The sequence below is a fragment of the Panthera leo genome, chromosome B3 (assembly GCF_018350215.1).
Source record: "Panthera leo isolate Ple1 chromosome B3, P.leo_Ple1_pat1.1, whole genome shotgun sequence".
NCBI lineage: Eukaryota > Metazoa > Chordata > Mammalia > Carnivora > Felidae > Panthera > Panthera leo.
Window position 1 is genome coordinate 140791405 of NC_056684.1, and position 143186 is coordinate 140934590.

At 51.7% G+C, this 143186-nt stretch overlaps 1 protein-coding gene and 1 long non-coding RNA gene across 5 annotated transcripts; both read right to left on the reverse strand.

The window, feature by feature from the left end:
* Positions 1-11010: 11010 nt before the first annotated feature.
* On the reverse strand, positions 11011-103669 carry BCL11B (BAF chromatin remodeling complex subunit BCL11B). Of its 4 annotated transcripts, none has more exons than XM_042944245.1 (4): positions 103547-103669; positions 89691-90056; positions 62868-63080; positions 11011-13194 (listed from the first exon to the last, which is right to left on the reverse strand). In XM_042944245.1, the coding sequence occupies exons 1-4, from the start codon at positions 103602-103604 to the stop codon at positions 11126-11128; spliced, it is 2706 nt and encodes a 901-aa protein (XP_042800179.1). In that variant the 5' UTR covers positions 103605-103669; the 3' UTR covers positions 11011-11125. The 4 variants fall into 4 exon arrangements, with proteins under 4 accessions (XP_042800179.1, XP_042800178.1, XP_042800181.1 ...); XM_042944244.1 differs by having other exon boundaries at positions 89691-90059; XM_042944247.1 differs by lacking the exon at positions 62868-63080.
* An 8694-nt stretch (positions 103670-112363) lies between these two features.
* On the reverse strand, positions 112364-118395 carry LOC122221440. The gene is made up of 3 exons (XR_006203224.1): positions 117758-118395; positions 113072-113380; positions 112364-112881 (listed from the first exon to the last, which is right to left on the reverse strand). It is a non-coding gene; the product is annotated as an uncharacterized LOC122221440 (long non-coding RNA).
* Positions 118396-143186: the final 24791 nt, after the last annotated feature.

Genomic DNA, 143186 nt, shown 5'->3' on the forward strand with positions numbered 1-143186 from the left:
TTCTTATAAGGGGCTCCGCCCTCATGACCTCACATAACCACCATTATCCCCCAAAATCCCCGCCTCCAAATACCGTCGCACTAGGGGGGTCAGGGTTTTAACATAGGAATTTGTGGGGGACACAAACACTCGGTCCGTAACAGGGCATCCCCATTTTACGGGCCAGGAACTGAGGCACGACCAGGTTATGTGATTGGGCCAAGATCTCCAGCTCATCGGTGTCGGAGCTAATCTGTGAACACGGGCAGTCTGTACCCCTAGTGTCTTCGGTCACTAACGGTGCCTTGCTGTTGCTCTGCAGATGTTTATTTCTGAATTCCCTTGATAACCTGGTGAGAGAGGCATCACCAGCAATCAACCAGCAGGCACCTCCAGCTTCCCAGGCCAGAGAGAACCCCGAGCCCCTTCCCACCTGCCCCATGATACCCCTCACCTCCAGCCTCCCCCTAGGTCCGTGAGTTGCCATGTACCTGCTGCTGGGCCAAGAACGCACCGTCATCCTTGATGGCCACCTCTCTTCCACACCCGCAACCAATCCCTCGGCACGTCTCTATTTCCTTCTCTCCATTTCCAGAAGGAGTCCTGAATCGGACCTCTGCTGGCCACCTCCGCCTCTTTTGATGTAAGTCCGAGCTAATCTCCTGTCTCCTTCCCCGACCCTTGCTTTACCTCCTGCCCATGACAGTCGGCCCACCACATGCAGCCAGAAGGGGCTCACTAAAATGTAACCCAGAATCATGGGGCGCCTGGGTGGCTCAGTCGGTCGAGCGTCCGACTTCGGCTCAGGTCATGATCTCACAGTCTGTGAGTTCGAGCCCCGCATCGGGCTCTGTGCTGACGGCTCAGAGCCTGGAGCCTGCTTCTGATTCTGCGTCTCCCTCTCTCTCTGCCCCTCCCCCGCTCCGTCTCCCCCTCTCTCTCTCTCTCAAAAATAAATAAACATTAAAAAATTGAAAAAAAAAAAACCCTTTTTGCTTATTTAATCAAAAAAGACACGTTTGCTTCTGTTGTGATCAGTGCTCGGTTATGGGATGTGCGGGCATTTCCATATTGTCCAGTGGTGACCGTGTGCCCCACTTGTGCACCTCCTGGGGAAAGATTAGCCAGAACAAATGGCTCCAAGAGACAGCAAATGCTGGGAAGGCGTTTGGGAGGGCCTAACTCCCAGTGTCCACTCGAATGTTTTCAGTTGCAAAAGCAATAGGGCAAAGCCCCCTGAAACGTCGGGGTAGGAGAAAATACCTCTGTTGAGGCTTTCCTTCCAGCATTCGCATCTGAGAGACATCGACACCGCGTCATGCGGCGATCGTGTGGAATCCTAGCACGCGCACGGTCTCCATTCTTTTGAAAGTGAACATTATCTCACGCACGGTTTTCCTAGTATTACATAAGTCTTCAACCCCTCATGTTAGGGGGATATAAGCATCCCATAATGGACCTTCTCATTCACCCACTCCTTTATTGTTGAACACAGAGCCTGCTTTGAAAATTTTGCTATTATGTGTCATTCGCTGGCATGTTTTCTCCTCTTGAATCATAAGCATTGTGTCTATGTTTCTTTTTTCCCTTTGCTCCCGAGAAGCTTAGGCTCCAATACATGATTTAAGTGTAGCAACATATAGTCTGTTTCTCTAGGCTATATTCTTACGCAGGTGTTTACATTTTACTCTGTCTTTTCATCTCTCTGCTCCTGATGTTTTACTGCTTTTTTATATTTTACTACGTTTCCTACTGGCCTGCTCACAGCCTTGTGGGGGGAGGAAGGATGGAAATTATTAATAAGGAATTGAATGAAATGTTGAGGCAACCTGTCTATAGGTCTCTCTCAAGAAATCGCTAACTAGTATACTTAGTATCATTTCTGAGGATTACATCACCAGATCAAAGAGTCAGGATATCATTAGGCTTTTGGTACGCACTAATCCAGGGCTTTTGAGAGAAAAATGGGAGAATGTGGTTGAAACATGATATAGGGAACAAACCTGAACTCGCACGGGTACCTCCAAACAAAGGTCGTGCTGAGCGCCGAAGGTGGTGGGAGACCAGCCTCCCCTTTGGAGCCTGCAGTGCATTTGGAGCCAAAAGAAGTTGCATGTGGCCTGTCTCACCAGCGACATGCCAGCACCATTATCATATCTGGGGACTGGGACAGGAAGAGTAACCACCACTTCCTCCAGACAGGAGCCTTGGGTTCCCATCCTGGGATGTGTCCTGAAGTGGACATTTCTTACCCTAAAAATGTTTAATTATAAGAGATGGCAGAAACACAAATATATGTTCATTACAGCCTGTGAGGAATAAGCCATAGTAAAGAAAGACAGTTTAGATGGTGGCAGTATGAAATGGGCCGAAGACTGGGTTTCCTCATCTGTAATGAAGAACACTAATGTCCCCTCCAGCTTCCTGCTGGAGCCCATGCTCCCATCCGAAAGAAAGAATGCTGATTGTTCACTTTCTGCCTCCCCAGCTAACTAGAGTCAGCCGGGGCATGACTGTATCCAAGGCCTATGAATGGGGGCACTCTGTAGGAACCCCAGGACAGTTAAGGGAACAAATAACTGATATAATGGTGGGTGTCTTATCCTGCCCGCTGAAAGGGAAACCTCTGGAAGGCAAGGGTGCACCTTATTGATTTGTAGCTCCCCAGAAGAGTCTGTGACACAGCATAGGTCCTTGATAAATGTTTATTAAATGAACTATTTGTGGGTGGACGGATGGGTGGATGGATGGATGGACAGATGGATGGATGGATGAGTGAATGGATGGATGGGTGAGTGGATGGGTGGATGGATGGATGGGGTGAGTGGGTGGGTGGATGGATGCGGTGAGTGGGTTGGTGGATGGATGGATGGATGGATGGACAGATGGGTGGGTGGATGGATGGGGTGAGTGGGTGGGTGGATGGATGGATGGATGGATGGATGAGTGAATGGATAGATGGGTGAGTGGATGGATGACTGGATGGATGGATGGGTGAGTAGATGGGTGGATGTATCGATGGATGGATGGGTGGATGGATGGGTGTGCTATACCTTAGGATTTGGGAGAGGATTCCCATGTTATATGGGATAATACAGGATGACCTTTAAGAGTCTCAGCCAGCTATAAAATTCTGTTTGTCCGTGGGCTTCACTGTGCTTTTCCAATATCCATGCATCTTCCCCTGTCATACCCACTGCAAGACGTGCCTTTTCTCCCTCACTGTCCTCATCATCGTGGTGAATCTTTACTCATCTTTTAAAGAGCTGCACAGTTTCCCTACTCCTCCCTCTCCCCAGCTGATCAGCTGTCCTCCCCCTGCGTCCTTCTCACTGCCCACACCACCCCGTCCTGCAGTCTGGTTTCATAGTGCATCTGTCTCATTGAACAAGGAGTTGCTTAAGAGGAAAGACCAGGCCCAAGACCTCCCTCCGTGCCCAGACTTGATATCTAGGTCAGGCCTTGCTTGGGGAGTGAAATAGACTCCTGATCTCAACCAGCTTCAACTTCTTTAGAGCATCCTAGATGGTCTGTAACCAGGATCCAGTAAAAATTGGCTTGAAGGCTATGCCATGCAGGCAGCTGGTAACCCAGACTTCATCTACACACGAGGTCAGAATCCTCGTCTCCCTGGCTCGGAGGTCACAGAAGTTTCGTCATATATTTTAACATGTTAACATTTTTTTTTTAATGTTAATTTATTTATTTTGAGAGAGAGCGAGGGAGAGAGAGAAACCCAAGCAGATTCCATGCTCAGCGTGGAGCCCGACACGGGGCTCAGTCCGTGAGATCATGACCCGAGCCGAAATCAAGAGTCGGACGCTTAACCGACTGAGCCACCCAGACGCCCCTCACATTTAACATTTTTTGAAGTTCTATCCACCTCGTTTTCTCTCCAAGGCAGAAGGCAATGTTTTCTAACTTTGAGGAGCTTACAGCTCTGGACTCAGGTGTTCAGCAGCCTGCTCTGATGCCCCAAGTATGAGGAGGAACTCCTTGGAAAACGTCCAGAATCTGTGACCTGCAGCGTGGCTGAGGACACCTCACTGCGACCAGCAAAAGCCCAGGAAACTCACTCTCGCCCTGATCTGTGTCATCAGAATGGGGAACATTTCTGACATACACATGCCCTCCGAATGTCGGTATTCTGGGCACACAGAGGTCATCGGGGTCCAACCATTCAAAGGCAAAAGGTGTCCTTCCAGATCGCCTTAAGTCTCCATTTTACGGGTGGAGAAACTGAGACCAGAAAAGGGAAAGGACTGACCTGGGGTGGCAGGGCTACTTATGGGACGACGGTGAGAATCAAGTAGAGCCTTTCCTTTGCCCCCACGGGCAACCCCCAAACGTGGCCTTCTTAGAAGGGCTGAGGGAGGGACCAGGTTACAAGACAGCAGGGGAGCCTTTCATGTCTGTCCCTTGCCCGGTTTTCTGGGTGGGAAAACACACAAAGTCTCGGACACCTGCATTTTAAAGCCAGCTGGGAAAAGACTCGGAGCCCAGGGCCCACGGGAAAGAAGAGAATTCGTCTCTGGGGATTCTTCTTCCTTGAGCCCCTAGAAAGCAGGGCAGGTCTTCTCCTGAATGGCTACCATTTTTGGTGCTGCGGTTCAAATCCCACGTCTTGTCCTCCAGTGCTTAGGCATGGCCTCGGGAGAACGGTGACCTCTTTGGGGTGAAAACGGGACACAGAGGAACGCGCGGCCGGGTCTCTCCTCCCATCTCTGCGGGCACAGCCCCCACAAAGCATGGCTTCATGGTGTGTGTTCATTTTTTTGCAGCGTCCTTGCCAAGATTCCCCGGGCTGCCTGGGTGGGGACCTGGCTCACGGTGGTGCCCAGTGAGGTTGCCGAAATGACTCGCGTGGAATGTTCTTTGTGTCTTTAAGAGCAGGAAACATAAGAAGAGCGGACAAGAACCCAGGGGACCTTTGATCCCTTTTCACCCAGAGCCGTGGGCTCAGATGCTCACTCCCGAGGAGGGGACGGAAGGGAACTGTGTGCCTAACTGGCTGAGACCCGGAAGAATGCCTTCTTCCTTCTCCACCTTGGCTGCTCCAGGCCGGGCACTAGGAAACATCAAGTTAAAAGCTCTTTCCTTCTGAAAGGTCTTGTTTCCTCTTCTGGCTCTGTGAGATTATCCCCAAAGAACATTTCCTCAAGTCCGTTAACATCTGCCACATGGGACGGGAAGGTAATTCTCTTAAGAGTCACAGGTGGTCAGAGATGCTCTCCAGTCCAACAACCTCGCCTCACTGATGGGGGACCCGGGGGACCTGCCCGAAGGCACAGAGCCATTTGAGAAGGGCTTCTGTCCCACTCTGACCTCTCAGTGCCACACTCAGTGGCTCTCACTGGGGAGTCGGAAAATGTTAGCTGAATTAAACGAGACCTTTTAGAGTGGGAGAGAGCCAAAGCATAAGAGACTCTCAAAAACTGAGGACAAACTGAGAGTTGATGGGGGTTGGGAGGGAGGGGAGGGTGGGTGATGGGTATTGAGGAGGGCACCTTTTGGGATGAGCACTGGGTGTTGTATGGAAACCAACGTGACAATACATTTCAAAAAAAAAAAAAATGAATTAAACTAGACCCAAGTCTTGCCATTCCCAGACAAGTACCTTTTCTTCTAAACCACTCGTTCTCAACTGTGGCCGGATAGGAAAATCACCCGGATCACTTTCAAAAACCGTGACGTCTGGATCCCACCTCCAGAGATCCTGACAGAAGCTGGTGTGGGTGGGGCCTGAGCACTGGGACTGTCAAACCCTCCCAGGTGCTTCCAATGTGCAGTGAGGACTGAGGACCCCTGATCTAAATCACGCGGCTCCGCAAGATAAACAAAGAGAACTGTTGGTGTCTCGGGCCATTATTTCCTGTCTTCCCAGATGTGGGCACAAGGGGTTGGGTCAAGAGGAAAATGGAGAAAGACCTTCAGTCCCCCCCTTGGAAATGAGCTGTCCACCCCCCACCCACCCCTAAAAGACACAGAAGAGGACCAGGCTAGGAGATCAAGTTAAATGTCCAATTTATTTTTATAACTTGGAACCAGAACAAACTTGGTTTTGAACAAGCGTACAAATGAAATGGCAGACACATGCTGAACTCAACATCGTGACATTAAGGGGAAAAAGAGGCCCAAAATCTTGTACAGAGAATTAAAGGAACAATAAATATTTTACTAAGCAATATTGAAATGACCTCCTGTCATCTCAACATTTTATCCATAATAAAAAAAAAAAAGTGCCCGTTTCTTAAACTGAGCACAAATACCAAGCAATAATAAATAGTTCCAAACTTGTAGTAAAAGACAGAACCTCCAAGTAAACAACAGAAGCTCATACAATAAGTAATAGAAAAGGTAATAAAAATATTTTGCCTTGCCAGTACAAATGCAAACAACTTAAATCAATGGAACTTTGCTTTGCAGGGTTTGAGATACAAAGAGCACCAAAATCACGGGTTTGCCTGTGTGCAACCGAACCTTCGCTACGTCGCTTCGGACCGGGATGAAAGGCTGGCTTCCTTACTTTCTGACATTTTGCTTTAGAGTAGTTCAGCCTCCCCCTCTCCCCGTAAAAGACCCTCTAATGGCAAGTGGCAGGTTCCAATTTGGGGCAACTTTGAACAAAGTTGTGGCAGTATGGAACCCGGCCTGAGGTCGGCTGGGTCACCCAGGCTCGGGGCCCCTCTCACTGCGTCATCTGCTCCAGTGTCAGCTTCTTAAACGTGAGAGAGAAGCATAATGCGCTTTTCTCTGCGGTCGACAGAGACACAATCTTTGTGCTTTAGGATGGCTTAGTCCTGGCATTCTGGTGACTTTGTGTAAGCTGGTGAGGGCTGGCTAGCTTTCGCAATGACAGGAGGACCACCTTGGAGGCTCTCAAGTACCTTAACAGGGCATCCGAAGGGAAGGGCAGCCCCTGGGTCTTCAGGTCGGGTCGGGCAGGTAGGAAACTGACATCTCAGCTTTCTCTCCCCTCCTCCCCATTTCTGTTCACTTTGCAAAGGTAGGTGGCAAGGAGGGAGGGGCGTACTGAACGGAAAAGCTCCCAGAAGAAAGATTTCTGCATTTGGTAAAGAAATTGCCCAAAAAGATGCTTGGTTATACTTTCACAACCTGAAATAATGGTTTTTACAGTTCCTGAAATAAAAAAATGGCTTCCTGATATAGGTATTTTTTTTTTAATGTATTATTCCCTCATCCAAAAAACCACCACTTTATTTCATCTTAAAGCTACTTGGCTTTACAAAAAAAAAAAAAGAAAGAAAGAAAGGGAGAGAAAGAAAGAGAGAGAGAAAGAAAGAAAGAGAAAAGGAAGGAAGAAGAAAAAACAAGAAGAGGACGAAGAAAAAGGGGGGTACAGGGAGGGAGAAAGAGAAGAAATTAAATAAAGACGAAGAAGACAAACAACGGGCTGATAGAGAGGGATGGAGAGGAAACGCAGAGGAAGGAGAGAGAGATATGGAAAGGCACCGAATTCATCCCAGGCCCTCGGCACTCGGAAACTGACGGAATGTAGGTTTCAGCGAGAAAAGCAGCAGAGCAGGTAAGAAAGACAACAGGCCAACACTCTCCGCGGCATGAAAGGCCCTGGCTGTGACGGGGACTCCTTCCTGAAATCCAGTGTGTGCTGCTCTCAACAGCAGCTCACGTCACCTGTGCCTAGCTGATTCACCAGCTCTTGTTACATCTTCCGTTTGTCTGGTTCAGGTTTTCCCAAGGACTAAAGAAAGCTCGGTTTGCATTTCTTTCTGCTCTTACGGGCGGGAGATGTGGTGGTGACCGCCACGATGGACGGTAGAGAAGGAAGATGCTCTCGCTCTCTCCTCGGACCCCTGACATCTTACAGATGGCCTCTCAGAGAACAAGAGGACCCTGCGAGATGTCACCAACATCTTTACGAAAACCGATTTTCCCACTCAACGCGAATAAAGGATTTCCCATCCGGTCTGCTGTGGCCACACCAGGGAGCCTTGATGCAAGGTTCGGGGCGTTCGGGGAGAAGCCCTGCTCGAACAGTCCTTTGTATAGGCCAATTTCGACAAAAATATATACAACTAAAAGGATCTGTGAACCAAAGCATTTGACGACTTCCTTTTGTTTCTTTTCCTCAAAGGTTGTCAAACAACCCTCTTTCTCCTGTACAATAGGACTTAACATACAAATTTTTTTTTGCAACATTTTATCCTGCCAAATTAAAAAAATATATTATGGCAGCCTGTTTGTTTTTGTTTTTTTTTTTCTTTTTATTTCCAAATTCACTAACAAAAAGGTACATTAAATCCCTTTAAAAGGACAAGCTTACAGTTAAAAAATTACAAGCTCCAGTAAAAATACAGCAAGTGCCTACATCATATGAACCAACCAATATATCCATTCCAGAGGGGGCGGGAAGAGAAAAATAAGGTCAAGGTCAGAAATGTGATTTTTTTTTTCTCTGCAAAGCAATAACAATATTAAGCACTTTTTTTCTACATACTTTTTCTACATGGTGTAGCAATCCCCTTTTAATCCCCAAATACAAGTTTCTATACATTTTTTTTTTTGAAATAAAAATTCAACACCCAAGGCAGAAAAGAATTTACTAAAACTCCGACTTTACAGTTACTGTGACAAGAACAAATTTATAGACCCACCATTTAAGTTTTACTGCAACATTTTCAAGGAAAAGAAAAGGGTTTTTTTTTTTTTTCTTGTTTTGTAAAATGCCCAGGCATTCTCAATTATTACAAATACTGGTCCACTTTTACAGTAATCAAGAAATTTTAATATATATAATATATACTAAAACCCCGTCACCAAAAGAAAACAATATACACGCAGCCACTGTGGCATTTTTTTTTATAACCTATTAAGCAAACTTTGAAAAAAAAAAAAAAAGATCGCTCCAACACACATACACACGATTTTTTTTTACCCTTGTATGTATCCAATACTGTAAACGTATTTTTAAGACAGAGTGCACTAAATTTAACTTTAGAAAAAAAATTAGCCATTGTTCCTGAATTGTTTTTGTTTGTTTTGTTTTTCATTCAACGATATCAGCGTGTAACTTCTGTCACTTGAGTTTTAATTCAGCAGTAAATCACCTCCACGCCAAATCTAAGCAGCGTTGTCCCAAAAAACAAAAGGGGTTGAGGATAATTCAGCTAAGGATGTCCACGGTTGTGCTGGGTTTATTTCTTCATTTGATTGGGTCCTTATGGCATTTTCACGTCCTCTATCTTCAGCCAGGATTTTTAAAATTTAATCTAATTAAAGGTAAAGGTGGCTTTGTTTGTATCTAAAGAATGTACTTTTCTTGTTTTACTCTTAAAAAGTCTTTTCGTTTCCAAAAACAAAAAAAAAAACAAAAAAAAAACAAGGTTTGCATTTGTCTCAAGAGACTCAAATAGGAAGATCAGTTTTCAAGGCACTCACGTCAAATTGAATGGCAGTAGAAAAACTGTCCAATAAATTATTTTATTTTGTTCTTTATAGTGCCAGTATTGTGAATGCCATGCTTAGCAACACTGACACTCGATCTCAGCCGTCCCTTACAGTTTAACCCACCTCTGGGCCAGAGAGAAGAATATGCTGCAATTTCTTGTTTAGAAGCCATTTAATTTAAATGCAAACAAAAGCTTTAAAGTGCGGGTCAACAGAATTCCAATGTCTAATCTTAACAGTCCAATGTTTAGAACCTTCCAACCTAATGGGATAGAAAAAAAAAAAAAAAATTGGAAAGTAGCGCTGGGCACCTTCGGATGGAACTCTTTCCCTGCTTTTCCAGTAAAAGGGAACAGAAATTTGCAAGATTTTCCCCCCTGTCCGTACAATGTCATCAGTGTGCATTAAATGAGAGAATACTAACTTCTCTCAATTCACCTCGTCCAGGGCACTTGTCTGCTTGAGACACGGTCATAAATTATCACTTGTAGCAACATAGGACTTGGGACTTTTTGTAGTGGGGGTGATAGAGACAGAGAGAGAGAGAGAGAGAGAGAGAGAGAGAGAAAAGCCATCAAGCCAGAAGAAGCCTGAAAGAATACGGTGGCTTTCTTCCTGTGTCACTGCAGATCACCGTCTACCCAAAAAAAGGTACCCTCCGCCCATTTTATGTAGCCTAATCTACAGCAAAGAGCCAAGGCGGCACCCCAGGGCACACCCACAGCCCAAGAAAAGGACAGTATCTGCTGATGCCACACCACTGGAGAATGCTCTCAGGCCATCCCCCCCGCCCCCTGCCCGCAGCTCTCAAAAACTGGCATTTCTCCGGCAGTGTGGAGTTTTCGGGGTGGGGGCCCCCACCACTCAAACGTTTCCTTGTATCATGTAAAGGTTGCAGAAAAGGCCTCTGTTACTCAGGACATCATCAGTGCTACATCTCCATTCCAACTCTGAAGCAAAGTGCTACGACCTTAAAGATTGTTATCCGCTGTACATCCACCCCCCCCCAAAAAAAAAACCCAAAAAACCAACAAAAACAAAAACAAAAAAACAAAACAAAACAAAAAAATGCATGCCACTTTTTATTTCAGGACCAAAGAAGGAATTAAAAAAAGTAAACTTTAAAAGTCATTTAAGTGTTGGCTTCTTCACAAGAAATTACACATGCTTAGCTTAAATTTCAAAAAAGCAGCGCCCTCCCCCCCAAATTATAATTTAAAAGATAAGCTTCCCTTCTACACTGCTCGGGAGTCATTGCTCAGGCTACTACTGGGTTTAAAAAAACAAACGAACAAACAAAAAAAAAAAAAAAAAAAAAAAAACAACGAAGGGATGGATACCCAACAAAATCTCTTAAAAGAATTTAAACACAAAGAATAATAATAAAAAGTACCTGCACATGCCAAAAAAATTACAAAACCCAATAAATACAGAAATTATTGCACAGTTAAAAGGCTCCACAATTTTTACTGCCTCCATCAACCCTCGGGTTTCCGTAGGACTTCGTAGACACAGGTTAGGTTGGAGCGCCGCCTCCCCCGGGGCCCCCCGGGGACGCGCGGGGGTGGGGGGTGGGGGCCCGGGGCGGGGGGGGGGGGGGGGGGGAGGAGGGGGGGTGCCGAAGTGGCGCAGACGCGGAGGCAAGTGTCAAGGTCAGCATTCTCGCGGTTGGCAACGGTTCCACTGTACAGGTGCGGGGCGCCGGGGCCCCGCGCGCTTAGCTCCTCTCGGCCTGCTCGATTTTGACGTCGTTAGTCAGCAAGTGCTCCCCGTGCCACTTTTTCATGTGTTTCTCCAGGGTGCTGTAGACGCTGAAGGGCATCTGGCAGATGTCGCAGCGGTACACCTCCTTGCCGATCTGCCCGTGCGTCTTCATGTGGCGCGTGAGCTTGCTGCTCTGCGCGCACGCGTAGTTGCACAGCTCGCACTTGTAAGGCCGCTCGCCGGTGTGGCTCCGCCGGTGCACCGTCAGGTTGCTGCAGTTCTTGAACACCTTGCCGCAGTACTCGCACGTGTCGCTGCGGCGGCCCTCCTTGGAGCTCGGCCGCCCGGGGCCCGGGCCGCCCAGGTGCGGCGTGCTGCCTCCGCTGGCCGTGCCGCTGCGGCCCGACAGCCCGCCGTCCAGCAGGTCCCCGGGCGGCGTGGAGAAGCGCAGGCTGCCGTTCTCGGACGAGTGCTCGGACGACGTGGCGAAGGGCGACTGGCGCGCGTCCGTGAAGCCCAGGAAGGGGTCCTTCATGAAGTGCCGCGACGCCGCGTAGCCCACGAGCCACTGCGAGTACACGTTCTCGGACGGGATGAGCGTGGCGGGCGGCAGCTCCAGGTCCTTCTCCACCTTGATGCGCTTGGCGGCGCTGTTGAGCCCGGGGCTGGGCAGCGGCGCCGGCTTGCGCGGGAACAGGCCCGGGAAGGGCTCGGCGCCCGGCGCGAAGCCGCCGCCGCGCCCGTTGACCGCGCCGCCCGGGCCCGCGTCGCCGCAGCCGCCCGCGTCGTCGTCGTCGTCGCCCGCGTCGCCGCCGCCGCCGCCGCCGCCGCCCGGCGCGCGCTTCAGGAAGGCGCCGCGCTTGGGCTTGTCGGCCAGCAGCTCGCCGTACTGCGGCAGCGCGCCCAGCCCCACGTTCTCCATGACCTTGCCCAGCACCAGCGCCTTCTCGTCGGCCAGCGCCTTGGCCGCGCCGCCCACGCCGCCCGCGCCCGCCACCCCGGCCACCCCGCCGCCGCCGTTCTCGCGGTTGCGGCTCAGCTCCGAGTCCATGCTGAAGCTCGACTCCGGCCGGCTCTCGTTCTCCAGCAGCAGCTCCTCCTCCTCCTCCTCCTCCTCCTCGTCCTCCTCCTCGGGCTCGTGGCCCAGCGACGGGTCGCTCTCGTGGTGGCGGAAGTCGCCGTCGGCCGCCTTGAGGCCCTCGCCGGCCAGCTCGCTGGTGCCGGGCTCCGGGGAGCTGGCGGCCGAGAGGCCGTCGTCGGAGCGGCCGGCCAGCGAGCCGGCCTTGTGCATGTGCGTCTTCATGTGGCGCTTGAGCTTGCTCGCCTGCGAGCACGCGTGGTCGCACAGCTGGCACTTGTAGGGCTTCTCGCCCGTGTGGCTGCGCCGGTGCACGATGAGATTGCTCTGGAACTTGAACGTCTTGCCGCAGAACTCGCACGACTTGCTCTTGGCCGGCGGCTGCGGCGGCGGCGTGCCCCCGGGCGGCATGGGCGGCAGCGGCGGCGTGCTCAGGAACGGGGACTTGGGGCTGGGCTGGAAGGGGTTCAGGAGCCGGTGCATAGGGTTGCCGCGGCCCGGCGACACGGGCGGCGGCGTGGAGCTGTTGCCCGCCAGCTCGCGGAGCCGCCGCGAGAAGTCCATGGCGGGCGAGTCGATGGCCATGGGGTTGAGGCGCATGACTCGGTCAAAGGCACTGGGGTGCTGGGCGACGAGCCCCATCTCCTCGGCACTGAGGCGGTGCGGGTCCAGGTGGTGGCGCGGCGGCGGGCTGAAGAGCGGCGGCGTGCCGGGCAGGCGGCCCTCGCCGAAGCCCGGGTGCTCCCGCAGGATGGGGCCCGTCATGCGCAGCAGGTTGAAGGGGTTGCTGTCGCCCAGGAAATTCATGAGCGGGGACTGGGCCACGGCCTCGGGCCCGAGCGGCGGCGGGATGGTGAGCCGCGGCGTGAGCGAGCTGCTGGCCGGCCCGGGCTCCAGGTAGATGCGGAAGCCGTGCGTGTTCTGCGCGTGCTGCAGCAGGAACCACGCGCTGTTGAAGGGCTGCTTGCATGTTGTGCAAATGTAGCTGGAAGGCTCATCTTTACCTGGGGAGACACACGGACAGAAAGGCAGAGAGAGCGTGAGAAGCGGACGGGGCGCGCGCACCGCGGGGCCACGGACCTGAAGGCGCGCGGTGGGGATGTAGGGGGGCGGTGGGGGGGGGGGGGAGGGGCGCGAAGCGAGTCCCGGATCCGCGGGGCTCTGGAGGGCGGCCTCGGGGCCCCTTCGGAGCAGGCCGAGGCCGGCGACGTGTTCGACGCTCCGGCCAAGACTCCACGGGGCTGGAAGGCTGAGGCAAGCTGGCTCTGTGGGCAGGTTGCCCCCGCGGAGCCCAGATCGGCCACACGACCTCAGCGAGCAGCCCCAAATTCCTAGGCTTCTGCTTGCTTCCCCTAAAGAAGAGGCGCTCTTATCCCCATTGCCTCAGAAGCCAAATGAGGCCGCGTTGGTGAGAATGACTGATGTCAACGATAAAACAGCAGGGACACCACAACCGTGAGGGACCAGGGTTTTATCCACCAAGGCCACTGGTGACATTTGGATCTCGATGACTGTGTTGGGGGGAGGGGGTCCTGTGCCTTGTAGAATGTTCAGCAGCATCCCTGGCCCCCACCCCCTACAAGCCAGTCACACTCCCTTCCCCGGTTATGAGGATCACAGAACTCTCTAGGCGTTACCAAGTGTCCCCTGGTGGGGGCCAAAACCGCAGCTCAATGCCCCCCCCCCCTTTAGAACCACTGGTTAGTCAACACTTGATCCAAGGAGGTTCTAAAACACGCAAGTCACTCAACTGCCTGGCAGACGTTGTTTTGAAGTGACATGGCTGATCCCTCTGCATCGTTTGGGATTTTTGCTATAGGACCTTCTAGGGTTTCACACACCACACTACATGCAGAAAGCACCGTCAAATTTAAACGTGGATACGAAGGAACAGAAGGAATTCAGCATAAGAAGATCGCTGCTGTGTGGCGGCTGCCCCCCCCCTTCCTCCTATGGCCTCACACACGGAGGCCCCCGCCCCATTCCTCCCATGGCCCTAACCACGGAAGCCGGCCTCCACCGGCCGCTGGGAGGGCGCTGGATAGGGGGCCACTGGCCTCCATGAAGTCCTTTGCCAGAATGCTAACCGCACGGGGGAATGTCAAATCTGACGGGGTGGTCAGGATGAATGGTGGCAAGTGTGGATTTGTTACATACTGGCTCCCGTGGCGTCGGAAGCAAATCGTAGCGGACACTTGTGGGCACTGAGCCAAAAACGTTACTGTCTTTGTCCATCATCGGGGCCGTCACAAAATGGAGGCTGAATGTTTCAGCCAGAACCTGTCTCGTGGCCGCCCTCCTCACCCTGCGGGTCAAACTCGCTGCCTTTTCCGTCTGAACCTCTGCTCGGGCTTCCCATAAAGGCGCAGGTGCGGGCGGGCCCTGCTTTCTACCCCGAGATTCGCTCGCTGGCCGGGAGGGAAAAGAGAACAAGACATCACAGCCGCGATCTTGAAAAACCCCTTTTAAGAGCTTTCCTGTAGCTGGAAGGTCTTAACGCTGAGAAGGCAAGGTAGCCGCAGACTCCCCGGAGAAGCCAAAGGTGCAGACGAATGTCCACGCCCCAAGTCAGGAAGGTGACGTGAGAACACAGCGCAGTGCAGAGTGGAGAAGACCCCTCCATCTCGACCTTTCCCCCAAAGACTTGAGGACTTCTGAAATCCCATGCAGAGATTTATTTTTTATTTTGACTCGTTCGAATTATGTTTCCGGAGGACTTCATGCTTAGCTGTAAAAACCAAGCGACTCGAAGACCCAACGGCCTGAGCCCTACGCAGGGTAGGCCGGACAGCTTCAGGGGGGCAGCGTGCGCACACCCCACGGCGCCAGGCGGAGATCCTCCCAGACCACACAACCAACTAGGCCAGAGCACCCCCCACCGGCAACCAAGACGTGCGTTTCAGGTTTGGTGTCCTCCAAGAATCATCAGTCCACTCTCGTCTCCTAGTCTGTACACACATGCGTGGCGGCAAGGACACCAGCGGGCAGGGGGAAGGACGGAGAAGAAAAAAAAGAATTCTGAGCTTCAACTTCACTTCGCTTTTAAAGCCAGCTCAAGTACATCTGCTGAGGCAATTCTCTCCCTCCGGTGTGCCCAGTACGTCTGGGTAATTCGGTTCCCCGTGTTGGGAGTCCCTGAGGAGATTTTGCCCACCTGGAAAATGGCAGGGGGCCTCCCAAGGCCCTGGGCCGCCATGTTTCTCCCAGGATGCCGTTCAGCAGGACCAGCCCTGGGCCTTCCCTTCTGGCACACGTCCCTCAGCTGGCAAAGAAGACGCCATCTCCCGTCCTAGCTTATTAGTTAATGTACTTGGGAGAACAGAACCCTTTGCCTCACACTGCCTCACAAGGGAGCTGGCCAGAAGCCATAATATTTAGAGTCCCGCTCAAATCCTTTTCTAGAGCAAGGCAGAATAAATACGTAATAAATAACAAGAAGATAAATAAAATGTCCCTTTCTGACACGGGAGCTAATAACGCAAATGAAGTGCCACATCCCACAAGGTCATAGATCTTCAAATTAAAGAGCGTTTCTGTACCCTTCACCTTGGCTTCGGAAACTCTAATTAATCGATTTATGGCACACAGCTGTTCTTCATGTTTTTAAGTGGGGCCACCTCCTTCCGCCTCCCCCCCCCCCCCATCTCTTTGTTCATCATCTTCGTTCCTTGGGCTTCAACTCCAGAGCACTTCCTGTTTCTTGTTCTGATGGCCACACGTTTTCTAAAAGTTCCACCGCCGGTGCGGGATGGGGATGTCAGAAGAAAACGCAGAACTCCCTGGCAGGCCAGGAATAAAGACTGCTCTTCAGCCGAAATGGCCGATGAAAACATTTTTGTAACTCAAAATGGCAGCTGCTGGGAAGCATGTAGCTACATGTTCTAAAGAGCTCAGATGTTTCCACTTCTGAAAAGGAAAGAAAAGGGAAAAAAAAAAAAAAAGATGCCCGCTAAAATTCTGGAGCGGCTGAAAGAGGGGGTCACCTGTCCGTAAACCACCGTCAGGTGGGGAAGAGCTAGGCGTCTGTCACATCGGATCTCAGGGCCACTCCTCACGCCGGAGGAAGCCCTTTCTTTTCCCGCACCCCTGAATGAACCGCTGTGGTTCGGTTCCCAGACTTTCCTTCTCGCGGAGGCAAGACTGCCAGGGACGGCCTTCCCGGGATCTGACAGCTTCTGACTTTTCTAAAAATCTCACAGCCCTCAGAGGCCCTCCCTAGACGAGTCCCTTTCCACTCTCCCCAACCTTTTTTTTCTTTTTTAATAAAACGTTCGTTTCCACATTACCAGTTCACGGTTCTCTCTTGCCTCGAAGTAGCCTTGAGCACTAGGGGCTGCTCGCTTTTCACAAGTGAACAGTGTCAGAAGTCTTTGAAGAGCCACTCGGAACATTTTTCTATTCGAAAACTCACTAAATATTTCACACTCGCGGCCTACCAGTCACGGACAGCTCATTTTTTAGACGCAAGGGAAGACCCTTGTCCAGAGGGCCGGCCCCCTCCCCTCCCCTCCCCTCCCCTCCCCGGGACCGGAGGTGATGATCCCCTCCCTCCTCAAGCTCAGGGCCACCTGCCCAGAGGTGAGCCGGAGGCTCCGTGAGGTGATGACTTTGCCAGCAGCCCAGACAGGACCCACTTCCCACCACGCTGCTGCTGGGGCTGCTGAGGTTCCGAGTGACAGGTGGATGCCTAGATTATTCTGAACTGACGTCAGACCCGGCCTAGAGACCTAGAAATGTCAGCTGTACTTGCATCACTAAATCAGGCTTGGCAACTCAGAAGCCAGGGCCCGTGTCTGTCCTTGCTTGCTTGCTTCCTTCCTCAGACATTTTTACTCCTCAGTTGGCAGAAACCCAGACTGGAGCTTCTTCGCTTTAACGGCTCTAAAGGCAGTCCTTATGTCTTTCTCAAGTTCGAGACCCTCCCTTCCCACGAGCCTGGACGGCGGCACGGGTTCACACCTCTGCCTTGACATTTCCAGCTCAGTGGAGTCGATCAAATCACAACCTCCTTGAGCCTCGGTTTCCTCATCAGTAGAGTGGGAATAATACGCCTGCCTCCAAAGAGGGCTGGAGGTATCCAATGGGACCCCGTATGTGGACACACACCGTAAATCGTGCACCACTGTGCAGGAGTTTGTAGGTTTTGGTGTTTAGGGTTCATCCTCATACCTGGCAGGTGCATCCACGTTTCAACGATGCCTTTCTGTGTAAGTCTGGCAGTAATGAAACCTGGGAGGAATTGTAACGCGGCCTGCCTAATGCATTAGAGGTTCCGGGGAAGTGAGAACTTGCAAACGTCGAGGAAACATCATTTTTCATTGTGCCTCTTGGGAACCGACAGGCAACTGGACTCTTGCAGATGAAATGAGAGTCTCCCTCTGCCAGGAGGGCTTTTGTTTTGTTTTGTTTTGTTTCGTTTTTAATGAGCATTTAAATAGTTGTTCCTCCTTGGTATGCCGGTTACTCTAATAACACCAATAAAGGTATCGGGGATGTTCAATAAAAAAAGCGCCGGGGTGGCTCAGTCGGTTGAGCGTCTGACTTCTGCTCAGGTCATGATCTCACAGCCTGTGGGTGTGAGCCCCAGGTCGGGCTCTGTGCTGACAGGTCGGAGCCTGGAGCCTGCTTCGGATTCTGCTGTCTCCCTCTCTCTCTGTCCCTCCCCCCACTCTCACTTTGTCTCACTCTGTCTCTCAAAAAAAAAAAACAAACATAAAAAAAATTTTTTTTTAAAAACCCACATCTTTAATTGATTATTCAACGAAAAGGCCATAACTGAGCGTGCTAGTTTAACAGGTCCCTCTAAAGGCCAGCTGATACCACCTGGAAGGGCACTCGGACCTGTGGAAGCCGCAGTGGGTCACTGCCGCTCAGAGGGCGACAGCAAGGGTACCTGAACTCCCAGCTCGAGCAGGGCCATGTTCTCCAAAGCCGGCAGCAAAATCAGAATCCGGGCACCCAGACCTGGGTCTTGGCTTCACACAGCCCTCCACAGTTTGCAAAGTGCCTTACAGCTGGTTTGGCATTTTTGCGTGCATTAGCGCATTTCATCGTTACTCACACGGCCTCCGAGGAAGGCCAGGCGAGGGCTGCATCCTGCCGGCACGTGAGGAAACGGAAGCTCCGAGAAAGAGGGAGAGTCCCACAGCCAGCAGGGAGAGGGCCGTGCCCGTCCTCAGGGTTTCAGACCCCAGGCTCGGTCCCGGCCGTCTCTCCAGCACGCGGTACCACCGAGGGATGGATGGTTCTTTGTACGCTTGTCAGGGCCTGTTTTACAATGAAAATGCCCAAAAAAGAGGTTCACCTGCCACGCTGCGTGTCCCTTCAGGGAAGGGTACCGATCATCTTATGGAACCCACTCGGGGCCACCGCAGGCCTTGCCCCTGGAGGGAGACGTTTCACAAAGCAAATAAGCCCATGGCGGGAGGCGGGGGTGGGGGGAAGGCAACAGGACCCAGGACCCAGATGCAGGGGCAGGATGCTGGATCTCAGGGTCTTCCTACAGCAGGCCCTTCCCGTCTCTGGACATCAGGGTGCACTTGGGTCACCAGCCAATCACCCAGTCCTCCTCCAGTGTCTGTGACTGCTAACAATACCGTCCCCACAGTTCCAAAATGATAATAATTATCATCACTATTTTCCCTCCAATGTGCAGACCCCTTCTTAGTTTAAATACGGTCGGTCTCCCCTTTCATGATCCCAGAGAGAAAATGTCAGCTGGCCACCCCAGCGGTTTTCGTGGGTTTTGCCGTCTGTATTATTATTTTTTTTTTTTAATTTTTTTTTTATTTTTGGGACAGAGAGAGACAGAGCATGAACGGGGGAGGGGCAGAGAGAGAGGGAGACACAGAATCGGAAACAGGCTCCAGGCTCCGAGCCATCAGCCCAGAGCCTGACGCGGGGCTCGAACTCACGGACCGCGAGATCGTGACCTGGCTGAAGTCGGACGCTTAACCGACTGCGCCACCCAGGCGCCCCCGGTCTGTATTATTTCTAAGCATGGCCATCTACAAAATCTACAACCACCCCTGCTCGTTCTGAACGTGCTCTGTCAAACCTCAGCCTCTTGGAGCAGGAAGGTACGGCTACGGGCATAATGGCAGCAGTAACTTAACCGCCATTAAATCCTTACACGAGCCTGCCACAGCTGACTAGAACGGGACCTCAGCCGAGGCTCCAAACAACCCCCAACTAAGGACATGGTGTCCCAGGCACCGTGTCACAGATGAGGACACGGAGGGCTGGAAGAAAGAAGGCGGTCAGCCCCACGGCGTGCTCTTGAGTTACGTGCTGACTGATAAAAGCCTGGTCAAGGGAGAGAATGTACAGACCCCGGCCCTGGCCCAGGCACTTGGACATGGTAATGGGGAGGCTATGCCTTGGTTACCTGACCTTTCATTCCAGCCCGTGTGCTAACTCAAAAGTGGAGATGTGCTGCTTTGGGCTGGCACCGCGGTAACTCTGTGAAGTCACGCTGATGGGGGAACAGATGCACTTTCTTGGTCCTGGTGGTGGTGATAAAAGCCATACACTATCCTGTACGATCTCCCGGGTGCTCAGCCAGCCTCGGCTGGCTCGGTTAGCGGAGCCCACGCCCTCCGCCAGTGCCCGTGGCAGACACGGCCGCTCCATCCCTGCGCTCTCCCTCCAGGCCTCGGAATCCTCTCGACCCTCATCACCACGTAAAGCGTGCCACTGTCTGGGATCTGTGGATCCCGGGCCACAGAAGCCCGGTAAGTGGGGAGCCCGGTGAGACGGGGCTGAATTCAGTAGGCAGCAGTGGGTGTCCTGCTGAGGGCAAAGGCCACACGGGCTCTTCATTCATTCACTGCACAGACAGGAGCCGGGCACCCTTTATCCACCAGGGACCCTCCCCAGGCGGCCAGAGCTCACGGAACACCTGATGCCCCCTCTCAGTCATTTGATGAAAAGTACGAGCACTGCTCCGTAGGCAGCCGTGGTGCCGGAAGAGGGGAGAATATTTGGGCTCGGCTGCATTTGGGTTCAGAGCCTGCACTGTGGGGCTCTCGTCTGCAAGGCCCCATTTAGTCCTCGTGTTTGCACGCCAGCTTGCACCCGCCCTTCCCTGTGCCCAGAATACTTGCTTTTGCTTCTCTACCTGCAAAACGTCTTGTGAGAGCCAGCACACCCCCACCCCACCCCCCCGCCGCCAGTATGTTCCCACAGCATCCAGGGAATACTACCTGATACTGATCACTCGTACTATCATAATCTGTCCTTGACCTTGGAGTGTTCAACTTGCCTGCGATCTGCACGTGCCAGTGTTGGACTTGTGCTCTTAGGCAGATGCTCACGGCAACTTTGGAAAGTGGGTTTTAATCCAGACTTCGTGTAAAAAAGAAACTAAGTCTCATCACAGGTAAGTTCACACGGCTTATGGTTCACAGACCCCAGATCCACACAGGGTCTGAGCCCAGGGCCTGTGCTGTGTTCAGACACACACCTGGCTGCCCCGTCCATGGAACCACAAAGGCCACTATCACCGGCCCCGGGGAGGGACCCGGAGCAGGCACGCAAACCACTCTACCTGCTGGTGAACACCAGCAAGCTGCGGGCTTCATGCAGAAGACAGCACGCGTACCCTGGCTGAGAACGGAGACCTTACACGGGTGGGAAAACTTCACGCAGCCTCGCAGTGTTGGGGGACAGTCCGCCGACCCTGCCGGCATCCTTGCGGCCCAGGTAAGCTGTGCGCTTCATATGCCTGGAGTTAACTCGGGGCTGGGTGACTGGGCCTCCAGCCTCCCCCACAGCCTCTATCGTTCCCCTAGACAGCTGGTCGTGCACAAAAACACTACTGAATCTTGCTTCCAGCAAAAGAGGCACACCTGGGAAGTTAGTGAACCCAAGGAAATCTAACTGTGCCCCAAATGCTCTAGAGACATGCCCTTCTTATTCATTCATTCATTCATTCTCCATTCGGCCATCATGCACCAGATGCCAACCTGGCAGGCACTATTCAGAGGGACCGGCTGTGACCCCTCCCTTCCAGGAAGCCACAGGTAGGGGGCTGGGGATGAAAGGAGGTCTTCAATATCATTTAGCCATATGCCCCTCCCCCCTCCTCCCTTTGCTCTACAAATGCAGGACCCATCTGCCACATGCCAGGCCCCGTGCTGAGTGAAGGGACACAGAAATGCACATCTGCCCGCATGGAGCCCACAGTTGAGTTCAAGAGCTAATAATTCCACACGTTTCTAGTAAGGCTTCGGGCCACGAGGTCTACGGTGTGACATGTGGCACGGGACCCAGAGGAGGGAGAGATTGGCAGTGTGGGGGGATCAGGAAGACCTCTCAGAGGGGGAGGTCCTAGAGCTGAATTCTGAAGGAAAAATGAGTCTATCTTGCAGAGAAAGGAGAGAAAGGGGGTGCCAGGCAGAGGAAACGGCATGCACAAAGGGTCGTGGGACCCCAGACTCACAGAGGCGAGGAAAAGGATACGGGACTGAAAATGTGGTTTTGGATCAATCTGAGGAGGCTCTGAAAACCCACAAAGAAACTGAGCTGGCTACAGCACAAATTCCATTGCTAGAAATTCCATCACGGCGAAAGCTTTGATATATATATTTTTTTAATATGAAGATTTCTAAACCCACACTCAAGGCCTACTCGAGTCAGAAACTGTTCCATACAGCAAAATGACAGTACAGCCAAAGGACACAGGAGAACCCCTTAGATGGCTCTTTCTGAGACCAGATCCCCCCTTCCCCGACTATGAAACCGTAAGATGTAAAGAAAGGAAGCCAGGGGGGCCTGGGAAATGCAAGGAGGAAGTTTAAAATCCAATCTGTGAGGACCGCTGGCCCGACAAGGTGGCTTCTAAATCACTCTCTCCAGCAGGAGTTCTATCATTCCGGCAAGACTCCCATCTGAACCCCCTGGACCCGTGAGCCAGCCTCAGGAACAGGGCGGGCCACGTTCTCAGCGGAACAAAGTATCAGAACTCAACTACAGCTGCTGACACCACGCACCCCAGATTCCACCCCCCCCCAGTCTCGATTTCAACTGCTCGATTCTGTGGTCAGACCAGGTGTGCACTTCAGGCTCAGGAAACAGCCACCCAAGCCCCGAGACAAAGCAATACTGCTGACCGCGGGGGCATCTCGGGGAAGGGTGAGAACAGCACTGTGTGCTAGTCAGATGGAAGAGCCAGAAGCAGGACACACAGAGTGATCTGAGACGTGGCAACTCACTTACAGCACCCTCAAAAAACTACGGCACATTCCTCAAGATCATCTTTATAGAACTCCCCCCCCCTTTGCATAAGGCGCTCAAATCAGCTGGAAATAGTATGTCTTCCCCAAAATAGACGAACGCGTCGTCAGATTCCCTTGAAATCTTTCTGCAGACTTCTCTGAAAAGGACCTACAACAGTGGGATGTGGTGGGCGGACAGATAAACGTATTTTGGTGGTCTGGCCCCCCCCTCCCAACCCCCCCTCCCCCAAATATGAGGTTTTCTGAAAGGATTCCAGCACTCTGGGGACAGGAACTTAGCAGAGGATGTGAAGAGGAAGAAGCATGGTGCAAATCCTCCTTATCATTTAATGGAAAAATAAAGAGTGAATTAAGAAACGAACAGGCTGGGGCGCCTGGGTGGCGCAGTCGGTTAAGCGTCCGACTTCAGCCAGGTCACGATCTCGCGGTCCGTGAGTTCGAGCCCCGCGTCAGGCTCTGGGCTGATGGCTCGGAGCCTGGAGCCTGTTTCCGATTCTGTGTCTCCCTCTCTCTCTGCCCCTCCCCCGTTCATGCTCTGTCTCTCTCTCTGTCCCAAAAATAAATAAAAAACGTTGAAAAAAATTTAAAAAAAAAAAAAAAAAAAAAAAAGAAACGAACAGGTAAGAAAAAAAAAAAAAATCAAGGCACGCGCCGCGGGTGTGTGTTGAGAGCCGTTGTGAGCAGACGTGGGCACACCTCGTGGTGCCTCACGCACGCGTTCTGGCTGACACAGGAAGTCTCTCTTCTCCATTATTCATGACTTCCTTCACCAGGCAGGAATAAGGCTTCCTTCCTTTCCTTAAATCCACAAAAATCTCCGCATTCCACCCCAAGAAGTATTGCAGGGGCAGTAAATCTCGTTTTAATGGAGTGTACGTTTAGCTCCGAGGAGATAATTGACGTTATGGAGAGCCTCGACGCCGAGTTATATAGGTTAGCGAATGCAGAGGGGACTCATTACCGACACACTACAAACAAGTAGTAATATATGTATATTGTTCAGAGTGGCGTTATAGCAAAAGTGTTCCGGTCCACGGGGATTGATAAAACACAAGAAAACAGCAGACATGCACTTGTAAATTTGTCTCATTTGTCTCTGAAGTTAAAGGTTATTCCCTTGTTCTGAATTTGTAATAAAAACACGCTAGCCCAAGGTTTGTGGAGAATGTTTGAATATTTAAATTGTGTATAATGATAGGCAATTATAGGATAAAAACTGGACCGCGCGAATGGGGGAGCGCTGTCTGGATCACCAAGTGTTTTCCCACCAACCAGTCATCTGTCTTTACTGTGCCGCCCTCCCTCCCCCCACCCCTTCCGAAGGGCTGCAGGGACGGTTACCCGGTCCCACTGCCACTAACCGGCAACCAGCCACGCTTGGGTTTGCCTGGGTGGGTGGGTTCCTCCCCTTCTCCTTCTCTTCTTTTAGTTTTGCTTTCTTCAATATGCACAGTACGCCTCTCCGACCACAGGCTGAGACGGAAGCCATGGCCCCTTGAGGACAACGGGCCACAACATCGTCCTTCCGCAGCCGGTCAGCGCTTCCCCCCGGGTGCAGGGGCAAGGCCAGGCACAGCGAGGGGCCCGCAGGCAGCGCGGGAACCTCCCCTGCCCCCCGAATGGGGCACCCATCTCCCAGGCACCCTCCCTGGAGAACAGCGCGGTGGGGCTGGCGGGGAGCCCCAGCTGTGGCGCGTCCCCTGGGGGGGGGGGGGGGGCACCGCCGCACCCTGGCTGGGGCCGAGGTGCCCGCCTGGCCCCGTCCAGGTTAACCAACTGCAGTGTTTGAGTTACTCCAGCCAGCTTGTCACCGAGCACAAAAGTCATCAGCGAGTGAATGTTCTTTTCTGCACCACAATTAAGACGAATCAATACGACGTGCCACAAATGGTATTTTACTCTCAATAAGAACTCGGGCTGAGTTTATTCAGAATATTTTAGCGCTTCCCCGGGGGATTTTGGGCCGACGCAGATGGCAAATAAAGTACTCAGCCTAAGGCTACAGCACATTATGGTAATTCTAATGTCAGATGTACTTTAATATACAGCTCTATTTAATCACCCCATTATTTCACATTTCCATATGAAAAACCCGCGGCACTTCTGCAGAGCTTCGCCTCCGCCACGGTGCCAGCTTCCTCCAGCCCCGCCGGCAGCCGGGGAGATGGTCATCCTCGCCAGGCGCCGCACCGCGTCCACAGTGCGGGGCGCTCCGCGCGCAGCCGAGCTGCCCGGTGCCGCCAGAAAATCAGAGGGTTCAGAGATGTAGCAAGTGCCTCGGAGGTTATGGAAAAGACAGACCGAACCCTTCCACCTCCCAGACACACGGGTTCTCACACACGCGCGCACGCACACCTGCGAAGGGGAGAGAATGACGGGCACGCTTACAACATGGCCCCTCTGGAAACACCGGCTGCCTCGGCGTGGTGGCTGGGCAGGCCCAATGGCCAGAGCCAACCACGGCTCGGGGGCTGGGCGAGATGGGGCTCCTGCCGGTGGCACACCCAGCAGGTGCCAGCTGGTTCTCGTAGCGCTGCCCCCCCCAAAAGGGCACATGAAAGCGGCAGCAATGCCAAGGGGCAGGGGGCCGTGCTAGTGACACAGGGGGTGGGCGGAGCAAGGGGGGCGCGCAGGGGACCAGCAGCCCAAACCGACTGTACAATCTGGGGCCAGGAGGCCCCCAGGGTGGTGCTGTCCGGTCTGCACTGGAGAACCCGAAGCCGAGAAGCCCAGGCCTCAGGGGAGGTGGAGTCCTGTGATTCCAAATGGCTCTCGCACCTCCAGGCTGGCTCTGGTGGCCAGCTGGCGGAGAGAAGCCGGCGGAAGCATGGGTTTTGGCTGAGCCCAGGAAATCGCTCTCTCGCGGTCACACGCATCCTTGGCCACGCACCGCCCCAAGGAAGGCCGGCACGAGACCCGCTGACCACCCACTTCCAGGTCCCTCGAAGATGAGTCTGCCGATGGGCGAAATGACCTGGCACCTGACCCCTCCTGGCTGCCCCAGTAATGAGTCAGCGTTCAAGGCCACAGAACGGGATTCCTGCAAACGGGGAACGGCCTGTGTCGTCAAAATGAGGTGCTTGCCAGTGAGCAGGCGACGTCTGATTCCTACCACGGGGGCAAAAATCTCTAAGGGAAGGGGGGGAAGTGAAGAGAGAGAGGGAGGAAAGGAGGCAGAGAAGGAAAGAAGGGAGGGAGGACAATTGTACAGAGCAAGTCCTGGCATATGATGCCAAAACCACTGGCAAGTTCCTCTCGATTGTCGCTTCACTAATACGGTGATCAGTTACCTAACACTAGCAAAGCTGTCTGATAAGCTCAGCACAGGAGACGTTTTAGAGGAAACAGCTTGATTACGTGAAGGCACAGACTCTGGTCATTCTAACCCCTGCAAACAAAGCTGTGAAGGGACAGCTAACCGCCCCTCATCGGCCACACCGGGGGCCATCCCTCAAACCGGGAGCATCCGGGGACTTCTTTTTTTAAAAACTCACTCTGGGGGGTGAAATTCAAGTGGGGACTCATTCTCCATTTCCAAGGCCTTTGCTCCCACCCTATTATTGCTTATTTGTAAACCTAAAAATAGGTCCTAATAATCCCCAGGCCTTTTTCTGCTTGAGAGTTTGGGACAAAAAACAAAACAAAAAACCCTCCAGTGAGGACTGGCGATGTCTTGAGACATTTCTGATTGCCACGACTGGGGGAGGTGAGGGTGTCACTGGCACTGGGTCAAGGCAGGGATGCTGTTCAACACCCAACGACAAGAAATCCTCCAGCCTTGTAGGCGCTGTGGGCTGAACTTGCAAAACAGACAGCCAGGGAGAAGTGGGGAGTCGGGGTAAAGGCAGAGAGAGAGGAGGGGTGGGGAGAGAGGGTGGAGAGAAAACAGAGAATCAGAGAGAAGGAGGAGGGGCCGACATCGTTTACTTTTTTGGCAGTCAAGGAGCTGGTGGCAACCCAGTCAGCTTCATTATTGCAGAAATCATCTGAATCCCACAGTCGCCGGGAACGGCGGGTCCGGGGCTCCCAGGGAGCTCTGTGCCTCGTGAAGGGGGACGCCAGGCTGAACGGGCAGCGGGAGCAGGGGCGTCAAAGGTCCCGGCACCCCCTCGCCCCAGTCCTCCTCGAGAAGCCCTTTCGCCTGGGGGACGCCTCCCTCCAGAACTGGGTTCGGCCACCAGAGCAGGGACGTGAGGGGCTGCCCTAGATTCGGCTGCTCAGATGTGAGCCCTGCGACAGCGGCTGCAGGAGATGAAAACCCAAATATACTTCCTGAAGTCAAAGAGATAAAAATACAATTTCTGCTGTGTATGGCACTCTTTCACGCTGCAGCAATACTTGGGGGGGGGGGGGGGGGGGGGGACATGAGCGGCTGGGTTGGGGGGGGCAGGAAGATGACCGCACGGGCTTAAGCAAATTCCTTTTTTTAAAAACCACGATCCAGAGAGATTACATAAAAAGTACAATTAAGGACCGCTCAGAATCCCGAGGCCTTCGAGAACGTGCTGCCTCCAGAATATTTTTAGAACAATCACTCGAGTGGTTCTTCTTAGTTGCAGAAACACTCCAAATCAGAAAGTCAATTTTTCCTCTGTTTGCAGAAGTGAGCTGGCTCCGCTGGACGGCATGCGTGTGTTTTGCTTGGCGGCTGTTCACAACACTGCCTTGGCCGCGTTTCCTTGGAGCGCGCACGGTGAACCTGGCGCTCGCTCACAGTAGCGCTTGCATTTCAAACGCCCCGGCCACGCTTCCCTAATAACAGCCTGGGAACTGCAAAACCCCTGTAAGCCCAGCCCTCCAAATGGGGAACAGAGCAGGGCTTTCGGGGCCCCTCCCGCCACAACAGGGGCTGGAAACGGGGGCTGGGGCTTTCAATAAAGATGTCAAAAGGTGGAAAACGAAACAATGCTGCCACATTCTGGGGACGGGTGCACGCTTCCTTTTCGTGCGCCCCCTGCTCCCCACCACACACACACACACACACACACACACACACACACGGGCAGAGGCCCAGCCCGGCCGGCTCCTCCTACCCATCTGCCCTCTAGACAGGTACCAGGTTGTCTCCGAGCCTGCTGAAGTTTGTGCAGGAAGGGGCACGAGGGCTTCAGAACCGCACTGGGGGATGTGGGTCCCTGGGCCTGACAGATCCGGTTCTCCGGCTTCTAGGCTCGGCTGAACGTGAATGAGTTACTCAAGTGTGAGCTAAGCTCCCCTCTCCCCAAGTGGCATGAACCCCTGTACGCGGGTCTACAGCGTGCGTGTAAAGAACCCTGCACCTGATCAGTGCTCAGCAGAGGAAGCTACTGCTAAGAATGTGAATGAGTGAATGAATGAATGAGCAAAGGAAATGAATGAGTAAGGGAATGAATGAATGGCAGCAGGACAGAGCTCGGAGGCAGGAAGAGCAGGACCCCTCAGGAAGCTACCCCTCCTCCCTTCACTGATCGGTAGCCATGATCCCGCACCCCTCCCCCAACCGGGGGGATGGGGCAGCGGGGGTCATCACTCAAAAAAGGGACATCCAGGTACAATTTCCACCCCTCCCCGGAATCAAGAAATGTAGTCATTCTGGCCTCTCAGCACTGCCTGTGCTTCACACGTTCCTTCTTTCTTTCTCTCTGTGTTGTTTACAAAGGTTTCATTATGTTTTCAACTAATCAGAAAGGCCCCGCTAATACACAATTAACATGTGATTATAAAAAAAAAAAATTAAAATAGCTTCCAGAAGAAGGAAATGTAATTAAGTAGAGAATGCTTTTCAATAAGTGCTTGCTTTAACCCATTGTCAGAACACAGTCTACGGTTCGTCCACAATGCCTAGAACAGATGCCAAGGGCAGAATGTTAAAAGCAAGTTGGAAAAGAAAAAAAAAAAAAGGACATTATTTTCTGGGGGAATAATAACCATCGGCTGGGCAGAACATGCTAGAGAACTCAGCTTCTGCCCGCAGAGGGGTGAACTCCCCCATCCACTTCACCACTCCCTTCTGCAAAAAAAAAAAAAAAAAAAAAGCTTCCCTTCTAAGAAATAAGTGTGTACACCCAAATCTAGGATAGGAAGCATAACTGAGTGAAGAAACAATGGTCAAACACACAACATTTACAAACTCCACTGTTAACAAGAGGCTTCAGTCCAGACCACAAAGACAGATTGATGGCACACTTTTTAATCAACCCTATGATCATTTTGTTTCAAATCATTTGGGCCAAATCTCAGAAGGGATCGGTCTTTAAAAACCCCAAGTCGAAAATGGGCTTTTTAACCTCCCGCTCAAGAAGCAAGCTGAAAAGCAAGGGATTTTATTTTCCCCCCTTTCCTACAGCCGCCTCAAACCAGGGCCTTACGGCCACGAGATCCAGCCATTTTCTCGGACCCCGCGCTTGTCAACATGAACGAGGGCACCGCGGGTTTTGATGGTTTCTGCCAATCAATACGGCCCCAGAGCAAATTGCAAATTCAACAGGTTCCCAAAGGAATGGGAACTCTGTGACAAACGTGTATGTCCCTGCACACGAAGCATCTGGTCTCCACCATAAATCTCCTAAACATGACAAGGAAAGAAGCAAAATCAGGAAACTGAGGGCTGGGGGTAGGGCTGCCACACGGGGTGCCTGTCCCCACTCCTCCCCCTCTGGAAGACAAACATTTCCAGTCCCAGAGTGTCCCCAGTGGCAGAGGAAGCTGTCAGTGCATGGCCTGCACCGGTTCAGAAAACACACCCAGGTCTGGTGGGCCAGGCCTGCCAAGGAGCTGGGACTTCTGGATCCCTGTTCTACAGTGGGGGGCAGAGCCAGGGGCCTGGGTGTAAGGCTGGTCCCCCAGGAGTGCTGCCCCATGTGTACTATGGGTTTCTGGTCCAGGCTCAGTAGTTACTAGCTGACGACCATGGATGAGGCACTCAACTTCTCTGTGCCTCTCATTCAGTCCTCATCGGTAAAATGGCCTCAACAGTAAGCTCATCTCTCTCTCGTTGGGGGAGAAAAATAAGACTCAACGGGTTTATTTACGAGGCCCGGGGTCCGAAGGGAACTGCAGGAGCCGAGACCCAGGCCTGGACGGTCTGGCACAAGAGCCCATCATCTCCGCCACAGAGCCGACTGCCCTTGATGACGGTGACCCTCAGAGAGCCGACAGACTTGCATCTCGGGCACCTGGTCAGCAGGGCCCCTCTCCACCCCCACGGCGGTCCCCGAAGTACGGATTTTCACTGAGGTTCAAAGACGAGGAAGCCGAGGCTGAGGATTGACTCACGCCTGCCTGAGGCCACCCAAATCGTGAAACTAAGGGTAGGTGACAAGCAAGGTCGCCCAGTCCCCAACCCCAACCAGTACCAGATGGGGAAACCAAGGCCGCCCGGTGTGGAGAAAGGACTTCCCAAGGTCACACACCAGCCAAGCCCTGGTTCCTGATTCAGGAACCTTCCCAAACCGCCTCAGGCACCAACATGGCGGACCCAGGGCTCCTTCTGGAAGGGAAGGAACAGAAGCTGCCAGTGGCGCCCCCGTCACACCCTGCAGGTCGTCTGCAGAGCTCCCCCAGAACCCGCTTCCCAGGTGGGACCAGTACAAAATGGCAGGTGATACATCATGTCCACATCCGCGGCCCAGCGTCCTGACCTCACCCTGCCCCACCACACTTCCCTGGGACACAGCACCCCCAAAACAATTGCCCGTCCCCTCAATCAGACGCTTCCCGAGTATCTCCGCGTTTTCAGTAACCTCTGCTAGGCTTGTCACCTCGGATCCCGGACAGAGAACCCAAGGCTCAGAGAGGTCTCTGCCTGAGGCCACACGTCCCGGGGCCTGTAACCCAGGTGGCACTCCAAACAAACTGTACCTCTCTGTGTGACAGCACCTGCCTCCCCCTCCTCCCCAGGGACAGCAGGCCTCTCTGTAACAGGAGCCTCGTCCGGTCCATCCGGGCCCCTTCATCACGCGGCGCCGGCTGACAACGCACAGTAGGAGCTTGCTTTCCCGACACCTGCTTGACTCCATTGAAATGCCTGCCCGCCGCCCAGAAGAGCCGTTAACATTCTGCAGTTGGCGCACGCCCCTCGCGTCTGCACAGCGCAGCAAGGACTGACAATTCTTGCTAGATAAATATCTGGAAAGAAGTCGGGAAACAATTAAAACTAGAAGCTAATAAATGATGAAGAAGCCCATGAGCCAAGTCCTGGCCCACTTCCCAGGCTTCATTCATGCATCAAAAAACCCCAGCGGTCCGAGGCTTCAAGAGGGCAGCTGGGCAGTGGGGCTGTCCGACGTAACATAAATGGGAATTAGATATGATCGAATGTACTCACTGCATTCCCAACAGCAGCCACTCTCCCCCGACTCCCCTGCCTGTGGCTCCCCAGCCAAGCCCCTTCTGGGGAACTCTGGGCAGATGATCTTGTAACCAGGCAACCACGAGGAAAGGTTCCAAAGTTCCTCCACAGGAACGAGGAGGCCGCGTTCTGCTATGGTGGCTACTGGGACACAGCGCCGTGACCCTCTCTTCTGAACCTTAAGAAAATGAGGAGGGGGTGCCCTAGCTATCCCCCCAACACGGAGGCTTAGATGCTCTGGCCTTCCCTCTTCCCCTACAAGGCAGGTGGGCCAGCCAGCTCTGCGAGGAGACAGCCCCGTGCCCCCTCCAACAACGACCATGGCCATCCATGCGTCCTCAGCCAAAGGTCCCAGGACGCACACAGCCTTTCCAGGCTCCTACTTCGCAGCGGCCCCTTCCCTCTGGCCACGAACCGTTTGCAGCTGTTCTGGCAAATGCTCCCGAGATTCCAGGAGACCCAAAGCTTCAGAGGTTCAGAGGGCTCGGCTGCACTTTGGGGAAATATGTGCCCATGGCCGAGAAGACATACCTTGTGTCCACAGGACAGGGAGAGATGGCAAGGGGATCTTGGGGCCCCTAACGACGACACAGAAGCCCTGTGTGCAGAGAGCGTGTGCACCCATCTACTCTGAAAAATGCAAATGCTTCTGAAGCCATATTAGATGCCTCAAAAGCCCAGCTAGCTCTTTCGATGGGCATCTGGCATAAGCCGGGTGTTTTCACATCCAAGGTGCCACTGGGTCCTCTGCAGTTAGGGAGGTGTTGTGATTATCACGCTGAGCATGGTAATAGCAAGCTCGGAGCTGGGGGGGGAACAAGGAACCTTCACCAGGAGCCTACTCTGTGCTAGAACTTGGCCTGAAGACATGGACATAATCTCGGGAACTTCCTTCTCACACCTGGGAGTACACCCAGACCCGAGATGCAGAGCCAGAAGCCAATGGCGGGCCTTCCAGCCTCCCTAGCCCGTGCTCTAAGAAGGTACCCGACACTGCCTTTGCCAATAGTCATCTCTTTGGCGCCTGTACAGGATTACAGATGGAGGTATCAGGTCAGACACAGTAGGCAGATGAGCAAGAAGGAGACCAGAGGCAGACAGGCACATGGGCAGAGGGCCCAGCACGTGCCAGGCACCGCCCTGGGGCCTGCAGGAACCCCCCTCACCCCTTCTTGCCAGTCGGCCGAGGTTGTTACACAAAGGGGGGTCCAGACACTCTGAATTCAGGGCTGACCTGTCATTGTGTTTCTTCCCCCAATAACCAATAGTGCACTTAAGAAACAAAATGAGTGGAGCTGGGAAATTAGAAATTGGAAAGAGAATTCCAACCCCCCTCCCCCAAGAAGCAAGCCTCCAGGGAGGACTTGAAGACCCTGTTGAGGCGGGGTGGGTATCACCCGTGTATCTAATGAGGTTCCTCTGACAACACCAAGATGCACATGCACACTTGCACACACGCACACACATACACACATGCACACACACACATGCACACACATACACACATGCACACATACACACATACACATACAGATGAATGCATGCACACACATACACATGCACACATACACATACACAGATGCACACATGCACACACATACACAGATGCACACATGCACACACACGCACACATACACAGATGCACACATACACACAGATGCATGCATGCACACACATGCACACGTGCACATACACACATGCACACACACGTACACATGCACATACACACGCACACATACACACACATACACACAGATGCATGCATGCACACAATGCACACGTTCACATACACACATGCACACACACATGCACACATACACACACGGAGATGCACACGTACACACAGATGCATGCATGCACACACATGCACACGTGCACATATGCACACATATACACACGCACACATGCACACACGTGCGCACATATACACATATGCACACACATACACACAGATGCATGCATACATACACACATGCACATACGCACACATGCACACGCATGCACACATACACACAGATGCATGCATGCACACACATGCACACGGGCACATACACACATGCACACACGCACATACACACGCACACATGCACACGTGCACATATGCACACACATACACACACGCACACACGCGCACACACATACACATGTGCACACACATACACACAGATGCATGCATACATACATGCACACACATGCACACAGGCACATACACACATGCACACACATGCACACGCGCACATATGCACACACGCACACACATACACACACGCACACGTGTGCGCACACATACACATGTGCACACACATACACACATGCATGCATACATGCACACACGCACACATGCGCACACACGTACACACTACACTTGCTCCTCTAGCTGCATTTAGAGAGTGCGAGTCTAACACGTCTATCTGAACGGAAAGGACCACAGCCAGAGATGTGGTGCGCAGCAGCAGAAGAGGAGATGCAGGGACCAGGGCCACCAACTCAACAGATGTCCCACTTCGGATGCATGCGCCCCAGCCCCAGAGGAGGAAGGCCTGGGCACCACGGAGGCCCTGACTTCCGATTTGGAGCCACAAGCAGAGAATGGAAATAATGTCAATGAAAGAAGGTGCCTCCCGAAGGCGCCTCCCAATGGCGCAAGGGTACTGAGCCCTTTTGGGAAGCTGTCCCCACGGATGGGCTGACACAGTCTGTCATGTAGCCCTGCCACATCGAAGGGCTGGATGGTTTTCTGGGAAGTGCCAGGAGGAGCTAATGAAATCACAGGTGCCCGGCTAGAAACTTCTCTTTCCAATCAGCAAAAGTCACCATAACTTTGGAAATCAACGTGACAGGGTCTTCTGAGTTTTAAAGAAATATCACGTACAGTTTTGCTGTGGGCTTTTCTCTCCTGGAGTTACACTGGGAGCATTTTCCCACATCGCTAGAGACACCGTGAAGTCATTATTTTTGGTTGCTCTGTGTGTCCCACCATACGACCGGGAGACTGCACCTTCTAGCTATCCTCCTCCCTCCTGGGATCTACTTGCTTCCAGAACTTTCCACCATTACAAGGAGCCTGCAGGTGCGTGTACACGTTCTCCCGCACATCCCTGGCGAACCTTCAGGATGGCGCCCCATATGCAGGTCCAGGGGTATGAAGCATCTCACTACGTGTTCCCAGCTATCCCCGGGGCCCCCGTAACCCTGCACCTCTAGACCATTCACCCTGACAGGGTGCAAGAACAGCTGGCTGACCCCACGCCTGGGTCAGCACACGTCAAGAAAACTTCCCATTTGATCACTAACTTTGGAAAAGCGCCCCCGGCCGGCCCGGCAGGCATGTGGTTCTCCTGGTCCCTGCCGGGTGGATGCCCACCGCCGCGTCTGGACAGCAGTCTCCCCGGCACAGCCCAGGAGCTTGCCCAGCGCGGACAACACACCCGTGCGCCTCTCTCCCGACTCCCAGGCTGCCAACTCCCTCCTCAGGATGACGCCGTGCACGGGGCCATTGTCCACAAACAATCATTTTTCAAAAAACAAACAGAAAAGGCGAGTTGCCGATACTTTTGCGCAGTGCTTCTCCGCTTCCTGAAAATGCGAGATAATGAATAAAAATGTTCATTACGGAATTATTCACTTTCCTCCCTGATTCACGTCCTGGTAATTACCGTGACCAGCCTAATAAAAACTGCTACAAACCGAAGGTCAACTGGCAGTTAGAAGTGTTCGTTTTCATTTCAATGTATTCATCTCTGGCTCCTAATGGCCTCATTTTCTCCCGTGCTCCTTAATAAATACCACTGAATTACAGGTTAAATAGCTAAATTAAATTATTGCAATTACAGCGTGCAGAGCCCTGAATCTGGGTTTACCTTTCCCAGTTCAATTAGAGGCGAGGTTTCAACAGCCACGGAATTCTGATCGCTGTCAATATTCTCAATTGCTGAGAATGTGCACGGACGCCCAGATATTTGGTGAGAGGGTTTATTCCCCGGCTTGTTTCTGAGGGGCTGATTGGAGCTCTCGACTGAAACAAAATCACACAATCAAAAGTGGTTTTTGGAAAGCGACCACAAGGCATAATTGATTCCTTTCGACTGAAAAGGGAAAAGACTTAGCAGGGTTCTGGCTAAACGCTGTGTGTGTGCATGCGTGCGTGTGCGTGTGCATGTACACAAAAGAACACACCCCCCGTCTTCTGAAGGGGTGAGTACATTTCAATAAATCTGGATCCCCGCTCCTTCATGCCACTGGCCCACAATTATTCTACAGGTCCACATTAAAGAGCTTCCTCATTATTTAAATATATTCTAACGTTTGTTGCTATTGCCTCGCCACAGGATTAATTATCCGGCATCCCTTATAAGACAGAGTGTCTTAATAATACGGAGTGCCTGGGAAGGAAGGAAGAAAAAAAAAAAAAAAGCCTCGCCTGTTCTGTTTCCCCAAATCCCAAGATGTGAGAGTCTATTTCTTGTGGAAGAGCTCCCCCTTACTTCTCTGTCCCTCTGCTTCTAAAGGCACCAAATCCCACCGCAGGCAGGGCTCTTGTCTTTTTTCTTTTCTTTTCTTTTTTTTTAAACCATCTTATTAACACAGCACGGGTGAGCAGTGAAACCCCACTAGGCCCACCCGTGAGTGTTTAGAAATCTGGGCTGTGGCAGGGATCCACGTCACAGGGGAGAGAGAGCCCGCCCACTTCCCTGGCCCCCAAAGCCAGGCCCGGTCAGACTTGAGGGGTGAGCCAGCTCCACCCTGGTGGGCAGGGGAGGGCCCCGCGGAAGTCCCATTTGGAACTCTGACATCCCTGCTCAGAAAGCCCAGAGCTGAGCCGGTGCCAAGTGTGAAAGGCCAGCGCCCACAGCCGGAGGCGGGGGACGCGGGTGGCAACTGAGGCCCAGGCACAGCAGCCATCGGGCAAGGGGTCTACTCAGCACGCTCTGCTCAGGATCCCCGATCTGGAAGCCCTTCAACCATGACAGGCCTATTTCTGGGGTCCAGGCGTTTCATCTGCTCCCCAGAAAGGGAGATGACCCTCTGCCCCAGCCCAGGGAAGCCACCTTGCATGGGACCCTGACTAGGGTGGAAGGCCATCTGTTTTCACCCCACGTGGCCCACTCCTCCAGACAGGGTCATGGCCAGGGAGGGCCCTGGGCTCCCCTACAAATGCACTTGCCCACGTACAGGGCAGGAGGCTGGCACGGACACTTCCGGACCGACCCACAATGGAAACTGGGAGACCACGATGGTTGCACTCAAGGACAGGGCCTCCCCCAGGCCTGGCAGAGAGCAAGCTTTGGTCAGTATTTGCTGACCCAAACCAAATGCAAAGCACCCCCTCCCTCCCGATCCTCGGCCAGCTGCCTCAGGCAGCCCTTGGAGCCTTTTTCCTCCCAGACCAGACTCCGCTGACACAGAGAAGTTGGCACAGCCAGGCCCAGCATGGTGGGGAGGAGCCCCGGCGTCCAGGCAAGTCAGAGAGTGGACACACATCACCCCAACTTTCAGACACCCAGTGGTTTCCTAAGGGCAGGATCCACACCGCAGAGCACCCAGTTGCCCAAGGGAAGTGGCCAGTGGCCCATGCAAATATTTCTACAAAGGAAAAAAAACTTGAGCCAGAGATTTCTAGTCCTGGAAGCCAAACAAGACTCACTTTAAAGAATGTCTGAGAAACAAATTGACCATCAAGTGCTTAAAGCCAATCAGTAGTTGCAAAGCTCTCACAAAACTGAGGCGCCTGGGTGGCTCAGTCGGTTAAGCGTCCGACTTCGGCTCAGGTCATGCTCTCGCGGTGTGTGAGTTCGAGCCCCGCGTCGGGCTCTGTGCTGGCAGCTCGGAGCCTGAGCCACCTTCGGATTCTGTGTCTCCCTCTCTCTCTGCTCCTCCCCCACTCACGCTCTGTCTCCGTCTCTCAATAGTAAATAAATATTAAAAAAAATTTTTTTTAAGAAAAACTATCACAAAATGTATGCTTCAAATACTAGGGGTTTTGGGGAGTTGAGGGGCCACACGGTATCAGGGCAACCTTCCCAAATACTAGGCACACTCACACTAGACCCTTCTTCAAACCTTCAACCGCCTGATGAAGCAGGAACCATCTTCGTTCTCATCAGCACGATCATCATCTCACTGTGGGGGTGGGGTGGGGGCGGGGTCCCTCCAGTTTACGAATGAGAACCTAAGGCTCAGGGAGGTGAGGTGACTTATCCAAGGTCACACAGCCAGGGGCCCCCAGGGGCCTACCAAGGACTGCCTCCTGGGGAAACAGCAGACCCCCACACCGGGGCCCCAAACATCCTCATCTGCTGCCAGCAGCCTTCTCTACCCTCTCTGTCCTCATTGACGGGCACCCCACATCGAGCCACTGCAGCTACTCCTGAGTCCCGAAGAGTCTCCTGCTCCCTCACACCCCAGGCGGTCCAGTCCCTCTGCCTCACACGGTCTCTCGCACTCTGTACCACCGGGGAATGTTTCTGCCTCCTTCACGTCCGGCTCAGACCCCCTTCCAGAGCTCCCCGCCTTCCTTGAAGGTCCCCTGGCTCTTTATGTGGCACCTCTGGGCACCGCACCTGTCTCGGGACCCTGGTGCCTCCAGGGGCGGGGGTTTCAGGTGCCACCCAGTGGGACGCACCCACAGCACCAGTCAGACACGCTGGCCTCTGTGCGAACACCCGGGGTCGTTTGTTTGTTCTTGTGAAAGCTTTCTATGGGGTAGAGCCCAGGAGGAGCTCACCAAGTCTGCTGGCGTTGGTCAGAGAGGGTGCCGGGGAGCACTTGGCTGGTCAGCCGACTGTGCCTTGGAATGAAAAGGAAAGCCCAGGGGCTCCCCGTCCTGAAGCCGTCTCAGTCCACTGGGGCCGCCCTGACGGCACCACAGACCGGGAGGCTGGCAAACAGCAAACTTTTATTTGTCACGGTTTCACAGGCCGAGAGTCCAAGATCAAGGTACCAGCAGATGTGGGGTCGGGTGAGGGCCCCCTGCCTCGTTCCCAGACGGCAGCCTTCCTGCTGTGGCTGAAGAGACTGGGGGTGCAGGGATGCTCTGGGGTCTCTTACAAAAGGGGGCACTAATCCTCGTGACCTAATCGCGTCCTTGAGCCTCTGCCCCCTAATACCATCACTTTGGGGACTAGGATTAAACACATGAACTGGAGGCAGGGGGACACAAATATTCAGACCACGGCACCACGTGACAGCTCAAGGGATGGAGGGAGGACTCACGGGGCCGAGGGGAAAGCAAGAGCGCCTCCCCCAAAGGCTCCCCCCAAGGCCAGGGCAGGGCCTGCATCCTTCCAAAGCCCTGGGCAGACAGAAGAAGCCACCTCTTGGCCACTGGAGGCCACGTCCAACAGCCCTCATGAGTGCAGGGCAGTGTGACCCCTGACCCCAGCCTCGCTCAGGCCAGCTCACCACGGGGGCAGTGGGGCAGCAAGGCGGAACAAGCCTGGGGTCTAATGCAGTTCCACCCCTGCTAAGTGACCCAAACAAGACCCTTCCCCTCCCCGGACCTGGGTCTCCGGTGGGGCAGGGAGCTGGACCAGACAACTTGGCCTCGTGGCCCACGTGCTCTGGGGGAGGGGCAGCCACTGGAAACTGCGTCTGCAGAGAATCCCACGGGGCCCCTTCACCCCCGTCGTCGGCCGTTCACTAGCCACACCCCGCTCTGACAGAAGAAAGCCCCAGCGGGCCCAGGCATGAGGCGGGGCCCCTCCGTGTGCTATCTCAAAGATCGCCCATTCCCAGAGAGATTCAGAGACTGGAGAGGACCAGAGAGCAGGACCGCTGCCCACCGGCCCCCTTCTCGTCCCCTGCGGCCTCGGCAGGGCAGAGCAGGTCTCCACGGCAGGCACCAAATGGAGGGTCCGCACCTGTAAATCCTGTCTACACCTCAGCAGAAACAGCGCACACATCCTCAGGATGTGGGATGGACAGAACACACGGTGCTGTGTCCGTGGCCTTAATTTCTCAAAAGCAAGTTCAAAATGGGTTCCTCCTCGGTTTGTTTGTTCAACAAGCATTTCCTGAGCACCTACTACGCGCCAGGCACCGTGGGGATCCTGACAAGACGACCGCCTTCAAAGAGCTCACTCTTTCATTCATTCTCTGCTCTTTCATTTCACAAACGGGTCCATTATATGCACCTTCTGCAGCAGGCTGTCTCAGGTGGGGGATAGGGGCGCGTTATGAAGGGACCTCCCCCCACACACACCCCTAAAAGCATCACTGCAGCCCAGCACCGGAGGAAGTGGCCCTCTCTACCTCTCGAGGACAACCCCAACCTCTCCCACTGCCCCGGCCCCAGCCCACAGAGCACGGACCCTCTGGGACCCTGCTCGAGTCACATCCTAGCCTTGGAATGGAAAAGGCCATCTCGGGTATGATGACAGGGGGTGTGCAGCTGAAGGGGGACAGCCACTGTCCCTGGAAGTTGTTGCAGACGGCACCCATGCTTGAGCTGTGTGGGAGGCCCCTGGTGGACTCTGGGGGCCAGCCACTTGTCAGGCATCTGGAGCTAAGGCATCTCCCTCCCTGGCATCATCGGCACAGAGGCTGAGGCAGCTGTGAGCTGCTGGCCTGTACCTGAGCGGCCCCGAGTATCTCCTGTCTGCAGTGACCACAGGTGCGGCACGGGGTGGGGGACGGGGTAGCCGGCACAGCAAGGCAGGTGGCAGATTCAGAAGCTTGCTCCCCTGCCCCGGAATTTCCCCCCAACAGTGCCCAGGAAGGCGGGTGGGGCACTCAGTGACCCCTCAGCTGCCTTCCCAACACATGAGGGCACCGAGCACATCCTCCGTGCCCAGGCCAGTGCTGGGCAGCTGGGAGCTGGGAGCAGACATGAGCCGACAAGACTTCTAAATCCTTCTTCTTCATGGGCAATGCGCCTCATTCCCAGGCAGAGCACGAGCCTGAGCCCAAGCGGACAAAACTGAGCACCAGTGTCCTAATTCCATCCTTGGGTCCCTGAAGGTCATCATGAAGGACACTGTTCAAAAATGTTCAAGGGGGCGCCTGGGTGGCTCATCCGACTCTTGATTTCATCTCAAGTTGTGATTTCATGGTTGGTGGGATGGAGTCCCGAGTCAGGCTCTGTGCTGGTAGCACAGAGCCCGCTCTGGATGCTCTCTCTCCCTCTCTCTCTGCCCCTCCCTTGCTCACACACACGCACTCTATCTCTCTCAAAGTAAGTAAATAAACATTTTTAAAACTGTTCAAAATGTTAAAGAAATTTATGAATGTATCCAAAACAGGGCCGCAAGGGCAAAGTAAAACACAGTCGCTTGGCTTAGAACCTAAATTAAGCCCACTTGGTGCGACAAGACCGTTACTGCCACTGCCTCACCGACAGGTACCTGGGACCAGGTGGGCAGAGTCTCGGATCACCTGCGGGCAGGTGTTCAGAAGATGTGCCTCCAGTGATATTGCTTTTAAAGGGAGGATGCAATGATCATTACTTAATGGAAACGCGATCTTTCGAAGCAGCGGGAAGGGAGAATTAGAATAATGCAGGTCCGTGAAAGTAAGACCATCTGGGCAGCTGAGAGAGAATTCCGGAGTTGCCAGCGACACACAGTGCTTCTACCCGGTGGCCAGAGGTTCTCCCCACCCAGGATGCCAGAGCCAGCTGGGCCCCCAGAGAGTTCCTGTCTACTCTGGTGCCCTCATTCGGGTTTTCTACAGTTTTGGAAAAATTCAAGGATCGTCCCAAAGGCTGCACCACCCACTTCTGACAGTTGTTAGTTAAATGCAACCATACTACAAGGCATTGGCCACTCTAGCACTGAAGGAAAGAAGAAAATTAATTCCTTGCACCTCCTGTGTGCCTGTCCTGTCCTGGTGCTTTGTGAACCTCCATTTTGCAGAGGAAGAAAAAGAGGCAAAACGTACGTCTATGCAGTCCTCACAGCCTCTGTGGAACGGGGGTCAGGAGTGAGTAAACAACCAAACTGAAACGACGTGGTAAAGGGGCTGCCTGGGTGGCTCAGTCGGTTAACGTCCAACTTTGACTCAGGTCATGATCTCGAGGTTCACGAGTCTGAGCCCCACGCTGGGCTCTGTGCTGACAGCTCAGAGCCTGGGGCCTGCTTCGGATTCTGTGTCTCCCCCCTCTCTGCTCTCCCATGCTCGCACTCTGGTTCTCTCTCTCTCTCTCTCAAAGGTAAATAAAAACATTTAAAAAAAAAAAAAAAGTATGTGGTAATATGTGGAATTCACAGAAATTTCCTATTTTGCCTCCAACAACTGCTGGTCTTCCTTCACGTATCTGTTTTGCAGAAACAAGTTGTTGAAGGAAGATCAACCCCACAGGGACAGCCTGGTCCCACAGGAGGGGAGCCCACAGGGCTGCCTTCCACCTGCAGGCTGAGGCTTTGGGAGGCCAACGCCCGGGCCAGTGGCCCCCGACCGGATATGCATGTAATTCTCTCTCTCTCCAGGGGCAGAATGAGGTCTGGGAGATGGTCTGGACAGAGGAGGTCTGAAGGAAGACGGATCAGACTCTCTACTTAGGTTTTGTCTCAACTGCCTCCAAGGTCAGTGAGAAGATGCCTGCTTTTTGTGTGTGCTAATGTTAGAACGATCCCTCGGCATCACGTTTATTACTCCTTATCTTGGAGATCCACAAACTACAGGCCATGGACTGGCCACATGCTTTTGTAAATAAAGTTTTATTGAAACAACAGTCGTACCCAAGTGGGTACATACACACTGTCCATGAATACTCTCGTTCTGCGATGGCCGAGCTGATTAGCTACAAGAGAGGTCACTGGCCCGGAGAGCCTAAAATATTTACTATCTGGACTTTCATGTTAGATAAAGGCCTTACCTGAGCTAACAAACCATGGGAGGAAGTCTCCCAGGATTGAGGTTGATGCAAAAATCTCTCTATCCTGAACCATTTTTCTTTCCTAAGCAAAGCAGAATTCACCCGGGTTCCCCTGTGGCCAGGCTGCCAGGAGGCTCAGAGCCAAATTCTGTGCTCCACTGAAATACAGGTTCCCGGACGAGCTCTCTAGTCCCTTCCTTGCTTGTATGACTCCCATCCTTTTATGGCTGTTTGAAGGCTCCTGCCACTGGTTTACTTAAAGTAAGAGATTTCACATCCCTTTATTATGGAAGTAGCTACGGCATGAATAACAAAAGAGGGCATGGGAACAGGATGGCACTCCAGCTCAGGGGTCCCTCTGCATCACCATAAGCCTTTGCAGACGCCACACTCAGACCTCACCTGGGTTAGACCCCCCACTCCTTCCCTTCCTACCTAAGCCGCCTCCAGCCAAGTCCTCTGGACTCGAATTCTTGCATATGATGCAACTGAGCAAGCTTCAGGCACTCACTCCAGTCACTTCCAGTCCCCCACCCACTCCTGGTAGCAAGAAGGCTCCAAACACACCCTTCATTCATGCAGACCCTCCTGGGTGCCAAGTCCTGCACTGAGTGCTGAGACCCAGAGGCAGACACGCGAAGCACACCCTGTGCCCTGGGAGCCCTGCTGTCCCGCACAAGGAGGATACAACCTGACCAGCTGGGCCCACAGGCGTGTATTGAGCGCTGCCTGAGGGAGCTTTTCGCCGAGTAGGGTCCCGGCTGCCTGGAGACCCAGGGACTCCCTGGACAGAGTCTGGCCAGGCTGGAGGGCAGAGGTACCCAGGGCCCATTGAGAGAGCGAGAAGCCCATGAGGCCAGGCTCAGACACGTGACAGTAACCTGCCCTGAGCACTGAGGTTCTGGCCGAGCAGGGTCCCACAGCTCCAGCTGGAAACGCGCCATGTGTTAATGGGTGATTCCGGGCGAGTCACAGAGGCCCCACGACCCCGCCTCCTCATACCAATATCACAGTAGCAGCCTCAGGAGGACATGAGATAACAGGTGTACCAGGCCTGGCACAGAGTGGGCGTCTTATAACAAATGGAAGCTACGACAGAGGCCTGGCTAGCATGGTTGAGCACAGCAGGCAGCACTGGGAGAGGAGTCCAGCGGGCCCTGGAGGCCAAGAACGCAGCCAGAGGGAGTTCACGCTCCCGTGGGGGACTCTGAGCCCTTCAAAGCCAGAGCCGAAGGACCTCGGCCCTCGTCCTTCTGGGCCACACAGTTTGAACTTGAGCTCGCCCGGGTGCCCCATCCCTTCCCTCTCCGGCAAAGCCAGGCTGACAGCTGGGGTGTCAGCCACAGGCCCTGAGCCCTGGATCCCAGGTGCGGGCGGGGACCAGCCCCCACAGAGCCCAGCGTCTCTGGGGCTGCTGGCCTGATAATCACCACGTTATTTACTTGGGAGTCTGTTTATTAGGAACTTGCTGCCACTGGCTGTTGGCAGGCTCTAATATTTACACCTAGCTTTCTCGAGGTCTCCAGAAGTGCTGAAGTCCTAAAAGAGCCATTCCTTCACGGCCCAGACGGGGAACCAACCAAAGCAAGACCAAGTACGGGGTGGCCTTTTACAAGAGGAAAGAAGGTTTTCACGTTCCCTGTGGCCCCAGACTTCACGATTCTGGTTATAACGCTCGCCTGGGAGGCGACACATGCAGCTGCCTCCACCCTGTCCAGGGAGGCTGGGGGCAAAGCCCCTTTCCAGAATTTGGCCGGGCCCCATTTTGACATGTTCCTGGCCCAAGACACAGTGGGGTAGCACGGAGGTGTGTTTGCTGGAAGAATCAGTCTGATACCCATCCACGACGCTCATGTCAGAGATACACAGGTCGAAAGACACCGTCCCTGCCTCAGCCAAGGTCCGGTCTAGAGGGGAGGTATGCGTGCATATGCACACACACACACACACACACACACAGGCACAAACACTGCAGCTGGCAAGTCCAGCGTGGACAGGAACAAGGACGCCCAGGCGGAGAGAGGGTGGGGGCAGCTCCACAGGGGAGCCAGAACGTGTCCCGGGCACAGCACAGTGACAGCGGACGAGACTCAGACAGCTGCACGGGATAGGCTCTGCACTCAAACCGTGCCTCACGAGAAGGACAGAAGGGCCGGGACCTCGCGACCAGCACGGAGTCCTCTGCTGCCATTTCCCAGCCATGCAGTTCCAAGGGGAGCCTTGACTCTCTGAGCCTCAGTTTCCTCATCTGTAAGACGCAGCTGCCATCCCACCTCTCTCAGCTCACGTGCACACTAGACCCCAAAACTCTGCTGCTTGTTGTTCAAAACACACAGCCTCACTGACATCAGCAGGGAATTCTCAAGCGACCAGAGAGCAGGCCACGGCCCTGGGGTGGAAATCCACGGAGACCACAGAGGCCATGTGACAGAACAAGCCAAGTCCCAGGCCAGGACAAGGTCAGTGCAAGGGCTCCCGGCTGGGAGCGGAGAACAGCCACGGAAACCCCGTGGCACTGGGACAAGAGGGAACGAGAAGCTCACCCATCAGGGCTCACCGTGATGTCAACAAGGTGCCACTGGCACACACACCCCTGGGGAGCCTGGCCGGGCCTTGTGGGGGGCAGCCTGGGCCTCAGGCCGGCAGGACCCACTGCTCCCGGAAGCTAGATCAGAGGAAGGCCCAGGCAGGACCTCAGAGACCGCAGCCCAGGGTTGAACTGGCCAGGTCGACCATGCCCTCTGCCTAAGTCTGCACGTCGACTTTTCCTCAAAGGCATACCAGGATGGAAATGAGATTTCAACTTCTGGGCCGGTGTGATCGATGAGTAGTGGCTGCCTCACCCGTCCGCTTGAGGCGTCCAGCCCCCCCCCTCCCCCACCCCGCCACCAGAGGGAAGAGGTGCTGTGATCAACTAGTGATGTCTGCCACAGGTATAGGGGGCAGCATTGGAGGTGTGCCTGCTATATCCACACAGGACCCTAACACATCTCCGGACCACAGCATCCCCTCTCTTCTGGGAAACAAACAAAAACAGACACAACAAAGATTGCAGAAAAGAGGAAAGCTGGGAGAGTTAGTGCAAAAGAATGGCTGAAACCAGGGAAGGGGAGGAAGAGTTGCCTAGAATTTCCATACATCACTGGGCTTTATCAGCCACAGTAAATGCAAGGGCACAGTTTTCCAGTCCACCTTGACTGCAGAGGTGTTTACTAAGAAGGCTCTCTCCAGGGAGAAGTTACTGAGAATAGAGCTCTCTACTCAGCTAGCCAGCTCCCTGGCTCCAGCCCCTTTGTTCGAGGCCTGGAACAGGCCCCTAAGGAGCCCCAGCGGCTCATACCCGAACACCAAGAAGCGGACAGCTTGAGGTCTGAGTCCACGGTAAGGTGTGGGTGGCCATTCAAGGAAAGAAACAGACACAGGCCAGCAAACTGGGAAGCCGGTACCTAGCAGGGGACTCCAGGTGGCCCAAGCAGAGAGACTGAGGGCAGGGCTCCCCTCTAGGGACAAGAATGCCCCCAAAACTGAATCCAGGCACTTACTGCTGCCCCCACAGAACAGCTCACACTGGTCCAGGAGAGGGGACTTGGACACTCCCAAACCTGGGGGCTCCACACCTAGGATGTGGGAGGTCCCTGATGTGGGAGGGAGCCCAGCCCTCGCCAGCACCGGCTCAGCTCGGCTGTAAGCAGCACTGCAGACTGCTGGGTCACCGTGGAGAAGATTCCTTGTCCTCTACCTACGGTGACAACTGTCATCATGAGATCAGTAATCACTCCCCTCGCTGGGGAGCCAGGCCCAGCCATGCCAGGCCCTGTATTTAGCACTGGGCACACACCCTGCACCGTCTCCCTTCAGTGAGCGAGGAACCCTGGCTCCAAGATGGAGATGAAGGGCCAAGGTCACCCAGTGAGGAAAGGGCAGAGCCAGAGCAATCTCAGGCCTGGTGGGTCCCCGGCAGGGCTCTCTGCCCACCAGACTCTGCCTCTGAAAGCAACCTCAGGGCAGTCTGTGGGCACCCAAAGGGGTAAGGATCCCGGGATCCTCAGGAGAGCCCGTGGTGGCACTTGGGCACCTCACTGCCTCCTGGTCTGCTCCCTGGCCCTTTACAAAGCACCACAGAGCAGCTGGCCAGGAGCCTGGTCCCAGACGTTCGCACACATATGCATATACACCCATACGTGCACATGTACATACACACACACACACACACACACACACACACACACACTTCTGGACACATGCGGCCATCACTCTTACTCCCCTGACCTCCTTAAGGTTAATGAATGTGCCAACGGAGAGGTCCCACAGCTGACACGCTGGCCCACCTCCCGTCCAGGGGCTCTCATCATGCTCTTCCCTGCTCTCTGGAGCCCCCACTGCTGGTGCCAACATTCTAAGTCCTTGTCTACTTTCTGAGAGACGTAATGAGTAACACAGTCTGCTTTCTGGCCTGACCTTCTCATCGGCTACAGGGGCTTGTTCTTATAAAAAGAGGAAACTTCGGCTGAACAGGAGTAAATGAACTTGACGTCCAGCCCCCTCCAATCTCCCACACACATCACCCCCCCAAAACGTGATGGTTCCAGGGGCACCTGGGTGGCTCAGTCAGTTGAGCATCTGGCTTCGGCTCAGGTCATGATCTCGTGGTTTGTGGGTTCGAGCCCCGCGTCGGGCTCTGTGCTGACAGCTCAAAGCCTGGAGCCTGTTTCGGATTCTGTGTCTCCCTCTCTCTCTGCTCCTCCCCCGCTCGTGCTCTGTCTCTCTTTCTCTCTCTCTCAAAAATAAATAAACATTAAAAAAAAAAAAAAACGTGATGGTTCCCAACTCAGAAACCACACTTTGTATCCGATTCCAAATCCAAGAGCCTGTCCCCTTCGGGTCAATGACTTCCACTGTCCTGCCGTGCCCCGCTCATCTTCCGTCCTCCACAGATGCATCCCTCAACACTGCTCCTCCTACCAGAGGACTCACCTGAGCAGCGGGCAGGGTGCAGCATCTTGCTGAATAAAGAGAAGCAGAAGCAAAATGGACCCTGTCCCCAAAAAGGTCCAATTTCCAAAACTCAAGCGGCACACCCCAAGCAGGAGAGACAGAACTCCGTCCGGGTTGGTCTGACAGCTGTGTCTTGCTGAACTGCAAGTCTCAGATTTCTCACATACGCAAAGCTGCAGTTTCCCAGAGGCACTCCCTCTCCCCCCCCCCCCCGCCCCCTGCAAGCTGCATCTGGGGCCAAAGGTCAGCCCACCTGTGGCCCAGGCCTGGTGGGTCATGATGGTCAAGGTGAGAGGCGACAGCCAAGGGAAGCTAACCCCAGCCTCACCACCCTCTCCCACTTCCCCCGCATCTCTGGCTGCTTTCCCCCAAAGCAAGAAGTCTCTGGGTCTGTCCCTGCCCCACCAGTGACACCTCCCTATCTTGGTCCCCGACTTGGTTATTGGAGGCATTCTGGGAAGGATACAATAACACCAAATCTACAGACCAGTTTCTTTGAAGGAACAAAAAACCTAGCCTGTCTGCACCCTCACCCGGGCAGGAAACCCACCAGGAAGAGGGGACCCCGGGATTCTGTGCCAGGGCCAGGCATGGAGCAGGGAACCCACTCCACCCCACTCCCATCTGCTTCCAGTTCACGTGGGCAGACAGACATGGAATCTTTGCAAGTGGACATTAATCATTTGCAGCAATTAGATACCCAAGACTCAAGATTCCCTCCTTGCAGAGGGAACGAAGGAAGCCCTGGGGCGCTAGGCAGCAAGGCTCCCGGACCTAGGTGTGCCCACATAAAGGGAAACAGAGGCCCCATGTGCTCGTGCTCTCTCTCTCTCTCTCTCTCTCTCTCTCTCAGGTGCTGCGTGCAAGTCTCCACAGCGATCAGAGTGCAGAGGTCCGCGATGTGAAACGCCCAGTGGATTGTCAGCAATGAGGTATAATTGAAAAGGATTAACATGAATGCGATGTTTCCCTTCCAAAAATTCGAGGAACGCCACGATGGCTCTCATCTGGGCTGGTATGACTCATGTTTTTAATAGAGGAACTTAATTTTCACTTCTGAGGAATTTGGACTCAGGGAAACATTGTCTAAGAAGCGCTCGTTTTACTCCACCGACAGTAAGTTGCAACACCCCCGAAGTAAAAATAAAGGTCTCCAGCCTGTCCCTTGTCTCTCAGAACCCACTGTGAGCCATGGGGTGGTCCCCCGTGGGCCTGCCCAGAGGTCTGAGGCCAGCCAGGCAGGCCCTAACTCAATGTGGTGGCCTGGAGCCAGTACCTGCCTGTCTCTGGGGGCACTCCGCGGGGGTGCCCGCTCGAAGGGCATCCGGTAATGCTGCACAGGGGCCCGGACAGGGCGTGCTGCATGAGTCGGACATGAGGCTGTCCAACAGCATGAAGGGTGCGAGGGCACAGCTAGGCCAGGCATCTTCCTCTTGATCTGGAAGGCTCTGGATAACACAGCTCCCAGCGCCTATTAGAGAGGTACGCCCCCATCATTCCGACCCTACGGGGTCCTCCTCCCAGCAGAGCTGGCTCCGGGGAGACTAAGCCCGAGGACATGGACTCCTCCCTCTGCTCAGGGCGTGCTCCTCACGCTGGGTACGGGCCAACAAAACCAAGGCTCGGGGGTCAGAACAACCTGTCGCCACCCCCTAGTGGGGGCTGCCTAGTTAGTGGGAGTAATGAGACATCACAGAAGCCCCAGAAACGCCCATCCCTTCATGGATCCCTTCCTCCTGGCCAAGTCCGCATGCTTCCGTCCACATCCCCGCCCCGAGTCTCCACAGAGACCCTGCCTCCCGGGGATGTCCCAGCCCACATTCTACTCCGGATTCCGAGGAGAGTCAAGTTTTGCATAAAAACGGAACCCAGGATGAGCATCTGGGGGGCAGACTTCTTGAAACAGCAGTACCGGGCAAGACAGTCTTTCTGCCTCTGTACCTTTCAGACGCATCTTCTTACTTTACACGGCCCCCAGCAGGTCCCAGAGCTGATGGGTCATTCCTGAGGGGGAAGGGGGATCACGGGAGCCGAGAAGCTGGTCTGAGGCCACAGCGCCCAGGTACCACCGTCGCCTGCTGAGGAGCCCCGCAGGTGAGAATTTCCCCATCGAGCATGCCAGGACGGAGGCTGCACCAAAATACCACTGTTCCTGGGACGCTCGTCGCCGCGTCCCGGGAGCTCTGTCACCCAGCCGGCCACGGCAGGATGTCCCTTCTGAGTGCGTGCGGCACACCGCTCACGGAGGTTTCCACCGGACCCCACGGTGCCCAGGACGGCACCCAGTGCCCCAACCCCCATCCTGCAATGAAGAACAGATATCCAGATCCCCTCCCCAACTCCTCCCCACCTCTGCTCCGGCCAAGGGAGAGGCACTCGTTTCTAAGTTGCAGATAATGTCACCCACCATTCATCCAAATGTGTCACTAACATCCCATTAGACTGTAATTATTTTTTAATTAAAACTAAGAAAACTGGCATGCCTGTGCCGACTTTATGCATCTGTTATGGGTTAAAATAGCTTTTAAAAAATGTTTCGGAGACCGCAGTCTATTGTGGCCGCGGCCTCTGCCAAAGAAAACGCAAGCTTGCTTATTTTCTCCATGGGGCGCAACAGCGCCTGTGTGTGCCGGAACAGAATCGGCTGGCCGTGAAAAGAATTCTAAATAAAACACAAACATGGAATTTGGCAACGCCACAGAAGCAAGCTTAAGACTAATTCCAGCATGCGGACGGCTCTCACATAGTAAGTCTGGCTCCAGCATAAATGAAACCAGGCACTGTAAAATACCAAGCAAGTTGGAGTTTCAACTTAAAGGGACAGAACGCCGGTTCCAGGTATAAAAGCTTATTAAGCCGGCTCGCGCTGGCTCCATAAATCCATAGGTTATTAGCTGTTTGCTTTCAGCCAATCCCTCCTTAAAGAGATGCATATTAAGAGAGAGAGAAGGAGAGAGAACAACAAATGAAAACCATCACTTTGCACTTGACTTTTAGTGCAGCGGTTCTGGAAATACTGTGCTCATTATCTCGATTAGAGGAGAAAGACTTTCTGAAAACTCAAATGCACACAGACCCTAAAGTGGGGGGGGGGGAGGGGGGATGACAGGGGGACGGGCCAAGGGACGCAAGGTAAGAATGCCCATGCCGTGGGTAGGACGGGATGAAAACGGCCTCCCCGGAAACCAGAGATGTCGGGAGGCGGGACTCGGCCACAAGGGGAAAAGCCACGTGGATGCTGGAATATTTCCACCCAGGGCAATGGCGATGGTGATGACTGTGATAGTAATAATTATAGTTATAATGACAGTAAAAATGTTAGGTAATACCTGCCGCCATTCGCCACCTTTATACACCAGCCGCTGCTGAAGGTGGTAGAAGGTAACCGGGAGAGGTTTTCAAGTCTAATAGTGCAGTTAAGGGTTCTGAAGTCAGGCTGCCTCAGTTTCCACATCTGTAAAACGGGAGCGGCAGTGCCTTCCTTGCAGAGGCCGGGTGAGGGGTGCTGAGGGTGAAGCCCACGCTAAATGGCTAGCCGGCTGCTACCCGTCCCACCAAGCTGCCACCACCTCGTTTCACAGACCAGGAAACCGATGTCCTAAAGGCTAGGTCCCTCGCCAAGGTCAAAGAGCCGGTACATGTCAGAGCCGGGATTTCAAACTCGCCATCTGGATCCAAAGCCCGTGGTCCTCACGCACGCCCTCCTGGGCGGGTCACACCAGCATGGCCACGTCTTCTGGCACTGTGAACAGTGGGTCCTGTCTGAGGCTGGGGCAGGCTCGGGGATGCGGCCTCCCCTGGAAGGGAGTGAGAAGACAAACTCACCCCCAGAGAGATTCGCCCTCAAAGCCTCTCACAGCAGGCCTCGGTACTGAAACACGATCGCACTCCGCGATCCAGGGAGAATTACAAAGTTCAGGAAGGAAAATAATCCAAGTGCCTCCATCATAAACACCCTGCATTGGGCGAGGAGGGGAGGTGACCCTTGCTGTGCCGATAAGTGCCCTGCGCCACCACACACATGCATGCACACACACACCGTACCTGCTCGTCTACACTCACGTGTACGCGTGAAAACACATACGCGTGAGTGTGTATATGCGCGTACCCACACACGCGCTCACACGTGCACACGTATGAACACGTGCATGCATACACACACGTTCACATACCCGCCAACGTACGTGCACACACCCACACGCTCACATATACACACACACTACACACGTAGACGCACAGGCACACACACAGAGACACTCACACATAAACACACAAGCACACAGGGCCTTTTATTACGGGGTCTGTGCCAGGCCCAAGGACACTGGCAGAGGCAATGGGAAAAACCAGGGAGAAAATTACATGAGGCAATGTTTGGCTCCAAATAAAAAAGCCATGGAATGTTTTCCCTCAAGTCTTGGGTATTTTCTTGCAGGCCCACTCAGACCCGGATCAAGCAAGGACGTCAGATCAGGTCAGCCTTGCCCACAAGGAACCCCTGACCGCCCCGACCCCCGTGGCGAGCCAGCTGCAATCCTCCTGATGCTAACAGCCCCTGGCCCGGTGGGGCTGGGACGGGACATCCCAGGCAACCGGCACCCACGGAGGCCACAGTCCATCTGCTCGTGGACCATCTCCCCATCAAACACACGCTCAGCAAACCGGGGCCGGGACTCGGTCCTGACCCTCTGACTCCCCCCGCCACACGCACACCCCACCCCCGCCCCTGCTCTGCAAGCCTCTGCAGCCTGGCTGGGTGACATCACACTCCAGTGGGCTCCAAGCTGCTCTTCCTGAAAAGATGCACGTCTTAGAAGATGCAGACTAAAAATACTCCTGGCTTCTCAGAGCCAGTTTACAAAAATAATTATATTTTCTTAAAAAAAAAAATAGATTATAGGCAAGTATGTGTCCAGCTATTTTTAGTTCCTATTCAGCTCTGCTAATTTTTTCTCATAATAATCACTGCAGACTTTTTTTTAAAGCCACCCCCCCCCCTTGTTAATAATTGTGTTCTGATCTGGCACAGGGACAGGACTTGGAGTGGGGGGAGGGGTACACAACCTTCTATAAAACATGGAAGTCTGAGTTTTGCCCAAAGGTGGCGGCATCTGAAAATCACCAAATTCCTGGGGGCAAGGTGGCTATCTCACTGAAGACCAGCTCCAGGCTCAACCCAGTACATCTCTGTCGCATATGCCTGAATCGGTCCCGAAACTTGGTTGTTCACAAGGGACACCAAAATGGGGTTCCTGCCCTGAAGGGGCTTCCAATCCAGCAAGGGGTATGTTGTGGGTTGAAGAGTGCCCCCCCACCAACAAGATGTCCATAACCAAATCCCTGGAATCTGTGACCGTGATCTCACTGGGAAGAAGGATCACTGCAGGTGTAATTAAGTTCCAGATTTGAGATAAGATCGCCCTGGATTATCCGGGTGAGCTCTAAGTGTAATGACAACTGTTCTTTTAGTTTTAATTGTCCAGGAGAGGAGAAGACAGGCCCCAAGGATGAGGCCATGACCACAGCAGCAGAGCTACAGGATGTGGTCACAGCCAAGGAACGCCGGGAGCCACAGAAGCTGGAGGAGACCAGGAACTGATCCTCTCCTGGAGCCTCCAGAGGGAGCAAAGACCTTCCAACACCTTGAGTTTGGACTTGTGGCCAGCAAAACTGCGAGGTGACAAATTTCTGTTGTTGGAAGCCACCTCGCCTGTGGTCATTAGCTACTAGGAACTAATACAGGGCAACAGAAACCACAGCCTTACATAATAATCCTCACTGAGCCCCAGAATCACTTCCCCCAGCCCCCTTGCACAAAGGACCCGAGGCCACCCCATCACAGAGGCAGACCCAGGAAGACGTCCTACAGTGCAACTCAGGGGGCCGCCCGTCCCATTCCTCCCAGCCCCGCGGGGGAAGCAAGGCTGGCATGATGATACCCAAGAGATGGGGACCCAGAGAGGCTCGCAGAGAGGCAGGGCGGGACCCAGGACACCAACGGGCTCTCCCTTGCTCCCAGGTGTCCCCACTCTAAAGTGTGCGGCTCTTCCTGCTACACCGAACCCAAACCAACACCCTGAGGACACAGCAGAAAGGAAAGTGAAAACTGTCCACTTGCAGAATTTTCTTCCCCAAACTCTCAAGCTAGCAAAATGTTTAGCTGACTGCTAAAAATCAGCAGCCTGGGAGACAGGCCGTCCCTGGGAAGAAGCACTTAGAAGAAAAATAAGAGACCCTCACCCCAGGGTGAGAGACCCTCAAAGGAAACATCCTGGGGGACGTGGCCCGGCACGACGGCCACAGGCGCCACGTCTGAGCCCAGCAAGAGCTGGCCGCATCCCAGACCCTCCCGTTTTACCAGGTAACTCGGGCCAGTTGTTGTCCACACCCGAGTCTCGGGGGCGGGGGGGGGGGGGGGGGGGCGCACAGTATCAGGTGAAGAAGTGTAGAAACCAGGACTCTGGAGCACTGCTGAGGCGGAACGTGAAATACCAGCTCCTCAGTAAGTAAAACTGAGCACAGAATGACCACGTGGTCCAGCGATTCCTCTTCCCCGTGCACGGAAGCACCCTTCTCGACAGCCAGAAACAAGCATCCCTCGCAGGATGAATGAACAAACACAACGCGGCGTAGCCACACGAGGCACTATCATTCGTCCGGCAATTCTGGGGCGCCTGGGTGGCTCAGTCGGTTAAGCGTCCAACTCTTTTTTTTTTTTTTTTTTTTTTTAACGTTTATTTATTTTTGAGACAGAGGGAGACAGAGCATGAACAGGGGAGGGGCAGAGAGAGAGGGAGACACAGAGTCTGAAACAGGCTCCAGGCTCTGAGCGGTCAGCACAGAGCCTGACGCGGGGCTTGAACCCACGGACCGTGAGATCATGACCTGAGCCGAAGTCGGACGCCCAACCGACCGAGCCACCCAGGTGCCCCATAAGCGTCCAACTCTTGATGTGGGTTCAGGTCATGATCTCACGGTTCGTGAGCGCGAGCCCCGTGTCGGGCTCTGCACTGATGGTACAGAGCCTGCTTGGGACTCTCTCTCTCTCTCTCTCTCTCTCTCTGCCCCTCCCCTGCTCGCTCACCCGTGCTTGCTCTCTCTCAAAGTAAATATCTTTTTTTTTTTTTTAAAGGAAGGCAATTCTGACCTGTGCTACAACATGCACGAACCCTGAGAACATCGAGCTGAGTGAAATACACCAGTCACAGAAGGAGAAACATTGTCTGATTCCTCTTCCATGGGATACTCACAAACGTCAAACTCGTAGAGACAGAAAGTAGAATGCGGGACGGGAGAAGTGGGGGACTTAGCTTTCAATGGGGACGGAGTTTAGTTTGGGAGAACAGACGTTCTGGAGCTGGCCGGGGGTGGGGGTGTAGCACTGGAACGCAGAACAATGTGAATATACTTCATGTTGCAGAACCATACACTTAAAAAACGGCTAAAAGGATAACTTGTGTACGCTTTACCACAGATTACAAAAAAAAAAAAAAAAAAAAAAAGATCCAGCAGAAATATCTTCACACCCTTGTGAGAAAGCATCGGCGGAGATGACACTTACAGAGCCCGTGGCACACGGTGGGCCCACAAGCAGTGGCTCCTTTTGCTATCAGATCGAGACTAAAATGAGGGGCACCTGGGTGGCTCAGTGGGTTGAGTGTCCGACGCTTGATTTCGGCTCAGGTCATGATCTCAGGGTTCATGAGTTCGAGCCCCACGTCGGGCTCTGCGCTGATGGTGCGGAACCCGCTTGGGGACCTCTCTCTGTCCCTTCCCGGCTCAGGATCGCGCGCTCGCTCTCTCTCTCTCTCTCCCTCTCTCTCAAAATAAATAAACTTTCTAAAAGAAGACTAAAACGAGGCACTTGTTAACAAAGCACACGCCAAGCCCAGAAAGGGTGCATCAGGAGGCACGGGCTAAATACAGCTCTCAGGGCCGACGTGTGCATCCGGGGCCCCTCCCATCAGCCATTCCCCACCTCCTATTAACAAAGGCATGGATTCAAAATGTCTGGATTTACGAAAAGATTCCAAACGTCCCTGTCTCTGCAGGTAGTGACTCCATTTCTGCGTTAGCCTCTTCCAAGAAGTCCCAAGTCCTCTGACCCCTTCGGCTGAAGTCTTCGGCCTGAAGTACAGGCGCTCTTATTATCCAGGGCTCCGGCCAGCCCCGCAGCACTCCAGGATAATTTCATTAGCTCACGCCTCTCCCTCTGGGGCTCCCACTCACACCTGCCAGGTAGCAGGCCAGCAGGAGGGTGGTCTGGGAGCCAGAGAGCAAGGACAGGAGCAGGCTGTGTCCCCTAGACCCAAGGAGACCTGGGTTCAAATCCCACGTCCACTGCCGACCAGCTGTGCAATTTCGGGCACATTCCACCACCTCCCTGGCCTGTCTCCTCCCCTGCAAACTACAGAATAGGCTGTAGGGAAAGAAGGTGCTGGGAAGCTTGAAATGTCTAGGAAGGCCCTGCGGAGGGCCTGACACGCAGTGAGGGCCCAGAAATGGTAACCCGACCATAACCGGGTGGCCCCACTGCCAAATGTAAGAAAGACCCTGCCAGGGCTGACGTTCCCACGCCCACTGACCACACACCCCGGTCACACGCCCAGCCCCAAGAAGGGGCCTGAAGAGGTGAGCAGGTGGCACTTCTCCTCAGGTGTGATGGCAGGCTGTGTGCAAAATCCCACCCCGAGGGACCCCTGCCCGCCAAGGGTTTCTCCCCACAGATTTTTGGATTAAACCGGCCAGCCTTGATTATGTTTGGATAAACTATATTTCACGGCTTAGACTATTTGGGTTTGATTGTGAAATATGTACAGCACACAGCCCCTCCACCTTGCCTGGCCCTCGGGTTTAAAAAGTCAAGCACAGTTTGCTCCCCTCCACCAAGAAAAAAAAAAAAAAAAGACAACACCTCGAGCTTTAAGGACGACACAAGTCTGTTTCTCTCCGGTGAAGAAAAACTGCTTCTAGGGGACTGTGTACCAAAAATGAGGCAGTAACTAACAGCGTTCTGTGTCTCCTCTTTTCTCTCACAGACACGAACACGACCCCTCCAGGGCCCGGCCGTCTACCAGCATCTCCGGGGCACCTACAGGACCACGGCCACCCGGGCACCGGAAACCCAGAGATGCGGAGTCACACAGACCCGATAGAGGCTTCAATGAGGCCACCTGCCGTCTCCCAGACCCCCAGCCAGACCCCAGAAACCCAATTTGAGGGCGAGGACATAAGAAAAAATTTTACCCATGCCCCAGGCTTCAACCTTCCCTCTGGTGGCCTGAGGGTTGGTTACTCTGTGTCCCTAGCAGTCACTCACAGCTCAGACCTCTCGGGGGCAGCCAGAGCTGGAGGGGGCTCTCTGGGTCAGCAGGACCCCTCCCAGCTGACACCCACATCCACATTTGTCACTGGGCACCCGCTGGAAGAAGCTGCCTGGCCTCCAGCCTCACCTTCCCCATCAGGAAAATCCCAGGTCTGCAGGGACCTCCCTGCTCCTGTAAGCCTGGTCCTTTCAATTTTCTCCAGCAGAGAAAGGGTATCCCAGAGCACGCGGTTCACGTTCATTGTGCACCCCTACCACCGTGGCAAGACCCCCAACTGCGCTCATTCCCGGACCCCCACGCCCTGCCCCCGATCAGGCAGCAGCACGGCCGGCGAATGAAGGGAGACCTTGGGGACGCTCCCAGGCCCATGTCCAAACGTGGTCTGCTCTCCCACCTCGAGCTGCATTCCCGCTGCCCCTGTTTGAGCCACTGTGCACCCCAACGGGAAACAGGAGGGGAGAGCTACAAGCTGGGGGCCCCACGGTCCTCATGAGCAAAAGGAGAGGGGGGCTGCCTCTTCTTAGGGGCGTTAGGAGGATGGGGTGGCCTGAGCAAAGTTTGCCAAGTGACCGGTGGGAAACACTGGCAAGTCACAGGAGCAGGGCCAACGGTAATCTCCCAGGCAGCAAGCACACTTGCAAAGAAATGGCAGCCACGTGGGCATCGGGCACGGGGCACCCGAGGGTTCTCGACAGCCCGGCGGCCTCCTTCTTGTCCCTCCCCTCTCCCCTTGCCTCCGCTTCTGCACACGCTGGTGCTCAGCCGTGGCCACCCCATCGCAGTGGCCACGCGGCGGAGCCTCCGGATGATGAGCAGGTACTTCCAGTGACTCCATTTCACAGGGAAGGAAACTGAGACCCAGCCCAGGGTCACATATTCCCACCCAGGCACCTTGAGAACAAGGACGGAGCACGGTCCCACAGGGCCCACGGCTCTCCGCACAGTACGCGTCCGCAGTGACATTTCGTTTCAAGCACGAATCGGCACCACAGAGCCCCGAGAAGGGGTGCAGAAGCCAGGGATCAGAGCACAACCACAGAACGTCTCAAGCCTAGGGCACACGGAGGCGTGTCCCAACCGCAGATGGCAACACTGAGGGCCCAAGAAGCTGAACGTTCAGGGCTCCTCGGAGCAAAAACTCTGCCGCCGAGTCACATCGTCCGTTTCACGCGGCTTCAGCCGGACGGTGACCCCCTCCCCGGTTTGCAGTCTGAACACTCAAGGAGGTAACAGGGCCTAGCGGGCAGAGCATCAAGGACCCAGAGCTCGTGTCGCACGCAGCCTGTGCCCCGGTGACCCACCCAGATGAGGAAGGCGTTCGACGGGGTGATCTCTTGCGACCCCTGGTCCTAGGTCAGCAGCCAGGAAGTCAAGCCTCAGGTCCGCTGAGGCGAACCCACGTCTGGACTCCTCCGCTCCACGTGGAGGGCCCCAGCCTCCTCGGCCACGTGCTCTGAGATGTCTGATGTCGGTGGCCAGCGCCTCACATCCACTGACTGCTTTAAGGCGCTGCATCCAGTGCCGCATTAAAAATTAATTACACATGCTATTTTATTGCCAGTGCATAATGTAATGAGCACCAGCTGTGCTAAACAGCCAAACTCCTTTTTAAGACAGCTATAAAAAAAAAAAAGAAGAAAGAAAGAAAAGAAAAAGAAAGGAAGAAAGGAAGAAAGAAAGAAAGAGAAAGAAAGAAAGAAACTGCACTTCCAAATGCCTCTCCTGTCAGAGCAGGGAAACAGCAACATCTTGTACGGATTTGAACAGAATTCTTTGATTTAGCTCTGCCTTCAGAACGTCCGAAGGGCCGGCTCAGAGTGAAATGGGATCTGGCGTGGCTGCAGTGGTCTCCTCTCCGGGACGCTGCTGGGACCCCTTTTATCCGAGGACAGTCATGCCGGTAGGTGCCCCTGCCTCAGTCCCGCCCCCCTCCCCCACTAGGCAGCACTGAGCTCTGTCTGGTCCCTGGAGACCCAGCGCCTTTGGATCCCGTAGGTGTCAGAGCAGACGCGACTTCCCGGGTAGAGGGCTTTCCTGGGGTGCTCCCAGGCCCTGCTGCCCTCTGCCCCCTCCCTCCATCCCCGGGGCTTTGCAGCTCTCCGTGGCTTCTCCTGGTACCTCCCCCAGTCACGAAAGGAGGCATCTGGGCTCTAGAGACAGGCGGTCCAGGGCAGCCTCTGCAGCGGTGTGATCCCGAGAGGCAGGAGGACACCACAACAGAACGCGGAACAGGCAAGAATCACTCATGGGTTGTAAATGCTGGCCCACCGGCCCCCTCGGCAAGGTAGACATCGCAAGGCGTACAGATGACTCTTTAAATTTTTAATGACTCCCCTGCGAGCCCTTTTTCTGCAGCGAGCCAGCCCCCATTGACACCGGGACCCGGTCAGCCCAGGCAGACTCACAGCAAATGCAACTTCGCGAAGGAAATCGCAAGAGCACGTCGCGAACCTTCCCCAGACGGAGTGCTTCTGTCCACACGCGTTCCCCCAACGCTCACTTCTCTTCTTCACCCCCATACTCACCCCTCCCTCCAGAGTCTCCAGGGAGGCCCTCATGCCCTACTGGGGCGCCCCTGCACCCCCTGCACCAGGAGAGAGGCGGCGAGCCGGTGGGGGCCTGGCTGGTGCTGCCACCCCGGTCGGCATCACCCTCTGGCTTCCCACTGATCCTCCGGTGTTAATCAAACCCAGTCCAGAATGAAACTGCAGCATGCTTCTTGTTCTGGTATAAAAAGTGCAAAGCACAGACCATATCATTAACATAAAACTTCCAGAAATAAGGCCACTTTCCAGACAGACTGTATTAATTGCATCAAGCTTGCACAGCTAGGGTGGTCTAGTCCACAGTGTCCCATTGGATGGCTCCGGTTATAAAAACCGACACAAATGAACACTGGGATATAATTGAAGGAGGACACGATACCGTCTACTGTTAAACCCTACTATTTACTTACAGGTATTTTTGTATCTTTATTGTCCCTTTAACCCATGCCAAGAAACCCCAGATTAGTTAAATAACACAGCAAGCACAATTTCAGTAGAAAAGTAAATTGAATTTAACTTTACAAGATTGCCCTGTGATTTCAGCATCTGCTAATGGCTGCAACTGACTCCTTCCATTAAATCCAAACACTTCCACTCCCGTGAGACCTTGAACTTCACCAGGCGCGTGTATCAATCACTGTGGCTGATGACCGTTTGTGGCTTTTAAATACGCAATGACGTTCCTCGGTTCCCTGTCCACCTCACGATGCTGGTACATGATCTGAGCCAGCCAAGAGGCTGAAGGCCTCTAAGAGTGGAAACTGGAGGTCCAGCTTGAAGGAAAACTCCACACGGCGCGGGACACGTAACGACGTGGTGTTGTAAAACCCGTTCTGCTCGAGCATGAATCAGAACTTCCACAGAGCTTACTCAGCGTGAGGCACTGGGCTCGGCACCTGGCATATATGACCTCATCCGATCCTGAAAACAATCTTGCAAGGCATGTACATGTACTATCATTACCCCCATTTTATAGGTGAGGAAACTGAGGAGCGAGGAGGGAAATGACTTGCCCAAGGTCACAAAGCCATAAAGGGCAGCAGCCTTCACGCAGGCAGTGGGTACGTTCTAACGACTGCCTGCCACTCTTAGAAACCTCAGAAAGGGGAAAGGTTCAGGGGAGCCAAAGCCCAGAGGTTTTCAAACCGTTCTCTGAACACCCCACCCCTGCCCTGGGAACCTTAACCAAGTCACGTGCCCAGTCATCCACAGCAGCCTGTAACTGAAACTGCAATGATCAGTATCGTCTGTTTTAGAAGTCAAACGTGGAGTCTCATTTTTAAACGTCATGTCAATAGATGATATGATGCCTAGGTAAGTGTATATAGGCATATATATTTTTTTATTACAGAAGAGGAAACAGGCCCAGAGAGGGAGACTGGCTTATTCAAGGTTACCGGCCAGGTGGCGCAAAGGCCGGGACCACAGGCCGAGGACGCCACGGGCGCACCCTGGAGTGGTTCCTACATGAAATTTCTCGGGGGAGAAACTTCAGTTTCCAGGAATGCCCAGACTCAAAGCCCCCCCCCCCATTATTTCAGCAGAGTCAAAAAGCAACAAAGAGCCCAAATCCCTTCTCCCCACCGTGACCATCAGGAGGTCTGGGGTTGGGGTCCTGGGAGGCGGGGCTGTCTGGGACACCAGCAGCCAGAGAGATACACAAACACACAAACCTGTGTGGCTTTCTCCCCCATAAAATCACATCCTTCTATAAATAACTCTGAACGCATTCACGGGCATGCAATTAACCTGTGTGAAACACGGTTACTCCGGGGTTTTCCGTATTAATTTGAAGAGATAGGTTCAGTGCATCCTGATCTGCAAAGAGACAAAACAAAGTGAGGACGGTGGCCCCTCTCCGTCTTTACAGAGGACTGCTTCTTCCTAACGGGTTACTGTGGATTTAATGACTGCATTCCAACTACTAATTAAATAGGCACTAAAAACACTTCAGCAAACAGCCCAGTGCCAGGGACAGAAGCCACAAAGGGACAAAAACCTTCGGAGCAGGATATTTTCAGGTATTGAAACTGATCAGAAAGGATGGGGGGAACAACCCAGAGCAGACTAACGAACGGGGACCCGACAGGGAACGAAGACGGTGCTGGAAGTCACGGCCCAGCTAGCACCAGAGGCCGAGGACAGGCCTCTGAAGAGGGTCAGGAAGGGGGGTCCCAGAGACCCCAGGAACAGAGCCCACCCTGCCTCACCCTCCTCCCTGAGCACCGACATCAATTTGGGGGCTGCTCACGGACTCTAAGCCTTCAGAGTATCAAGCTCTAAAACCCAAGAAGGCCTCTAAGCCAGCAGAGCCAGTACGAAAGATGAAGCAGGTTCTGGACGATCAGCCAGGGTCAAATCCCACCTCCGCCCTCCCATCCCCTGCAAAGCGTCCTCTCTGCGGGACCCTGATCCCGCTCTCCCCATCTCCACTCATGCAAGCTGCCAGAGGCCAGGGGTCCACCATGCCTGACTCCTTGGCTTGCCCAGTGCCACCAACTAGGTGCCCAAGAAAGGGCTTTTCGTGTAAGAATGAATGAATGGACGTGAGCTATCAGACCTCCACATCTCCGAGCCTCATGTCTTCATCTGTAAAGTGGGGAGAGTGACGTCCTAAGGTTCCTATGAGAATTGAATCCAAGAAGGCACACGAAAGGCCCAGCGCACTGGCTACACAGCAGACCCTCCACGCACAGTCCCTAGAAGGAAGTGGGCGGTAGGGCGGCTGCGGGCGAGCGTGTGAGCGCATCCAGCGCGAACACCCCTGGATGCAAGCAGGGGCACGAGGCTCCGTGGGAAGAGGGTGACCTGGGTGGGAGGCATCCCGAAGACAGCCACTCAGCCTCCCCAGACCTCTGCTTCCCCATCTGCAAAATGGGGATGTAACAGCTCCCGCTCAGCACGGCGGCAGCTTCTAAGCAGAGCCAGAGCCAGCAGAGGGTTAAGCAAAGCCCCGGGTGCACCTCTGCCGGGGAAATCATGTTTCTGTACCGCAGACCTTGACCGAGTCTAGTCATAAACACTCAGGCTGATCTTTGATAGCGCGACCCCCCGCGTGGTTGCAGGGGCTGCAGCACTAATCACAGGAAGCCACGAGAGCAGGGCAACCGCCCAGACGAAGCAGGCATCGCTCGCTCAGCAAGCAGGGATCACAGCACGGACCTACAGAGCTGGGGCGGGAGCCCCAATCCCCCAGGGGCACTAGGGTGGCCGCAAGCAGGGGGCTGGCTTCTTTGCCAGTGGTGCCGACCCCTTCCCGGACATGTTTAGTCTTTGCTTTGTGACCTCCAGGTATAAGCCCACCAGACATCGGAGCGGGAGCTGCTGAAGGCTGCAGGCCACCTGACCAGCAGGAAGGCCTAGGGACTTCTGGCCCCTGCAGCCAGGGCCACCTGGCTCCACCACGGACAGTCCCTCCAGACAGTTTCAATTAAAGCACAATCTGTCCGGTAACAATCGTTTTCCTTTCTCTACCCAAATCAAGGGAAAGCCTGTAAGACGCCTGGGGACAAAGTTGAGACCAACTGAATCTGCCCCAGCTCTGCACCCACCCTTCTCCTTTCCTGGCCCCTGCCTGGAAACCAGGCCTCAGGACCCTCACCACCACCTGTGTCTACGTCAGCATCCTGGCACCAGGCCCTGACCAGGAGAGGAGGGGGCGGGAGGCCTCGGCCTGCCATTTCCAGGGACCCTGGGCCACAGCACGAGTGCGGGTCGTGTTCGGGAAGAGAGATGGGGAGGGTGATGGAAAACAGGTCTTTCCACTGTGCTGACCCCCCGTCTGCCCATCTGTATACTGCGCAGCCGCAAAGACCTGCAGAGAGGCGCACAGTAGGCGTGTGCACAGCCCCACCCCACAGGAACCCCACAAGGCTTCACCCCCTCCCACCGCCACAGCTGAAGGGCTCCTTCAGAGTGACTCTTCTGTCTCAGAGTTAATGGGCAACACATTCTGGCCAAGAGAAACTCAGCATTTTGGACGGCTCCAGCGATGGACACGGGCAGCCAGGGAGGGAATCTTCTCCCAGCGCTGCCTTCGGGGAGGGGGGCAGTGACTGGGGTGGGGGAGAGGGGATGGCCGTGGCGGGGGCAGAAGAAAACCTCAGATGTTAAGCGTTATCCAATTAAGGTTTAGCTAAACAGCCCAAAGAGATGAAATCTGGAAGCTGAAGGAATGCATTCTGGGAGTGAGACCCTCGCAAAGGGCGGAGGCGTCCGGGGACCTCCTAAGTGATGGGGACAGGGGCACCAGTGTGCAGTTCCGCTGACGTCCTTCACCACTTCCCCGGTGCCCCACTGGGGTGGGACCACACATCCTCCCTGGGTCCCCACCTTGCCCAGCCCACCTGGGAGAGGCAGCGGCCGGCCCTGCCCAGGGCACACCCCGCCACCCCTGGGACCCCGCCCCCCCCGCCACCGCGGCCGTCTGTTACCTGACAACTGACACTGGCATCCAAAGGGAGCCTCCGTCTGACCCTCACCCTGAGTCCCGTCACCCGAGACCGGGCGTGCGCTGCAGCACGGCAGGGGGAAGCAGGGCGGCGGGGCGCCCAGGGTGCGCAGAGGTGGAGTGATCACGGATGAGTGAGGGTGGGAGGAGGCAGCTATGGGGGCCGTCGCTGGCAGCTGGGCAGGCCTGCACGGCCCTGGAGAAAAAACAATAAAAAAGACTGGTCAGTCGGGCCCTGGACCGTACAAGGGACCCGGGGTGCGGGACAGGGGCCCGGGGCAGAGGGCTGCAGGCCACCCTTCCAGAGTGGGAGGCCCCGGGGTGCCAGGCTTCCCTGCAGGGAAGGCACCTGGGCACAGGCTGGGGGAGCGGGTAAGAGGCCATGGGAAGTGGGGGGTGAGGGGTGAGGGGGTCCTACTTCCACAGCTGCCAGGTTGGGCCGTCTTGGGACCAGACTCCCATCCCTGGGTGGGCGGGGGCAAAAGAAGCTGTCAGGGCCCCTGTACCCAGGAAGACCCCCACCCGCCATGTGGGGGCTTCTAGAGTGTTCTGGATCTGTCTTCCTCTGGGGATTCGTTCCCAGAAATCTGGGCCACCCCCCCTCTGGAAGAGCTGGGAAGCGCCAAGCCACCACCGTTGGCCCTATCAGGACGGGCTGTGTGTTCAGGCCTCGAACACCTCAGTCTACCTCTGAGCACCTGGGCACCAGTTAGCCTGCGGCCTGGCGGACGGCCAGCTGGTGTCTCTCTCCAGCCCAGCGTCCTCTTTAGCAACTTGAGCAGAAAGCACACGGCACACAAGCCCCCAGGCCTTTCGAGAGGCTTTGAACGCTCCCCCCACCCCAGGAAAACCCGGGCACTGCCCACCACCCCTCTTAACACCTCCGCCCTGGCTGGGACATCTCCGCCCCCCCCCCCCCCCGCCCCCCAGTCTAACAGCCACGACGCAGGGCCAGGAGCTTGGCTTGCCTCCGCCCAGCCCCACAGCTCGCAGGCTCCCCAGCAAGGCCTGCGTTTGATTTGGCCGTTTATCTTAAATGGCTAAGAGACCACCAGGGCAAAAGTCTGTGTGAAGCCCTTGCCAAAACCACAAGTGAAGAAGCCCGAATTCCCCGGGTAAATAATCGAGCAGGGAAGCATCAGGGAGACAAAAAGAAAACATCAACGAGATGAGGGGCAGCTGGGCCCTGGGCCAGCTCTGCCAAGGAGGCCACCCGAGGCCGCTCACCACCCCGCACGGATCTGCAGGGTGGAGGTCTGCCCACTTTGTGGCCCCCACAAGGGATTCCCCCATCCAGGAGAACCACGGGACCCTGCAAGCCCACTCCGAGCCAGGATCCTGTCAGTCCTCATCCTGAGTGAGCTTCCCAACACGTCCACGGGGCAGGGCTTGGGAGACCCACTGCGCAGACCAGGAAGCCGGTGACGTGACCACAGAAAACTGTAGACGCCAGCAGCCAGCCCCGCCAAACCCTGGCCGCCTGGCTCCGGGAACCAGAACTCTCTAGCTACAGCACCTGCCTCTACAAAACGTGTGCTATCCAGGGCTGGGGGCCTCAGGACCCCTGAGAAGCCCTGCAAATGTCCTGCCAAGAAGCCAAAGCCACGTGGACTCCCCTGGGCCAATGAGGACCTCGGATGAGGCTAAGCTCGGGACCCGGGGCGTTGCTGAGCCCAGGACGGTCCCAGGAGGGCACGGCCAATGACCCCACACAGTTCCAGCCACACATTCCGTGCAAGCCCCCAAGTAAGGTAGACACCTAAGGCCAGCGTCACCTGCCTCCTCCCAGAAGCCTGCCCTGGCCAGTCCTTGCCTAAACCCCCACCCCAGCACTGGACACTGCACATTCGGCCCTGTCCTCGTCAGTCTGGCTTCGCCCCACGGAAGGCTCCCGACAGGGCTTTGTGCAGAGCACCTACCACAGCAGGCAGTTCACCACCAATACGTCACTCAGCAGGGAAAACTGTCCCCGTCCCAGAGGGGGTGCTGGAGCTCCGGGAAATCTGAGACTTGAACCCAGTTGCATCTCCAAAGGCCGGATATGTCCCGCCAGCCCTCGGGCTGCAGCTGGGGTGGAGTGACTGGGGTGCCCTGGGATGCTGAGAAGAAGGGCCGCGTGGAGCAGAGGGAAGCTGGAGGGTCCCTGGGCTCAGTAAGGCCACGGGAGGCTGAAAAAGAGCAAACCCAGGCCTCCAGGCTCTGGGTGAAGCAGTGACACAGCCACCACCATTTACCATGGCTAAGAAAGAGTGACAGGAGTGTCCGGGGCCTGATGACTGTCTTCCCAAGCGGTGACGGAGCAGGACCTGGGTCTCCAAGGTTGCGAGGAAGGGTCAAAGGGCAGGTCCAGCCACAAACCTCTCCTTCTGGAAGGGCCAGGCTTAGGCCAGGGCCTGTAAAGGCAAGGTCGTCCCCCAACTCAGGTAGCGGTGGGGGCCATGCTGCCCCCTGGAGGGGCTTCCAAAAGCCTCCTTAAGAATTCCAACCTCACTGAGGACCACCTGCTCTAGGGGCTGGCTCAGAGGAGGCAGGGAGAGGACAGCAAGAGCGAGTGGCTTCTAACCCTAAGCTGCCCACAGAGGACACTCCAGATGCTCTCCGAGGACCTCCGACCTGGGGGGATCCCCCTCACCCGGAGCAACTTAAACCTGGAGCTCAGTCCAAAGGTGGATACTCCAGAAAACCTCTTCTGAAGCTAGAGCAAAAGCGGAAGGTGACCCCGAAAGCCACCCATCGTGTGATAGTCAATGTCCACAGTAGGCAAATCCATAGAGACAGAATGTAGACAAGAGGTTGCCAGTGGCTGGGGGCAGGGGCATGAAGGCTGGTGGGTGGACAAGAGGTGGCCAGTGGCTGGGGTTTCCGCTGGGGGTGATGAACGGTTCTGGAATTAGTGGTGGTGATGGTCGCACAACGCCGCGAATATACTCAAAATCACCAACTGCACACCTTAGGCGAGGACTGTCTCTGGCCTCAGCAGGCTTCCCAGGCCACCTCCCAGCCCTCACCGGTCCTCGAGGAAGAAGTGTCTGCATTCAGAAGTGCAGACAGGAAATCGAGAATGCACCTGACAGAGCACTTGAGGCAACACGCTGGCAACACAGAGGAAGCCCGGAGCTCAGAAGCAGCCTTGGAGCAGAGGGAGCAGAGGCGTGGGTCCAATCCCCTCTGCCATTTCCTGGCCACGTGACCTGGGGCGAGTCACCTTCTCGGAGCCCTGCCTCTAAAGGAAGGTCAGGGCAAGCCTGGCCGGAGCCTGGCTTCTAGCGAACACTCACTGGATAAACGGCTACTATGGTCCATTTATTTTCCACTCTGGAACTTTTCCTGCTCCCTGTGGGTCTTCCCACAGCCTGGCGGGGAATGCCTGCCGGGTGCTCTCCTGGCTCTGGAAAGCACCCGCAGAGCCCTGCAAGACACTCTTTTACAAACGATTCTAGGTGGGTTCCCCCTCTGGGATTGGAACAGCACCCAGGTATGTGGCACAGGGACACCAAGACGCCATGTCAGCTTTATTCAGGATCCAGGTGGCTTAAAAATAAAGCCCTGGCTGGCTCGATTCCTTGTCATGGAAGTTCACTTTCATTAGGGGAAAAAAAAAAAAAAAAAAACAACGAATACACGTATCATAGTATTTAGGACCAGTGACCCCCACCCTCACAAATGAAGAAATGGAGGCTCACAGAGGTTAGAATGTTGCTCTAGAGGCCCCAAAAGGTCCAAAAATAAGATCCCTAAAAACGTTTCTTAGGCTCCAAATCAGGATGTAAGGCAGTTTGCAAGGCATCCTTTCCGTGGGGGTCTGGAACCTGCCGCGCTCTCTCCTAGAGGGGCCCTGCAGATAGATGTTCCTGCTTGGTACTCACACATGCGCACTACCCCCGAGCACGCCCACGCCCACCGGCATGTAGACACAAAAAAACGCGCCCGGAAAAGCCCGAGCCTGGTCGTGAGGGGAGCATGCACCTTTCCCAGTGCTGAATCCTCGGGCGCCCCTCCCACGCGGAGGGTTCCAGATTCCCGGCGAGCGCCAGGCGCTCGGGAAGACGCGGTGCAGGAGACGTGTATTTTTCTCCCTACTGGTGCTTTTCAATTGATACATTTTTTAAGCCAAGAACTCCTACTGATAGCGCAAAAATGAGTCATAGATCAAGGAGGGAGACAGACAGGGAGCGAGCGCTGGTGAGTGAGGGCCACTAGCAAGGAAACCTGACAATCCCCGCGCCCCCTCCCCCCCATGCCAAGACATTAATTCTCACAAGTCGGAGAAAATTACTATGCATGAATGCAAAAAGCATGATCAGGAGTAATTAACATGGCTTCATATGCAAATTTTATTAATGCAGAAGTACAAAGTCATTATGCAAATGAAACTTACGTCAACTCTCTTGACAAATATTCATCTCTGAGGCTCAAGTTTCTCCCTTTTTATTTATTTATTTAATTCCCCCCCCCCTTTTTTTTCCTGGGTTCTTTTTTTTTTTAAGAGGGGGTGCGGGGGTAGTGCTGGTGACCGCTTCAGCAGCAGCAAGCCATGAGGGCTGTTTGACAAGTTTGCAAAGTTGTTTTTCAACCGGAGAAATTTATTCTTGCATTGTTGATTTTTTTTTTTTTTTGTACAAGACAGCTCATAGGAGAAGAGGAAAAAATTAAAAAAAAAATTTTTTTTAAAAATTAAAAAAAAAAAAAAAAAAGCTCTGGGCAGCAGGCAGCCAATCAAAACGCCAGAGCCTGTAATGAGGGCGATTGATGGCTGTTTGGCTTTTACTGCAGGGTAATGAACTAGAATCCAGTCTGAGGAGGGGGGAAAATATGAATATTCATGAGACTGTGCTCCTGCCTTTGATGATTAAAGAAATTTTTAATATTCAAATAAGCGCTTGCCAAGTGATTAACAAAGAACATGCACGCAGAAATATGGAAATGTGAGCCGGGAAAGATTTGAGAGGCGAAGAGACTGCTGGAAAGGCAGCCCCAAATTTCATAAACAAGATCGGCAGATAACCCAACTCGCACGCGGGCAAATAAAAACATTTCTTTCGGATCGCTTAAATATTTTGCCAGCTACTTTGTCTTAAGGATGATCAAAATGCTATGTATGGGGGGGGGGGCGCGGGGAGAGAGACCGAGGAACCGAGTAAAGTCAAATGCACTGCTCGCATGTAAGAAACATCCCAATTCTAGCCCCCCTCCCCCCAACACCGACGGGAAATCAGGACTCTTTTTCCGGTTTGCTAGACAGAGAGGATGGAGGGAAGCCAGCTCAGGCTTGAAAACCCAATGCTTGAGGTTCAGGCCTGACTGTTTTGGGGCACCCACCGCCCAACAGTGATGGGGCCTGGGTTGGCACATCAGGACGGGTGGTCATGAGTTGCTTCTAGGCTGGCCCAAAGGCCCGAGACGGTGGATGGTGAGATCTAGAGAGCTGAGGGGCTCCCCTGGAATCGGACCCTGGTCAAAACACATAAACAAGGTGGTCACGGCGAATAAACGGGGGCACGTCTTGGGAAGTTGCGAGGACTCAGCCTTCCCACGGGGCCTGGCCTGGGCATCCTCAGAGCCACCGAGGGGAGAGCCCCACCGATGGCGTGCAGGCTTCATTAGCTGTGCGCTCGGGCCGCTGGCTCATACTTTAACAGCTCCACCATGGGTTCACATGGAAGCACATAATAACAGTATTAGCTGGTAAAATGATCCTGCAGTTAAAATACATCTAATTAGCAGCCGATGACATCCATTTTGGCAATTTCCTATTTGAAACAAGTGGAGCACCACCTTAAATGAGACAGGCAATGGCTACTCACCCCACAAGACCCAGCCTTCCCACCATTTGTCTCTCTCAGCTCTCTCTTTGGGGGGGGGGGGGGGCGAAGACAGCAGGAAGAGAGAAGGATTCTAAGCAGCCTTCTTTGTTACTCAATTTCAGAGCTACACCAGTTGGGGGTGGGGGGGGACGGGGCACTCAGAAAATAAATTCCCTCACTCCACAGGTATCATTTAATGTCCTTTTCTTCATTTTTAACCACCAAGGGCTGGTAACCAGCAAACGCTAGAACTTGCTTTTTCATTTCGTTATAAAATACATCATCATCATCATCATCATCATCATCATCATGAACAACAAAGCAGAAAGGGAATCCAAGCATTTACGTGAACGCCATGTAAGTCACCATGAAAACCCACAGATGTCAGGACAGGTCCCCAAGACAGGCCAAGGGAGCAGGCTGTGTGTGCAGCCCGGCTCAGCTCCGTGCACCAGAGCATTTGGGGGATCGAGAAATTCTCTGCGGGGAGCTGAGGCCACCAAGTCCCCACCTCCCACTTTTGGATCCTCCTTCTAAGTCAGGCCAAGTCTGAGTGCCCATCACGGGTCTCTGGTCCTTGCTGCAACGGCTTTGAGTTCGGGGGTGCACGTGTTAGCGTCCTTTAAAAGACAAGCAACAGAAAGGGGAAATGAGGTCTCACAGGGTTTGCACAGCTGTGTTTAAAGACATCCTCCAGGGCCATCACATGGGGGCCATAAAAACAAAGCTCCAATGGGAGCTGGGCCTTTACTCTGGCTTCCTGCTAAAAACGGCAGCCCTTTCACATGGCTGGGAGGGTGGGGATTCCTTCCCGTGCAGGTGAGAGGGCCTGCCTGGTTTCCCGACGGCCTAGAGAGGGCTACTGCGGGTGCCAGGCAGCGGGGAGCGGTGGGCTTGCCAAGGGCCTCCAAGAACATCTCTGGGCTTGAGGCCAGTCCAACTGCCATTTCCCCAGTGACCATCCAGAGACCCCTACATGCCCTCATGGCCCTCGTGGACACCAGGGTGCCGAGAAGGCTGGGCCACCGAGCGGAGGCCAGAAGCAAATCCCTTCCAGCACCCCGAGACAGGCCACCTTCCGCCTCACGCCTCCCCCTTCGCGCACTCCTGAGATCTGTCACAGTGAATCACCGCTTCAACTATTTTTCGCTCCCCAGCATGCTGAACATTTAATGCATCCCCGAAAAGGGAGAGGCAAGGCAAAGCAATGACCGTGCCCTTCGACAACACTTCCACCAAGGTTTGGAAAGGGAAGGTCGTCCCCGGCCGCTGCATCCTGTAGTCAGAAGCAGGCACACACGCCCACCCCATCTCCGGGTCCAAAAGCACCTGTTTCAATGGCCACCGACCCCAATTTCCTCAAGATGCAAGAAGCCGAAACACTCTGGGGCAACGCCCCGGGCCAAGGATCTGTAAGGGTTACATCACAGATTTCAAAACCTTCTATGGCCCTTCCAAAAGGCCCGGTAAAGTAGCAAAGGAAATGTCAGGTGCTACTCGGGAGGAAGGATGTGTCTGAATCATATTCTGCCAACGCTTCAGGGTAAACTGACCAAGTGCTCGGGGCTGACCACTCCACCCCCAAGTGGACATCTGCCAGGGAAAACGTACAGCTTCAACTCTTCTGCTCATCATCCAGGGAAATCCCTAGAGCCCTCTCAGCTGCTGGAATGCAAATAAACCGCCATCATTTGTCCTCTGGCCGGGATGCTGAGGCCTCTGAACCACAGCTTTGAGACGCACACAGAAAAACAGACAGGAGTCCTCTCGGGTGACCTCAGCAGTCAGGGTCCACCAGATCGGGGCCCACGCTCCTGGAATGGGCAGGCCTGGGCACAACAGAAGGTGAAACCAGATGTTTCACCCGTTAGAAAAATGTGCATATGCACATCTAGTAGACAGAGATGATACATATATGCATATACACACAGACATGCATATATCAGCAACGTAGGCCACGTTCAAATGTCTCCATGCATACCGGGGAATCCACAGAGGCCAAGGACAAAGAGGAGTTGACAGATTCTCTGAATCTCACCATTAAAAACAGCTGGTCAATACCCAGCAGAGAAATTTGCCCCTTTTCCCCAGATTCAGACTTTCTGATCAGAGGCTGGGTAGCTGCTTCAGTCTTCCAGTTTCTGCCCTGGACTGCGATTTACCCAAGATCCTTCAGTCATGGCCTATTACGTTACACTAGGAGCCACTGACAGTACATCACGCACACCTTCCCAAAGCACTCCTGGAGACAAAGCGCATCCTATGAACTGAAGTAAAAAGCTGGATAAGTCATCTGGATTCCAAACATCTAGAATTTGGGACTTGGGGTCAGGACCCCATGCCCCTTTCCCAGATGGGCACTTTGTGGCCAGACTCCAATGATAGCCTTGGCCAGGCATCTCTTAGGCGTGTCCCTCCCCATGAACACTCCCCGTGGAGTGCATTAGTTTAGAGTTGGTGGGGGGACAGGGAGGGACCTCAGTCAAGACAGAAGCCACATGTCACAGGAGGGAAATACACCACGAGATGACTCTCCAAGATTTGGTGCCTACAGTGAGTTTTAAACTAAGGACACTCTCCCCCCCACCCCACCCCCATCAGCATCCACTGTACCTGACATCTGAGGAATGACCTGGAAACACTGAATCCTGACACTTGTTAAAAAGCTGGTCCTCTACAGAACATGTTTAAAAACTGGTGAGTTCAAAAAGTTGTTGCGGTTTGCAGGCCCCACAAACTCCCAACACTGGCTTTGGCTCAGCCCCCACGCACAGAGAATGCGATGTAGTAAATAGAAGGGGGAGGTCTGAACTCTGAGCATCCCACAGAATCGAGAATGAAAACAACTCAGCACAGCCAATAAAAAAGCACATCAAGAAAACAGAGTGCCCAGAAAGGAGGTTACTGCAAGGACTCCAAGCCAGAGGCAGCCAGGAAAAGGGACAGCAGTCCCAGGTACAGACAGAGTCGTGGATTTGAGGAATGTTGAGAGCATCATCAACCTTTATTAAGACTGGACTCTAAAATCCCTACCTGCACAGTAAGGGAATGTGCAACCATGAGGGCCAGCAGGGTTTCTTGTTTTAGAGGGAAAGAAATTGAACTTGGTGAGTAGGTGGGGAAGGAAGGAAGGAAGGAAGGAAGGAAGGAAGGAAGGAAGGAAGGAAGGAAAAAAGGAAGGAAGGAGAAGAAAGGAAGGGAGGGAGGGAGGGAAAGAAGGAAGGATGGAAGGAAGGAGGGGAAGAAGGAGGAGGAGGAGGAGGAGGAAGAAGGGAAGGATGAAAAAAGAAAGGAAAATAGGAGGAAAGAAAGAACAAATTGTAGAAAAGGAGTCACTGCTATAGTTTAAATGCATTTGTTGGTTTCGCTTACATGTGTGAGAATTACGTGCAACCATGTCTAACATCAATAAAAAAATCCAGCTCTCCCCTGCCTTTTGCTGTTGATGGAGTCTTTTGTTTTTCTCTCCTTTTTCATTCTTCCTACCTCCTACTAATGGACATAGAGAATACTGAGGCGCGCTGCTTTGCATCCCGTAAGAACAAAATCTTTCTGTGGCCTCTTTATGTTTCCAAGCCAAGTCTGAAATGTCACTGCCTAAAACATTGAGCAGGCCTGTAATTACTTTCAACAAAGTAGCTCCTTTAAACGGAGTTTTCTGCATGTAGACGGCATGTAATATACATATTGTGAGCCTTCCTTTCAGCATGGGTAGCATTTGACGGCTACAATCACAAATTTTCTTCTAAGGGAGCAGGCTGACAGCCACCTTCTTCCTTGTTTTTTGACGTGAAATCCATTTTCTTCTCCTGACACACTGACGGTGATATGCAGTGTGTGCACAACAAAATTTGTAAAAATTAACACTTCGCGGGATTAATTGAATAAAGATTGTTAGCACATTAACACGGGGAATGCTGCTCCTTAGGCTTCAATCTAGCCACGCTCCCCGAGCCACTGCCAGTGTAACAGAGGTTTACAAGCAGCTGAGGTTTATGCCGCTATTTAATGTAATTAAAGAAACCGGTAGCACAGTCCTCCATGGAAATATCATTTCTATTGCAGGGTATTCCCATTAGAAATTGGGGGAAATCATAGCACGCGGACTTTGATTTTGTTGTAATTTTTTTTTTTTTTCCCCTTGGCTGTCTTTGAAACGGAGCCGATGTGCTGGGGCCTCAGACAGAACCCACTGCAGAAACCCAGCAAAGATTCCCGGATAAGACAAGCCTGGGGTAGGAGCGTTCAGCGTTGTCTTTTTTTTTTTTTTTTTTTTTAATGGTTTTTGAAACTGCTCAAAAAAAAAAAAAATGTTGTTTTTTTTTTTTTAATCTGTTGTCTCGGCTGCAATTCTCTGCCCAGCAAACAGCATATCATGACAATGACTTTTCAGATTACCCCCCGCCCCGCCCCCCCCCCCCCCCTGCAAAGGACAGGGTGGATAAAGATGCAGAAAAAGGGAGGGGTCTCCCTGGCCACTCTTCTATATAAACAATGATAGCTCCAGACCCGGATCAGGACTAGAATCTAACGGTAACCTCAGAGGAAGAGCACAGAGCAGGCACTGCTCAAGAAGGCCTCAGAAACGAAACACACACAACCAACCAGAAAAAAAGAAAAACAGAATCTTTACACCACATCATCCAAAATGGCAGAGAAAATGAAGTCTTGGGGCTGAAGGGATGGGAGCCTGACTCAGCTCTCCAGGCCTAAGCATCCTCTCCTATCCGAAGGCTGCCTCCTGCCCTTGGAGCCGCCAAGTGCAGACGAACGTGAGACCTGTCTCTAAACGTGCACCTGCTCCGCGCGTGTCCCTGTGCCACGGGGGTGACTGCATGGGATTTTTTTTTTCTTCCCCAAGTGCATTTTAATGCTCTTATGCTACATCCTAATTTCTTGGGGGGAGGAAAAAAAACATCAGTGTCACTAAAAAAACGTCACTCTGTTTTGCAAAATCCAGCAGCTTCCTTGGCAGCAAGAAAGGCTGGCTGGCATTATCCCCTCATTTGACAAAACTACTATTTCTGGGCATGTGCTCAAAAACAGGTAGGAAGCAAATGCTGAGAAATAAGGAAGTAAAAACAGGCAACAGATTTTTCACTACCAAGAATGCCAAGCGTAAACACGATTTATTTAGCTGTGTTTAACGTGCCTGTCCTCTATGCAACTAGGAGCCCACTTGGGTTGAAGGAAGGGTGGGGAGGAGGGGACAGGAAGAGGGAGCAGGGGACAACGGGGACAGAGAGAGGAGGCAGGCGGTTCTGTAAGAGGACTTCCTAAACGGTTCGGTTCAGTTTTAGGAGAACAAGATTCTTCTGCCCCGAAATACACGCATGTGTCAAAAGAAGGCAACATTAATATGCCAGTTAATTAACGAGCCGCCACTAACAAAGATACAAGACCCAGCTCCTGCAAACAATATTCACATGGGCGTCGCGCAATCTTCTTGCCCACTTCCCCAGTCTTTCTGCAAAGCCTTGGTCTGGGGGCTGGGACAGAGGCTGAGGCCCCTCAAGCTGGTGGGAGGGGGTTCTGAGCTTCGAAGTCCAGACACGGGGGAGAGGGGGGAAGTATCGCTGCCCTCCCTGCCCATCCTCACAGGGCCACGTGGAACTGAGCGAGATCTGTATTCAATTAAGGAGCACCAGACAGCTTCTGGCTCCTTGCCTGCACCAAAGCAGGCTACGGGTATCTGCTGTGCCCCCCCACCCTACCCTGGCTCTAATGCTAGGGAACAAGGGCTCTATCAAGTCCCCGGTGGAGAAGGCAGAGTGCCACGCTGCCCCCCCCCCCCCCCCCGCCAACCCCCAAACTCAAGCCTGGGGTCTGAGTCCTGCCGGGGTGAACCAACAAAATACATAAAGCAAGCATCTGTATTTTCTAACTGGTGAGACTAAACCAGAGGTTTTGGGCCCTGCCAGAGGTCCTTCCTTTTAAAAATCTAATTCAGGTTCCACTCAGCATTGGCTGGAAAAAAGGAACCAAGCCTCATCAAAAGATAAACAACAACCCAAAAGTAAGATGGAGACCCAAAAGGACAGTCAGGGCTCCCCGTTTCCCCAGTGAAGGTGCCATTTCAGAACAGCCAGCTGTGTGCTCTGGGAGCATAAATGCCTATTTTTGTTAGCTTTGAGAGGTGGTGGCCAAAAAAAAAAAAAAAAAAAAAAAGGAGAATTTCCTCACCAGTATGCACCGACTTCCTTCCTCCTCTGCACCTAACAAGACTGTGCACTTAAATGCTGCCTGCTGTATGCATTCCTCTGCACCCCCAAGTCTACACCCCCTCTGCCCAACCCCTGTCCTTCTGGGGCCACACTGCAAACGTCAGTAAAGATACCTCTTCTGGTATATTCAGGTCAAGAGTAACAGCTAACCCCACTCCGTGTTAAGATTCTGAATCACGTGACAGTCCCCAACAGGAACAAAGAGCTGGGGTGGCGTGTCAGTCCCCCAAAATGAATGGCAATCGGGGAGAGGTATTTCCTACTGGTATTAGGTTACTAAATTGAAAATTCAAACCCTCCCCCTTAGACTCCCCCCTAAATCCCCTAATTCTTCCTCCTTGCATTGAAAATGACATGCTACACAAGTAGCTATTTGATTCCTTTCCCTTTTGCAAATTAGTCACCCTGCCCCCGTGGACTGAACAACATTAGAGTCTATACTTTTGCGATGTCTCTGAAATCAGCAATTACTTCACTCTCGCGGAATGGTTGGTTTTCGTATCTGGATACGGTGGCAGAAACATAATCAATTGGAGATCCCCATTTTATAGGTGAAGAAACTAAGACACGAACTGATCTGCCCGGGGCCGTTTAGGAACAAACACATCTGAGACTGTGTGAACATCCTGATTCCGGTGCTTCCACGAGTTCAGTGGCCCCTAACACTCCAGTGGCAGCAAAAAGGGGTCGAAAGGCTAACCGGGGCTCAGGTGCGCTGCTCCGGGAGGCCACGCTTCTAGAAAATCCTACACAGAAATCTCGATTTCTCAAATAAAACTGAAGATGTTTAACTGCATCTCCAAAGGAGGCCTCTGCGGGATCCCTCTAGATAACAATTCCATTGGTATTTCAACAGCATCAGGGCTGACAAAACCCCCCATTCCCAAGCAAATGTCCCACACGTGGCTCCTGAATAAAGCAGGGCAAATCACCTGCACCTCGCAGACCGGCCTAGTGGCTTAGAGACCACAACACAAAGCAGGCCACCCCGTCATTCAGACACAAACTGGTGTGTGCCCTCAGAAGGCACGAGGGCACCCAGGCAGGGCTACAGAATCCTCTCTTCCAGGAGGATTCTAGACCAGAGAACTTCCGCTGCCCTGCCCCAAGGCTTAACCTAAAACTAGAGGAAGAAATCACCCATAATTTTTATCACTGTGGAGTCGTCAAAATAAAGAAGGCAGAGATAAGCTGGCTTCCTCCTCCTCCTCCTCCGTGTAATAGCCATTAAGTCAGCCAACCACACAGTTACCTGCCAACAGGAACAATTCCCCCCATAGGCACCTTGTTTCCAAAAATCCTAAAATGTATCACATCCCTCTAAAGGGACTGCAGAGACCTAGGATAGGGCCCCTCAAACACACACACACATAATTAGTGTTTCATCTTTCTTTCTGTAAAGGAATCCGGTAACATAAATATTAATCAAACACGAGAATCTGCCTTTCCAGTCTGGGACCATTACGAGTGCCGGATTGTGATCTTTACAGATATTTACAGATATTCAAAGGCAGATTCTATCTTGTTGGAACTGTTATAAATGGACGTCTGAGAAATCACCGAGCAAGTTCAGGCAGATATGAAAACCTTCCTGTCCAGGACTGCCAGCAGCTTTGAGTTCCCAAGTGTTGAATTTGTTACCTTTTCTGTAGGCCTTTCAAAAAATAAATTGACAAATGCCTTCAGATTCCTCCAGAAGAAAAGCAAGCTGCTCAAAGTTCGGGATAGCTAAATCTGAGATTTAAGATTGACTCTTACTCTAAATGCCATGAAGGCATTGTTTACAAAATAGTTTAGCCTTTGATAGCACAGAAAGTGCGATATTCTGTTATGATTTGGGTCAGCCCAAATCATAAATAAATATGTATATACATATTTTTAAAAATTACCTCGACTCCTGTTACAGCAAATGTATTCCGTTTGGTTCAGACCTATTTCTGAATAATGGAAAATAGAGACGTGGTTCCAACTGTAGCCTAGAAAAGCTGTCACAGTGAAGGTAAACTTTTAATCTTCTATAGGCAAACAGCATACATTTTTATTTCTGGAGTAACAGCTTTGGGAAAATGTTTGAACATTTTCTTAAGAGCTTTGTGGTAAATACATTGGGCGTCCAACCACTGCTTTTCTGGGTCTTTAAGGGTCTGTTGGAGTGCTTTAAACAATTGGAGGCCAATTTTTAAGAAGCAAAAATAAAGAGAGACTCCTAGCAAGGTGACCATTTGCATACAAATTCTCTTTCGGGGGGTGCTTATTGTAAGAGAAGTCGGGCTGGAGGAAGGACTGACATTAATTCCCTGTAATTCCACGAGGCTTTGTGCCCTACTCTACTAGAGGGTTCCATTCCCACACAATTGGGAAAACACTTTTGTTCTTGAGTGTTTTAAAATCCCAGCCCCCAGGAATTCCCTCTAGAAAAGCAGGCTCTCCCTCCTCCCCCCACCGGGGGGTGGGGGGTGTGGAAAGCTACAAAGAAAACCACTTTGGGACGGGACTGTTTGCCCTGGATGGACACAAACGCACAAAGGAACTCTTTGAGGCTCCCTGCAAACGGGCCTCACCTGGATCCGGGGAACTGCCGGGCTCTGTCGGGCCAAGGTGGGCTGATGCCGGGCTCGGTCGGGCGCGACCCTTTCAGAGCGTTGGCGGCGGGCGGAGAAGGGATCCCGGGGCGCCCCCGGGACCCAAGACAAATGCCCGGGAAGGAACGCCACCCCAGACAGGAGCCCCGCCCCTCGCGCGCTGGTTTTGAGGCTGGGGCCACTGGCGGGAGTTTTCAGGGGTCCTGAAATGCAATTCCCCACGCCCGGGAAGGTCACTAGTCAGGGCGCGCGCCTGGGGGTCCGGGAGGGGAAGGAGGGTGGAGGAGGGGCGGGCCCGAGCGCACAAAGGGGCCCCGGGCCGGCGGGCTCCCCGCCCTTGACCTTGGGTCTCCGCCTCCATCCATCTCCGCCCGCTGCCAGGGAAGGGGGCTGGCCCGGGGCCAAGGGCGAGCTCGCAGGGCTGCTGCCGGGCGGGGGCCGACAAGGGGCCGCGGGGGGCGGGGGGAAGGGGCTCGGAAAAAAAGACTCGAGGGCTGCAGAGGGCTCCGAGGAAACCTGCATTCCAACTCCCCCGGCTCCCTCTGGAGCCAGGTCCCGGGGAGGCTCCGATTCACTGCACGCCTCCCACCCCCCCCCCCCAAAGCAAAAGTTGCTGGAATGCACCGAGGAAGCCCCCTCCCCTGGGCTAACCCTACGACTCGCCCACTCCCCGCCCCCCTCGGACCCGGGCCGAGAGGGGGAGGGGAGCTGTCAAGGGAGGAAGAAAGAAGCGCGCCTTCCCGGCGAGGCCAGACGCGGGCAGGGTCAGCTGCGCCTCCGCCCGCCCCTCGCCGCCCCGCTCGGGCAGCTGGCCCATTAAGCCCCCGAATTATGCATGGACCTGGAGCCCCCTCGGCCCTCCCGCCCCAAGAAGACACAATCAACGTGCGCGGCGGGCCAGGGCCGGGAGAGCAGAAGAGACGTGGCTGATGGTCGCCTAACCGCGCGCCCCGGGGCGCAGGCTGGAGAGGCCGCGGGCGAATCTGCGAGGCCGGCTGCCCGGAGGGGACCAGGCGCGCCCAAAGGCCCGGGAGCGGCGCCTCAGAGCCCCCCGCGGGACCGCAGCCGGCCGGATGGGGGGTGGGCACCGACCGCGGAGAAGGCCCCCCGGTGCAATCACGGTGTTTGGAAGTGAGAGGAGGGGAGACTTACGGACCCCAACCCTGGAGCCCCCCCAGGGGCGGGGCCTGAAGTCCCCGACCGGCCTGTCAGGAATTCTGCCCCTGCCCCCTCCCACGTGGAAGGGAATGATTTGCTAAAGGCGGCACCGTCAGGGACGGAGGCGAGGAGGCCAGGCGTGGGGAGGGTCGCTGGAGATCCCGAGAGGGGGCAAGATGAGTCTTGAAAGTTGCAAGATGAGTCTTGAAAGTTGCAACCGTCGGGGCACAGGGGGCATTGCGTTGGTGGTGAGGCAGGTGGCGCCTGGTTTCATGGGAGCAGAAGTTCAGTCTCAGGGTTGGTTGGATTCTGATGTCCAACTCCCCACCGCTCCCATAGTCTTAGAAGGCGCCCCCCCACCAGGGACCCCCAGCACTAGGCAGCCCCGAGGGTCTCGCGTCCTCCACTAAATGCCATTTTCCGTGTCCCGAATGGCTGTGCTGTGGGAAAGCAAGTCCCGGACATGGGAGTGTGGAACTTGTTTGCTATCTTGGGCCCTGTTTGTTTCTGGAAATGAGTTCCCTCTCGCTTTTCCTTCCCCTCAAAAGCAAAAGCCAGGTCAGGAAAATTATATACTTCTTTTTCCCAGCGAATAAAGGCGCCTCCTTTGCAGGGAAAGTTTTACAAGCCAATGATGTCAATGATGCAAGGAGAAGACCACACTGTTTAGGTTTCTTAATTGGCTGGCTTTGAACTCTCGGTGGGAGGGGGAAGGAATCCACTCTGGCTCCCTTGGAGAACTTAGTTTTGTGGGGTCTACCGACCTCAATCAAACGTTTTAGCCAGTTGCTGGGGTGGGAAGGGGTCATCAAAGCTTTGTCCTGTTTCTCCATAAGGGAAACAAAGAACCCTAGATGGCTAGAGAGGAAGCCCAGGACAGGCAGTCCCTGGCCACCACCCCCCCCCCTCAAGGGGGGGACCCCTAGAACCCAGCTGGGGGACTACATTCTCCAGATGCCATGCTCTGCCCGGAAAAGTCTTTAAAACAAAGCCAGTGAGTGCTTTCTCTATGACTTTCAAGGATTCCTTTGGTACCTGAAGTCAGAAAAGCTGAATTGTGCTTTCTGGACACTGCAGGGTTGGACAGATGTCGTCACCGGAGCTTCCTCACAATCCAGGCACGGGGGCTAACAAGGGGCAGGGCTCTGTCCATGGGGGTTCATCATGGGTGGGCACTGACCCACACACCTGTTTGTACCTTTGAGTCTGGATTTATCTGCCTGCATCTAAGGCTGTGTCCACACTTGCAACCAGAAGGTTATGGAAGGTGTGCGGGTACCCAGCCCCGGGGCGGTCAACAGCCCTGATCAAACGTTGCCTTGGCTCAGAAAACTAGGTGGCTGTCCTGAGCTGAGAGGTTCACCCCGCCCTCGGCATTGCATCTGAACAGCTGTCTTCTCTCCACAGCAGGAATGGGGGGTTCTGACTTCTCACCTCCAACAAAAGGCCATTTTGTTGATATCCTTCTACCCAAAGGAGCCTGGGGTCCCAGTTTTCATGCAGTTGGGACCAGCAGCAAGCACTCTCCCAACCTAACTCTCATCAAGTGATTCCTCGTTCTCCTGTCACACATTCATCCCCCCACCCCCACCCCAGCACAGAATCATCCTTCCTAAGCCATCCCCTCTCCTCCAGATCAAAACCAGCAGACCACCAGGAGGGCCCTAAGGAAACCCACTTAAAAACAAAATACAAACAGGGGCGCCTGGGTGGCTCAGTCGGTTAAGCGTCCGACTTCAGCTCAGGTCATGATCTCACGGTTCGTGAGTTCAAGCCCCACGTCAGGCTCTGTGCTGACAGCTCAGAGCCTGGAGCCTGCTTTGGATTCCATCTCTCTCTCTCTCTCTCTCTCTCTCTCTGTGCCCCTCCCTGCTCACACACACTCTCTCTCATTCTCTCTCTCTCAAAAATGAATAAACTTAAAAAAAAAATTGTTTAAAAAAATTAAAAAAACAAAATACAAATGAAACCTAGGGGTACCCGGGTGGCTGAGTAGGTTAAGCGGCCAATTTCAGCTCAGGTCATGATTTCATGGCTCATGAGTTTGGCCCCGCATCAGGCTCTGCTTGGAGCCTGCTTGGGATTCCCTCTCTTCCTCTCACTGCCCCTTAGCCATTCTCATGCGCACACGTGTTCTCTCTCCCAAAACAAATAAATAAAAATGAAAAAAATAAAACAAGGGGCGCCTGGGTTGCTCTGTCGGTCGGGTGTCTGACTTCGGCTCAGGTCATGATCTCGTGGTTTGTGAGTTTGAGCCCCACGTCCGGCTCTAGGGCTGATGGCTCGGAGTCCGGAGCCTGTTTTGAATTCTGTTTCTCCCCTCTCTTTGTTCCTCCCCCACTCACGCTCTGTCTCTGTCTGTCTCTCAAAAATAAATAAACATTCAAACTAAAAAATAAAGTAATTACATAAAATAAAACCTAGAAGCCTTGCCCTCTCCAGAAAGGCCTCCAGGTCCCTGGGTCCAGCTCGGAGCCTCCAAGTCCTGGTCACCTGGAGCCAGGAGCTCCTTCTTGGGCTTAATTTGGGCAAGGCCGAGGCCCCTACACCCTTAGGTCAACCGGTCACCACCTAGGAACGCCTGGGTCACGGCTGGCTTCAGGTTTTGTGGGGCCTGAGGTTTATACCATTCGGGAGGGAGGTCCTTTTAACAAAAACAACGAAAAAAAAAACACCAAACCACACCCACAACATCAGGGTCAGGGCCTGGAAGACATACACGAGTGGTCCCGAGCCCACACTCGGTGACCCTCTCCGTGAAGGCAGCAAATCCTCCCAGAAGGCTCTCTGCAGCTTTGAGCAGAACTAGCTCTCATTTCGGCCACCAGTGTCTTCAAAGAAAGTTACTTCCTAAGCCCAAAGGAGGAAAGCCTTTCGGGCCGCTGGGTGGGAGGGTATAGGTAGGAAGCTTCCCCTCCCCCACACGTGCGGGGGTGGGGGGGGGGGCCTGCAGCTGTTGGAAACCACTGGTAGCTCCTTCTCCTATTTCAGCTCAGGAAGCTCAGGCCCAAAGAGGGGGAGGGTCCGCTCAAGGTCACACCGCCCGTTAGCCGCAGGGCATGGACACGTACCCCGGGTCTCTGGCCCGAGTCCACTCTGCCTGCCACTCCCCCCCGCATTCAGTAGGCCCGGCTCAGCCCCTAACAAGGCGGCTTTGCACAGCGGTCGGCACAAAACCCACCGACGTGCACAGGACCGGGGTGGGGGCAGGTCCACCGTCCCGACTTCTTCAGCTCCCACGAGGCCCCAGGTCTCGTCGCGGAGCTTGCCCCTCAGGGTGGAGATCACTCGTCGTCTGGCTGGCACCAGAAGCGGCCTGTGCCAGCCGCAGTTACAGACCCTCGTGGTCCCCTGGGCTCCCTGTGAGGAGGTCACTGGCCGGGAGTCGGGAGGCCAGCGCCCAGGCTCGACTCTGCCGCTGCCTCGAGAAGCGTTTATGCAAAAGCCTCTTAACCCCTCTAGGACTCGGTCTCCTCATCTACAAAACGAAAGTAGTAACTGATTTATCACCTCTCATGGGGCAGAGACAGTGGATGGGAACAGAGGATGAACTACGACCACGGGATGCACAGCGGCGCCACAGGAAGAGCATGACTGCCTGAGTTCACACCCTGGGCCCCTACTACCAGCTGTGTGACCCTGGGCAAATTACTCAACGTCTCTGTGCTTCAGTTTCCTCTTTGGTATTGTGGGCTTCATACCAGCACCCTAGCTCCTGGAGGTGTGAGGAGGTTTAAATCAGTCAATAGTTGCCAAGCCCTTCAAACAGCGAGTGGTCCACCGTAAGTTCTCGTAAGTGCGCGTTAAATTCAAAACCCAAATGTGAAAATGCAGTCTTTTTGTTTCTTCAGGGAAAAGATGAACCCGAGGGCACAGGGGTGACAGCCGGACTGCCCTAGTTATAGTTTACTGACAGAGCCCCCTCCTAACAGTTTCTACAGCTAATGGTTATGCATCAGTCAGGAACGAAAATTGGCAAAAAAAAAAAAAAGGCTAGCTGTCAAGTGCCTAATAAAAAACTTACGCCAACTGCTAACTATTTACTGTCAAATGAAAAACCCAATAATAATAATAATAATAATAACTGAGGCTGAGGGTTCCCCACCTGAGAGCCAGCGCCTTCCCTCGCTCCCTTCCTTAACTTCCTCTCCTCCTTCCTGAATGGCTCTGCAAGCTTGGAAATCACAGATAATAAGGGCCCCAAACCTAAAGGAAACCTGAGGAAAAAAACCAAAATGACCCTGTAGCTAACTAGGACTTTTTGTCTGTCTTTATTTATTTATTTACTTATTTACTTTATTTACTTATTTATTTATTTATTTATTTATTGTTAATGTTTATTTATTTTTGCAAGAGAGACAGAGAGAGAGAGAGAGACAGAGCATGAGCGGGGGAGGGGCAGACAGAGAGGGAGACAGAATCCGAAGCAGGCTCCAGGCTCCCAGCTGTCAGCACAGAGCCCGATGCCGGGCTCGAACCCACAAACCGCGAGATCATGACCTGAGCCGAAGTCAGACGCTCGACCGACTGAGCCACCCAGGCGTCCCTTGTCTTCTTTTTAATTCAATACAATTTTCAACTACAATTCAGTGCGACAGTCATGTTTACAGCTGCTGACACTCTGCAGCCGTTGGTACCATTTACCTCCAGTCTCTGGCCCCCCGTTTACAAGTGAGGAAACTGGGTCTCCGCAAGGGAAAAGGGCTTGCCTCCAGTCACACGGCTTGGTGTGGCGAGAGGGCACCTGACTCCAGATAACTGGGGTCTGGGCTCAGCCCTGCCAGTAACCAGCTCCAGGTAAGAATGGGAGGGTCAGCAAGGAGATCCTTCCAGCTCAGGCCAAGAGGCCACAATCCCCACACGGATCCCTCCGGTGGTTCTCCATTATTAATAACAGCTAACAACTCCACAAGGACCTAGTGCGTGCGTACGTGGTCTAAATCAAACCTTGCAACAAGCCTGAAAGGTACCTCCATGCTACAGGAAATGGGGACTTGGAGAGGTGAAAAACTGGTTGAAGGTCATGCAACAAGTCACTGGCAAACCCCAAATCCCAGCCCAGATCCACCCATCTGCATTCCTATCTTATTGCCTTCTTCCCCACTACCCACCTCTCCAAAACCTTCACCACGAAGTACAGACAACAGTATGATGTTACCACAGACCGTGGGTCAAGACCTCTGGGGCCTGAAGGCCCTGGGCCATATCCGCAAGTGTCATACCCTGGGATGCTCTTCGAAGACCTTGGACAGGGTCTAGAGGTAGCGCCTGCCCCCACAGGTCTCGCCAGCCAGGCAGCGTTGGACTACGCTTCCCTAGAAACCTCCATTCCCTGGGCTACCTGAGGTAGCCAGGCAGCGTCGAGGCTGACTCCACTTTGCCGTGTGACCTTGGGCAAGCCCCTTAGCCCCTCCAAGCATTAGCTCAAAGTGGGGTTAGAAATACCTATTTCAAAGCGGGGTTAGAGGTACCTGTTTGAAGGTTGGTATCTATTTCAAGACGACATACGCCAAGAAAAGCACCTAGCACGATGTGGGTTACCAGGTAGGCCCCCTCTTTCTTCCCCATCGGCCACCAGCCCTGCCCAAGTTCTGGGGTCAGCCCTACTATGCCTAGCCCCAGGGCCATGTCTCTCAGGCAGCCCCCTCCACCATTCCTTGGTGCAGACAGAACTAATAATTAGCTGTCACAATTTAATAATACAAAAATATAATCCATGCGACAACACACGCGGATTTAACTAATCTTAATTTGGAGGCAAAATAACAACTCTAAATATATCAAGCGCAAGTTTTTAAAGACACCCTGCAAGTGGGGTTTATCTCCATTTTCCAGCACAAGCAAGTTATTTAGTTTCTTCCACTGGCCAAGCTAATATTCTCCTTTTCACATTTATCTCTCTCTCTTTTTTTTTTTTTTTTTTAAAGTCTGAAGTGCACATTTGCAGAGCGGCATGTAAATCCTCTGGCTGATCAGAAGCCCTTTTCTGCAACACATTTTGACTAGTGATGGGTCACTGGGACCCCAAACCAAGTCCCCTGCCTGTGTCCCGCCTGCTACGAGGACCCCCTCCCACCCCCCCCTCCTGCCTCCAGGCGCATCCCTGTCCCTTCTTAGGTTCTAGATGAAGATGTGCAGAGCGGGTGGGGCCATCGCAGCAGGGAACTGCCTGCTCCTTCCAGCCCAGGGGGATCTGCCACCTCCTGTCACCCGCTGCCTGCCTCCTGCATTTCTCCAGAAATCTGACATTTGGGGTTTGGGGAAAGGACGGGGAAAAAAGGCAAAAGGCAAACCTATGACTGACAGCTGATGGCTCATTCCTCCGGTTACAGCTCCATTTGGTTATGGAAGGGGTGATAACACGTAAAAACGAATTACCTGTGATCAAGAGCCTTCCCTCCAGTGGCTATAAAATGGGGATTTCTAAGGAGGAATCGGTGTAAATGGCTGAGAGAGATACCCCAGGTGAGTTTTCAAGATTCTCACTGAGGAGCAAACACCTCGTGCTTTCAAGCAGGGTCCACGCTCTTTTAGAAAGCTTTTTAGAAGCTTCCGCCTGTCAGGCATCTGGCTGCAGGGGGACCCTGCATTAGGTGGGTGCCCTAGAGGCCTCCGTCCGTCCCTGGCATGGGACTGAAAAGTAGGTACGGGGAGGAACCCGAGGCCCAGAAAAGTGAGGCGGCCTGTCTGGGTGGGTTCTGGAATCGCACCCCTCCCGACCGCCACCAAAGCCCATGCTGCCCACAGTCCTCCCCAGAGTGACCCGCTATCCGAGCGGTCACCACGCGACAGTAACGTGACCAAAGATGACTGGGGGAGAGGGACACACAACAGCTGTGCGGACTCGGTTTCCCACGGCGGAATTCTCCGAGCCCAATGGAAGTTTCTCCCCAGTTCCTGGAAGGCCTACTTTAGCACCGCTAACAGCAGGGAACGATGGAGCTGGGGTAACAGCACCAGCAAGGGAGGAGGAGGAGGAGGAGGAGGAGGAGGAGGAGGAGGAGGGGGAGGAGGGGGAGGAGGAGGAGAAGGGCGGGAGGCCGCAGCACGTGGGCCGGGTGCCAGGCACGCATCATCCGCGCCCCACAGTTACTGTTGGGTGAGGAAACTGCAGCTTGGAAGGTCAGGTCACCCGGCCAAGGCTGGCAGGCAGCACGTGGCCTCCCTGGTGCAAGCTGAGAGCCCCAAGCACCCCAAGCCCCCTTCTCCCCACCCTTCCTCAAGTCACCCGTCCCAGATAACGGTTCAGAGACTCCCGCTCTTTGCAAACCACGGAACCCACCTCCTCTCCCCCTCCCCCCACCCCAGGATCTGCTACCCTCACCTCCCAGCTCCATCAGAACCCTCCGCACAGGTGGGAGAATGTAGTGGGAAAGGGACTTAGGAAATGTGAAGAACTCCTACAGAGGCAGACGCCTGCCCTGAGTCGGGTCTCCAGGCCGAAGCCCCCACCTCTGCCCAAGCGCCCCCCCCGCCCCCACCCATCTGTCCCCAGATGGGCCTCAGACACAGGCACCATGGACCTCCCCTGGCCACAGCACACGGCCAAGGTGCAGGGCCCAGGGCCGTAACTGCACACATCAAGAGTGAGGTTGCTACCTACTCATACTCCACCATGTCCCCCAAGGGGGACAGAGAAGCAGCCCAGAAGGCCATGCTCCCACCCCCTGGGGTTCTGTCACCCCTTGGCCAGGTGGGGAGGCTCTGGGCAGGAGAAGAGCAACAGGTGCTTGTTTAGTAAATGAATAAACGAATGAATGAATGAATGAACGAAGAATGAACGCCCTCCAGGATACAAAGTCCAGAAAGTTCCTCCTGCCACTCTCCTACTTCTCTATCATTAAAAAAAAGAAAAGAAAAGAAATAATTAACTACTCCTTTTATGCCCATCTCCAAACTGCAGTGTCCCAAGGAAAGGGCTGATCCAGAGTCCTACCGGGGTGCAATGACTGACCGAATTTCAACCCCCATCTCACCCTGGGGGGGGCCGGCCGTGCGGGTGGAAGGGAGCCCACATATTTACAGGCCAGCCCCGCCCCTCCATCTCGGGATCCCCGCCTCTGGAAGCATGGAGGGCTAGAACCCGTCTGGACAACACACAGACTGTTGGTTCCAGGAAAGAAAAGGCACTCGGGGTCACCATGAGCACCTCACTCGCGACAGCCAAGCCAGAGACCAACACCCAAGAGGTTAACAGCCACCGGCTCACCGGCAACCGGCCTTGGGAAGCACAGCGGGGCACGGACGGGCTCGAGCGCATCCCTCCCCGGCACAGACGGGAAGCAGGAACAGGGGAGGCCCGGGCGAGGCCAGCGGTGCCACGGGCCTGGGCAGCAGCTGTGCGGATTTCCGGAAGCCCGGGCGGAGAAGCGCCTGTGATTCCTAGTCCCCCTCTTAAAATATAAAGACTCAATTATCTTTGAGCAGCTTGCTTTACACATGAATTGACACATTTATTTTACAATAAATAACTGAAAGTTATCTGTGTTTCCTTTACTGTTAATCTACACAGAGAAATAATAAACAGGGCTTGTCTACAGAAATGCAAGTAATGCAAGTCCTCAGAATTCAATTAAGCTAAAATAATTAATGCTCCCACCATATTAAATTCCTTTACACATTGGAGCCACTGAAGTTTTATTCTTTAATCTTTTCCTTTTTATTAAATGAAGAAGAAGAAGAAGAAGAAGAAGAAGAAGAAGAAGAAGAAGAAGAAGAAGAAGGAGGAGGAGGGGAAGAAGGAGAAGAAGAGGAAGGAGAAAAAGAAAATTTGGTGCCCAAGTGGGGAGGGGAAAAAGGGAAAAGGGAGACTGGAAAGAAAGCATGATGTCTTTAGACATCGTGGTTGTCTTCAGCTGACACAGCATGGAGACTGTTTTGTGCCTTTGATTAAAATAACATTTTAAATGCTTTGAACAAACATATCTCTTTAGACTTCTAAGGGATTATTTTACATATTTCTTCGAGAATGAAGAAATCCATTCGTCCTGTTGCTGAACAGAAAAGGCCAAGAATATCTTTCGTCACACATAAAATAAAAATACTGTAGGCTGCTGCAGTATTAGAACCCGAGAAAAGGGGCGCGGGGAGGGGTGGGGGGATGAGGACAAAGCCGCCTTGCAGATTAACTTTTGCCTTTTATGAAATCACATTCAGTGGCTTTCTTAAACAAACCTGCCCACAGTGATCAGCAGGCTCTCGCTGGGAAATACCTTCAACGTAAAACGAGGATTCGGATGGTTTTTGGTGAAAGCAAAATGCCTTTCCATCCATTGAAACAGTAGTAGGGACCAGAGTCTCATGGGCAGAAGCCCCCCCGCCCCCCGCCCCGTGCCAGAAAGGTCTGTGGACACTGACGCCAGGTGTTTATTCTACTGGAGAAAACTACGCCCCCAGTGTCAAAGAAAAGAAAGCCACGGGAACACCAACAACACCAACCTAAGGGACCCAGCACCTTTCTCGACCGGAGGTTCCAACCCTAACGAAGGCAGCATCGCTAAGCTCCACAGGGCATTCTGAGAAACCGGGGTTTACGTGACCACGGCCCTGAGCGCATTTGGACATTCTCCTCAAAGCCCTTGGCAACTTGACAGCGTGAGAGGGGTCACTCCAGGACCCCCACCAGAAGGCAAAGCCCACAGGCCAGTAGGATTTGACGGGGTCTCCCCAGCACCCGGCATGTGCCAGTGGGAGTCTGCACACAACCACAGTCTCTTCCCAAGAGAGAGCTCATTCATCCCATTTTACAGATGGGCACATTGAGGCCCAACCTCTCCAAGCTGCCAGGTGGCTTGCTTGCTGCATCGCCCTGACTGCCTCCTGGGAGATGGGACCCTCTGCCCCAGCAGGCCCACCCTCCGAGGAGGAGCACCCAGAGCCTCGGTCCCTCCAGCACCTCCGCTAGCTGCCATGCCGAAAACTCAGCCGGCACCTACTCGCCCACTGAGGCACCAGAGGGGACCCCGGTGGGAAAGTTCCGCTAGCAAAGCATTTACGGAGCCCCTTGCTCATTCAGTCCTCATACCAGGCCCATCGGTATTTTCACCCACTGTTAACAGATGAGGAAACTGAGTCCTAGACTCGAAGCAGCTTGTCCAATGTCAACCGGCAGGATCCGAACCCTCATCTGCAGGCACCCTGATGCCATCTTTCTGTAGGTTCCAGGGAACACGGGCAACCAAGGCCTTCTTTCTCTGCTGGGCCTCCCAGGCTCAGAAGTACGAACCAGAAGCTGGCACGGAGCGTGGGCTCCCCGGACGAGGCTCTGGTGTGCCGTGGCCACGGCCCGGAGGGTGCCAATTCACTGTGGCGAGCAGACCCAGCTGGAGGACGCAACCCGACCCCTGCTGGTCCAGGTGGTCAGCTGGGTGGGCATGCCGAAGGGGAGGGGCGCAGTGCTCCAACACGTCCCCACAGCCCCTTCCTTAGACCTCCTGGAAGGATCAGGCAACATCAGAAGGGGCCTCTGAGACCACCTCTTTTTACAGATGGGAATCTGAGGCCAGAGAGAGGAAGAGGAGGAGATGAGGGCTCCTGTCCCAAAGCGCCTGCCAGGCCCTCCCCTCAGGCCACATCTCATCCCACCTCACAACAACCCTACGGAGATAGGTCTCCTCAGCTCCATTTCAGAGATGGAAAAACTGATTTGTCCAAGTCGTGAACACAGACGCCAACCCAAGACTATCTGGCTGCACAGCCAGAGACTGAGCCAAGAACACCAGCAAACCGAGGGCCAGTTAGCCTTCCGAATTTCCATTCCGTACTCCCGGCCACCTATGGACTAGGCCCCACAACACAGTCTCACTGCCAAAAGCAAAGCCACCAGCGGCCAGCTGTGCCTCTCTAAGCCCCAGGCCTGTCTCGTCCTGAGAGTCACCCAGACAGTGGCCCCTCAGAAAGGGCCAGCCCTGGCTGGTGGTCCTATCCCCGTAGGCCCCAGATCCTCCCGGTACCGGCCCCCGGCACAGCGAGGGGGGAGGCAGGCGTGGGACCCGGGAGGTGGCTGCAGCGGTGCCCTGGCCGGTGCAACGCTCCATACCTGCAATGTTCTCCTGCTTGGGGCAGATGCCTTTCGTGGGCGAGACCAGGTGGTCATCTTCGTCGGGGGTGACCTGGATCCCGATCTCCACCGGCTCGGACACTTTCCTGAGCTCGGAGCGCGAAGAGGGCGGCGGGCTGCCCTTATCCAGGCCTTTGTCATAGCAAGCACCCAGGCTGCCGCCACACTGTTTCTTCTTGTGCTCTATAAAAACGAGGATGTCCCCCAGGGGGAAGTTCATCTGACACTGTCCACAGGTGAGCAGGTCAGGGTCGGGGCCACCCACCATCAGCCCCAGGCTGCTGGGCTCCTCTATTTCCAGACCCTCGTCTTCCTCGAGGATGGCGGCCTCCACATGGTCAGCCTCTGCTGGAAGAGAGAGAGGAGAGGGGGGTAGAGAAGACAGAGATGGGCTTAGGCAATCACAGGCACCCCTCGGCCATCCCAACCCTTCCCCACCAAGAGGGGGCCCCTCCGCTGCAGGATACTAGAGTTCACCAAGTCCGTGCATGACCCCTGGAAGCCACAGATGGGCAAACTGAGGCCCCAGGAGCAACTCCGCAGCTCCCGTTTGTTGCTTAACTTACTGCTGAACTGACTGCTTTGTAGTTTATTTGCTGTCGATTTCCCCCCCTCCCTGCACCCCCCCCCACGACATAGCATGTAAACACATACACGTGCGCGTGCACAGAACACCCATCCCGCTTTCACAAGAGGCTCAGTGTCACGAGCCCAGTGCTTCAAGCTAGAGACGAGTCTCTCCCGCTTTACATCCTCTGAGAATCACCCGGGGAGCTCCGAACACCACCCCCCCACACACACACACACACATATACACACAGTGCTCAGACGGCAGCCCAGACCAGTTACAGGGAGATCCAAAAGTCAGATTGTCTTTTTGTTTTTTTAAGACTCCTCAGGTGATTCCAGTGGGCAGCCGAGGCTGAGAGCTTCCAGCCGGTTCCCCCTGCCGGGGCTGGCTCGGCCGCCCCTCCCCCCTTCCCTTCCAGCGTTCATTCATGTCCTCCCCATTCATGGGAGCCTTGCTTGTATTCCTCTACCTCAGACCTGGCTGCACCCCAGACAAGAAAGCAGAACCCCAGACGGGCGTCAGGCAGCCAGTCCTTAGGAGAGAAAGAAGCCCGCATGCTCAGAAAGCAACAAGTGAGTGTTGGTTCAAAAAGAAATGCTGAAGAAAAACACAATGCCGGGGAAAGGACGCCGAGAGAGTCGGCTGGCTGAAAGAGGGAGCCGGCTTTCCTGCCAAACACCCTGCTCCTGGTCAGCCCTCCACCACTTTGTAGATTTCCCAACACTCATCAACTCCCCCACTGTCCTTTTTGTTGGTTGGTTTTATTTTCACTCCCAGAAAAAGAAAAGGAAAAAAAACAAAAAACAAAAAAAAAACTGTTCAGGCTCCAAACGCATTTCTTGGCAGATGACAAGCCACACTTTCAATGGGCTGTACATTTTCACGTTTCTTTAGCAGCAGATATATTTCCTTTTTTTTTTTCTTTTTTTTTTGTAGGGGACATAGGACCCAAATATTTTGAAGCCAATAAATGCCTCAAAAAGCAGCAACACCCAGGGGGAAAACTGGAGGGCTCGGCAGCCGAAAGTGTCATAAATAAGGGAAGTGGGCAACGAGGTTGCACACTCCCTCGGGGTCTGAGCAAACTTGGGTTGTAATTTTTCAGGAGCCAACGACTTAGTCGTAAAGACAGAGCAAGTGTCGGGGTCCTCAGAAAAGCCAAGGGACAGCCAGAGGTCTGCGACCCGAGGAGGCAGGTAAATTTTCAGTTGTATGGTATTTAGTGAGGGATGATGAAAACCACAGAGGAACAGAGAGAAGGAATGGAAGGGAGGAAAACACATTCCGTGGCAGTGAAGTTACTGACGGGCCAGAGCCAAAGAACAGATAATTTAAGGAAAAAATTCTGTGGCATCTTCTATCCTCCATATAAATCACTGTTCTGTATTTTCTAAACACAGCTTCTTCAGGGCCTGTGAGAGTCCACGGGTGATGCTGAATCTAGAACGGGCAGTGTAATCCACAGAACATGGTCGAACCCGCGTGGACAGGTTGATACGCAGGTGTTGCTGGGAAGGGAAGTTACGATTTGAGATCCTGCCTGTGGTTACAGAAAAACAGACAGATTCCTCCGTGAATTACACGGAGACATGCATTAGACCCATGGCAGCACAAAAATACCACGAGGATGAGGAAATCCTAAATCTGTTGCCGGCATACCTCTAACACAAAGAACCTAAAAGGTAAGAGAAACAGTTTTCACCAAGCCAGCCCTGGGAACCATTAATTACACTCTAAAAAAAAAAAAAAAAGAAAGAAAGAAAAGAAAAGAAAAAAGAAAGAAATCAAGAATTTACTTAAAAAGGAGTTGGATACATAATTAATTTACCAATTTATTTTATGAAAAGATGCTTTGGTATGGCTCAAATGTAATCACAACCCTCACGCCCGAACGGTGGTTGTAGGGGGGACCCAGATTCCTGCGAACGGTTTGTCAGAATGTAAAAGGTAATTATTCGGTGCTTCTTTTCCCTTTAATGATCTAACATTGAGCAATACTGTTTATATTGAAAAGCTCGCACCTTTAATTACCAATTACATATACATAATTTCAGAGCCAAAGGAGAGGGCTGTGAAAACAGTTCTTTAGAAATATAAGGATGTATTGTGCGCCATTTCTAGAGAGGGAGCTCTAATAAATGGGAGGAGGATGTCAAAATATTGTTTTGTTAAAAAAAAAAAAAGGAGAGAAGCACAAAGGAAATGAGATGAAAAGCAAAAAAAAAAAAAAAAAAAAGTACAAAATGAAACAGAGCATTCCGACAGACGGGGCAAGCTCCAAGCTCCGTGGTGGGAAGGGTGGCCGGACCCGGTCCTGTCTGAACTGCCACTCGCAAGTAGGCCTGGCAACGTTGCTGCGTCACCGTCACCGAGGCGGCCACCCTTCCAGCGTGACCATCCTCGCTGAGGACCAGGAGGCGTTTCCTGCCGCTCAATAGTTTAATCTTTCTTTTCCTTGTTGTGTTTTGTTTTGCTTTTCATTAACTTTTTCGGCCCTGTCTGTCCGCTCCCCTGGGAGGAGCTCTAGAAAGCTCCAACACCTCCTCTCTACTCCCAGGGTTTAAGCTACGTAATTTCAATTCGTCCCTTTAATTCAAAAGAAACACAGACTTCTTTCAGAATTAGCAAAGGTCAAGGAAGCCTGCCTGTCCCCAAGCTCCTGACTCTGCCTACTATCCTTTGCTAAGGACTGGGTACCAGCACTTTTTTCCTTTCTCTCTCTCTCTCAACCTCTCTCTCTCTCTCTCTCTCTCTCTTTTTTTTTTTTTGGCAACATCTGGTTTTCTTTCCTTTATTTGGCTCTCTCCGCCTTTTCACTTTCCTCATGCAGCAGGCCCTGTGAATCCCCTGCACCGAGTTTGAAAGTATCCAAAATCCTTCACTGTGCTGCAGTCGTGACTCTGGGCACCGCCCCTCCTCCCAGCTCCCCCCCTGCAGCCAAGCCTCCTGGGCAGCCAGCCCTGCAGGGTGTCCCACAGAACAGCTCTGAACCCGGACTTCCCAGACCCAGGGCCCAGGGCCCAGCTAGCGGCCTCCTAGGGAGGGCCAGGGGCAAAAGAAACAAACAAATCTTCCCTCCCACTGTCAGTGTTGAAAGTCAAACTCAAAGATGACAGCTCTAAGAATGGGGTTTCCTCTCTCCAGCCCTGGGGTGTGGGGCCCTGCCGGGTGAGATACTTCCCAGGAAGGTGGCAACGTGACCCCCAAAGTTCAGGGAACAGAGTCAGCATGAACCCCTCAACTGTCAAGTTTTGGGTCGCAGGGGGTGGACCGAGACAGCTGGCTGAGCCTGGAGGCTTGTGCTCACAGCCCTCGGAGACACCCCCAAAGACAGGCTGTGGTTTCATTTCCGCCGACAGGCGGATACCAAGCCGGGTGTGTGGGGTGCGTGTGCACGCGCGCGTGTGCGTCCCTTCTTAGAACCGTATCAACGCTGGAAGAAATAAAAGGAGAAAAAGCCACTTGGCCACGCTCAAGGAAGGGCAAAGGGAGACACGTCTGGCCCTCCGGGAACCCTCCTTTCCCTGTCCTGCGGGCACCTGGGGCCTCAGGGCCCCACACAGCTCCTTGACCCCATGCCTCTGCTGGAAGAGCCTGAGCGGCCCAAACGGTCACCCAGAGACAACAAACCACCAGGAGAGAGAAAAGACACACAACAAAAACAGCTTTTCGAATTCCCAGACCCACCCAACAAACCAGCCCCTCAGGCTGCCTTGTCCGGCAAACTCAGGCCTTAAGGAAAGGAGGCAGAGATGAGGTCCTTCCTCTGGGAGGATTTCTGCTTTCGTGAAAAGCTCCCCAACTGTCAGGCGGCTCTGGAAAATACTGCTTGCTGCTCTCACTATTATGAGCCGAATAAAGTACAGGGATTGCTAAAATGTTTGACTTATTAAGAGGAAAAACAAGTGGACGCAGGGTCAGCTGTCACATTGGGGTGAGTTCTGAACTACGAAATCCTAAAGCTCCCAGACAAATACATATCCTGCCTCTCTCTCTCTCTCTCTCTCTCTCTCTCACACACACACACACACACAGAGTTAATTTTCTTTTACAACAAAACCACATTTTATTTACAAGGGTAGGCCTCCTCCCAGCTGATAAACGCATTTAGAAGCAATGAAATCAGGGTTCGCAAATAATAATGGTTATTTGTTGTCAAGTAGATGGGGAAGCGCTTGAGCCTAAGACAAACTCCCTCATGCCTTAGCTCCGCTGGGAAGGAATTTGGGGCAGAAGACAGAAATGGAAAGACATCGTTAACACCGACCCGGCCAAGCAGCCAACAGGACCCCCCAGCAGCTGCAGAGGCTTAGCAGGGCCTTACCTGGCCAGTGATTTCCCCCACACGCAGGGCTCCAAGGGCCCCACCCGCCCTGGTCCATCTGTAACAACTGCCCATGCACCTGCCCTTTGGGGGATTCCAGCCAAGGGGCCGACCGCCTGCTGTCCCCAGAGTGTGTGTGCATTGCTTCACATACAGCACACAGGCCCATGTCGCCCTTACCCTGCACCGATTCAAATCCAAATCCCTAACCGCTAAGCCCCAGTCCAAGAGAAACCTATGAAGAATTATTGTTTCGGTGATGGGGGAGTGGGTAGGAGAAGGATGTGGGGGGAGGGGTGCCAGGCTCTTAAAATCGTGTGCCACCAACGTCACGGCCGCCATCATGATGTGTACGCGCGTTTACGAGAAATGTTCAGCATCTGTCCGCCAGAGCTCTGCGTCCGACTGGAGACTTTACACCTGCTTCCTACGAAGACGGAAGCCATGCTCACCAATAATCTGTGAAGGGATCTTTTCATTCTCCTCCCCGAGAACGTTCCGGGAGGGGCTGAGACTCCAGGCGGCACCGCCACCGCCACCAACACGCACACTCGACGGAGCGCAACACTTTCTGAGCTGCCATCAATTTTTAATTTATTGGATCCAAGAGAAAATAACAACCGTGGGGAGGGGAGGAAGGAGACGGGTGGATGGGAGAGAGAAGGAATCAATTCTTGGTGGAGAAAATAATCTATGACTAGATGGCGCTTAAAGGCACGACAAGAGGTTTTATGAAGTTCTCCGAACATTGGGAATAATGAAGTGCCCGGCAGAGGCAGCCGAGATAAGAGCAGAACGTCACCCCAGCCAGGCATGCGTTAGGAGGAATGGCCTCACGGGGCCAGGAGGGGTTAGAACACGTCTGAGGGTGGGAGCCCCAGCCCCATCTGCCCACCGAATTCCTGCAGCCAGCAAGGCCGAGGGCGGCCTCTGGCCCTGGGAGGACACAGCCTGGCAGGTATAAGCAGGCCGCCTGGCACAGGTGAGCTCCTTCACCTGACCCCCTGCCCTCTCGGGAGGACTGAGCAGTGCAGCCGGTCCAGGTCTCAGAGCTGCTGGCCGAGACCCTGTGCCTCTCCCAGATGCTCCAAAGGCCTCCTGTCTACCGCCCTCAAATCCGCTGTCAGGGCGGGCGCACGCGGGGGCCACCACCCCACCAGGCCCCTTCTGCTCCACACCAACCCCAGCTGGAGCCTCCAGCGAAACTGTCGCGATTTCTGGCAGCAGGGTAGGAAGACAGGGAGAAGACTGTGAAGACACTGCCTTGTTGGGCAACCCGTGGACATGACCTGGGGTCTGGCTGACGGGGCCTGCAGGGGAAGGCCTGAGTCTGGCCTGCATTCCAGGAAGGCGGGGATTCCTGTTGGGGGTACAGGAAGAATCTCAGTCACCCAGCCCTGTGACAGAGGCTGGATGGGGAGGTCTGAGGGTGGGAGGAGGACCCCCCCACATGCACACACTGCCCTACACACCCCAGCCTGGTGTCAACAACAGCTCCTTGAAAAACACCCCAACTTGCACTACAGACCATCACCCGACCTTCCCTTCCCCCCACCGCATCCACCTCTCCAGAACTCCAAAAACTGAGCTCAGGGGGCCTGGTCTCACACATTCAAAGGCAGCCAAAGAAAAAAAAAGGGCGAAATGAATAAAGAAAACAGCGTTCAGGTGCGCTCACAGATCCTGTCCATGACTAAAAGGTTACTAATAAAAAGCCAACTCCACAAAACCAGAGAATGGAGTGACCTATGTTTTGATAAATAAAATAGTTGCTTTAAAAGAAAAAAAAAAAAAAAAGAAAGAAAGAAAAAAGATTTACCACCATAGAAACCCTTCCAAGCACGTTCAGCAGAGTCCACAGAGCTGCAAATGCCTTAAATCTGCAGAGCCACAACAGGGCTCATAATGACAGGATATAAAAGCACGCTTTGAGGCCAAATGAAGAAATTTGTTTTATTTAATGCTATGCTTTTTCAAAGGTGCTAAGCAGAAGAAAAGAAGGACCCTTACAGGACACCAGCCTGTAAGCCTTTAGCCGGAGGACATTCTCTGAGGCTGAGAGCGACAGAGGAAGGACAGAAGCCATTTTCAACATCTCCTTTCCAAGGTAGAAATTTAAACATGACCCCATGAAAAAAAAAATTTTTTTTTCTTAGCAGCACATCCATTTCTGAAGCACACGCTAATCACAGCAACACTGGCATTCAACTTTCTCGAGTCATTTATGCGCGTTGTTTTAGTAAAGAACTCACCAGCACATTCACAAATGTATTTGTATTTCTGCAGTTCAGTGGAAGGAGGTCATAAAAAAAAGTTGTATACAACAGAGGATTTTTTTTTTTTTTACTTTGAAGTTACTTAATTTTGTGTGGTCTGGGATTTCACTCTAGTAAAATAACTCGGGCTGGCTAATTCAACACCCAAGCAGATTATCAGCTCTCTTGGAGGGAAAAAAAAAAAAAAGAAAGAAAGAAAGAATGAATTTCTTGAATTTCAGCAACTACACAAAAGACTTGCGTGTGTCAAAATGCCGGACGCAAAGTCCCGGTGAACGCAGCACCATTAATCAAACCTCGATCTGGTGTCACTTTTGCCAGTAAAACCGATGCTGTTCCCCACCCCCCGCGCCCCCCCGCCCCCGCACTGGCTCGTGCAGTAGACGAAAAAAGTGTGTCCCTGTGCTTTCGCGGGTCTCCAAATAGCCTGCTGTTGGCACTTTTTATACACGCCTTGGGGAAAGTACTGCTCAAAAGAGGCAATCAACAAACAGCTTTTCTTGGGGAGGGGTAGAGAAATGGGGACCAGAACACGAGGAGATCTCACTGCCTCCCTGGAAAGGAAGAGAGATCTGTGGGAAGAGGGAACGGGGTGGGGGGGGGGCCCACAGGGCACGCAGGACCCCAGACCCGATCATTTGAGTAAATGGAGAGCACTGCGAAGCGACAAAGCCATACTCAGAGCAGCTGGGTGACATTCATTCATTCTCAGTATCTCTCTGTGCCCTCTCCCCATGAAAAAATACGTCAGTGTGCCTACAGCTAACACCACCTTCAGAGAAGGATGCTCAGCCGGCATCAGCAACTTGACCGTGTGGTGCTGGGTGCAGTCCCCAAGGAGCGTTTATTTTTGCTTGTCCTCCCAGATGTGACCCCAGCATTAAACCTGGAGTCCCAAGTCCTCAGAGAGCTTCCGCTAAAAGTAGGCCCTAACGGGACAGCCAGAGGGGCCTTCCTCTAGCCACACGGGATGCAGGAGGCCGTCCCCAAAGGTCAAGAACCCCATCTCTACCCTCCCCACATACATCGTTTTTGTCAAGCACCGTCATATCTGCAGTTCGTGTTTAGTTACAGCTCGTGAAACTCTCCCAAGTTCCAAGGTGAAGGATTGGCTATTTCTAAACTGAATTTTTTTAACGATATTCTGCAGGCCGAAGGCCACTGCCCAGCCCAAGGCTGTGAGGTGACTGTGCCACTTCATCTTGAGTTGTCAAATGAGGCGCGATATGCTCGCGACTGGCTCAATTCAAACATTGAATGAAGTAGAGAAATCTTCAGATAAATTGCTGGCCCTCCGCACTGGAGAGTGAAGCCTCTTTCTCAGCTGATGACAGCACTAGGCTTTTGTCTGACCTAATTTATTTCTCTTTCAGGTTAGAATAAAGCACTCCTTCCAGTCTCAGGGCAACCTCTTCTGCCCATATACTGAACTCAAGCACAAGACTCGGGGTTAACTGTGCTGTCTGCAGATTTCTTGAACTTGGAGAAGACATTATAGATCCAGAAACCCCGTGATCAAAAGCACATATATGCCCCAGCACTAAATTACACGTTTAGGAGAGAAAGAGTCTCGTTAAGAGCCATCCATTAAGGGCACTGTTGGGGGTGAAAGGTATTAGCAACGCTGGGTCTAGCAAGCCTATACTCCTTCCAAACAAAGTTTTACACATTATTTGAGTTGGCATTTGATATCTTTGGGGAATGGTGCTATTTCCCTTAGTACAGTGGGAACATTACCTAATAAATGGAATTGAGAATCCAAGTGTTATAAAACCTGAGCTAAAAGGATTTCCATTCATCAAGCTGTTTTAGGAGCATGACTCCCAAAAGCAGTGATTCTCGACTGTTCCCCGGGTCTCTGACATACAACACAGAAATGGACAAAATGATGTATACTCTTCCCAGAGTCCCGCCCTCAATCTGATCACGGATGCCTTAAGAGCCTAATGGAATTTGCAGAAAGTCAAGACCACAGACTAATAGGGGGAAACGCACCCGTTCGAACTAACCATTCTAACTGTTTAAAAAAAAAAAAAAAAATCGGGAAAAGAAAAAAGAAAAAGGTCCCCCATCTGCCTAGTGAGGGCTTGTAAATCAATGCCAATAGCTTGAAAATGATTTCTCAAACTTATATTCTCATTTTTGTCCCACTCGAATCTCTGCAGGAAAATCAATATTACAACTTCACACTTAAGACATTTTGCAGCAGCAATGCAAAGTGCTGCGGCAGCGGGTGGAAACCCACGGAAGCTCGCTCCTGGCCCATTGTAGCGAGGCGCCAAGGCATGACACGGGCACCGAGCTCCCCCTAGCTGCCAAGTGGCACCAGGCACGGCGCGGCGTTTCAGGCTTGCCATCAACCAGAAGCCAATTCAACTGAAAGTTTGTTTTGGAAAAGTATTTTATCACAACAAGCAACAGAGAATGCAAAGCAATCAGGAAGGGAGATGAAAAAGGAAAAAAGGAAAGGCTGGTCGAAGACATGCTCTAAGCTCAAAGCGTCGAGAGCTCGCTTGTGGTAAGACGCTAGAAACTGGTGCGCTCCACAGTCAGCAGCTGGCATCTGTAAACGAACCGCTCTGCGTGTTTCCATCTGACCGGAGACCTAACGCCAATAAAGCTGGCCTTCTCTTCCGTCAGGAAGCCCCCTTTGGTCCCGCACTGTGGTCAGCGAAATGTCCCGCCCCAGCCGTCTGACCCCAGCCTCCCTCCATGTTCCTAAGGCTTCACCAAAGCCACCGCATTCGCTCCGGCGCTTGAGAAATGATTCGTTTTCTGTTACGAAATATTTTGAAGGCCAGACAAAAATCGCCAAGGCCAAAGTCCGGGCAGATAGCAAGCTCCCACCCTTAAAGGAAGAAATATGCATATGTACATAATATTCAGGGAGGGAAAGAATACCCTTTAAAAATATTAAGGGTTGTTAAAATACGCTCACGGCTGTTTTCTCTCAGGTGTGAATTACAAATGAATAAAATCAGCCTGGCATAACACCTCTGATGAACACATTTTTATTCTCCCGTGGAATCAGAGCAGCTGACTTATATCACACTTCTAATGATATGGGGTTCCCTTCTGTGCAGAGTGGGAGACAAACTTCACTCCCCCTACCCGCCACCCCCCCCAAAAAAAGAGGGGCCCATGGCTGGTGAAATTTATCGGAGGCCCAATCTTGAAAGACTGTGGACAACTGGAGATACACTATACCCCAGAGAGTTAAGGTCATTGTGAAGCCAGCCACCTCCAAAACACACAGCCACAGCAAAACCCAATTTAAAAGGCAACCGTGAAATTAACACAGTTAGCCTAACTTCCCGTGTCAAACCTTGGGTCTCTAGTTGTTTTGCAAAATCGTGAATTCATACAGAAAATCACTGATCTTCCAAGGAAACCTGTTGGTAGGTTGTTGAACAATCACCTTCGCTAGGGTTGTATAATTTGCCATGGACATCTTATTTTCTCTGAAAAGCCTTGGAGCTCCTTCATGGACTGGACTGCATTTCATTCCCCCTACTCTCCCTGTCTGGCACAGCGGGCTCACAACCCTTCCCTCTGCCTGGTCAGCCACTGCCCCCTTCTTCTTCCCTCCTCACTGTTGTCACTGTGTTGTTTTGTGTTTGTTTTTATTAATAGCTGTGTCTGTCCTCCGGTTCTAAAAGCCATACCCATCTGGGTCAAATATTTTGAAACAAACCAGAAGCCCAGGTTTCCATCCCCAGCTGTCCCCCACACTGGTTTATACTTCTCTCCGTCCCTGTCTGTATATCTAACCAGCTCACTACAGAGCTCTTCTACCACCACCACCACCCCCCCCCCCCCCCGCCCAAGATTATCTGCTATTTCTGTGCTCTTCCCGTTTCCCAGACCAGCAGTTATGCTAAGTTGCATGGTCTCTAAAGAACCACGGGCTGCCACCCCACTGAAGACACACCACATTTGGGGCAGTTCCTTTCACATTTAAAATCTAAAATGCGAACCCCGGGTCAGGGCTGTGACAGCACTCATTTTGCTGGCCAGGGCTCTCCAGCACCCTAAACCCACAACTCCTGCATCACTGTGTAGAGACACTTCCACAGGCCACGCAGCCTAAACTGCATCTAATTCTTGCCATTCCCCTTTCTGCCCTCCCACCTCCCGGGGTGACACAGGACAAACAGAAAAGCCAGCTGCTTTTTGATCATAAATAGCCTTGTCTGAAAACTGGTTGGACCACTCTCTCTGCTTGACCCCCTGCACATGCCCTGAGCTCCATGTGCCCCTGAAAGGCAGGCAAGATTTCCTTCGCCCCTCTTTTCCTTTGCCTCTCTCTTCTCCCTCCAGCCCTGCTCCAGTGGCAGCCAGCGGCTGTCTGTCCCCAGCACCACTCCGAGCAAGGCTGAGAGACAGAGGGGGAACAAATGAAGGATGGAAGGATGTTGCACCAGGCACGCCTTGTCCCCCACGCCCAGCTGCCACCAGTCTTCCTGACCAGGGCTTTCTCCTGTTGTCCCAGGAATGCCAGAGGAGGAGAGAGCAAAGGCAAAACAAACCTACCTGCTTCTTCCCCCTCTTAAACACAACTGCAAACACTCCCGACTCCTTTCGCTGCTTCCAGCCTGGCAATGCAGCCCTAAGACTGCTCCCCACTGCCCGAACACCCCCCCTCAACTTCCCCCTCCTCAAAACCCCTCACAATTACACAGAGGGTATGGAGGGGCAAATTGCCTCCTAGAGACATTAACCTCTGCAAATATAGACATTGTAACCACCAGTCCACCATCTAAAGAGGGTGGGGGGTGCAGAGGCATAAGCTGATGGCTACTGGCTTGGTAAAAGGACGGAATGTCAACCGGCCAAAAAGGGACCTTAATCAAACCATGCTCAAGTCTGGTTGTAAAACATTTTGTTTTAAATGCAACCAGTGAGTCTTCAATGGTGCAAAATAAAAGGGAAGTTCTGTTCCCTCCCACCAAAAACGCATCCCTCTCCCAAGGCGAACCCCGCTTTAAAATCTATTCCCCTCCCCAAAAAAACAATAATAAATCCACAAATTCTTACTAATGTATCTGCTGTAACAAAGGAGAGACGGCAGCAGCAAATGCTCCGAGCAGATGGCTCCTATGCTGGGTGTTCAGGGGAGGGGAGAGCCCCTTTATATATTTATTTATTTATTTAAATTTTTTAAAATATAACATAAATATTCGGCTCTCGGCCGCCCCGCAGCCAGTCCTCGGCTGCGGCTGGGCGCGCAGCCCTCTCCACCTCCGCGCGGGCTGCCCGGCCCCAGCCCGACGAGGTGCTCGGACGATTCCAGGAACACAACCTCTCCATGGTCTCGATGGCACCCTGAGGATGTTTTATTTCTATTGCAATTAAAAAAAAAAAGAAAGAAAGAAAGAAAGAAAGAAAGCAACGGCGATCTAGGTAGGCACCGCGAGAGAAAGGACCGCGGGGAGATGTTCGCGCGCCGCGGATCAGCGGCCCCGCGGGCTGCGCCGGGCCGGGATCGCTGCGAGCCGTCCTTCCCCCTGCAACTGTGCGGGCACTCGGGGCGAGCTCCCCTGCAAACACCGTACCTGGCCGGCTCGCGCTCGCTTTTTCCCCTTTCTAAATAAACCCAACTGGGGCGCTGGAAACTGCTGCGTCTCTGCCCCGCTGTCTGACTTTGCCTGCCCGGCCCCTTGCTGGAAATCCACACGATTTCAGCCGGCGGATTTCCACGGCGACCTGCCTTGTTTATTTAGAGAAGCGAGATGAAACATACTGAGATAGAAAGATGGGTAAGAGATTGATAGGTCTCTCTCCTTTTCTTTTTTCTTTTTTTTTTTTTTTTTCTTTTTCCTATTTTACAAGCACATCCCTGTCTTACCAATCCTGGCTGGCAATCCTTCTTTTTCCCCGTGGCGGGGTTTTTTTCACCAGCCCCCAATCCCCCCACCTTTTTTTGGAGTGGGGGATAGAAGACAAGATCATCCCAGGAGACAGACGGAGGTGGGGAAATGGGGTGTGGGGGGGGGGGGGGAGGCAAGAGCCCAGCAAACAGCCGCGCAGCTGGATTCTTTTGCAAATAGCAAGAGGAGGGGAGAGAAAGGCGGCGGCGGAATGCTAGGAGCGGCGTGGCCGGCGCCCTGCCCGGCCGAGTGCAGCGACCGGGGACTCGGAGCCGCCGGCGGCCCGTAGCCCCGCATCTCCCCTAGGCCGGAGCGCACCCCGCTCTCCTCCGCCCGCGCCGTCAGAGCGGACCCACGCGCTCGCCAACTTTTCCCCACTTCCCGGCTCCCCCCTCCCCCTCCGCTCCCCCAGCCCCCTCCCCCTCCTCTCCAAACCCCGCCACCAGCGCCGCCGCCGCCACACACGCCGCTCGGAGGGGCGAGCGTCCAGCCGGGCTCCGCGTGCACACACACCTCCTCCAGCCTGCGCGCCCCCTCCCCGGCCCGGAGCCCGCTCCGCAGGCCCTCGAGCCCGAGGCGCGTCTGCCTTCGCAGCGCTCCGACTCTCGGGGCTGCAAAGAAACTTTCCTATGCCCCCCCCCGCCCCCCACCATGCTCTGGGCCGACGCAGCTGCCTCTGCGAGACCGCGGGCGGCCCCGGCGCTCGGCCCGGCAGCGCCCGGCTCGGTGTACCCAGCCCCGGGCACCCGGAGCCCCATCCTCCGGCCCCTGGCGCGCACGCAGCGGACACTTACGGGTGATGAGCTCCCTCTGGGACAAGTGCTGCGGGTTGCCCTGTTTGCGGCGGGACATTGCCCCGGCATCTATTCTGGCATCGCCCGGAGAGCTGCACTGATGGGGGGAGCCGGGGGAGGGGGTCCGAGCCGCCGCCGCTGCCGCTGCCGCTGCCGCCGCCGCCGCCGCCGCCGCCGCCGCCGCTGCCGCCGCGCCTCCTCCTCTGCCCGGGTTGGTGTTTTGTGTTTTTTTTTTCCCCCTTCCTCTCTTGCCCTCTCTTCCTCCTCCTCTTCTTCTTTATTTTGCTCTTTCTTCTATGCTGTTTTTTGCTTTGTTTGCAAAAAGAAAAAGAGAAGGAAAAAAAGAAAAGAAAAATCTCTCGATCTAAAATAGGAGAAAGAGGCAAAAAAAAAAATCTGCTGTTGCTTGCCGCGGACTGGCTGGTTTCTTTAAAAATATATTCTTTTCAAGGAAAAAAAAAATCGCTTACACTTCTTCAAACTGCTTGGCCTCCTGGACTTCCAAATGTCTTCTTGAACTTAAACCGGATTTTGCACCGGCTCCTGACACTTTCTTTCAGGGTCTGGTAGGTGGAAAGCGCACTTCTACCAGGAGGTGGGGGGGTGGGGTGGGGGGGAGGGAGAAAAATGCAAACAAATAAAAAATAAAAGAAGGGAAAAAAAGCAAAGAAAACTTGGGGACTTGTCTCGTACCCCCTCACCCCGCCCCCTCAAAAAACCCAAAGCAATGTAAAACTGCCCGGGTTCGGTTGTTTCTGGGCTTTCTGCGGGCTGCCTGTTTTTTTCTCGGAGACTGACCCTTCCGAGGCTCTGGGGGGACTCCAGGAGCGGCTCCTTCCCAGTTCACCTGGCAGGCTGGCGCCGGCCGGAGAAGCTGCCGGGTCCCCGCGAGCGCTCCCCAGCGCTCCCCTGGCGCCGCGGGCCCGGGGGGAGCGGGGCTGAGGGGCGGCTCGCCCAGTGCGCCTGGGTCGGTGCGGGCGCGGACTGGGAGCTATAGATTGCAACGTGAAGATGGCGGAGTCCGGGTTCTCTGGGAGCTCTCGGTCTCTCTATGGCTGGGGCTGCCTCTGTACAATGGGATAAAATTCAAGTTCAAGTGCGGACGTGACGTTTAATCTGCACTAGAGACAAAAAGACCCAGAGAGTCGGAGCACTGGGGGCGACTAGCGGTGGCTTTTTAACATTGTACCCTGTAAGAGAACAAGAAAGCACACACAGAGACACACGCGCGCGCGCGCGCGCGCACACACACACACACACACACACACACACACACTCGCCCGTGCGCACACTCGTCCAGGCCGGCCACACGTGCAAACAGCGTTTTTGGGCGCTCCTCTTCTCCCTGTGCACCCGCAGCGCAAAAGGGGAGGGGTAGGAGGGTATTTTTAAATAAAAGAAAATCCTGTTCATCCCTCCTCCCCTCCGGGGAGCAGGACCCCCTGAGAAGGAAGGAGGAGTAAGGAGTGCGTGGAAGTTAGTTGAATCAACGCTAGTCCCCACCTACCCCGCCAAAAGCTCTTTTGGACTGAAGGGAGGAAGGGCTGTGTTGAGTGGACTGGGGTCGACAAGGGCACATGGTCAGTTTATTTCACCCCCTTGGAGAAGAGCTTAGCTGTTTTTACTTTTGTTTTATTGGGGGGGGGGGGTCGGGGTTAAACTTCCAAAAAATGTCTCCTATAGAAATCCTTATATTACACACTCTGGGAGAGCCACGCCGACAAAATAAAAGACAGTAAGAGAAGGAAAGAATTAAGAGCACAACTGGGGGGAAAGGGAACGTGAGACCTTGTGTGAGTCCCATTCCGGAGGGAATATTCATTCACCCGAATCTGTGCCTTTCCCCCATAAACTCATTGAGGTCAAACACGGGTCCCACTCCCTGAGGCCTGGGTCTGTGGGAAGCCTAGGGGTCAGGGGACAGGGTGATCCGCGTGAGAGAGGGACATGCACGGGTTGGCCCAGAAGTGGGCGTGGCCGGATCGCTGAAGATACTCGGGTGGGTGACCCCCTCCGGTCCCCCAGTCCCCTCTCACCCCCCTGACAATTACTGACACCTGCAAGTAAGCATCCCACCCCCACCCCCAGTGCGCCTCCGCCCAGGGCAGGACTTGAAATCTCCCGTCAGACTGGGAAGGACACAGCTGCCTTGTCAGCCGTTTGATCTCCAGCCGGCGAGGACAAGAGGAGTTGTGGGGGCCTGTCCGTGGCCTGGGGACAAGGCCAGGCCTCGGCCGCGTGGACATCTCCCTCACCCCGCGCCCCATCCCTCCGCAGGCCGCGGCCAACTTCGTCTTATGTGATGATCTGCCTCCATGGCTGGGAGCGCCACGCGCTGGACCCCTCTCCCATCTCAGGGTTCCTCTGGTCTGGGCCGGGAGGCGGCCAGGGCGGGTCGGGGCCTGGCTCAGGGCTGGGCTTCGCGGGCGAGCCCAGCTGCACCCACCCCACCCCGCCCCCAGGCCGGGCTCTGGCGGCTGCACTCCAGCGACTGGCTGGGCGGTGACGCCTCCCGGCGCGCCGCCTCCCTCGGGGCCTTTTCCTTGGGGGACACATGGAGTTTTAGCTCGCCCCCAAGGTCTTGGGTGGGGCGAAGGCACCAACAACTTAGAGCGCAGTGAACTCCCAGTCCAAACCCCCACCCCTAATTTAATAACAATAAAATGTGCCCTAGCATGCAATTTTATGGACTGGGCTGAAGGGTCTGCGTCCGAGGAGGTGAGCACTGGGCAAGGAGGGGGCGGGTAGGAATCGTCATTCCCCCCACCTCGACTACACACAGCTGCCCTCCACCCCACCTCCACGTGGCCCAAAGTCCAGAAGTACCTACCTCTCCCTCCTCCCATCCAGCCCCAACGTGAAAATCTTTCCAGGAAAGTGGCCTAAATAAAAAATGCTCACACGCACCTTTAATAAACTTAAGAAAAGCATAAACTGTCATCCCAACCGGCCCAGACTCCTAAATTTGGGAGTTAGCTCTCAGTCTGAGAACCGGCGCGGTGAAGTCCAGAAAGGGTTAGCGCTTTGCCCAAGGTCACACAGCGCCTGGGGCAGGTCTGACTCAAATCGCCGAGGCTAGCCTGTTGCTCGGCACCGCCGGTGGCCCGGCGCCCAAAATTCCAACCTGCGACCCTGGCCCTCTTGGGGTTAATTACCAGGACTGGGGACGCGGTCTGTGGCCTGGGGGGGGGGGGGGCTGCGACAGCCCTCTGCAAGAAATGGGACCCCCCCCCGGGGACCCCCCCCCGCGTACTGCGCAGGACGCTCAGGAGCTCCGGCAGGAGCTCCGGCGGCGGGGTCTGTGGACCCAGGCACCCCTGCCCCACCCCTGGCAGGAAGTAGCGGGCAGGGGGCGGCGCGGGCCGCGACGGACCCGGAGAGCACTTCCTCATTGGCCCCGCGCTGCCCCGACGGCGGGAAGAGGGACGCGCGGGCGGGCCGGCGCAGGGCCGGACACGCCGCCACCCGCCGGCGCGCTCCACCTCGCGGCGGCCGGGGAGAGGCCGCCCTGCCCCTGCCCAGCCCTGGGCTGGCCCCTTCGCCCTCTCCTCCCCCCCCTCCTCCTCCTTCTCGCCCTCCTCCTCCCCTTCCTCGTCGTCCTCCTCCTCCACCTCCCTCCTCCTCGCCCGAGAGGCGGCCGGGTGCAGGCAGAGAGCAATCCCAGCTGCCGCTCCAGTCTCCTTTTTTTTCCCTCTGCCCGTCTGGCACGGGCATCATTAGCGCTGAAAGCTGTTAATGTCTGGTCTCACAGCTCCCCCTTTAGTCTTGCTGCGCTCTCTGTCTCTCGTTCCACGCAAGATCAATAGCCGCCTCTCCCCCGACCTTACCCTCTCCCTCGACCCCGCCTGGCTTTGGCAGCTAGCCCCCCACTAATATGTCCCCTCTCTTGATGCCCAGAGCACAGACGGTGCCAGAGGGGATGGCCGAGCTTGGGCCCTACTCCTTACTCAGGACCCTAGACAGGCGGGGTGTCCAGTACCCTTCTGAGAAGGTCACTGCGCGCGCGCACACACACACACACCCCACCCCACCCCTTTATCTACCAAGCATTTCTATACATGAAAGTCTGTCCTGTCCCCAAAAAGTGTGTGTGTGTGCGTGTGTGTGCACGCACTTATGCGCACAGGTGCTTAACACAGTAACATATAAAAAGAAAAGTACAGGTACAAATGTGATGCTGAAGTAATATTACCATACCTCAAACTCATTTCTCCAGCACGTGCTGTAGGCCTACTGTGTGCCTGGTCCAGACTGGGGGCTTCGTGCAGACTGGAATTAGATGGAAAGAAATGCCATATTTTCTGCAGGGAAGGAAGGAAGGAAGGAAGGAAGGAAGGAAGGAAGGAAGGAAGGAAGGAAGGGAGGGAGGGAGGGAAAGGAAGAAGGAAGGAAGGAGGGGAAGGGAATGAGAGAGGGAGGGGAGAAAGAGAAAGAGCAGATGTCAGAAAGCTTTCTGAACTCACAAATATTTCCCTGCTCTTCTTTTTCTAGCTTCACAGTGCATTCCAGCAGATAATCCCCCATATTCTTAGTCACTTTAAATTTCTTTATAGAGGAGTAGTTCAAAAATCATAAATCATTTCATCAAATCAGAGTGCATTTTTATTAACCTTGTGTGGGGTTCGGATTCCCTGTGTGTGCGCATGCAGCATTCCATGCAGTGGGGGCAGATTAAACACACACGTGACCCCCTAAGCCAAGGCTTCTTGTTTGAAATTCTTTGAATGATTCTCAATATTTAGCTCTTAGCCGAGGTGGGGTTCTATTTGAGATCCTACAATGTTATCTTTGCCTTCTGAGCAGTTATATTTTATATTACGTCTTTACAAAAATCTGGAAAGAACCAAGATAAGTCGTGTCAATAGAAATGGGAACTCCCAATGTTTCTGTAGAAGGAAAATCCACATTTCATTTGTTGTTGTTTTTTTTAAACAGGGATCCACCCTCTAAAATGTAGTCAAATAACTTTGTAGCAATACGAAAACTGAGCAACACATCTTACCAAATTACTTTGGGCTTCATTTCGGGTGCTTAAAAAGAAAAAAAAAAATCTGCAAAGAAAAGGCAGATCTTTCCATATTCACGGGTGTAAAGCAAACTCAGAAGCAAACTGCCTGTTAATTTCTTTACTTCAGGATCTATAAACACTATTGACTAAAGATGAGGACATAGAAAACACATCAATCTGATCAGTGGATTGATTGACTTGTTTTAATTTTTGAGGAAACTGTAATCGTGGTACTAATCAAATCATATTAATATACATATTAAATTTTTGTAATGTTTATTTTTGAGAGAGAGATAGAGCATGAGTGAGGAGGGGCAGAGAGAGGGAGACACAGAATCCGAAGCAGGTTCCAGGCTCCGAGCTGTCACCACAGAGCCCCACGCAGGGCTCGAACTCACAGACCTCAAGATCATGACTTAACCAGCTGTGCCACCCAGGTGCCTCTTAATATACATATTAATAAAGCTCTCAAAATGGCCCTTATCTCCTTCCTTACAGTTCTAGAATCTCTAGGAGCTCTCAAATCCAGAAGCATAAAAAGACAAAAGAGGCCTTTTGTGCTTCCTGGCATATCTTCTAGAATTATTTTAAGACATTTCTGAAAATTACAGCAAACCTCTAAATGCCATAAGGACTCAATTAAGGCTGTGCTGGATTTGGAGGGGTTTTTTGCATTGTCACTTTATTGCAGAGACAGGACCACAACACTTGCCTTCCAGCAATTGTTCGCTCGATTCTTTCCATGTAATGAATTTAGCAACATTGCTTTTGTTAAAACATGGTTATCATTGCACCTCACTTGTTTCTGCAAGAAACACTTGGGCTTGATACCTTGGTAAATTTCCAACTATTGCTTTAAGGACATGAAGCATAGGTAAGCTCTAGGAAAACTGAGAAACATCACTGCCTGCTGTCTTTATAGCTGCAGCCTGCAGGGGGTTAAACCAAATTCACTGTTCCTGATTCATGTATTATTTTCCTTAAAAATACTTACCCAACTCTCCGTATATGAAAAAGACTCACACCCACATGGAATGTTCCTAGCTCTGTCCCTGTCATCAGAAATGATATTGAATGGCTCAGTACTAGGGGATCTGGAACTATTTCTACTGCTTTCTCACCTCATTTGGAATTTTCTTGCCTTGCTAATTTTAATTCTGAGTCATCAATTCAAATTTGGTAGGGACTGGCATCACCCAGTTGGTCGACTTGGGAAAAAATATTGTTCACGAAGATGATCAAACTCCACCAAATCCCACCCCCCACCCCTACTTATACAGAGTGGCTGAGGGGTGGTGTGTGTGTGTGTGTGTGTGTGTGTGCGTGTGTTGCACAGAAAGGGGCTCTATGCTGCTTTCCCTCTAGTCACCGAGCCTACAAATTGTGTAACTGAAAATGCAAAACACACATGCATGCGTGCATACACACTTGCACACGCTAGTCTGAATTTAGTGGTCTAGTGACCGTCGATCTACCCTATTTGGAGCACAGACAAGGAAGAGATAGAGAGTTGAAATGGTTCATTTGGAGAAAGAACCGGGATCCAGAAGGGAATTTTCAGTTCTGAGTCTGGCTGTCAACCGCTGTCGTCAGGACTGGCACTACAATGAGGTGTCTGGTGATAGGAGATGGGGAGGAGCTGGGGTTGGAGACAATAATGATCACCTTCCTAACAAGGGTTTTATGAGGCTGTGAGGATTAATTAGTTTGTATCCTTAAGCAGTTTGAGAAAGAGGAAGTTTCAGGAAATGCTAAACTGGAGTTGTAGGTGAGCGTGACTCAGTTGCAAACTCCACCCGCACCCCCCCCCCCCCAATCCCAGGCTCTGAATACTCCTGTCTGTGCCTTGATGCGGTCTACAAAGGAAGTGGGGGAAAGGGAAGTGAGAGGGAAGTACTCGCTTAGGGAAAAACAGAGAAGGAGAGAGAGAGAGAGGCATGAGTCAGGCTAGCATCCCTCAGAAGGAACAGCTAATGAAATGCTGCAAGGGGGCGCTTACCAAAAAAATAAAAATAAGAACCAGCCAACACCTTGTTTCAGATATGCCTCCCAGACCCGGAAAAGAAAAAGGGATCTGGGAGGTCTCGTCTGTTGTTTTGTAGTTTCAGAAACAGTCCACAAATGCTTTCCAGTGAATTCAACAAAGGTACTTTGTATGCTAGAAAACACTTAAGTGGATTCCCCTCTGTTTCATAGAGAAGGGGTCAGGGTGCAGGACGACAAGCAAGCCTCTGCGACAAAGTTTGAACTGCAGGCACATAATTGGGGATGGAATAATATAGAGTACACGGAAGTTATAAAAGTTGTTTCATTGTGCGCATATTAAACCATTGCATCTGCTTGAAGACACTCTCTCGGCTCAATTTACAAGGCACACAATTTGCTACAACAAAAGATAATTAATGCCACCCAGGGAAAACCGAGATGCTGGGTTGCTGTGCATTCTGGCATTAGTTTAATCTGGGTCCTTTAAAAAAGATGATTTCACTGTGACTTTAAGCCTTTGGGAACACTGAAACGACAATGGCTTCTAAAATATGGCTGTGGCAGTAACATTTCCCATTTGAACTCGTGACAAAGCCCCTCGTCCCCTCCCACATGTGTCCTGGAGTGGAACACGAGACGGGAGCATAGGCGCCCACCTCTCTCTTACCTGTCTCCAATGGGCTGCAATCTAAACAGGACAGATTTACGGTCATTTTTTTTTTTTTTTATCTGAATTTGGACCTCTGTATTCATGCGGGTAGATTCATCAGCTGTTGGGAGTTAGCTCTGGCATCTGCAGTTTCATTATTTGTATCTGCTTAACAGGAACAATTAGAGAACTGAAGAGTGAGGACGCCTGCTTGGGGACCATTTCGGTATTGTACCCAGACCACACATTCCGGCTGGGAAGGAACACAGTAATGCAGAAAGCATTAGTGGATTTAACACTCTGCGTTGTGTTCGGGGAATCGAACTGTCAATGTTTCTGGCAAGAACTCATACTCCAATTGAAATCTATCAAACACCTTAATTAGCTGCGGGTACCTACAGGCACCCAACCCACAGGCAGGTTGGAAAGCATGAGAAGGAAAGGACTAGAGCCGCAGAGGCAGCACGGGCCCCTCGATCCCCCCAGGGCCCCGAGGCCTCAGTTTCCTGACCGGGATCTACGGGCCACCGTTCGAAGCCGGGCAAACCCTGGCTCTGACGGTGGCAGCCCCGGGGGGCACGGTTGAGGATGTTTGGATGGTGCGACGGGTGTTGGCAAACGGGACGGGAAGAGGCCACGGTGACACAAAGCTGTTGCCGATGGTAACTGGAGTCTTTTCCTCAGCCAACCGTTCCACCTGGACCTCAGCACAAATTATTGTTTTCAATTACCACCTGTGTATTCCTTCCCATTCAACTTATTGATGTAAAATTACAGCTACACCGGTATAAATAAGTTATGCTGCAGTTGTAAAATGGAAGAAATTTTGTTGTAGCAATTATGTTCAGCAAGATGACAAAATAAATTTCCAGAGCTGTGCCTGCAGTAACCTGGGGAATTTAAACCTCATAATTTCCATTCATTTCAGATAATTTGGAGTAATTTCTATATGTAATAACTTTGTAATGAAAAACACAGCGGTACTGAAGTGATTTCGCTCCATTTTTTTCTCCTATGGTATACATGGCACAAAATAAGTGATAAAAATAATATTTCCTTTTTATATGTGTGTGTGTTGAGTAATTCCTTCAGCAAAAAATCATAAACTAATACCCAGACTAAATCTCTGTCCACAAAATGAAAAATAAATTGAGTTAAAGAAAGTGAGAAAGTATGAAAGGCTTTGGATGTTTTATTGTGAGTTTATTGAATTGTCTCGCTCCCATGCTCCTTCTGATCTCTGAGGGTTACGGTTCCCGAGTAAGGGGCAAATGCACGTGAGCCCCCAGACTCCTGGGCAGAGGCTGCAGGAGACCCCCGAAGCGAAGATGGCCACGCCAGTTGGCACTCTGTCCTCCGGAAGTGTTAGGAAACACCGTCTCCTCCGCGATGCGCTGGGCTGCTCCCCGCTGCTGCTCCCCATCAAAGTCTTTAACTTCAACGTTCCCGGTGACTACAGAGGACCTGCCGGGCTGGGCAGTGGTCACACACAGTGGCACAGGTTCCCTAGCTGCACCGGTGCCCTGCCCGGCCTCTGGTGGTGACAGCCGCCACTGACGTACATGGCCCTTGAACATCCCACGTAATCCGGCAGAAGCTCCCCACGAGTTGTTAGAAGGTGACAAGGACATTGGCTCCCAGCGCCACTCGACTGGCCTCAGCCACCGCCACTGCGCCCATCGAGGGTTCCTTCTGAATGAAAAATGGACATTGGGTCTGGATGAGGCATCCACCCCCTGAGCCCTGCCTGCCAGGAGTGACAGCCAGGCCAATTGTCAGCCCCCTCCCCACCAGCCAAGAGGGCCGCCTGCTGCCCCAAGTCCCCCCGCCCCAGGCCCCCACCCTGCACCATCCTGCGCTGCATGCAGCCGGGGGCACACACCTGACGTCTCACACCACGTGAAAGGCACCCAGCGGCTGGGTGGCCTGAGGAGAGGGCGTTTATTTCTCTGCCGGGTGATCTCCCTCATCAGACAGGGCTTCAGAACCCGTGGGAGCAGAGGTGAGCGGGCCTGGCCCAGGCTCTGGCACATGGCAGTCACTTCGTAACATTTCAACAACACACACCGAGAGGGTGCCAGCTTGCTAGACACAACGTGGAGGGCTGGGGGCCCAGATGGCGGCATCGTGTGACGGTCAGTACCCGGGTTCCTCATTCAGACAAGCCTGAATTTCACATGCCGCCCCTGCTCTGAGGAATACACAAGGAAAAGCAGACGTCAACGACACAGTGACAGGACTATGCCAGATCTAATAGAGCCCCCCAAAAGTACTCCAGCCCATGTGTCCTAAGTGCCATGGGAGCACAGGAATGGGGGGCAGGGGTCTTTGGTCACAGATGACAGAATTCTCCAAGACCTTCAAGGCCTACTCGGTCAAAGAGCGATGGTCTAATGACATTGTTAGGTCATTTGCCTGATCTAATCCTGGGAAGACAAGGACCTTCATTCCCAGGAAAGCCAAGGCCAGCCACTAAGAGGCAGGGCCAGAATGGACCCCAGGCTGTCTCCACGTCCAACCACACCAGTCTCCACCCAGACTCGGTTTCCAGCCCTCCTGCAGGGCCACAGCAGCGAGCAGCTGGGGACACCACTAGATGCGGAACCACAGTAGCAAAGGCCAAGTCAGCACAGGATGAGGACAGAGGAAGAAGGAGAAAATTTTGAAAGAAACCAGGTCTACGATGGGATTAGCAGAAGAAGCTTTTTTTTCCCTTTCATTTGGGATGGCAACATCCAGGGAAAAAAACATGACCAATGGCTCTGAAACCAAAATAACAGAGGCAGAGAAAAATGGGATGAAGAAGGAGAGAGAAGTAAGATCTGGAGTCCCAAAAAGGACTCACGGAGGCAATGAGCCTCTGCAGGGAGAGGGAGTGGTGTAGACAGGGGTTCTGCTGCTGAAGTTCTGGAACAGACAACTCACTCAGAGTAGTACAGAGCGTCACGGGGGACAAAGTCCCTCCACTTCCCTGACTTGAGTCTGTCCTTCCCGCAACCTTGTGAGATATGCAGGGCAGGGCACAAGCAGCTTGGACGTACACCTCCGAGAGGCGCAGGTCCAGGCCTCACTGTGCCCACTGGTGGCTGGTAGACCTCAGGTCAACAGCCTCTTTTCTTGGTCTTGGCGTCCTAGGTCCTCCTGTGTTACATCTGAGACGATCATGAAGATTACCTCAGGTCACCGATCCGAAAGCCCCAGGCACAGGGCCTGGCCCGCGGTAAGCATTTAACAACTTATATACATTATTATTTTGGGGCCTCGTGCTGGGCTCTGGAAGAGAACCACATCCAACCCGACCTGCGTGCATTTCAGCACTTCATCTCAGGAAGGAAGAGAGGAATCCTCCCCAGGTTTCATTCATGAACGTATTCAACTAATCCTGATGAAGCCCCTACTATGTGCCACGGATCCGGCTAGCCTCTGGAAACACCCAGAGGAAAACCCCACAGTCTTTATCGGCAAGTGGGTTGCCACACAGCGCCGGGCCTTGATTTCTTCCAAGCAGACAGCCGGGACGTGCCTCTTCTCCCCTGCCCTCGGTGGGCACACAGGTCATCAATGAATGAGCCAGCTAGATCTCACTACAAGACTCATATATCCACAACCTGGAACGGCAGCTGGAAGAGCCAAGCCCGCAGAACAAAGGCCGGGAGGAAGCCTCTCAGAATGTGAGTGGGTGTCACTTGAGAGATGGGGACCAGAGTGCCACCAGTGATTCCCTCTTTAGTCTCGAAATTCCCCAGGATCGGCACTTCTGCCCCCAGAAGTTAAAAAAGTTGTGGCAGCAGTGCTTGGAGGGTGGGGGTGGGAACATACAAGCCACCTGTGGGAAAAAAAAAGAGTGGATAGAGATACCAGAATGGCGGCCGATACTGTGCTAGGGTTATGGGATTAGAAGGGCTTTTAGAAGAACTTGATTTCCCAAACCTCCTAAAACGTCACTGAAGACTCGCCATACATTTTTTATATAGGTTTGTGAAAGAATTAAAAAAGCCAGCACTGGGCTGTGAAGAGCTCCATGGGGGCATCTGGCCTTGAGATGCATGCAGGGTCACAGAAGGGCCCCATCCTGGCATGGGGCCATCCTAGGTGCAGGGGGACTGTCGGACTGGATGAGACCCTTCCCAAGAAGCTGCCTCTTTTTTCCCTCATTCCCTTCCGTTCGGGGGCCTCCAGCATGTGAAACGGCTCTCAGAGCTAAGATTTTCTAAGGTCCGCAGAGGCTGGTTTGAAACGCCACCTCCCCCCACCCACCAGGGATGTGGAGCTCATGCTCTTGGCCCCGGTGGAGCTCAGGCTTCACACACACACACACACACACACACACACACACACACACACACACAGCTTGGGCCTCAGCCTCGGAAAGCAGCCTGGCTGGGCTCTGTGCTGGGTGCACACTAAGTGTGGGGTACTTTTAGACACTCACAATGAAGAATGTCCTCTTGAAGCTTCCCCCTCCTTCCCACCTTCTGTCATCCGGGGAGATAATTCATTTATGCAGCTTTCACAGAAGACTGACATTTTCGACTTTTTTAGCAGAATAAATTTATAAGGTAAATTAGGGGGTGGGAGCCCTAGTGTCCTAGGCAGATTCAAACTGGTAATTACAGAGGGCCTAATTATGTATTCACCACGGAGCCTTCTGGAACAGGGAAGTCTACAGGATGGCTCTTATTCTTCCTGCAGAGGACATTCGCCCCTGGAACCTTCACAACCTGTGTTCGAGATGTTTTGCTTCCAGCCCTGAGCAGTCGTGGGGAAGTGCCCTTGTCATCAGTGCCACTGCTCTGATATTTGCAGAGAACATCCTCACCCTTGTCAAGGCACCCAGATTTTCCCCAGTAATCATGAGGTCAAACAGCTTTCAGGCCAGGGGTCCTGATCTGGATAAAATAAAACTCAAAAAAGGGGCATGTTTAAAAAGAAACAAAACCTTGCTCTGCCACATTTTTGCTAGATTCCTTATAGAGTTCTGTATCTACATCTACCGGCCCAAGGTATCCAAATTATCCTTGTCACAGCTGCCTCCCCTGCTTGCTTGGGAGCTCCTGGGGCGAGCGAAGTGTATCTTACTTCTCAGCTTGGGGTTTGGCCTCAATAGAGTCACTGAATGAATGAATGAATGAATGAATGGCAAAAGGGCACAATGGCCCTTAGAAGAGAAAGACCCTGGGCCTCGGCAAAGTGGTGACTGGGTAAAAAGCATTTCTCTCTCCTGCATCACGGCGTACCACGGTGTGTGGACTGCTACATAAGCACATTTGCCATGCAAAGCCCATCTCTCTGTGACCCGTTCTGCCTCATTTTCCCATGCCCTCTCTGCTCCCAAACATCTGACCTTTCACTTGGTGGATACGGATTGCGCTCTGTGGTGGGGTGAATTGTGTCCCCCAAAAATATGCTGAGCCCCAACCCCTGTGCCAGTGAATATGACCTTATTTGGAAATAGAGCTTTTGCAGCTGTGATTAGTTAAGGTGATGTTATATTGGATTAGGGTGAACTCTTAATCCAATGACTGCTGTTCTTTTAAGAAAAGGAGTAGACACACAGGGGAAAGGTCATATATCCAATGCCAAGGAAGCCCAGCAGCCACCAGCAGCTGGAAGAGGCAAGGAGACACAGGGTTTCAGAGGGAAGCTAGAGTGTTCAGAGGGAGCACAACACTGTCAATGCCTTGATTTCAGACGTCTGGCCTCCAGAACCGGGATACAGTAAATGTCTGTTGTTTCCAGCCCCCTAGTTTGTGATACTTCGGTCACGGCAGCCACAGGAAAGTAATAATGCTCCTGCATGAACGAGGCACAGGGGAGCAGAGCTGAACAACACAGATGAGGACCCTGCCCTCAGGGGGCTCAGAGGCCACAGGCCCTCCCTACAACTCATGAATGTTGCATTTGCAAAAATGTTAATGAGAACTGTTGGCCTCAAAAAAGGGTAGTAATGACTGGACTAGGACTATCTGGAGGCCAAGGTGAAAGCAGACTCATCCTTCCACCCAGAAACCCACTCGTGCATCCCTCGCCAACCTCTTGTCCTAGCTCGGAGCTTGGTGCATCCTTCAAACTCCGACCGTAGTGGCAGAAGCTGGGGAAAAGCCACATTTTGGTGGAGGAAATATCCGGGAGCTTCCAGCATCCGTCCAGCAGCCTCCGATCACAGCCCCCAAGGAAGCACACTCAAAACAAGCCAGCACCTCTCTGAAACTCTTCCGCCGCTGGAGGTGTTAGCTTGGTGGGTGGTTGGGTTTCATTTTTCACTTTGGGGTTTAACAAGCAAAGAATTAACCCCCCCCCCCCCCCCCCCCACACACACACACAACAGGGACCGACTGCTAAGTGGTAGTGGTAGTAACTGACCATACAGTGCTCAGGAAGACGGAACTGGATAAAAGACAGGTCTCTTGCGTTTCTGCTGAAACCGCTCTGGATGGAATCGAGTCAAGAGGCACTGCTCTCTCCCCCAACACACACCCGTGGTATCATTCAGGCAAAGAGACCCAGCCCTGCTCCTGCACATGTGGAAGACCAGGGAGAGGCCTCTCTACCTTCCTCGTCCACCTACCCTCTTAAGAAAGCGGACGCCAAGGGCAGGGCGGACTCCGGATGGCTCCACCGCCTTCGGTCCTGCGTGCGCAGCCGCGGGGGAGGCGAGCGGAGAGTTCACACTTCTGAGAAGTGCTGGGTTCACGCCCAGGCACAGGCGTCTGCACCTTTGACCAAACGTACGCCCGGATGGCAAGCTGATGTCACTGAGCTCTTGGAGGGGCTGGTCTCCCTGCGAGGCCGCGAAGCTCCGGAGGGAGCGGAGAACTGACACCGGTCCGTGCCCCTCCTGGGGCCCAGGCCCCAGCTGGACGTGCAAATCCACTCTTCCGGCACGTCCGCCCTGTCAGTGAGACTCCGTATCCCAGTTTGCAGAGGGGACACCCGAGTTTCGGCGCCAGGCCAGCGCCGCCCTGCCCGCGGCAGCAGAGGCGGGGCCCGCAGGCTGCTGTGCCAGGGGCTCGGGAGTCATTCCCTTCCACGTCCTCATGTCCGTCAGGGTGAGCCAGGCTGCGGTACAAACCAACCCCTGGCCGTAAGGCGTCCACACGCCGACGGCCTAGGCTCCGGGGCGGTTGTCCGGCCGCTCCAGCCACACCTCGGGGCCTCGGAGGCCACCGCCGAGGAAGGAGGACGCGGTAGCGTCGCGCCGGCTCTCCGGGGCCTCAGCCCGCTCGCACTCAAGCCCATTGGCCAGAGCTCCTCACGTGACCCCGCCTAACCGCAAAGGAGGCTGGGAGATGCGGGCGCGAACGTGGGTGGGATCCCGGCGGCCTGTGCCTCTCGGCCACCGTATCCAGGAACCGCGTGAGCGTCCTGACTGAAAGGGCAAAGGGGGATTAACTGGAAATGTATTCACCAATTTGCGGAGCGGGAGTACGGCTCCGTGACAGTGATAACACGCAGGATTTGTGACATGATTGGACTTAGGCTACTCATGCTGAGCCAGTCGGGGTCTCCCACCCCCCCAGCGCCCGATCCCCCGGTGTTTACTGATGGCGCTGAGTCTTCATCCGACTCTTCCTGTGCTTGGCCGCGCCACACGGAAGAAATAAGGGCCCTTCCGGGTAGTTCAGAGGCCTAACTTTAGGAGAATTTGCTCCTCGCTGTGCAACCTGCCGCCTGCAGGATTTGGAGGTGACGACCAGTCAGCTCCCGGGCAGAAGAGGCTCGCGGACGGAGCCTCTCCGGTCCGGAAATGTGTCCGTTTGCCGCCCGTGCCAATCAAAAGAGACTTTTGAACTCTGGAAGGTGTGAGGTAGGTGTGTGGGATAATGTAAAACACCCAGGCTGCACTTCGAAACCCTCAAAATAGTGTTTGATGGATGGATTTAGAACAGAGAACTTTACAGCTGGGAGGAACCGACAGATGATGCTGTCCACCTACCTCAGGAGAGAGTCTGAGGCCAGGGGAGGAGGCACATGCCCAGAGCGGGTGCCCGAGGCCTCTAGGTGGGCCTTGATGCCCCTGATCCCAGGGCCTGGGGCTGCGGCCCCAGCCATTCCCCAACTCTCTCTTCAATGTGCCATCAACAAATAAGAAACAAGATGTTGAGAAACCATAGGACTTTGTCTCCATTAGGCCCGACAAAGGCTTGGAACAGGCCCATGAATCCCAGTCACCTAGGACAACAGCAGGTGACAGGGAAATGATGGGCGTGGTGGGAATCTTCAAAGATCAAGGAAGGCAAGGGGCAATTCGGTGCTTCTCTGAAGACGCACTGAGATAATGCAGGAGAAAGTACCAAGCTTAGCATCTGGGTGTGGAAGGTGTCTGATACCCAGAAATGGAATCCAGATAAATGACCAATAGAAGCAGAATGAAGCAAGTTCTAAGGAGACAAGGGTGGGGAATGCCGTGCAAAAACAAAGGCAAGATTACCAACCAGAGACATTAGGGAAAAGCCTCCCCCAGGGTGGAGGCCCCTTCGTCTCCCTTTCAAGTCTCAGCCCAGCACCACTTCCTCCAGGAAGACTTCCCGGATTGCTCAGCTGGTTTCAGGCCCCACGGTGGGGCTCCCACCAGCCCGTGGGCTTCACCCATCGCAGTGCATCACGCATTGGGCTGTCAATCTCTATAGACCCATCTCTGCTGCTGAACTCCACGCGGTCAGAGATGGCATCTTCTGTCACCTCTGAGTCCCCAGAGTGCTGCAGCAATGACAAATCCTAGGCATGGAGAACATGGCTCTTGTATTTGTGGCTTTAATTAAAATATACTGTACTTTCTCCACATTTCCCGCAGGTGCCACCCCAATTCTCCAAGAAGAACAGATTCTTGGAAGGAATTGTCTACACATACTCAGATGAATTACTGTCTTCCCATTCCCTCTTGAAACCACTCTGTCAGCTTTGGCTCTCCAGCTGTGCCCAGCTGCTCTTGTCAAGGTCACCAGTGACCTCCATTGCCAAATCCAATGGCTAGCGCTCAGGCCTCACTGTACCAGACCCATTGGCAGCCTATAGCAAGGCTGACCTCCCTCCTCTTCAGTGGGCTTCAAGGAGGCCACATGCCCCAGGTTGTTTCTTCTTGTTCACTGGTCAGCAATCTCTTTCCTGGCCCCTCATCTCTCGACCTGTGCACATAGGACAGCCCCAGAGTCATCCCTCAGACCTCTTCCGAATTCTCACTCACTCCTTTGGTGACATCCACCTGTCAAACGACTTTAAATGCTTCCCACATGCCAATGTCTCCCTACTTTATATCCCTACCCCGAACTCTGCTTGCACATTCCCAACCACGTGCTCTTAACTCCTCACTGGGTGTCTAATAATAAACTAATAATACCTTTCCAAGACTGAGTTCTGAACTCTCCCCCAAACCTGCCCCTCCCACAATATTCCTTAACCCAGTAAATGGTCATTGCTCAGGCTAAAACCCTCAGAGTCTTCCCTGTCCCTTTTTCTTTGTCCCACACCCAACATCCAAGCCATCAACGCATCCCACTGGTTCTGCACTAAAAGACCTTCCAGACGTGCTAATTCTCACAACCTGCACGGCCACCTCCCTGGACCAAAGGCCTCCTGTGTGGTCTTTCTCTCTCCATCCTTGGTTCTATTCTCAATAGCCAGTCTGACTTTTGGAACATAAGCCAAATCACAACAGACTTCTGCCTAAAACCCTCGGTTACTCAGGGCAAAAGCCAAGGACCTGACAATGGCTTAGATGGTCTTAAGTGGTGTGGGCTCCATTACCTTGCTGACCTCATCTCTATCACTCTCTCTCGCTCTCGCTCTTCACTGGCCTGATTATTGTTCTTCAGCACACCAGGCACGTGCATGCCTCAAGGCCTTTGCACCTTCTGTTTTCCCTCTCTGGTATACTCTTCCCCAGATATCTTCATGATGTGCTGCCCCCACCCCCTTTTCAGGTCTCTGCTCATATATTGCTTTCACAGAGAGGTTCTCTTGAACCAGCCTATTGTACATTAAAACACTGACAACTTAGATGAAATGGACAAATATCCTTGAAAAACACAACTAATAAAAATTGACATAAGAAGAAACAGAAAGCTGTAGCAGTCATGTCTGCTAAACATTGAATCTGTAATTTAAAACCTTCCTCAGGGCACCTGGGTGGCTCAGTTGGTTGACCACCTGGCTCTTGATTTCATCTCAGGTCTTGATGGGATTTAATCCCATGTCAGACTCCACATTGAGTATGGAGCCTGCATGAGATTGTCTCTCCCTCTCTACTGCTCACATGCTCTCTCTCTCTCTCTCTCTCTCAAATAATAATAATAATGATAATGATAATAGTAAATAAATAAATAAAACCTTCCTCCTTCCTCTTTCCTCACCTTTCCCCAACCAAACAAACAAGAAAAAAAAAAAAAAAAAAGACCCAAATGACTCTACCGGTGAATTCTACCAAGCATTAAAGGAAGAGATAACACCAATTTTATGCAATTTTTATGCATTTTTTTAGAGAAAGAGGGAACACTTCCCAACTCCTTTGATGAGGACAAATAACACTAATACCAAAACCTGACAAGATTGTCACAAGAAAAGAAAATTACAGACCTTTATCTCTTATGAACATAGATGTGAAAATCCCAAACAAATTATTAGAAAATTTAATACACGTATTAAAAGAATGATACATCATGAACAAGTGGGATTTACTCTAGGAATGTATGGTTGGCTTATTATTCAGCAGTTGATGTACTGATGTGGAGTGATTTCTAGGACATAACATTACAGGAAAAAATGCAAGCATACTATAGTATACTACATTTCATGTAAGAGAAAGGGAAAAATAAAAAAATATGTACATGCCTGCTCATTTGAACAACAATAACAAAAAAAACAGGAAAGAAATGAAAGACTAGTGAGGTTGGTTACTGTATGTTTGCTGGGGCTGCATTAACAAAGTATCACAGATTGGTTTGAGGTGGGGGGCACTGAAACAGCAGGGATGTATATCCTCACATGTGAAGGTTGAAAGTCCAAGATCAAGGTGTTGGTGGAGTTCATTTCTTCAGAGACCTCTCTTCTTGGTTTATAAATAACCATCTTCCCTCTGTGCTTATCTGTGTCCTAACCTCCTCTTCTAAAAGCAAAGAGTTCTGTTGCATTAGGTCACACCCGTATGACCTCACTTAACCTTGATTACCTCTTTAAAGACCCTATCTCCAAATAACAGTCACATTCTGAGGTACCAAGGGTTAGGGCTTCACCATATGGACTTGTGAAGTACATAATAAGTCCATAACAGCTACATGCAGAGCTTGAGTGAGAATGCAGTGGGAAGAATAGGGAAGATGGGAGGTGGTGGAATGCACTTTTCTGACTATAATATTTTGTATAACCCTGACCATGTTAATGTTTCACATACTCAAAAAAAAAAGATAGAGAAATAGAAAAAGAAAGAAAGAAAGAAAGGAAGGAAGGAAGAAAGAAAAGAAAAAGAAAAATCAACAAGGTTGGGGAAGAGGACCTAAATGAGAATATAAACAACACAGAGCAATGTTTCAGACAACATCACAGAACAATACAAAGGGGAGAACAAAACAAAGGGGAGAACTAAGTAAATTTCGAACTCAGTATTTGCATCATGTGCCCCCAGACAGCAGAAAAAGACTTTAAACAAATCCTGAATTCTAATTAGTGGCCTTCCTTTTTGCAAAGAAACGAATTAGCAATTCTGAAACTACTCTCTGCATGTTCCAGAATGGAACAAATATACAAATATATTGTTGATAGTGGGATCCAGACTCTTCACTGTCAAGAAAGGAGTTACCAATGCAGAGAGGGGATATATAAAATGGACCATAAGGCATTGTTTGGATTTGGTTATTAATATGAACTCATAGTTTTAATACATACAGATAGCTAAACATAGAAGTAAATATAAATGTATATGACTGTGTGTATGAGTGTGTGTATGTATGTACACGTGAAATTCCCCAGGTCTCTGTGCTAACAGACCTGAATAGCAGGGCACCTATGTATAGACCAGATCTCGGCATATAAATGTCATTCTCCACTAAAAGGAGTAAATGGCAGGGAAAGTATGAGATGAGCTTGATACATCTTCCTGTAGCAAAAGGCGAGGAGGTACCTCAAAGTGATGGAAACATGTGAAAAGCACAGAGCCAGATGGGGGGGGGGGGGGCTTTCACTGGACCAATCTGAGACAACCTGACCATCAAAATAAATAATGGCAGCAAGGGATGATAACCTACAGAATAAAGTAAGAATCTACGAGGCCATTGTGACTCATAAGTAAAAATAAATAAATAAGACCCAAAACTCTTCCTTACAGTAGAAAGCCAACTAAGAAAAGTAGAAGGAATGACCTATTTAGAAAATCACCATTTGGTAACAATGATGACAGGAATAAATAAATCAGCCAGGAATTTATCAATGGATGCCAAAACTAATGGATAAAAGTGTGAGGAATAACACGATATTTACATAGTCTCAAAGTGTCTCCCCATGTGATACTTCTTAATTACAAAAGGTGAAATCGTAACTACACTGGGGACACCTGGAAGACACCATCTTAACCAAATTATCAAAGATAACATCACCACCACTACCATTAAATGACAGTGTATGCCTCTTGATATGGTGCACTGAGGACATGTCCCTTCTGTGATTTTCCCACCAAAAGTGCCCAACCTGAATCTGAATATAAGGAGACATCAACAAGCCCATTGTACAAAATAACTGGCCTATGCTCTTCAAAATGTCAGCATTGGGGCACCTGGGGGGCTCAGTCAGTTGAGCATCTGACTTTGGCTCATGTCATGATCTCACGGTCCGTGGGTTCAAGCCCTGCGTCGGGCTCTGCGCTGACAGCTCAGAGCCTGGAACCTGCTTTGGATTCTATGTCTCCCTCTCTCTCTGCCCCTCCCCTGCTCATGCTCTGTCTCTGTCTGTCTCAAAAATAAATAAACATTAAAAAAAATGTTTGGGGTGCCTGGATGGCTCAGTCGGTTGAGCGTCCGACTTCGGCTCAGGTCATGATCTCACAGTCTGTGGGTTCGAGTCCTGCATGGGACTCTGTGCCGACAGCTCAGAGCCTGGAACCTGCTTTGGATTCTGTGTCTTCCTCTCTCTCTGCCCCTCTCCCACTCACGCTCTGTCTGTCAATAATAAATAAACATAAAAAAAAATTTTGTAAGTGTCAGAGTCATGAAATAGGAGACTGAAGAGATGACAATGAGTACAATGGATGACCTTGGGTGTTCTTCTACTATAAGGGCATTATAAGGACTACAATTTAGATAATACTTTTATAACGATATCGGTTTCCTGTTTTGATGACTGCACTGTAGTCAGGTAAGAGAAATCTTCGTTTTTAGGAAGTAAAGACCCTGATGTATTTAGAGATAAAGCAGCGTCGTATCATATCTACATTTCATTCTTAAATAGTTCATAAGAGAGAGAGAGAGGAGAGAAAGAAAGAGAGAAGTAGAAAGAGAAGAGAGAGAGAGGAAGTAAATGTGGTAGAATATTAGCATTTGGGCAACCTGGATGAAGAGTGTCTGAAAAGTATTTGGTACTATTCTCGCAAATTTTCTGTTAAGTCTAAAATTATGAACTGAGGGCTGATGGGGGATTGGAGGGAGGGAAGTGTGGGTGATGGGTATTGAAGAGGGCATCTTTTGGGATGAGCACTGGGTGTTGTATGGAAACCAATTTGACAATAAACTTCATATATTAAAAAAATAAAAAATAAATTTATGTCAGATAATTCATTAATCAGTGAGTGCAGTAGATTGTAAAACATTCCTATCACTTCCTGTCTCCTCCCTGTGCTTTTTTTTTTTTCTGTAGCAGTTCTTAACAAATCAATATAGCACGTCTCACTTATTTTGTTTATTGTCTGTCTTCACCTACCAGAATATAAGCTCCATGTGGCCAGAGTGTTGGATCTCTTTTGTTTACTACTGTGTGCCCAGCAATTAGAACAGTAATTGCGACTGAATTTTAATGGTAAGTATTTGTTAAATCTATGTGTTGCACAGTTGTGTTTCATATATATTTGTCGAATGAATGAGTGGGAAAAATGAATGTTAAGCTGAACCTGAGAAATGAGGTCCTCTCTAGCCAAAGACATCTCTCAGGTGAAGGTCTCAAGATTAATACTTAAAAGCAAACAGGGGCGCCTGGGTGGCTCCGTCGGTAAAGCATCTGACTTGATTTCAGCTCAGGGCATGATCTCACAGTTCATGAGTTCGAGCCCCCCATTGGGGAGCTGTCAGCATGGAGCTAGCTTGGCATTCTCTCTCTCTCCCTGTCTCTCTGTCCCCCCGCCACTTGCTAAATAAATAAATAAATAAATAAACTCTAGAAAAAAAGAGAGAGAGCAAATATGAATGGGGAGATCCTGATAGAAAATCCCCACAGGCTGTCACTGGAGCTTGTGCTGTGAATTAACCTGGTTTTGATGAACCTACCCCCACCTCCAACGGGAGTGAGGCAGCTGTTGGTGTGGCCCCAAGAGAAATGCCTGAGACATGGCTCTCCTTAGCCCCCAAGGTGAAATGGAAATCAACTATCCAGCAGCCACCAGAACCCACCAAGACCCAGGACTATGAGTTAAAACCCCCTAAATATTATCTCTGAGAATACTCTGCTTTTCCTCATCAACATGACTGGAGGACAAAGGAAGATCCCAGAACACCTGATTTATAACACAAGTTTGGGAACAACTTGGGAAGAGGCAAAGGAATCCAAGGCAGTTACATATCTGTATACCTGTTCCCTCATCTCTCTCATTCTTTCTCTCTTTCTCTTCCTCATTCTTTCTCTCTCCTCCCTTCTAGAACATCTGTGATCTGCTGTTGTGCTTTGGCAATTCTAGTCAATGTGTCTTCATCATCCCAAGCCTTTATTTTATTTTAGAGCAATAGTTTCCCGACTTACAGAAGCATGAGAATCTCCTGGGATACTATTGATTCAATAGGTCTGAGGTAGAGCCCAGGAATGTATGTTTTTTTTTGTTTTGTTTTGTCTTTTTAGAGAGATAAAGAGCATGAGCTGGGGAGGGGCAGAGGGAGAGAGAGAATCTCAAGCAGGCTCCACACTCAGTGCAGAGCCTGACAGCAGGCTTGATCCCACCACTGTGAGATCATGATCTGAGCCAAAATCAAGAGTCAGATGCTCAAGAGATGAACCACCTAGGCGCCGGAAGAATGTGTTTTTGACAAGATAAAGGGCCAGGATTTGAACCCAGGAATCTGGTTCAGAGCCCATGCCCTCGACCACTGTGCTATGCAATTCTGATTCTCTGATAGAGTCACAGAAGTACACAAAAAAGGGACTACAAAGATGTCCATTGCAGGGTTTTTAATATTACAGGAGACTAGAAATTAACTAAATGTTTACCAATAGAAGTGTGATTAATTAAATTATGAGGTAATGGAGTTTTGCTTTCAGCTAGGATGAAATTGCTTTCAGGAGACCAATGTGCCTTTGAAGAACAAGTAGAACATCAAGATAAAGTTTAAAAAACATTTTTTAAGACATCAGGACGACGGAGGGCCATAAAGCCGTTCTCAACAAATTTGAAAAGATTGAAATAATTCAGTTGTTCTGGGACCCTGGTGGAATTAAGGCAGAAATCAGAGGGAAAAAACCAGAAAACCAGAAAACCTCCAAATGCTTAGAAGTGAAGTAAAAGACTTCTGATAACCACCTGGTTAACAATAAATCAAAATAGAAATGAGAAAATATTCTGAACGAAATGATACCAAAAATAGAACAAACCAAAACATGACACGGAACTGAAGTCGGAGGGAATATATGGTCTCACAGGCAGATGCGACAAAAGAAGAAACACTGAAAGACAGAAACAGGAAATAATTAAGAAGAGAGCAGAAATTAATGAAAAAGGGGGAAAATGTAATAGAAAAATCAGCAAAGAAAACAATATTCCTTTGAAAAATATGATTAAAATTGATAAACATTCAGAAAAATCAGGCAAGAAACAAACAATGAATTCCCAACTTAGAAATGAAAAAAATGGGCATCACTACAGATTCCATGGACTCAATATGAACATTGTCCAAAGCATTTGGATATTTAGATAAATTGTCCAAAGTTGTAGAAAAATGAACGTGTTCAAAATTGACATGAGAAGGAATTTTAAATGTGACTACTATATAAATATATTTAAATTATTTAGTAATTTAGGGACGCCTGGGTGGCTCAATGGGTTAAATGTCCAACTTTGGCTCAGGTCATGATCTCATGGTTCGTGAGTTCGAGCCCCACGTTGGGGTCTGTGCTGACAGCTCGGAGCTTGGAGCCTGCCTCGGATTCCGTGTCTCCCTCTCTCTCTGTCCCTCCCCTACTTGTGCTCTGTCTCTCTCTCTCTCTCTCTCAAAAATAAATAAACATTTGGGGCACCTGGGTGGCTCAGTCAGTTGAGCATCTGACTTCGGCTCAGGTCATGATCTCATGGTGCCTGAGTTCGAGCCCCTCGTCTTGCTCTGGGCTGACAGCTCAGAGCCTGGAACCTGCTTCAGATTCTGTGTCTCCCACTCTCTCTGCTCCTCTCCTGCTCACACTCTGTCTTTCTCTCTCAAAAGTAAAATAAAAAAATTTTTTTAAATAAATATACATTTAAATAAATGAGTGAATGAATAAATGAATAAATAATTTAGAAATTTAAAATCTTCCCAAAAAGAAATGTCCTGGCACATACAGTTTCCCGGGTGAATTCTTCCAGGTATTCAAATGAGAAATAGTGTCAATATTACACACATTTTTCCAGAGAATAAAAAAAAAAAAAAAAGAAGAAATACTTTCCCATTAATTTTACAAGGCCAACATAATCTTGTTGTCGAAAGATGTGATAAGAATGAAAAATTACAGGGGCACCTGGGTGGCTCAGTCAGTTAAGCGTCCGGCTTCGGCTCAGGTCATGATCTCACAGTCCGTGAGTTCGAGCCCCGCGTCGGACTCTGTGCTGACAGCTCGGAGCCTGGATCCTGCTTCACATTCTGTGTCTCCCTCTCTCTCTGCCCCTCCCCTGCTCATGCTCTGCCTCTCTCTGTCTCAAAAATAAATAAAAACATTAAAAAAAAAAAAAGAATGAAAAATTACAGGTCAGTTCCTCTTATGAACATAGATGCCCAAATCCTAAACAAAGTGTAAGCAAATTGATTTTACAAATCAAATGATTTATAAAAAGAATAATGCATCATGATCTTATATCATTTACTTCAGAGAGGCAAGGATGGTTTAATATTTGAAAATCAACCCATTTGATCCAGTACATTCTCAGAAAATGCAGGAAAAAATATCATTTGATAAAATTCAACATCCTTTCCTAATTAAAAAAAAGAAAAATCTTACCAAACACAGAATAGAACTAAACCTCCAAACACCGGTGAAGATTATATATTTTAAAATCTGTAATTATCATCATCCTTATCTTTTCCCATTAATATAGAAAAGAAGACAAGGATATCACTGCTACTATTTATATCAGAATGGTTCTGAAGATCCTAGATGGTGTGATAAAGAATGAAAAAGAAATAAAGGATGTAAGAATCAGAAAAGATAAAGCTGTCATTTTCTCAGACACAAATATTAAAATTAATAAGGGAAGTTAGCAACATTGCCAACTACTAGCTCAACATAAAGATATCACTCTTATTTCTCTATAACAGCAGCAAACCATAAGATAACATTTTGAGGGGCACCTGGGTGGTACAGTCATTAAGTGTCTGACTTCGGCTCAGTTCATGGTCTCATGGTTCATGAGTTCAAGCCCCACGTTGGGCTCTGTGCTGACAGCTGGGAGCCTGGAGCCTGCTTCAGATTCTGTGTCTTCCACTCTCTCTGCCCCTCCTGCCCATAATCTGTCTCTGTCTCTGTCTCTCTCAAAAATAAGCATCAGAAAAAAAATTTTTAGGGGCGCCTGGGTGGCTCAATAGGTTAAGCATCTGACTTCGCCTCAGGTCATGATCTCACAGTTTGAGTGTTCCAGCCCCACATCAGACTCTGTGCTGACAGCCTGGAGCCTGCTTCGGATTCTGTGTCTCCCTCTCCCTCTGCCCCTCCCCCACTCACACTCTGGCTCCCTCTGGCTCTCAAAAATAAACAAAAATTCTTAAAGAAAAAAGAAAATAACACTTTGAAAATGCTGGGCTCCATGCTGGGTGTGAAACCTATTTTAAAAACAAACAAACACAAACAAACAAACAAAAAATGCCACTCTAAACTCTGCCCAAATCCCTGGCTGATCGCTAATTTTATATGCATGGAGGAGAAACCAAGGAGCCCAGCAAAAAAAGCAGGCAGAAATCAGAGAAGAGTCTGCCTTTAAAAGATAGAACTACACTGGAAAAGATTTGTAAGTTCGCTGTATTTTTTACTAAAGGTATCCCCCCACACGGAATGCTCAGGCAGCAGAAAGTTGAATCCTTACTGGCTTTAGAGGTCAGAGCTCAGGAATGGCAGACAGCTAAAATTTTAAGAGAAAAACCAAAGGAACAAGGAAGTCAGAGACACATTGAATACCAAAATGTGGGCATAAACTCTGTTCAGATCCTTGGCCAACCACCAAACTATGCTGATGCAGCGGTGTGCCCAGGGAACCAAGCTGAAAATACAGCGAGAATTGGAAAAACTGAGGATGGAAGTGATGGTGTTTGAAGATTGAGTACCTGCCAGATCAACTGCCTTCTAGAAAAAAAAAACCAACAATCCTGAAAAAACGTAGCAGAGTCCAGAATCACTACAATGTATTGTCTATAAAGTCTAGTTTTCAACAACAAAAAAAGTACTAGACAGGCAAATAAACAGGACAACGGGACACACATGCAGGAAAAATAATCAATCAATAGAAACTCCAAATGGGTACAGCCATCAGGTTAGCAAGCAAAGACTTAGAAGCAGCTATTATAGTTATTGAACATGTACAAAGGGAAACGTGGTATTTTAAAAGATTAAGCAAAAATGTGAACTTAGTAAGTAACCAAACAGAATACTTTAACAGAGAAGATGAAATTATTAAAAAGTCAAATATTCTATGAAGGAAAAGTGTGTAACTTAAAAATAAAAATGTAGTAGAGGTGCTTAGCAACATATTGGGGATGGCAGAAGGAAACATATCAGTGAACTTGAAAACAAATGAATAGATACTATCCAATCCAAAGCAGAGAGAAAAAAATTGAGGGAAAATGAATATCAGAGAACTATGGAAACAATATCAAGAAATCCAACATATGTATAATTGGAGTTCAAAAAGAGCAATGACAGAGGAGGTCTGAGAAAAATATTTGAAGAAACAATGGTTTAAAAGTTCCCATACTTGGTGAAAAGTGTTAAGTTACAGAGCAAGGAGCCAAACAAACCCTAAGCAGGATGAATACAAAGAAAATGACACCTAAGTATCCCATAATCAAAAGGCTAAAAGCCAAGATACAGAGAAATTCTTGAAAGCAGTCAAGAAAAATGGCATATTACATAGAGAGGAAAAAGAATAAAATTAAATGCTGACTTCTCATCAGAAACAGTGAGGACTAGGGGCATCTGGGTGGTTCAGTGAGTTAAGCATCTGACTCTTGATCTCACCTTAGGTTTTGATCTCAGGGTTGTGAGTTCAAGCCCTTTGTTGGGCTCCACACTGGGCATGGAGCCTACTTTAAAAAAAAGAACAGTGAAGACTAAAATTCAAATTTTATTCAAATTTTATTCAAATTACATATTCAAAGTACTCAAAGAAAAATAAAACTCTCAACCAAAAAACTGTCCTTCAAAAATGACTGCAAAATAGAGATAAAAAAATTATGTAATTAGTTCCACTTTACAAGAAATGCTAAATGAAACTGAAGGGAAATGACACCAGATGGTAATTTCAATCTATAGGAAAGAATAAAGTGCACCAGAAATGTCAAATATGTGGATAAATTTTAGGATATATATTTTTTCTTGTCTTAATGTCTTTAAAAGGCATATGATTGTTTAAAGCAAAAGTAACAACACTGCATTGTTGAGTTTATAATCAGTACAGAGGTAATATATATGATTATAACATTAAAACATTGTTTCAAGGGTTCTACATTTATCTGAAATTTTTCAATATAAACTCTAAGTAGATAAATAAAAGATGTCCATTGTAATCTCTAGGACCTTAAAAATTAAAATGGTAATACATAGCCATGAAGCCATCAAATGAATTTAAATAAAACATCAGAAAACTTTATTAACCCATAAGACAAAAAAAGAGAAACGAAAGAACAAAGAGGACACATATAGAAAACAAATATCAAAATGATAGACCTAAACCTTACCAAATTGGTAATTAGGGTAAATAAAAATGGATCACACACTAAAATGAAAAGGCAAAGACTCTCAGACTAGAAAAAAAAATGCAAAACCCTGCTAACTGCTATCTGCAATAGATATACATTAAATGTAAAGACATAGTTTGAAAGTAGATGGTGAAAGATTACTTTAAAAATTACAGTGATATAGGCACCTTGGTGGCTCAGATGGTTAAGCATCCAACTTTGGCTCAGGTCATAATCTCACGGTTTGTGGGTTCAAACCCCACATCGGGCTCTCTACTGTCAGGGGGGAGTCCACTTCAGATCCTCCATTCCCCCCTCTCTCTCTCTGCCCCTCACCCCACTCTCAAAAATAAGTAAACATTTTTTAAAAATGATGGTGCGTCTACACTATAAAATGTCACATAACCATTTTTTAAGGGTGTAACTTTCCATGTATGTACTAATTTGAAATGTCCTTGGGGCACTTGGGTGTCTCAGTCCGTTACGCCTCCGACTCTGGCTCAGGTCATGATCTTGTGGTTGATGGGTTTGAGCCCTACATTGGGCTCTGTGCTGACAGCTAGGAGCCTGGAGCCTGCTTTGGATTCTGGATTCTGTGTTTCCTTCTCTCTCTGCCCCTCCCCTGCTCATGCCCTGTCTCTCTCTGTCTCTCAAAAATAAATAAAAATTTAAAATTTTAAAATTTTAAAAATTTTAAAAATTAAAAAAAGAAAAAATAAAATGTCCTTAACACACCTCAAAGGAAAATAACAACAACAACAAAAATCATATAGTATGATATTAAATTTCAGAATGATCTATTTATTATACATTTAAGTGTGTGTATGTATGTACACACACATTCATTTTAGATGGATGGGTAGATGAAAAATAGTTTTGAATGAAGCACAAACATACAATAAATGTGAAATTCAAGAGTCCCAACCAATATGAAAATTTTCAAAGAAAATACCTAAGTCAGTGGCATATCATGGCATATCAAGTGTAAGTTTATGAGTATGGTCTACCCTGTGTATAGGCAATTATCTACAGATAATTTTAAAGCAATAATAAAACAAACAAAAAGTTGATCTGCTTGTTATTAACACCATGCATTTGTCATTCTAAATAATGACAATAATAAAATACTTCTGGCAAAAACCCAAAAATTTTTGTTGGTCTAAACTCTAAATAATTGCTGCTATTACATTTGAGTTTTAATAATATGTAGACAAGTTTCAAATTAACACATTTTATTACTTACCCTTTATTGAATATTGCATCCTACAAGGAAGTTAATTCCAAGAACTTCTAGTTAAAAGATTTGTACACAATACACATGAACTCAGTTACATGTGTTCATTTGGAAAATGAATGCATAATGGTTGGGAATTGTCCAGGCTTGCCAATTGAGAGGTCTAGCATTTTCATTTGATAAATGAAAATTTTAGTTCACAAATAAAATATTTTACTGAATTTAAAAGTATTTAATATTGATATTTCTTTTTTAATTGTTTTAGAATGGAAAAACAATCAAGAAAACAGTACTTATTACTGATTATTGTACAATTGTTATTGAAAATAATTTTATTATATGGAGGATGTAAAGTGTTAAAAAATTACCTGCTTCAGGAGTTAAACACACTAGGTATGCTGCTACTGACCACTTCACAAGGGTACTATAAGAGTTCAATAAGAAAACGTATCCAGGGGTGCCTGGGTGACTCAGTCAGTTAAGCATCCGACTTTGGCTCAGGTCATGATCTCACGGTCAGTGAGTTCGAGCCCCGCATCAGACTCTGTGCTGAAAGTTCAGAGCCTGGAGCCTGCTTCAGGTTCTGGATTCTGTGTCTCCCTCTCTCTCTGCCCCTCCCCTGCTCACGCTCTGTCTCTCTCTCAAAAAATAAATAAACGTTAAAAAAAATGTGTACAAAGTTCATGGCACAGTGCCTAGTATATAGTAGATACCCAATACATGGTCACCTTCGTTGTTAATATGCATAACTGACTGGTCCCCTGTCCATCTTCCTCAACCTCTTATCCCTCTATTTCCAGACTTTGAGAAGTCGAGATTCAAATTGAGATCAAAGTTCCAACTATGCACCAAGCCCTGTGATTAGGGTTTTAATGATCTGATTGTTTCTCACATTATCTAATTTATTTTTCACAAAAAAACCCTGTGAGCACTATTTTTATCCCTATCTAATTTGTCACAAAACTACAGACGGTTCAATTTTTCTCAAACTTATTCAGCTCATTAATGGAAGTTTTATGATCAAGCCTAGTTTTTCTGATATCAGTCCTGCACCCATTCTGTGTACCCACCCTGCAAGCTGTATTCTTCATCATCGTCATTGTCATCGTCATTGTCATTGCAACCACTGATGAACATCTATTCTATATGTACATGCTGGTGCTCCTGTACTTTGTTTTCTATACCCCATATAAAGCCATTTTTACCCACATTTTACACCTACTTAGTTCTTCATTCCTTCCCTCACTTCATACCTGTCATCTGAGATCATTTCCTATCTGCTTAAAGTATATTTTTAAGAGTTCCCATAGTGAGGATCTACTGGTGGAAGATTTTCTGGGTTCTATTTCTCTAAAACTAACTGTATTTATTCCCATTGCTAAAAGATATTTCCACTGGGTATGGAATTGGCTGATGTTTTCCAGTACATGTACAAGGTCATTCCACTATGCCCTGACTCCAACTGTTTCTGTTGAGAAGTCACCTGTCAGCCTGTCCCTCTTTTATGTTAAATCTCTCCACTCTCCTGCTTACAAAATCTTTTCTTTGTTTTAGGTGCCCTACAGTTTCATTGCATTATGTTTTTCTTTTAATTTGGTCTGCTTAGAATTTCTAGGGCTTCTGAGGATTGTTCTTTCCTCAGTTCTGGAAAGTTCTCAGCCGTTACCTCTTCATATTATTGGCTTTGCCCCATTCCCTCCCCTCCCTCACCTCCAGTATTCCTCCTCCTCTCCCTTCTCTCCTCTCCTCTCCTTTGTTTTTGGAGTTGTAATTAGACTACATCTCCCTCCTCACTCTATCTCCTAGCCTCATGTTCATATTTTCATCTTTGTCTCCTTATCCGGGTTAATTATCAATAATTTTACTTTTCCGTCTTCAAATTCGCTAATTCTCTCTTAACCTTTGTCTAAACTCATATTAAATCCATCCATTGAGTTTGTAACTCCAGTGATTATATATATGTTTCATTTTTAGGAGTTCATTTTCTAATCTACTTTTTACTTACTCATTTTAAACCTCCTGCATTTTCTTGGGATGCCTGGGTGGCTCAATCAGTTAAGCACCAACTCTTGGTTTTGGCTCAGGTCATGATCTTGTGATTCGTGGGTTTGAGTCCCAAGTCAGGCTGCACACGGTGTGGAGCCTGCTTGGGATTCTCTCTCTTTGGGATTCTCTCTTCCTCTCTCTCTACCCCTCCTCTTCTCTCTCTCTCTCTCTCTTTCTCTCTTTCTCAAAATAAATAAATAAACTTAAAAAAAATTAAACCTCCTCTTATTTCTTAAATATATTAAATGTAATTTTTTCATTCATTGTATAATCCTAATATCTGAAGCTTTTCGGGGCGCCTGGGTGGCTTGGTCGGTTAAGCATCCGACTTCGGTTCAGGTCATGATCTCACGGTCCGTGGGTTCGAGCCCTGCGTCAGGCTCTGTGCTGACAGCTCGGAGCCTGGAGCCTGTTTCAGATTCTGTGTCTCCCTCTCTCTCTGCTCCTCCCCTGTTCATGCTCTGTCTCTCTCTGTCTCAAAAATAAATAAACGTTAAAAAAAAAAAATGAAGCTTTTCAGTTTGGTTGTCTCATTCTACGTTGTGTGTGTGTGTGTGTGTGTGTGTGTGTGTGTGTCCTGTTTCCTTGTATGTCTAGTGATTTTTATTTTTTTATTCTTTTTTATAAATTTTTTTTAATGTTTATTTATTTTAAGAGAGAAGGAGAGAGCAGGAGAGGGGCACAGAGAGGGAGAGAGAGAATCCCAACCAGGCTCCCCCACTGTCAGCACAGAGCCCAACACAGGGCTCTATCTCACGAACTATGAGATCATGACCTAAGCTGAAATCACCAGTTGGATGCTTAACCGACTGAGCCACCCAGGCGCCACTGTCTAGTGATTTTTAAATCAGAGTTGCTCATTTTCATGGAGCTTTATAGAAAGTGCTTAAAGCCTAGGATGGACGTGGTTTCGTTTTGAGAGAATTTGTGTTCTCGCCTCTCAGGTGCCTGGGATCACTACCAGGAAGGGGCCACTTTAAGCTAAAGTTTTGGCTTGAAGTTCTTTGGGTTCCCAAGTTGTGTTAATTCAGGCTACAAACTGTCCTTGGTGACAAATTCTCAGAAGAAGCTTCCTTTTCACTTCCACCCGGCCCCGGGTCCAAGACAGGCAGTGCTCCTTGTGGTCTCAGGAGGGGACATTGATTTCCAGTTCACTCTTACTTTTACTTCCTCATCTCAGAATATATGAAATCAATGTGCAATTGTACCTGGTTCAACAAACATCCTCAAGTCCGAGCTGGCTTCACCCTCTGCTCACCTTCCTGAGTCTCCGTCTCCACTTATTTCCTGGCTGAGTATACCTTATTTTCTTGCCAACTCATAAATGCATTTAGGGTTCTCTCAATCCAAGATTTTTAGTTGCTTCCAGTAAGAGAATTGTCCTTTTGGCCCACAGTGTTGCTGGAAATGGAAATTCTGGGGCCTCAGCTTTTCTATCTTCAAAATGGGCCACTATCCCTGCTCTCCAGGTTAGTTGGAGGACCACATGGGCCAACAGTTTTGTAACTAAGCTGTAAACAAATGTTCCTGCTGTGAGAAAACAGGATGGAACACCTCAGAAAGCAATGGGGATGCACAGGAAGGCCCAGTGTCCAGGGCTTCACGGGAATCCAACCCCAAGAAAAGTCCGTCATTTCATGCCACAAAGACCCTCTGCATTGCTTGGTTGACCTCAGCATCTGATGCCACAACACTCTGTTCCCTACAAGCAAAGAACTGTGGGAACACAGGCTTCAGAGACAAGGTGGCCTAAGAGACAGGCTTTGAAGGGGCTTCAGACAGGGTCAGGAAGAGACTGGGAGAGAGCATGTCAAGCAGAAGGAACAGCACAGACCAAAGCACAGAGGCCTGCAAAGGCAGAGTGATTGTGGGGAACCATGGGTCATCCCATGAGGGGAGTGAGGGTGAGGTTAGAAGGGAAGGGGGGCACTGGATAGTTGATGCCTCAAATGCCCGGCTGAGTAATTTCCTCCCCACTCTTAGACACCAGGGAGCCCTGGCAGGTTTGTGAGCAGGAGAGTGTCACCATCAAGCAAACTGAGGCAGCAGCTATGTCTGCTTCATTCATCAATTTATGTCCAGCACCTAGGACTTTGCAGGTACCCAACAAACATTTGATGAATGGCTGGCAGGCTGGCTGGCTGGATGGGTGAAGTCTTTGGCCTGACCTCTTTAAACTGAGGCCATACAATGCATCTTTGCTAGTTTAGTTTGGCTTTGTTTGTAGCTACATATTTGGATGGGAGTTTAAATAAATTTTTTAATGTTTATTTATTTTTGAGAGAGAGTGCAAGCAGGGAAGGGGAGAGAGAGAGGGAGATAAAGGGTCTGAAGCGGGCTCTGCACTGTCAGCACAGAGCCCAATGCAGGGCTTGAGTTCACAAACCAGGAGATCACGACCTGAGCCACCCAGGTGCCGCATGGGACATTAAATAATTTTAAATAATTTAAATTATTATTTTAATAATATATTTAATGATATATTAATAATATATTTAATAATATAATAATTTTAATAAACATTTCTAAGCATGAATTCAGGGGCTTCCTGAGGGATCCATCCTGTTCATTGGTTACTCGCTGGCAGTTCCAGATTCCTCGTTGTCCTCAAAGAGCTTCTCTAGACATTCCCAGGCAATTCCCTGGACATCCAGACACTTTTCTGACTCCTCCCATTGTTGCTGCCTTTTCAGCCTAGCACAGCTCCCCAGTTAAGTGTTTGGGAAACAGTCCAGGCTGAGTCCATTGGCCGCTGTAATTGGTCCAAACATGGCCGTGGGATGAAAGATGGCTAGCTGGGTCCTTCTCCAGCCTGTTTTCTGGATGGAGCTTATGGAGAAAGGTCATCTTTCCTCTAGAGTCACTAAACTGGACGGGTGTGATTCTGGAAATGCCTGGGGTCATAACCTCCTCCCAGATCTGTTTTGCACACACATGGAGGCAGCATGCAGAGCGGAATTGAGATTATAAAATGGACAGAGAGAAAAAGATGGGGCGGGGGGGTGGTAAGAGGGAGCAGTACTGTCCAAGCCCCCTACCTCCCATCTCTAAGTATTCTGTACCTGGGCCCTGGAGGACATTTGACCACATTAACTCTTTCCCCCTTAAGACAATTTGAGTTGGAACTATGTCATTTACAATCAAAAGGATTTCGAGGAATTCAGAAAACCGAGTGCTGTGTTACTTTGACAATATCTGTGGACTTCTTTGTTTATTTATTCAATCAATTGCAGTCGAAATGCACAGTTTTTCATTAATTTCCTCTGGCAACTAGTAGCACAGAATTTTTCCAGATACCACATCTACTTTCTTTCAGCTGCCTGTAACCCAGGACCTCAGGCCAGGTGCTCTGACCACCAAGCATTCTGTGTGTGTGTGTGTGTGTGTGTGTGTGTGTGTGTGTGTGTGTTGTGTGTGTGTGTGTGTGTGTGTGTAGCCACTGAACTTTCCCAAGGCCACTCTGGCTCTGAACCCCACACACACATGCACACCACTCCCATCACCATCACTGCCACCCTCACTATGCACACACACACACACACACACACACACACACACACACTCCACTTAGGGGGTGGCAGCTCACCCAGAGGAGTTGCCTGGAGCTCCACCAAAGTGAGAGGCCTGCCCTCTCCAGGTGCATCTAGCATGCTTCCGCATCAAGGTGAACTTATCATGCCTTCTTCTCTCACTGCCCAGGCACCGAGACCGCCATCTTGCAGCTGAAAACACTAAGGCTCGGAGAGGTTCAGGTGCCCCAAATCCTTCCACCAGCAGGAGGTGGAGCTGGAAACCGAGCGTGGGTTTCCCAGTGTGTGTCCAGGATATTTTTTCTGGAGACTATGAGATTCATAGAAGAGGCTGAGGGCAGAAGGCCTTGATGCGGGGGCACCCATTCTGCTGAGTTGACCTCAGGCAATTACCCAACCTCTCTGAGGCTCAACTATGATCTCTTTGGGGCATGGGAAAGTGCTTGGTCAGTGCCTGGCACAGGTTTAGCTATTATTATTTATACACGATGAAGAACAGATTAGTAGGATGGAGGGAGCGGTGACAACAGAGGGGTGTGTGGAACTATGAAGGGTATCACGAGGAGGCTCCTTTGTCCCGAGGGAGAATTCTGTCTCTGATAATGGCGTTACTAATCTACCTGTGTGATAAAATGCCATAGGACTATACCAGAAACATGCTCCAAAGACCAGCGCACTCAAACGCTGGTGAAATCTGAGTTAAAGTCTCTAGTCTAGTTCATCGTATTGTGCCCACCAATTTCCTGGTTTTGATAATGCACATAATTATGTCAGATTTCACCATTGGACCAAGCTGGGTGATGGGTCAGTGGGACCCCTCTATGACTTTTGCAATTTCTTGTGAGTCTATACTTATTTCAAAATAAAATTGTTTTTCAAAGAAATCTAGGCAAAAAAAAAAAAAAAAAATACGGAAACTGCCTGCAACTTTGCCTTTGTAGATACCATCCAATGTAATTTTCACTCATCCCTACTTTGAAATTACAGTGGTTGATAGATGTAGTGGTTGGTTAGATCTTATTATTTAATGCATTCAGAACAAAGCACATGCATTTCTATATCTCAAACTTGATTTTAAATATCTCGATAATTGTATTTCAATATAATCCATTTCTTTTCATTTTTTAAAGTTTATTTATTTTGAAAGAGAGAGAGAGAGAGAGCATGTAAGAGTGGGGGAGGAGAAGACAGAGAGGGAGAGACAGAATCCCAGGCAGGTTCCGCACTGTCAGTGCAGAGACCGATGTGAAGCTTGAACCATGAGATCATGACCTGAGCCGAAATCAATAGTTGGACAGTTAACCACCTGAGCCACCAGGCGCCCCTAATCAATTTCCTTTGTAATCTTCTGGTTTTATTTTATGCATTAAGAAAACGTGGTTGTAGGAAGGGATCCTTTGGCTTCCACAGCACAGAAAAGCTTAAGAACCTTGCCTGGGTTATGGAGTGTAAGCTGACCACCATGGTCCAGATGAGGAAACTGAGGCCCAGACAGGGGCGTTAACAACACCTCGAGGTCTCTGATTTTCAGACTCACGTGGAAGGAAATCTCTGTTCCAGGAGAAAAAAAGAAAGCTCCTCTCATTGCCACCGGCCACCTCTAGATGAGTGTTTACTCTGCCAGGTGGAGTCCATCTGGGTCCACTCAGGGGCCGCGCAGTGGCTTTTGAGACAGAGAACAATGCCACATTGTGGCCCTGGCTTCAGATGAAAGAGAAACTTGGCCTGATTGCCCAGGCAGCAGCGACTGTCCTCTTAATATTAATACAAGGAGGGTGTGCCCCTGGCCCACACCCTTGCCACTTTCACCGTTGTGGCGGTTGTGTAGAATGCGATCCCACTGCCTTCTAATGGATGGTCAAAGGCCAGCATGCCGGGCACTTTTATTGTCAGTTGCCTCAATAATCTTTAACCTCCCACTGGCCAAAGGGCTGAAACCCAGAAAGACAAAACAAACATGGGTTGGGCACCAGAGTAGAATGACTCAAGAGAATCAGAACTGGAGGAAGATGGTGCACCCCCCCCCACCCCCGGCCATGCCCTCCCAGCACCCCCATACCGCAGAGCTGGTCTGAATACTGGGGAACAAGTACTGAGGCCCACGTCCTGGATGCCATCACCATGTGTCCCTTGCTGGTGGTGGAATGCAGGATCCTGAGTAGTGGCTATTCGCTTGTCACTGCAGGTTCAGGGAAAGAAGGCAGATGCCACCCCAGCCATGCTCACACCCCTAGCCTGTGGCCGAGATGCAAGGCTGGCTGGGCCTGCTCCAGGAGCAACACTTCTGCTGGGGTCAGTCAAGGGGGGGGAAAGGGGCTGGGTGAGCAGTGGGAAGGGTGGACATCAGACAGGCCCAGCTGACCCAGGTCCACCATTCATCTGACCATCCTCCTGGAGCCTCAGTTTCCTCCCTGTCAAATGGGAACATTAACATCTCCTCTCAGCCTCAGCACTGGCCGCTGCCATTGCTGAGCAGTTACTATCACCAAGGACACACTGCTTCAATTCTCACAACACCCAAAAAGTAGGCCTCACTATCCCCATTTTGCAAATTGGAAAACATAGTGTAGAGAGCGGACTTGCCCAATGGCGATGCCGAGAGCTGAACCCAAGAGTCCGAGACTCAAAGCTGCCTTCTTTCGACCCCATTGCACATGACGAGCCCCCTCAGTAAACATGCACTGAGCTCTCTCATGGTGGCTGTGAGGTAGGGATCATGGGTCCATTTGGAGGATGAGGACCATCAAGTCCAGTTCCTGTGCAAGTGAACAGGGGTTCCAGTTGAATCCTGGGTCATTTGATTCCATGTCCTCTTACTTCCTATCAAACTGAGGCTGCCTACATCCAAGATCAATTACTGTCACCATCATTAAAGGTTTAGACACAGAACTGGGTCTGAATCTTTTTTAAGGTGCAAAGATGGAGACCCAGGACTCCCTGATGGGCCCTGGTAACATGGAGTTCTTATCCCAGGCAGCCACCTCACTCTCTGAGCAGAGCCATTGTCACTGTGCAGGAGAAGGACAGACAAGTAGAACTGGGCTGAATCTAACCCCATGTCCTGTCCCCAAGGGGCAGGAGCTGACGACAGAGTGGGGGGCAAATACACTAGAGATAGACAGGACATCATTAGCCTGGACTTGATCCCTTAACCCCTTTATTTCTCAAAGCTGGACAACTCCAGGTCTCTGCTGTGCAGGCATAACTCCCCCCTGTCACCATCCAGGGCTGGGGCCCCAGCCAAGCCCTCACCAGCCCTGCTAATAAAGTTACCTTCTGTGCCTGGGGCAGAAGGTCAGGAAAAGCCAGCAGCAATTTGAGGAAGGTTATGGTCTTGGGCTCTGCACCAGGGTGGGGCTTGGGGAGGAAGAAAGATAGGAGTGGGCAATAAAAGATAGGCAGAAAGAGACAGTGGCGGGGGGGGGGGGGCTGGCACAGAAGCATGGCCCCCAGGGGTGCCATCTCTTTATAACCCTCAAAGGGCACATAAACAGGCATTGGCAACAGCCATATCTCCCCCTCTGATCTGTAAATGATCATCCAGAGTCCACTACTGGCCTCAGAAACACAGCGGTGGTGGCCACACGGTGGGTGCCAGGCTCCTGGACACAGGAAAGCCCAGGATGGAAGGGCTCTCCTAGGCTCTGCTGACAGGCTGGGAGGCCCTGGGCCACTCCACTTCCCTCCTGGGGCCTCAGAGCCTGTGGCTGGTGAGCAAGGGGACCTGGATATTCCCAGTGGAATGTAGTGTCTCATAGGCCAGGGACACCCCTGTGTGCGGGGTGGTCACAGTGGGGTGAATACTGTTTTTTTTTATGTTGATTTTGTTTTTGAGAGAGAGAGAGAGAGAGCACAATCAGGGGAGGGGCAGAGAGAGAGGGAGATACAGAATCCAAATCAGGCTCCAGGCTCTGAGCTGTCAGCACCCAGCCCGACGTGGGGCTGGAACTCACGAACCGGGAGATCATGACCTGAGCGGAAGTCGGATGCTTAACCCGCTGAGCCATCCAGACTCCCTGCACTCACTCCCTTTGGATGGTGCAGATTGTCAGGGGTCACCCTTTGTAGCATAAAATGGGGCTGGACTGCAAGGGCTGGCAAGGGAAACTGATGCCTGCTATGTGGCCAGCGCTTTGGGCATTTTTGCAAATAACTTAGCAGCATCCCAAACAGCCTGTAGCATACCACAGGCACACGCTAAATGGCAAATACTGCTTTTGCTCATTGCAATCCTTGCTCCGGGCCTGTGAGATGTGCCTTACCATCTGGAGCCCATGAAAATGCACTGAGCAGGCCTCCAATCTCAGGGGGCTCCCTTGACCTACTCACCCCACCCCACCCCCACCCACTGCGGTGCTCTGGAAAGCATCCTCAAGCATTTGCACCAAGGCCAAGGCCTGGCTTCCCACAGACGGCTACCAGCTGAGGGCTGAGCATGCAGGGTCCTCATACCCACATCAGAGGCTTTCTCTCTCTCTGTGATCTCTCTAAAATATGTGGAAGGTCATGGATGTGGACTGAGCCTTTTCGTGACACCCTGGCCACCGGAGATCAGGTGACCGACCCTGCTGACCGTTCTCCACATGCCACCACTTGCCCACCCCACAAGTCAGTCTCCTCCCTCCTCTGTCCTGCTCTGAGGCCCGGTGGCCGGCAGCCCGCACTTCCTGGGTGGCTCTGCCCGCCTGACTTCCTGTTGGGTGAAGCTCATAGGAAGCCCCAGCTGGGGATGAGATGGGTAGTGGTTGAGGCCGGCGTATTCTTGGCTTTCTTAGCTTTGTCTTCGCACGACTGCAACTTTATCAGGTGACATCCACCCCACCCCCACCCCTGAGCCGGGGCTCCCAGCCTCCCGCTGCTGCTGCCGGCGCCTGGTGC

Excerpts from the sequence above, each read along its gene's own strand:
- BCL11B (XM_042944244.1), bottom strand. The coding sequence starts at position 103,604 with ATGTCCCGCCGCAAACAGGGCAACCCGCAGCACTTGTCCCAGAGGGAG. Across the intron at positions 90,060-103,546 it reads CCAGAGGGAGCTCATCACCC|CAGAGGCTGACCATGTGGAG; the intron begins GTAAGTGTCCGC and ends TCTCTCTTCCAG. Across the intron at positions 13,195-62,867 it reads ATGCCAGTGTCAGTTGTCAG|GTAAAGATGAGCCTTCCAGC; the intron begins GTAACAGACGGC and ends GTGTCTCCCCAG.